The following is a 142,905-nucleotide window of genomic DNA, read 5'->3' as shown; positions in this document are numbered from 1 at the left end:
TATTTGCACAGGCTTTCTCTAGTTGAGGCTAGCAGGGGCTACTCTTCAATGCAGCGTGTGGGCTTCTCATTGCGGTGGCTTCTCTTATTGTGGAGCACAGGGTCTAGGCGTGGGGGCTTCAGTAGTTGTGGTGCATAGGCTTGGTTTCTCTGTGGCACATCGAATCTTCCCAGACCAGGGCTCAAACCTGTGTCCTCTGCATTGGCTGGAAGATACTTATCCACTGCACCACCAGGGAAGTCTGAGTTCGTGCTGTTTTGATTCTTTGCTATCATTTTATCAAATTTTATGAAATAATGGAAATAAACATCCATGTTCAACTACCATGTTTAACTAGTCTTATTTTTAACTGACTTTTATTGGACCCTCACTGTATACTAAGCAGAGTCGGACATGACTGAGCACACACAGGTGCACTCACACACTGTGTACTAAATTTTTGGACAAAGCCTCATGTGAATTATATTATTTGAACTTCACAGTAACCCTAAGGGCTAGTTACTGCCACTTTCATTCACATATTATAAATAAAAGAGTTTCCTGGTTTAAGTGACAAAGCTAATATGGAAAAGAACTGGGATGGAATCCAAGTCTTTTTGACTTACAAGCTTATTTTCCTAACCAATTATGCAATCTTGCTAATTTTCACAAGTTACACTCTAGAGCAGGGGTCAGATCCAACCTGCTATTTGTTTATAAAATTTTATTGGAACACAGCAATCCTCATTCATTGACTACCCTTTATATCTGCTTTTAAGCTACAATGTTAGATTTGAGTAGCTAAAACAGACATAATCTGTCCCACAAACCCCAAAATATTTCATCTCTAATCCTTTATGGAAAAATTTGCTGACCGCTGCAACAGAAAATAACCTTATTACTAAGTTTTGAGGTCATGGTGTACTCAGGTACCTACAACTTTTGTTGCTATATCAAAGGCATTCTTTTTATTGTTCCTTCAAGTTTGGTTATCCTGCAGATAGCAATCTTTGGTCAAGATTAAAAAGGAAAGTCTCTAAACCAATCTCCTTTGTGAAGTCTTTCCCATACTCAGTCACACTGGCTCCCTTTTCTTTGTTCCTATCTCAATTATTCTAATTATTCTACTTAATGCGGCTTGATTCACATAACACTAATTGTGATTCCCCCTAGGATCTAGCAATGTTGCCCCTGAGTACATATTTACTCAATAAGCATTTATTAAACATTTTCTAAGCATCTGTGCTAGACACCAGAAATATAAAGATGAATATGGCAACTTGTGATTAATATCTAGTCTATTTAATTAGGTACAACAATATAAAGAAGCTGAGCAATGGAGGCTGAGCCTGTGTCCCTGCAACAACTGCAGCAAGATCACTGTAAGTACTTTGGTAAATCTCTACTCATCAGAATCCCTGGAGGTGTAAGTAAGTGTTAGTTGCTCAGTCATGTCCCATTCTTTGCAACCCCATGGATCCTCTGTCCATGGGATTCTCCAGGCAAGAATACTAGAGTAGGTTGCCATTCCCTTCTCCAGGGGATCTTCTCAACCCAGGAATCAAACCCAGGTCTCCTGCATCACAAGCAAATTCTTTACTGTCTGAGCCACCAGAGAAGACGTAAGTAAGTGGTGGTAAGGTCCAGTATAAACTTCAGATTATACTTTAGCAGGAATGTTGTAGAATCACTCCATCAGTAGATAGGAAAGACTGTTTCTAAATGTGCAAGTATTATGAAAAAATAAGAACAAATCTCACATGATCTCCCTTAATACAAACTAATTTCTGTCAAAATGTGATCTTGTGTACAAATGAACTTAATTACAAAATAGAAACAGACTCAGAACAAACTTAGTTCCCAGGGTGGAAGAGTGAGGGGATGGGATAGCTAAGGAGTTTGGGATGGACATGTACACACTGCTGTATTTAAAATGGATAACTAACAAAGACCTACTGTATATCACAGGGAATTCTGCTCAACATTTTGTGGCAGCTTGGATAGGAGGGGAATTTGGGGGAGAATGGATACATGTATATGTATGACTGAGTCACACTGCTGTCCACCTGAAACTATCACATTGTTGATTGGTTATGTTGTTATTGTTTAGTCACTAAGTTGTGTCTGATTCTTTGTGATCCCATAGACTGTAGCCCAGGTTCCTCTGTCCATGAAATTTCCCTGGCAAGAGTATTAGAGTTGATTCCCATTTTCCTTTCTAGGGGATCTTCCAGACCCAGGGATTGAACCCACGTCTCCTGCATTGCAAGCAGATTTACCACTGAGCCACTGGGGAAGCCCATGAAAAGTTAAAAAACACCTGATCTTGTGATCTTGGAAGTGAATGTTGCTCACTTCCTCCATCCGAAAGACTATTAGACAAGCTTAACTGTGAACCTGGACAGTCTCCCCATCTCTTACCAAAGAGATGTCCTTTTTTCGCTGTTGTAACCCTGTACCTGGCATAGTCTCGCACATGGTAGTTATCAAGAATTTGCATTCAGCTCCTGACTATCCAAAGTAAAATCTCTCTAAGTTGTCCTAGTATGTAGAATAGGAGTTTTTCCAATTTTAGACTGGAATGGTATGAGGATCTTTGAGTACAAGGAAGATAACACACCCAAGCAAATGTTTGGTCCACCCACACCTTGTTTTCCTCCCTCTAGAAAAGCTTCCTTCGAACTCTCAGAGCCATTGCCCTCTTGGGGAATATAAACATCCCCTCAAGGCCGAGCTAGACCAAGTGGACTGGTGGAAAGGTCAGGCATTATGGATTCTTCTTCATTGTAATCTCTTTCTAGAGGCTTTAGTCCAAAGAGCCTTGAAGTAAATTTTTAAAAAGGATTACCTACCTCTGAGGATGAGATATACTCAAGTTATCTACAATGAGAGGTTTGTAACAATGGACTCTTGCTGTACCTGACACAGATCTTCCCCTCCCACTGGAACTCTGAATTATTTTGCTGCAGGCTACAACATTCTGAGCAGTATGTTGGGAGTTGACGGGAGGTGGGGATAACTCACCTGTACAAGCTTAGCAGAGCTGAGCTTGTTGGGCTGCAGCTTGTTGGGCTAGCCTTTGATGGAGACTGGTTGGACGGGTTCTGGATCTACAGAAGAACCGGTCTGACTGGCCTGTTGTGCCAACATATTCTGGTTTGATTCCATGTTCCACAGACGGTAGAAACCTGCCCAGCCAGTTAAATGAAAGGCATATTAGGTTATCCACTGCACACCTTATATAGCTTAGATGCAGCACAACTCTTCCACACAGCAGTGGTGTCTAGCAAACTCTAGCATGGTCCAGGGAGGTGTCTCCCACTGATTACTGTGTAAGTTCATAGCTTCAGGGAAAGTCCACAGTGAAACACCTGCTTTTGACCAAGAGCAGAAGTTTCCTAAATAAATTGAAGGGTAAGTTAATATATTTTTTTATCTTTCTCAATTTTCTATGCACTTTTAGAAGGTTAAGAAATTAAGTTTTAGATGATATCTTTTTAACATGGTAATACCTGCATTGTATCTTTTATGTAAATTTGCTTAAATATTGTTTCATAGTACTTGCATACATATATTTTCATTGATTTGTTTGGATAAAGGTTACTTGGCATATAATATACTTTTCTATACTTTTTTGGTAAGTCATGCATGGTTATGGTCATTAAGAAAGCTGGGTTGAATAATTTTGCTAAATATATTTCATCTATTAATGTAATGATTCATCTTAAGCCATCTACTCCTTTGATAATATACTATTATGTTTTACAGGCTGTTTCTATATGGTAACATTTTATATGGCAAATCTAATTGTGGATAAAATAATAATTGCCTTTTTAAGGCATTAAAAAAAAAAGCAACAACAGTGCTATTCTTCTTGGTGATCCTCAGCACATTAACAGAACAATTCACAGCAAGAAGTGAGGAGTGCGAAAAACAAAGATTGTGGAATCTGGTAACTGATTAACTATTGGAGCTCAAAAGCACTTGCTGAGCTGAATAGAAAGGAATGAAGACAGGTTTTATCATGCCTATTAGGTCTGAAAACCTTTTTAGGTTAAAGAATATTTGGATCTCCTTTTAGTTTATATTTTAAAATAATTCTTTTACCTCTCTTTTTCATTGATCCAATTAATTTATTTTAGTAATTTGTGTCATTTAAAATGAAAGTTACCAAACCCTTTAGATTTACGTTGGCATACCAACCTACTCCTTAGTTATTAGTATTAGATTGAACTGAATGCACACATCTTCTGGGCAATTTAATATAACAGCTGACATATGAACTTTATCGTGGAATTAAAAATTACTTTTAAACATAGATTTATACTAAATACTTTTCTCTCAAAGACTATCTGCAGATCATTATATGACTCACCTTGAACTGAGCAAGACTGATGCATTCTTTTCATTGTCCCTTTAGAGTCTTTGTCATTATTTTCAAATTCAAAGGCTGTAAGAGTTTCTTCAGAATGATAATAAAGATTTTTTTTTTAAGTGAGTAGATGTTCAGATGAGATTCAGTTTTTGCAGGGAAACCTTTTAGATGCTTGCCTACTCCAAGGCAATTATGCATAAAGCTTCTGATATTCAGCTGAATTTATAAAAAGCTATGTAATGTTGAATCTGCAAAAGGAATGTGCTGATTCAGCAAAGCAAAAAATTACTTTTATTCAGCATAAACTGTAGTATGACAATTTTTGAAGAAAATATGGATCAAAAATTTCAGTTGATTGAATTTTTCTCTTTTAAATTAGTTTTCAGGCTAAATATAGATATATGTCAATAGTGTATACGTACACTGTTTCTGGTAAATATATTATACCTAGTAACTTAAAATTTTTAAATCTTACTATATTTATAATACAGAGCTTATTCTTTAAAGATAAACTTAATTTGGGATTCCAGCTTATTTACTAGGCATTTTTTATGCTTATGGTTTTGAGGAAAGCTATTTAGGAACTAGATATATATTTCATATAAAATTTGTGGGTAAAATTTCATGTCTAATGCTACATTTTGGAGAGGGAGTCTGCAGTTTTCACTTAATGGAATTTTTAGTTTCAAATATATGATTTCCTATTAAATATGACTTTTATGTATTTTCTTTAAATTGATTCCTTTAAAATATTGATACATTGTGATATTTTGATTAAAATTAAGCATATACAGATTTATCAATCAAATTAAGAGTCTGTGTATGCATATATATTTTATATAGCCCTGCATTATCTGAGGGCCTAGGTCAAAAACTGTTCTAGTCATTTAATAACCTTTTTACTCTTTAAGTCTAGCTGGGGATGCATTCCTTTATCTTTATTGCTGGCCACACAGTTTCACACAATGACTCTTTTTGTCAACCATGCTAGCTTTCTTAACACCTATAACCTCCTTCTTTCCTGAATGTATTCATGGGTTTCCTATCAAAAGCCCTTAGAATCATGACATTTCTGAGCTAGAAGGACTCTTTAAGAATGACTGATGAATTCACTTTTTAGTTGAATGAAAAGCCCCCAAATGTAGCTGAATCACATAGTCTAAGGGTAGAGGTGGTACTAGACCACCCCAGCTTCCTGATACCAGCCCAGACTAATATTTTTTCACCACTCTACATTGATTCTTCTGAGTACTACATAAAATCTACTCTGTGTTCTGAAAGATTCGTAAAAAGGTAAAATTGTATAAGTTATGTTAAGGAGTATCTGCTGAACCAAGAAACTCTTTGCTTTTGTATTTTAATCTATATAATTATTGCCCCTTAACTTTTTTTGGTATAGTGGCCAAATTTATGGGATTGCCATTGGTAAGGAAGATGCCTACCTCTTCAAACCCTAATCTCATAAGACCATCACAAAATGTTGTATCAAACTGATGAGTACCTCACATTACTCCATCTTTATCCAGATTATTTGTGGATACTGCTGTCATTTTTTAACTTACTATTACTTTATACTGTCTCAACTGTTTATTTTCTTAGTATGTGTGTTTAGTATGTATGTATTTTTGTATTATTTTAGTCACTCTTACATGGATACAGTTTAGGATTTGTCAAGAAGATTGTACTTCTAAAATTTGATTAGAAGTGACAAAAACATTTCAAAAAGTAGATGAAGCCCAGGATTACAGGACTCAAAACCCATCTTAGAGGGGATAGAACCTATTATATAAAGGGTGATATCTTAATACAGTGCTTTGTACACAAGCACTCAAAAATGCTTTAAGTTGTTTTTAACTTGAGGAATTCCAAGGTAATAGGACAACAGAAAGCTTGAGAAAAAAAGGCTGTAAATTTTTCATTTCTGATTCTTCAAGCTAAAAGTTAATTCTCCTAAGCTCTTTATCTTTTCACAAGTAAAATCTTACCAGGAAGATATTTCTAAATTTGGTAAATTTAGTTCAGTCCAAGTGGACTCTGGAAAATAATTTGTTTCTTATCTTTATACTCAAGAGAAAAGGTAGTATATTGAAAAACATATGGGTTTTTGAGCCAAACTGAGATGGATTTTAATATTCACTCTACTACAAACTAGTTTACCCTTGGGAATTATTTAATGCTGAGTTCTCTTTTCTCCATCTGTAAATGAAGGAAATAAATGGAAATCATTCTCTAAGAGTAGTTGGAAGAATCAAATGAGATATTGTATATAAATACCTAGGAGAGTTTCTAGAACATAGTAGGTATAGCAGTCAATATTCTTCCTACCTTTTTAATAGAATATATAATAAATTTCAACAAATAGCTTGAGTAAGAGAAGTCAAAGCTTTAACTTAGAATATACATTTTTTTGTCAGAGATAAAATTTAATCAGCCATCTTGGAAAGCATTAAGATTTAATATTTTAATGTTAAATTAAAAAGATTAGAAACCCATATAATTGAACCCAATTAAAGAATCATTTCAAAGATACCTTTGTTAAATGTATTTTGAGAGCAACATACCAATGTGATTAAAAGGCTTGGATAATTTTTAAAAATTCAGTCATCTCTACCAAAGGAAACAAAGATGTGACAAAGATAGTGCAAATTATGCCTTACTCGTTCCTAGTGTCTGCTCTTCAAAGGCATTTCACATCTATTTACATATATCATTTCACATCAGATTAGTTGGCCAAGGGTTTCCATGTGCTCTAAGGATTGTGCTTTCTACTGCTGACTGAACTATTTCTTCAGGGCTAGAGCATATGTTTTTTTCCTCCAAAGATTCTCTGATGAGTTCATTTACTGTAGGTTAATATGAAATTATATTGCATTCCCTTGATAGTAGATAATGATAGGAAGAGTGAGTCCAAAATTCGATGTAAGAAGTAAGCTACACTAGGATTCAACATGTTCTAAAAATAATACTAAATTAGCCACAGATTGATAAACTCATTAGGAAATGGAGCCAATGAACAAAGTTCACTAATGAGATATCTCATCTCATTAGTCAGAAAGGAGTTCAGAATAGTATGATAAAACATTTTAAAATCTTATCTAATGGAAGTTGGGTCACACATCTTCCAATGTGTGAAGAAGGAACAGGAAAGAGATTATGACTTGATATTAAATCAACAAACAGATCCACTTTATAACACAAACTCATCTTACTGGGCCTTTGCAATCAATTTTAACTTCCTGAAAGATGTTTAACTGCTATACAAATAAGTTTTATGGGAAAAATATAATTCAAATTTATATCCATGGCAAATGCATTAAACTGAAAAGCTCATGTGTATACCTAAAAACAAAAAAAGCACTTCACCAATTTGCCCACTAACTATACATTCTTACTAAAACTATTACATCCATAAGCAATTAAACCTTATATGACTATTCATTAAATTAGCATTTAATTTCCATTTAATTTTCATACATTCAAAGTGGATATTTCTATAAACAATTGAAAAGCACACATGTAATTTTTAAATGTTTCTCTATAAATAGTTAATCTGAATAATACAGGACTAACAACCAAACTTGCTATGCATCAAAAACTAACTGGGAATTAGAGAATGGTGTAGCTCATTATGTTAAAGACATATAGTTTTAAAAATAATCAGAAAACTATTAACTTAGAAATTATGTATTATTGACAAAGTGGATATACAACTTACATGGAAAATTTTTTTTCAAAGTACTATCTCCTAAGTCTATTCCCTTGAAGGTCTGCGTCTGTCTCTACAATGATTTAAATGAGGAGTGAGAAACACTTCCAAAATGAGAATATTTTAAACCGAATGAATTTCTTGAAATGAAGAAATGAATCTGGAAACATTAAGAAATAAGGTTTTGATAACTTTCAATAACATTAAGAAATAATGATTGATAACTTTCTGTGGCTTGCAGTATAATATTCATGGACATAGAGCAATATTACAGAGTTCTATGATGAGGAAAAAATTTACATTTAACATATATAGATTTTCCTCAACTTATAATGATTTGTCAACTTAAGTCTCCATGAATCCACTGTAAACTGAAAATATCACAAGTCAAAAATGCGTTTACGGACTTCCCTGGCAGTCCAGTGGCTGAGACTCTGCTTCCACTACACAAGTTCAATTCCTGGTTGGGGAACAAAGATCCCCTCATGCTACATGCTGTGGCCAGAAAATAATTTTTAAAAAAAATTTTTGAATGCATTTAATACACTTAACCTACTACACACCATTGCTTAGCCTAGTCTACCTTGCATATGCACAGAATACTTAAAATAGCCTACAGGTGTGCAAAGTCATCTAACACAAAGCCTACTTTATAATAGTGTTGAATATCTTAAATAATTTATTGAATACTGTACTGAAAGAGAAAAACAGAAATGTTGGTCTGGATATGGAATGGTTTAAGGCCACCGACTGTTAACCCTCATGATTACATGGTTGAATGGGAGCTGCGGCTCAAGGCAGCTGCCCAGCATCATGAGACAACATCATGCTGCATATTGCTAGCCCAGGAAAAGATCAAAATTCAGAATTAAAATTATGGTTTATACTGAATGCATATGGCTTTCACACCATTGTAAAGTCAAAAAATAAAGTCAAATTATCTTAAGTCAAGGACCATTCATACAGGTCTACATTGGGAGGTCTCCTAACTGAAAGTAGACGAAATGCACTCTGAGATATAAGGATTATTTGCACTTTTGAAAATATTAATATTGTGATCAATTTTCAATCATATATTATAATAAGTGTACATGTATGCTCAGCCCTCAATCATGTCCAACTCTTTGCAACCCCACGGACTGTAGCCCATCAGGCTCCTCTGTCCATGGGATTTCCCAGGCAAGAATAACAGAGTGGGTTACCATTTCTTTCTCCATTTCTTTCACCTAAAGATTGAACTTCCATCTCTTGCATCTTCTGCAATGGCAGGTGGATTCTTTACAACTGCACCACCGGGAAGCCCCCCAAATAAGCACTGAATGGTAAATACCCATCTACATAGAAGTTCAGTGAGCCCTTATCTTCTGCTCTAGTCACTGTCCAAGCACTCGTTTAACGAAAGTTAAAAGAGATAAATGTTGCTCAGGAACAAGTATACGGTCTTTTAACTATAATATAGAACCAACCTCTGGAACCTGACTATTGGCCAGGAACCTGAACCCTGTACCTGGAAACTGGCAATAGGCCATTCAGCAAGAAAAGCTGTTCAGTCCATTTCAGCACAACAATACCAACCTCTTTTTCCACAGTTTTACTTGTTAAGATGAATGACATGTCATTCTAGTTCCACCAGTAGGTGTTAACTAAAAACATTAGTATAAATTAAATTCTCAGCAGTTCCTTTGGTACCACAACAAACCACATGTTAATACTAAATGTTAAAACCAGAAGTCAGATGAGGGCTGTCAGGTTTTACCTGACAGGAAACTTGTGGGCACTGCAATGACTGGAGCGACCTGGGCCCAAGAGGAGTCCAGATACATTACAGAATAAACATGGTAAAACTATTTTTTCGTTAGTTTAACAATATATGCTTAACTAATACACTGTACAACTAAAATGGATTGTTTGAGAAATGAGTATAGCAATTTCAAATGGAAAGTGAGGAACTTTAGCCTATTTTTGTCTGATGTATTCGATCCATTCCCACAAAACCTGAGATGCACGGAAACTTGATCTTCTGTGAGAAAGGTATTTTCTAATAAACTACATTTCATTTCCTGAATTTGGCTGCCAGTTTTTAAAGAGCCAAACAGTCACAGAATGAACAATTAGTATGTACTTTATAAATACTTTTATGTCCAGCATTGATCTGAGGACTTTACTGTTTAAGTCTACATTGGTAAAACTGTAAGCAAAAACAGATTGACTACCTTGCATCCTCAAATAACACTTATCACTATAGTAAAACACAGAATTTTGAATACTACAAGTTTGTCTTGGACTATTTCCAATAGGGTCTGGTTACAAGAACTAATTCATTATAACATTTAATGTGATCCTGGAGCATGGCTCTGAAGAATATGCTAGATGAAGGCTCTAATCAAGTTGATTAAAAATAGAAAACTAAATAGCCAGTTATGTACTCTAATTGAGTAAATACCATATTTGTCTGCATAATGATAGAAACTTAGCTTAGAGAAAATGGGGAAGAAATAGGTACAATTGAAAAAGAAATCTGATTAAAATCATATCCTCTTTCCATTTAATTTGAATTATGTCAGAATAGAATAATTGTCTGAATTTTAAAAAATAACTCTTTCTTAGAAAGTGGTTAAATTAGCTAATGAACTGAAAAAGGGAAACTAGACTGAAGAAGGCATTGAAATAAGAAAAAGTGGAAACATAAACTGCTGAACAAAGTCCAGTAATAGCAGATACTATTTTCAAAAGGAGTTATCAAACATACTCAGATCTTCACTAAATTAGCTCAGATCACAATCAACTTGATACCAATGTTCCCTTTCCCAAGAAGCTGAATAGATCATAAATCTCTGTTAAATAAATGATTCCTTACAACAACCAATTTCTGAAATAAATGAATAAATTAGTTTCCCCTTTCCTTACAATTCTGCAGTTGGGCAGTTGTTAAAAACTCCATAGAGAAGGAAATGGCTACTCACTTCAGTATTCTTGCCTGGAGAATTCCATGGATAGAGGAGTCTGGTGGGCTACAGTCCATGTGGTCTCAAAGAGTCAGTCACGATGGAGTGACTAATACTTCAACACTTAAAATATAACAGAAATAATAATATAATAACTACCTGACTATTTAACTATCTGACTTATTTAAACTTAATCATTTGAATCAAGTAAGATATATAATACCACTTAACAAATTATTATTTAATCCCTTCTATAGTTATAAATCTCTCAAAATTTGCATACCAATTCAACAATTTCACTACAATTACATAACATTAGCAACTGGAAACATCTTTTTGATTATCTACAGCTCTTAAATTAATTTATTATTAGCATCTTTTTTTCCATTTATTTTTATTAGTTGGAGGCTAATTACTTTACAATATTGTAGTGGTTTTTGTCATACATTGACATGAATCAGCCATGGATTTACATGTGTTCCCCATCCCGATCTCCCCTCCCACCTCCCTCTCCATCCCATCCCTCTGGGTCTTCCCAGTGTACCAGCCCCAAGCACTTGTCTCATGCATCCAACCTGGGCTGGTGATCTGTTTCACCCTAGATAGTGTACTTGTTTCAATGCAGTTCTCTCTGAACATCCCACCCTCACCTTCTCCCAGAGTCCAAAAGTCTGTTCTGTACATCTGTGTCTCTTTTTCTGTTTTGCATATAGGGTTATCGTTACCATCTTTCTAAATTCCATATATATGCGTTAGTATACTGTATTGGTCTTTATCTTTCTGGCTTACTTCACTCTGTATAATGGGCTCCAGTTTCATCCATCTCATTAGAATTCACTCAAATGAATTCTTTTTAATGGCTGAGTAATATTCCATAGTGTATATGTACCATAGCTTCCTTATCTATTTATCTGCTGATGGGCATCTAGGTTGCTTCCATGTCCTGGCTATTATAAACAGTGCTGCGATGAACATTGGGGTGCACGTGTCTCTTTCAGATTTGGTTTCCTCAGTGTGTATGCCCAGAAGTGGGATTGCTGGGTCATATGGCAGTTCTATTTCCAGTTTTTTAAGAAATCTCCACACTGTTCTCCATAGTGGCTGTACTAGTTTGCATTCCCACCAACAGTGTAAGAGGGTTCCCTTTTCTCCACACCCTCTCCAGCATTTATTGCTTGTAGACTTTTGGATAGCAGCCATTCTGACTGGTGTGTAATGGTACCTCATTGTGGTTTTGATTTGCATTTCTCTATTAATAGCTTCTTATACTATTTGAATACATATATATAACCATTCAGGCTTCCCTGATGGCTCAGTCAGTAAAGAGTCTGCCTGCACACAAAGACAGAAATATAGATCAGTGGAACAGAATAGAAAGCCCAGAGATAAATCCATGAACCTATGGACACCTTATGTTCAACAAAGGAGGCAAGGATGTACAATGGAAAAAAGACAACCTCTTTAACAAGTGGTGCTGGGAAAACTGGTCAACCACATGTAAAAGAATGAAACTAGAACACTCTCTAACACCATACACAAAAATAAACTCAAAATGGATTAAAGATCTAAATGTAAGACCAGAAACTATAAAACTCCTAGAGGAAAATATAGGCAAAACACTCTCCGACATAAATCACAGCAGGAGCCTCTATGACCCACCTCCCAGAATATTGGAAATAAAAGCAAAAATACACAAATGGGACCTAATGAAACTTAAAAGCTTTTGCACAACAAAGGAAACTATAAGCAAGGTGAAAAGACAGGCCTCAGAATGGGAGAAAATAATAGCAAACGAAGCAACAGACAAAGGATTAATCTCAAAAACATACACACAACTCCTGCAGCTCAATTCCAGAAAAATAAATGACCCAATCAAAAAATGGGCCAAAGAACTACACAGACATTTCTCCAAAGAAGACATACAGATGGCTAACAAACACATGAAAAGATGCTCAACATCACTCATTATCAGAGAAATGCAAATCAAAACCACAGTGAGGTACCATTACACACCAGTCAGGATGGCTGCTATCCAAAAGTCTACAAGCAATAAATGCTGGAGGGGGTGTGGAGAAAAGGGAACCCTCTTACACTGTTGGTGGGAATGCAAACTAGTACAGCCACTATGGAGAACAGTGTGGAGATTCCTTAAAAAACTGGAAATAGAACTGCCATATGACCCAGCAATCCCACTTCTGGGCATACACACTGAGGAAACCAGATCTGAAAGAGACACGTGCACCCCAATGTTCATTGCAGCACTGTTTATAGTAGCCAGGACATGGAAGCAACCTAGATGCCCATCAGCAGACGAATGGATAAGGAAGCTGTGGTACATACACACCATGGAATATTACTCAGCTGTTAAAAAGAATTCATTTGAATCATATTCTAATGAGATGAATGTTCTAATGAGATGGATGAAACTGGAGCCCATTATACAGAGTGAAGCCAGCCAGAAAGATAAAGACCAATATAGTATACTAACACATAGATATGGAATTTAGAAAGATGGTAACGATAACCCTATATGCAAAACAGAAAAAGAGACACAGATGTACAGAACAGACTTTTGGACTCTGGGAGAAGGCGAGGGTGGGATGTTCAGAGAGAACAGCATCGAAACATATATATTATCTAGGGTGAAACAGATCACCAGCCCAGGTGGGATGCATGAGACAAGTGCTCGGGCCTGGTGCACTGGGAAGACCCAGAGGGATCGGGTAGAGAGGGAGGTGGGATGGGGGATCGGGATGGGGAACACATGTAAATCCATGGCTGATTCATGTCAATGTATGACAAAAACCACTACAATATTGTAAAGTAATCAGCCTCCAACTAATAAAAATAAATGGAAAAAAATAAAAAATAAAGTAAGATAAAGAACCCCCCCCAAAAAAAAGAAGAAAATAAAAAAATTTTAAAAAAACGAGTCTGCCTGCAATGTGGGAGACCTGGCTTTGATTCCTGGATTGGGAAAATCCCTTGGAGGAGGGCATGGCAACCCACTCCAGTATTCTTGCCTAGAGAATCCCCATGGACAGAGGAGCCTGGCAGGCTATAGTCCATGGGGTCTTCAAGAGTTGGACATCACTGAAGCACAGCACAACACATAGAACCATTCAGTCCTTAACAATCCTGTGAAATATCCAAGGTAGATATTATTATCTTCATATCACTGATAAACAACTGAGGCACAGATAGGTTAAATTACTTGCTTTAAAGAAGATTAAAATTAAAAATTATAATTTATTCAAAAAATTAGGTGAAGCTGCTGCTGATTTCCCACTATCAACCTACACAAATACATCGCATGCATGCATGCATGCTAAGTTGCTTCAGTCGTGTCCGACTCTTTGTGACCCTATGGTCTTAGCCCACCAGGCTCCTCTGTCCATGGGGGATTCTCCAGGCAAGAATACTGGAGTGGGTTGCCATACCTTCCTCCAGGGTATCTTCCCAGCCCAGGGATCAAACCTGTGTCCCTCATATCTCTGGCATTGGATGGCAAATTCTTTACCACTAGCGTCATCTGGGAAGCCCACATAAATACATTACACTTACGGTTTCCAGAACTCACAGCGATTTCCCACAGCAGAACATTTGCACATGCCTTCTGCCTAGAAAGCCTTCTACCACTCTGTTCCCAATAGGCAAGCTGCTTCAAACTTCTGTGATGTGTTCTCTAAGAAGTTTCACAAATAATATCTCATTTTTACAACCCTTTTGGACACAGTAAGGATGAGTATTCTCATTTTCCAGTGGAGGAAGTAAGACTTGACTAGGAAACATACAAATAACCCAAGGCAGGGCCAGAGCATAAATCCTGGTCACTTCTCAGCTCAGGACTCACACAGTACCACAGGCTGGGAATATGGCCATATGCCATCAATGACTGTAGAACAAGGCTACAGCTTTTTGGAGCACTTCCTACTCTGGTCCCTTCTGAGGTTACAACATAATTCAAGGCCCTTCAATCTATTTAGTTTTCAAATAGATTGAAAAATCTTACTACATGAAAAATCTAGTTAGGAAAGCTAGAATAAACACTTTCACTAATTCCATTAGAAATCAATTTATATTCCTCTTTCAAATGTCCACATCTATTGTAAGCCAAGTGAAAGAGCACATGTGCCATAGTTACCAAGAAATAAAATTGTTTTTGCAAAACAGTTTAAAAACTGAGATGAAAGTGCTTCACTCCAACCCTGACCAAGAGAACCCAGTTTATTTTCCTTTTCTCAATGAGACTTAAATTGCTACTAAATTTAAAAGTCCTTTTAGTAAACTCGTATAATGTAAATCTTTCTGAAGTAAATAGAAAAATGCACTGGAACTGTAAATTAGCATTTAGGTAATAATAATTTCTGAATAACTTTTCAGAAACTTTATTTGGTTATTTTCTCAAAAATATTTTCTACATTAAAAAAAGAAACGCACAGAATAAGCTTCATATAGAGTCTATTATTCAAAAATAGCACAGTGTACTGAGAAGATCATAGATACAGGACTCATGTCCAGAAAACTCGGTTTGGAATCTTGGGTCAACTTATCTACCAGTTTGTACATAACAGTGCTAGTCACACCACCTCATTTATCAACTTCTCTGAAAAGATGAAAACTGCACCTGTTACACCTTTATGACATAATTATTTTTAGATTCAAAAGAGAAGATAAGTAGGAACAGAACTTTGTATTTTTATCATCATAAACTTTTCTTAAATCCATTTTCTAACAGAATTAAATAAACCACTTCTCCACTAATGGGAATTTCAAAGTACTATCAATAAACCAAAAAGTGCCGTTCTTTTATGGCTTATATTATCTATATCATAATATTCTTTAAAACAAGTTTAGATAGATCTGCATATAGTTGAGAAGGAAATATTCCTGCCAACAAAGGGTCATTTGAATCTTCCCTTTTTTATTATGCTATATTTTGAATTCCCTAAACCTTCTGACCATTTGACTTATCACTCAAACCAGGTTATTTTTTAGAGTAAATGGGAGCCCTGTTAATAGCTAAGCCAGAAGAATAGACATTAACCAGAACTGTTGATGGTAAGCCAGGCATGTGAGCATTGTATATAAGAAGTGTACTAGATTTGGGAAGAGAAATTCTATCTATCCTAAATAGCCTGCAAAAACAAATTGTCCTAAAGGGTGAGAAGGGAATTAAAACATAATTTAATAACTTAAGTAAAATTGAAAACTATTGGCTAAAACTGAAGGTCTCTAAGAGCTGAATTTTGAACATAAAACATTTTTGGAATGGTAACATTCAAAGCTTCCTTAACCTAACATGGATTAGGAAAAGGAAAAAGTCATTATTTTTTAAAAAGTCTGTTTTTCTCAAACATAGTTAGAATAGGGAAAATATGGCGGGGGTGGGGGGGGCGGGCGGGTAGTCAGCCAGTGTGTTTGAAGACATATGTGTAATTTGTGAGGCACAAATACATTAAAAGTCACAACTATTTGCCCTCAGTGAATAAATTCACCAGTTTACTGATGGAAAAATCATTATTTGAAATGTGAATCATTATATTTTTAAGTGGACAAAGCAATGACTATTAAATGTGCTTGCTCTTGTGAACCTATCAAGGAATGCTTTAATTAATAGACTCCAAGTGTCAGTGATTTGTTCCTACAGTTCATATTATTTTCCACTTACATTACTGTAAATAAATATTGTTCCCACAGCTGCCTTCATGGTAGCATTATACATATATACACATTATATATATATATAAATTTGTATTTTTATCATCATAAACTTCATAAATATATGTATATATATGTGTATACATTATACATATATATATGTATATGCACACACACACACACACACAGGACAATGTTGTATAGAATGACATCTGCTGAATTGAAATATTAGTTTCTCAAGATTCCAAAAATACAATCCATTTTTCTCTACAGATCACCCCACAGTCTTAGTGATCACTCTTAAATTTTTTTATCATCTCTGTAGCAGTTGAGCTCTGAGGTTCTTACAAATGTCAGTGTTACAAAAAGGGTCTAAGGCCTATCCAACAAAATTTCTGGGCTTTATAAATCTGTATGCAGAGATATAAAATATTGCCCAAGCAGCCACTATATAGAAACAGATGATCTGGAAGAAAAAGACACTCCTTTCCATTGACAATAAATCACTTTGCAATACCAGATCATTAACATTCTTGATCAGCCAACCATCATTTAAACCTATGCCAACAGGCAAGCACACAGTATACTGTATAAGACTATCAAGTACAAAGAGAGAGTTCTGAAATTGGGAAAATTATGTATCTAATAAAACTTTGCCCATTGCTGATGTGAAATGAAGTAGCTAAGTACTTAAAAACACAAACAACTTTAATAGCTTATAATGGGAAATGAAGATGCTCTATGTAGCCATAGTGATAATCAAAATAAATAAAGCTTCTTTATCAAAATAAATTTGGAAGTTGGCTAGACTAATGAAGCTAATTTTTCTAATTAGACAGCAATGTATAATCTTTAATGTCTGTTATAAGCACTTTAATGACCACCTAAGACTATCAAAATAAAAACTGTGATACTGACATCCTCCATGAATGTTAACTATATCTTTAAAACAATTATAAAACTGCTCAACCTAACTGGAATCTTGGCACCATCCACTCAAATCATAAAACATTTTGGCACTTGGGGCAAGATCACTAATTGATGTATACCCCTACCCCCAAACAACACTTAATAATTACTGTAAACAACTTTTTAAAAATTAAATCAAGTGTTCATTTAGGTTGACATAAATTTTGACAGTTAACATAATTTTCTATTATGTTATTACTTTTCTCCCCTCTTCTCTCTGTCATTATACTTAACCTCATTATTTTTATCTCTCTCTTATTATCGCCTTTGTTTTGTTCTTAAAATAGTTCTGACTCTAGGGATACAACTCACCCTTAGTATTGCGTGTTCATTTTAGAAGTGCCGGACTTTATTGTAAACAATCAAAATGGGTTTAATCACTAAATTTTTTGCCTGGGGATACAGGCCTCAGTGCTGGGAGGGGAGGAGAACATGATGTATAGAGTAGGAGAAGAGATGGGACATGGCCAGGACAAAGAGCAGAAATAGCCTTAGACTATGAATCAGCTCCATCCTGATTCTTCAGGTAAACCATGGAACCTCATCTGTTCATTATATATGATAGTCTTGGGCTGTCCAATATGGCAGCCACTAGCCACATGTGTCTTTGAGCACTTGGAATGTGGCTAACCCAAATTAAATGTCCTCTAACAGTAAAAGACACATCAGGTTTTGAAGACTCAAATTAATGAATAAAATTAACGTAAAATGTCTCATTCATAAATTTGTACATGGATTACATGCTGAAATAATATTTTAGACAAACTAGGTTAAACAAAATATATTAAGTTAATCTCACCTGCTGTATTTTACCTTTCTAAATGCAGCTACTAGAAAATTTTAAATCATATATGTGGCTTTATTAGATAATGCTGTGCTAAGACTGGAGAAGGGATAGGCTATCCGCTACAGCATTCATGGGCTTCTCTGGTGGCTCAGACAGTAAAGAATCCAACTGCAATGTGGAAGACGTGGGTCTGATCCTTGGGTTGGGAAGATTCCCTGGAAGAGTTCATGGCAACCAACTCTTGTATTCTTGCCTGGAGAATCGCCACGGACAGAGGAGCCTGGCAGGCTACAGTCCCTGGGGTCACAAAGGGACATAACTGAGCGACTAAGCACACACACACAAGACTCTGGTAAGAACTCGGAATACTGAGAAGAACAAAGAAAGCACAGTCTCTGCTATCAAGGAACCCCTTGCAGTCTAGTTGGGTAAAAGCTGTAGAAATAATTACAATATAATGGCATTAAATGCAGTGACAAAGATACATACACAGAGGAGTATGGGAGAATGAGGAGGGATATTTAAGCAAAAGGGTAGGAAGGAGCAGTGATGAGAGATCTTAAGGTAGTCTCCCGGAAGCTGCACTGCCAGAGCTAAGTCTTAAAGGCTATAAAGAAATATAAAGTATCTGGGTGGAGGTCATTTCAAGAGAAGAGGGTTATATGAGCCAAGACAAAGAAATAGCAAGGAGCTGGAAGGAGGAATATAAGCAGCCTCCTTGACTGAATGGCATCACCGACTCAATGGACGCAAATTTGAGCAAACACTGGGAGATGGTGAAGAACAAGGAAGCCTGGTGTGCTGCAGTCCATGGGGTCATACAGAGTCAGACACAACTTAGCAACTGAACAACATCAACCTGTTTTAGAGGGAAGGGATGACGTGTGGTTAGAGGTGCAAGGTTAAGAAGGACTTTTTGGACATTTTTTTAAATGGTCAATTTTATTTTATTTTTTAAATATTTATTATTTATTTATTTGGTTGTGCTGGGTCTTAGTTGCTGCATTTAAGATCTTCAAGTCTTACTGAAGCACGTGGGATCTATTTCCCTGACCAGGGATTGAACCCAGGCCCCCTGCACTACGAGCAAGGAGTCTTAGCCACTGGACCACCAGGGAAGTTCCCAGGGATTGAATTTTAATCTTTAGGTAATGGGGAGTTTCTGAAGGGTTTTAAGCAAGGGAGTACCAAGATCAGAAACAATGGTTGGGTTCTCTGGCAGCTGTGTGGAAACTACATTTAGGAGCAAGATTGGAAGCATGGTCTAGGTAAGAAATATCAGAGCTCAAGCTGGGCAATAAGAGTGAGGATGGAAAGGAAAGCACTAGTTCAGAACTCTATTTAGAAGATAGTATCAGTAGAATACAGTAATTGACCTGTCCTGATTCCTTAGAAAGGGAGTTGCTATTATTCTAAAGTGATGGAAAGACCTTGGAATGTCTTAAGCAGGGGAGTGTCATGTTCTGACTTAGGTTTCAAAGGATCATTCTGACTGCTGCTGCTGAATACACTATAAAGGGAAAACAGTGTAAGTAGAAAGATAGTTGATTTTTTTTTTTTTAAAGGAAGGCTATTGCTCAGTCATAAAGAATCCACCTGCAATACAGGTGGGTTCAATCCCTGGGTCAGGAAGATCCCCTGGAGAAGGGCATGGCAACCCACTCCAGTATTCTTGCCTAAGATAGCCCATGGACAGAGGAACCTGGCAGGCTATAGTCCTTGGGGGTTGTAGAGTCAGACATGACTTAGCAACTGAGCATGTACTGCTTCAGAAAATGCTTGAGATGATGGTGGACAGGCCCAGGGTGGATACAGACAAGGTGATGAGAAGCAATTGGATTAGGGTTGCAATTTCACTGCAAAATGGTATTGCCTAATTCAGAGTTGAGAAAGGAAAAGGAAAGTTCAGGAAGATCACACTTGTAGAGTCTAACTGTCTTGTTTAATCAGGAGGTGAAGGTGTTAGCTGAGAGTGAGTACTCTGTAGAGGCTTGAGGAAAACTGAAGGTCTGGAAGACAGCAAAGGAAACAGAAGGAGCTGTATAAAGGCTATCTTAGAGATTAACTGGTGCCCTATATTGTCAGGAAGCATTTAACAAGAGGCTTCCTGTGTGCTGTTTTGGATCTGTCAGGAACCCTCTGGCCCTTATTGATTCCGGAATATTCAGGAATTAAGAGGAGAGGCACGCCTTTCCCGGGGCTGAGGAATCCAGGGATTTCTCATTACATTGATAAGTACCCACTTCCTTTTTATGAGCCAAATGGTAAAAGATGATTGTTTGCAACTCTCTCTCTTTGACAGGGATCATCTTGTGTTTTGTAAGTCTGGAATTTTAACCTTTATCTTTGCTGAGAATTACTACAGTATATATGCCCACGCCATGTTGATTAAAACACCTTTGCTCCATCAGAGCTTTGGTCCCCGTGTCTTTCTTTCTATTCCTTCTCTCTCTCTCTCTCTCTCTCTCTCTCTCTATTTCTGGCTAATTCCTTGGAGCGCGGAAGCCCGCTGAGCTCACTTTCTTGCCCGGGCTTCTAAGACCCTCTCGAGAAGGCGCACTGTGCCTTCACCCACTCGAGAGGGCGCCTGGTGCCTACGTGCAGCAGCGCGAACCCTAAGAACAGGGCTCTATTGGCTTTCCGCGTAAACCAGGGGACATCAGCCTCTTTCTCTCGGAATCACCAGGTTCCGGTCCATTAAAGGACCAACAAGCACTCTCTCTTACTTTCTTATCGTCGACTCTGGACCACCAGGTTCCGGTCCATTAAAGGACCAACACTATATGAAGTCTAAACCATGTAATTTTAGTGATGTCAGTCTAACCTGTTATGTGACTTTTCCTTCACAACCCTCAGTTACCCAGCTATAGAAGTTAAGCAGATTGTAGACTGAATCAACAAAGAGTTTCAGTTATAAAACGGCTTGAGTTAGATGACTCCAGGGCTTCCCTGGGGGCTCAATGGTAAAGAATCCACCTGTAACACAGGAAATACAGGTTGCATCCCTGGAAGATCCCCTGGAGAAGGAAATGGCAACCTGCTCCAGTATTCTTGCCTGAGAAATCCCATGGACAGAGGAGCCTGGCATGCTACAGTCCTTGGGGTTGCAGAGTCAGACATGACTTAGCCACTCAGCATGCATACAGATGACTTCAAAATCTACACAGTTTCAAAAGTGTACACTTCTAAGAATCCTAAAGTTTTTAGTGCATGGTTTTCCTTATTTCGATTAAATGTACATATAGAAAAGTTAGGATGTAACCACTTCACACACTTTCTAAATCAAGCATTCTAAGGGCCTCTAATAGGTTATACATATATTAGGACGTTAAACTCCCAGACCTCAAGGTGGCAGAGCTGGGCGTGAGGTCGCTAGAATCCTAATTTCTGTTGCCTCTGGATGGAAGCAGTCTGATCTGTTTTACAATAGGTAATACAAGTATTCATTTCCCAGGTACCCAGTAAGCTTGGAAAGCATTGTTCTAAGCCGTAAAATTTGTGAAACCAGTTAGTTTCTGGTGATTTAAAAAAAAAAAAAAAGTGAACAGGATGTGGTTTTGATCTTAGGAAGCTTGAGTCCAGTGGAGAGACAGAATTAAATAATGAAAACTGCAGTAACTGTCAGTAGTACAGAGGATCTAATAGTAGTAAGAGGATCTAATAAAAAAGACTAAAACAAGATAAAATTTGGAAGTCAATGAGAGTTACTTTAACAGGGTAATGAATGTTCAGCAGCTTTAAAGATACCAACAGCATTTGCTAGCAAGGTACAGAAACGCCCTGTTGTGCTCACTCTCAAGGAGTAAGCTGCGATATTCATCCCTTAAGACCGGAAAAGAATGGGAAAATTACTTTTACATTTTATACCTATGATTTCCTAAATACAACTTTTTTTTTTTTTTTTTTTTTTTACAACTTAACTTTTTAAAGTTTATGATGTTATCCTCTGTCTTCCTCCCAGGTCTTATAAGTGTTAAAAGTATTTAACTAGTTTAAAAGATATTGTGATTCTAGTCTATCCTGTTTATTTCCTTCACCTTTATTTACAGAATTTCTAATACTAAAAACGCTTCTTTTGGAAACCAAAATAAATAGGAAAACATAGTAACAATTTCAATGTTTACAAGCACTGACAGAAAACGTCGACTTAAAAACATTACCTAACAGCATGTTGTTCCAACAAACAATGCGTAATTTGATTCCATCTCATTTCAGGTTCTTCAACCTTGAACCTGAGCATAATATACACCGCATTCATTTTGCTACACGGCCTCGCTACCCAGTCCTGTCACGTCGCATCACTAGACTAGGTAAGAGCTACGTGGCGGAGAGCGACGTTAGACTGATACGTCTCCCTTCACTCCTCAATTATCTTTAACTTTACATTTGGTACAGGACACTCAAACGTGCTTCCCCAGAAATGGGCTTAAATCCGACACATTTGAAAGGAGAACTCGAAGCTCCGCAGTTAGAACAGCGTGAGCTTTCTCCGGGCGATCTCAGAATCACTGTGGCGGCCGCCAGCTCTCGAAGCCCCTTCCGACCGCTCGGAGGTGGCGCCCGCATCGCGTCACCGCCCACGGCGGTGGGACTGCCCGCCGACCCCGCTCCTCCCCTGGGAGCAACGCCTCACACCGCCCTAGAGGAGGAGGAAGAGGCGTGACGTCGCGGGAACTCCCACGCGACGTTGCATGACGTCAAGCGATGCCCGGGCGGGGCGAGCGGGGCCGGCAGCCCTCGGGCCCTCCCCCAACCCGTGAAAGCGCGGGCTGCCCCGAGGGGGCGGCTTGGCCGCCGCCAGTTTGGTAGGTTAGTGAGGGAGCGAGGAGAAAAGCAAACGGCCGTCTCAGACTCTCCAGTCTCAGAGCGTGCCTGCTTCCCAGCTGGGGGCTTTGGAGAATCTCGAGGCCGTCTTGTAAGCTGTGAGTAGAAGGAATCCCTTTCCCCCGACCCGGAGCGCTGAGTCCTGGCGACTACTTCCGGTCCGCAGCTGCGGGCTGACCGAAGGCGTTTGGCCCGGGGGTGAGGATGGCTGTTTGGTCCTGGGTCTGAGTCGAGGAGCAGGCTGGGGCATGCCTAAACTCAGCGGGTGGTGGACCTGAGCGCGGACGGGTTACCGCTCGGTGCAGTTCTTGGGTCTCCTCACCAGCTGGGAGCTAGGCTGCCGGCGAGAGCCCGCCCCGCGCATGCGTCGATCTGCGCCAGGGGTCGCCCCGCGCGGTCTCCGCGCCAGTCCTGTGGAGTGCTTCAGTGAGGGCGGCCCACCAGCCCTTCGAGGGGCGGGAGAGGAGGCTGATGGCTAAGGGTGCTGGGATGGGAGCCTCTGGACCTCTGCTCTGCCCGCGAGAGGACGATTCAGAGTCCCTGTTCAGTGTGTTCAGAACCCTTGTGTGACCCCGAGGCGCCGCTCTTACCTCACTTGTGTAAGCATATGCGTGGTGTGACAGGAAAGAAATCTCTTGAGCTCCTTCAGTGTGGTGGTTTATGATTTACCCTGCAGCAGGATGCGTTGAAATGTGTTAAGTGATTGCCAGCTTTTCAGCCCAGAATGCAACTTGAGAGGAAAGATGCACATTTCTGAGAAGTTGAAGGGCAACATCATGCCAATAAATAACGGTTCAATATCAAAAGAGATGCCAGCAATAAGTGCTAAGCTTGCAAACTAGAGTGGAGAGGGTTTTGTGATCCAGACTTTGCAAGTTTAGTATTGATACACTGTTATGTGCGGGGGGGGGGAAAAAACAACCTTTTTACTATCTCTGAAGATAGATATACTTATTAAAGGAAGTTTATTTTACACTATTGGCTTTAAGCCATTTAATAATAAAATATACAATTTTAAATTGTTCATTAAAGTAACAAATATTGATTTGAAGTTTTTGATTAATAGAAGTAATTAACTTACTTTTTTTTTTTTTTGGCTTCTTAGAAGTATTTTGAAGTTCACTGACATCACAACTTGAGTTCCAACCGTGATGTAGCCTCGTAGTGTGACCTTGGGCGAGTCACTTAATCTCTTAAACCTGTTTTCTTCAACTCTAAAATGAAATCAGTAATAGTGGCTGTTTCATGCAGTTGCTCTGATGATTAAATTAAAAGAATAGAAAATGGCACACTCCATGGTATATAATGAACACTTAATAGATGGTGGCTTTTATTGATGATAAAAGAGACCCATTGCTTCTTGTAGAACAAGCCTCTTTGAAGATAAAGCTGTATTAATGCACCCACTTTTTAAAACTTTATTATATAAAATAGTAATACATTATTATAGTAATAATATATGTAATACTTAATATGTTACTATATTATATAGTATGTATGATGTATATTGTGTAAATAATAATAATATAATACACACTAGAGAAACACTAGAATTATGAAACCTTCATATACCTATCTGGTTGCCCAGCTTCAATAACTGTGATAGTTCAGCCCTTCTTGATTTATCTGTCCACCCAAAATTTATTTATTTTCGCTGGAGTATTTTAACGCAAGTCCCAGTGAACCTTCAGTTTACCTATAGAGACCACAGTATTATCCCTTTAATAGATAAAGAAAGGGCTTTCTTTTTAACATGATCATCTTCTTATCATATACAAGAAAATTAAGAAATTAACTTTTAAAGTCTAGTACTTGTTCAGTTTTCACTATCTTTAAAAAGTGTAGTCACAATTTTGGAAAGGCTTAATAAATGTATTTTTATTTCTTTAGTGCTTTATAGTTTACCAAGTGACTCTGCACATATATTGCTCCCTTTGGAAATGGCCATTGCTTATCTTAGCCTCTTCATCAGAGACCTCAAGAAATGGTTAGCAAGGGACACTTAAATCTATTTGGGCACTTGTTAGCAATGGTAAGGCATTGACTAAGGAGCCAAATGTGAGGTTTAGTAGACTTGTTAATCATTTAATTTTTTTTAGTAGTAACTAGTTGATGGTTTCAGTTTAAGAACACATGTTAAAATATTTGTTAATTCACTTGAACTTCCTAATAGCCTTTTGCTTCCTTCAGGGGTTACACAGATAATAAACTTAATCATTCACCTTTACTCTGAGAGGCACAAAATAACTTTTCCCTAGTTGCCTAATTATTAGTTGTTTCTGTATCCATAGATCTTTGCTGTGTGTTTCTTGCTCATGGATTTCTCTTATGAAAAAGCTCTTCAGATACTTGTGTTTTGTCAATCATCTTTCTTGCTCTTTTACAGTGTGTGTTTGTCTAGATGTAAATGCCGAAGTCAAGAATACTTCAGAATGCTTTTCAGTTGTTGGTTCAAAATCTTGTATTCCATATCAGCTCAGAAGTTTAAAAAGCCATAAATTCTTTAAGAATGGTGAATTGGTTCTGACCATGAATGATTACAAACCTCTCTGTATAAGAGTCCTTTCAATGTAACACAATGTAGGTATACAAACCTCTCTGTATAAGAGTCCTTTCAGTGTAACACAATGTAGGTAATTGCTTCCTTTTTGGCAGAATAAGAAAAAATTCACCTGAAAAAAATTTGCGTGACTTAAGGCCAGATAACTGAAATTGGGACTTTTCTCTCCATAATCATCTGTTTTCCCTCACTTCTGCCTCCTCAAATTCTAAAGTGATTGATCATAGGTTAAGAAGGAAAACTTGAGTATAGCTGGCTGGGCTTGAAGTCATCCTGATTTCAAATCACATAAAGATAAATGCAGAATTCATTTATGTTGTAATCTGTTGTTTCAGGTATTTAAACTGGCCAAAGGCAACTTCAAACCTATATAATGTAACAGAAAAGGTCAGGAAACATTAACCAATAGAAGCGTGGAGCATATTAAGCAAGATGAACCTCTCAGGAAGCAGTTGTGGAAGTCCTAGTTCTGCAGATGTATCTAATGATTTCAAGGATCTTTGGACAAAACTGAAGGAGTATCATGATAAGGAAGTACAAGGTAATTTTTTTCTTAAATACCTATAGCATTATTCTGCTGAGACATAGTAGTAATAACTAGTCTGTGTGACAGTTCAAAGATCTCCTTCTTAAGGGACCTTTACTGTTCTAATTTTGGGGGATTCATATTTATTGTTGAGTTGTTGCTTTTTGACTATAGACAATACCATGGGATGTAGCTCTTATACAACTTGTAGTTACTTGTGGTAATGTGTATGGTGTGGTGGAAGGGGCATAGAAATTGTTGACTGAAGATCTGGATTTGAATTCTGATTTCATTTATCTACATGCTCTGTGATCTCAGCCAAGTTATATAACCGCTACACTTAATTTTCTTCTGTGAATTTATTTACAGGATTTTTTTATATACTTAAGTTCAGTAAACCTTGAGAATTTGTTTCTCAGTGCTTGGGTTTGCCACCAAGCCCTGTGATCCAAAAATAAATAGCAGTTTGCCTTCAGAGAGCCTGCATTTTGGTAGAGATAAAGTCATGTGAACAGATAATTACAGTGTAATAAGAACTAAAACATTTGTATGAAATGTAGTGAGCATACAGACAATTGAGCTGTTGTGGTTGGATAAGTATATAAATATTATATGTGATTGTTAAAATGTACTGTGAAAGCTGATCTCAAGTTTGATATTAAACCTTAGTATACCTATCTAAGGTATGTGGAAATGCTTTGTTTTACATGTATTTCTTGATTATATGTTGCCACCATAGGTTTGCTAATACAGTGCTTTGTAAGTCACATAGCTTTTTCTTTTTTTAATTGAAGTATATTTAATTTACAATTGTGTTGGTTTTAAGTGTACAGCACAGTGATTCAGTTATATGTAAATATGTATTCTTTTTCAGATTCTTTTCAGAATCTGATTCTTTTCCGATTGTTTTTCAGAATCTTTTTCAGATTCTTTCCCATTATAGTTTATTACAAAATGTTAGTCACCTGTGCTATACAGTAGGTCCGTATTGTTTACCTGTTTATAGTATATATAGTAATGTGTTAATGTTAATCCTGACCTGTTAATTTATCTCACACCATCCATCCCCTTTGGTAACCATAAGGTTGTTATTTGTGTCTGTGACTCTATTTCTGTTTTGTATTTGTATCATTTTTCTTAGATTCCATGTATAAGTGATATGATATTTGTCTTTCTCTGACTTATTTCACTTACTATGATAATCTCTAGGTCCATCCACGTTGCTGCAAATGGCACTGTTTCATTCTTTTTTATAACTGAGTAATATTCCATTGTATATCTGTACCACATCTTTAACCATTCATCTGTCAGTGCACACTAGATGCTTCCATATCTTGAGTATTGTAAATAGTGCTGCTGTGAACATTAGGATGTATGTATCTTTTCAAATTAGTTTTCTTCTGCTGTATGCCCAGGAGTTGGATTGCAGGATCATATGGTAACTCTTTTTTTAGTTTTTTAAGAAAACTCCATACTCTTTTTGTTTCCCTAATGATTAGTAATGTTGTCTTTTCATGCTTATTGGGTATATTATCTTTTCCTGTTTATTGGCTATTTGTGTACCTTTGAAGAAATGTCTGTTCAAATTCTTTGCCTACTTTTTAATCAGATTGGTTTTTGTTGTAGTTGAGTTGTAGAAGTTCTTTGTATATTTTGGATATTAATGTCTCTGATACATGATTTGCAAGTATTTTCTGCCATTCTTTGAGTTGCTTCTTCACTCAGTTGTGTCCTTTGATGCATAGAAGTTTTAAATTTTGGTCGAGTCTAAATTACCTACTTTTTTTCATTTGTTGCCTATACTTCTCTTTTGTTCCAAGAAATAATTGCCAAATCCATTGCCATTAAGCTTTTCCCTTGTGTTTTCTTCTAAGAGTTTTACAGTTTTAGCTTTTATGTCTAGGTCCTTGTTCCATTTCAATTAAAGTTTGTATTTAGTGTAATGTAAGAGTCTAACTTCCTTCTTATGCTTGTGTATATTTCACTTGCCCAGCACCATGTGTTGAAAAGACTGTCCTTTCCTCTTTGAATGGTCTTGGAAACCTTCTCAAAAACCATTTCATCATATCTGCAAGAGTTTATTTCTGGGCTCTATTCTGATTGGTCTATATGTCTGTCCTTATGCCAGTTCCACATTGTTCTGATTATTGTAGCTTTTTATTTTGTTTTGAAGTCAAGAAATATGTGATGGCCAACCTTGTTCTTTTTCAAGATTGTTGTGGTTATTTGGAGTCCCTTGAGATTTCATACAAATTTTAGAACAGATTTTTCTAGTTCTGCAAAAAATATCATTGGGATTTCAACACAGATTACCTTGTATCTGTAGATCACGTTGAGTAGTGTTGACATCTTTAACAATGTTAAGTCTTCTGTTCCATGAACATAAGATGTCTTTCCTTTTTAAAATTTCTTCCAGCAATGTTTTGTAGTTTTCATCATACAAGTGTCATCTCCTTGGTTAAGCTTATTCCTTAATTTTGTATTGGATGCTTTTGGATGCTACCGTAAATGAAATTTTCTTGATTCCCTTTTCAGATTGCTCATTGTTAATGTAAAGAAACACCACTGATTTTTGTGTGTTGACTTTGTATCCTACGACTTTACTGAAACTATTTCTTAATTGTAGTTTTTAAATTCATGACTGAGATAAACATTAAAAACTCTTTAATTTTATTATGAAAGGTTGGAGTTTCAATACATCTCCCACTTCACTTGCATACTTTACTGCTCTGTTATGCTCATTCTTTGATAAATTATTCTGATCCATGTTTCCTTTAAAGCTCTCTTTCAGCATATTAGGATTGCTGATGTAGTCTAGGTACATTAGTGTTCATTTAGAAATCCGGGTATCAGTGGAGTTATTATTGTTTTATTGTGGTTTTTTATTATTATTTAAACTTTTTTTCTAAAATTGTCAAAGTACAAAATAAACAGTAAAAATTTATCCCTGTCCTCCCCACACACTAAAGGCAACCACTTTTTATTACCTTTTGTGTTGTTTTCTATTTTTTTTAATTTGAAGTTTAAGACTAATTTTAGGAAATATTACTCACTTACAGAAGTAAAGAAAATAGTATAAAGAACTCCTACTTACCCATCACTCAGCTTCAACCAACATGGCCAGTCCTGTTTTACCCATATTCCATTTGCATCTTTATCCCTCTTCCACTCAATTACTTTGGAGTTTCTGACATAATTTCATATATAAACATTTCAGTATATTCCAGTAGTCTTTTTAAACCAGAAAATACCATTATCACACTAAATAAATTCTTTAATGTCATCTCATACCTATTAGGTGGTCATGTTCAACTTTACCCAGTTACCTAAAATGTCTGTTTATAGTTAGTTTATTCTAATATGTATCTGAAACATATCTCCATGTTGTGTTTTATTAACATATCTACTGAAAAGTGTAGTTTTAATTTATATTTTCCTTATAAGTGAGATTAATCATCTTTGCTAATGTTTGAGGGTGGTTTGCATTTCTTTTTTAAGAACTGTTTATATACCTGATTATTGGGTTGTTGGCCTTTTCCCTATCAATTGATAGGAGCTGTTTATATCTTAGGCATGTTATTGACTTCAAATATTTAAAAATTTAGAAATTCAAATTTGTTAATGATAAAGATCTGATTTTAAAGTGACTATGCTTGCGGTCATATGTCCAGGGACAAATACGAGTATTTTACATTAATTCTACTTTTCACTTGACTACACTATTTTCCCCCAGAAAATATAGTGTGAAACATTGAGGAAGGATTCTGAATTTTAGTACTGACTTGCTATTCATTCAGTGAGTAGTTACTAAATTATATATTGGGAATCATAGCAGTTGCTGACGATATAACCGTGAAGAAGATACAGTGGGTTTGGGGAGCATTGTATTCTTTTCTCCTTAGGAAAATACTAATACAGTATAATTATATAATGAAGTGATAACAAAAATAAGCCAAATACAAGACACTCTCTCTTGGTTACACTGATAATAACAATGTAATCAGCTGCATGAACTTTTAAATCTGCAAAGGAATAATAACATCTCTCAACTTCTGTTGAAGAGCAGCCTTATCTTCCTCTTGGTTTATAATACCGTGACCCCACCATGCAAGTTTACCTGTAGGAACAACTTGAAGTTTAAACTATTATAGGAGCAATGCACTATATAAAAGCTTATTCTTTGTGACCTGGAGATAAAACAGACATAATATCTCCAAATGATTTAAATAGGACCAGACATACTTGAGTTTTTATTAAACATTTGATAGAGAATTAGCATTCTGCCATCTTCAAGCATAAGGTTAAATTCTTTATCCTTCAAATAATTACTTTCTGTTTTATAACTGCTTTTTAAGATCATTAAAATTTTATCATACAGAGTCCATATCTTACTCATCTTTCTACTTGCACTTCCATAGGTAAAAGTGCTTGGCACCTAGTAAGAAATTAGTAAATGGTATCCGAATGAATTGAATCATTTATATCTGCATCAATGGAACATTTTCTTGAACATAAGTTTTTAAAATCCCATAAGAGAATTCCTTGGCAGTCAGTGGTTGGGACTCAGAGCTTTCACTGCCGTGGCCTGGGTTTAGTCCCTGGTCAGGGAACTAAGAATACACAAGCCTGTGGCATGGCCAAAAAAAATTTCCATACATTATGAAAATATCGAAATTTTTTCTCTGAAACCCTGAAATACTTTACTACCCATTTACCTTAAATTTTTTATTTTTCAGTGATACTGTAAAAGCATCATTTTATAAGAATGACAGTTGTCTATTCTTTTCTAGTTTTAAGAGAAATGCATGTAGCTTGTTGTATTGTTGTGATCCATGTACATACTGTTCTATGTGTGACTTATTTTTGCTGTTATTGTTAACCAAACTGCTTGTTTTTCATGTGGCACATAATCATCACCAATTTAGAATTTTTATGCATAGCCATTTAAAACTGGGACAGTTTTATTTTTTAAGCTCATAACAGGGATAAAATATTTGTTAGATTTCTTCATGTTTCTTGGTGTTTCAGGTTCTTCAGGAAACTCTATTAATATCTGTGCTTTATGAATCATTTGATATACATGATATATCAAACATATCTAACATTGGATATATGTTTGAGTTGAGAGAAGATAACTTCTGGCACATTTTAATATATTGATTAGGCAACTTTTACCAATTTCGAAATTACTTATGGATTCTTAAAGATTCTAAATGATCGAGCACTATTTTTTAAAAATTAGTATTTAGGCTTCCCTGGTGGCTCGGATGGCAAAGAATCCACCTGCAATGTGGGAGACCTGGGTTCGATTCCTGGGTTGGGAAGATCCCCTGGAAAAGGGCATGGCAACCCATTCCAGTATTCTTGCTTGGAGAATCCCATGGACAGAGGAGCCTGGCGGGCTGCAGTCCATGGGGTCACAAAGAGTCGGATACAACTGAGTGACTAAGCACACATATGTTATTTAAAAATATTTTGGTTGGGGCCTGGCAAATTTGCTGAAAGAAAGACTCTTGACAGTCGCTTGTCAGTGTGTTCCACATAGTTCCATGTAAAATCAGGCCCTGTGACTCTTATTATAACATCAAAGACATGCCTAAAGGATACTTTATTTTTTTTGTTTGAAAGTAGAGGATCCATTTGGAGAAACCAGTGTAAGAGGCCACTTGAAAGACATCAAACATGGACTTGTCCAGACTTCGCAGGTTTTGAAGTATATACAGGAATCAAAATTGACTCATTACTTCTAAACCTTCATGCCCAGGTTAAAAAAAATGGAAAAGTTATAAATGTAGTACTTGAGTTATATAATTTTTCCTAGATATGCATATGAACTTAAATACATTTGAATTCATTTGAATGCAGGGGGTTTTGGGGTGGCTTTTTTTTACTTTTTTAAAATCCCTGTCAGTATCTGGTTTATTATTTTTAAAACACAAGTTATAAGATGGAATTTAGAATATTTTTCAGAGTGCTACCATTTTAATAAATAGTTTTTTGTCCATGCTACATTCTGCCGTCAACATCTCATAATATTTTCTGTATCTGGTAAATATGGTAATCATTTTCATAGAAAGTGAGGCAGATTTGTGAGGACAGAATTGGACCCCTTTGAAGAAATGGAAAGTATGGAGGCTCTAATATGATAGGATAAATATGTCTTGATTTACTTTTGGATTGATCCATTTATTTTCCCATGTTTCATCAAAAATTCCAAAAAGATAAAATTCATATTAAGACTACACAAATTAGCAATGAAAGGAATAACAAGTAATTTTGGTCCATAACATCAGTGTCCTGTCCATTGTTATGAAAAGCTAGTCATCAGGAAAATGCAAATCAAAAGGGCAATGAGACATCACCACATACATGTCAGAATGACATCATAAAGAACACAAATAACAAATTTGGTGAGGACGTAGAGAAAAGGGAGCTGTCATACACTGTTAGTGGGAATATAAATCAGTGCAGCTACTGTGGAAAACAGTATGAAGGTGTCTCAAAAATCTGCAAGTAGATCTACCATATGACCCAGGCATTTCACTCCTGGGTTTATATTTGAAAATAAAAACACTAATTTGAAAAGGTAAATGCACACCAGTGTTCATAGCAGTGTTATTTACCATTGCCAAGATATGGAAACAATTTAAGTATCCATCAACAGATGAATGGATAAAGATGCGTGTAAATACACACACATACAGTGGAATATTGGTCATCCATGAAAAGAATGAAACGTTGCCATTTGCAGTAACATGGATGTGCTCAGAGGGTATTATGCCAAATGAAAGAAGTCAGACAGAGGAAGGCAGATATGTATGGTATCACTTCTGTGTGGAATCTAAAAAATTAAATGAGTGAATGTGACAAAAAAAGATGCAGACCCCACAGATATAAAGAACAAATTAGTGGTTACCCATGGGGAGAGGTAAGTGGGGGTCATTATAAGATAAGGGATTAAGAGATATAAACTATTAGGTATAAAATAAGCTACAAGTGTATACTGTACAACACATGAAATACAGCCAATATTTTATAGTATGATCTTTAGAAATTGGGAATCACTAATTATACACCTGTAACAACAACAAACAAGAACGTAATATTGTACATCAACTGTAATTCAGTTTGAAAAAGAAAACTGTCATTAACTATCACATGTATTATTTTTCCATTTGTATTAACAAACTCAGTAAAATCTGCAAAAAATTAATTTACCCATTTTGATATGATTAAATCTTAAAAGTAAACTAAACAAACCTTAAAAGTGGCTGCATTTTATAAAGACAAATGTCTTTACTTTGGAGCTGAAATTGATTAGGCAGTTACCGAAATAGTAATGTTTTTGGTAGAAGTTTAATTATTTAAGCTATATGTAAAGCCACTATTTGTCAAGAAAAATGTTACTGGACTTAAAATTTATCATTCAAAACCGTAAATAACTTGTTTTACAGTGAAAGTATATACCTAATATATGGTTTGTTCTGGGTAGTGAATGAAAATGAGTATAAATTAGCATAGCAATGATTTTGTTCATGACAAGTTGAATTCTTGCCTTATTTCTGAATTCTTACTTAAATTTGGTTCTTCTGTTACGTGAGTACACATGTGGACCCATAATTGTTTCATTTTGTCCAAAATTCATATACACGTGGGTGTTGGGTGTACAGTGCTTTTGGTTTTTTGAGCACTGTTTTCTCATTAGGTATCTCAGGTTTCCAGCGTTAACAATCCCAAATACTTTTTTGAGCAGACTGCCTGTTCATACAGGAGCTGCATTGTCGTATAGCCTCATTCCTTCCGATGGGTGTGGAGCAGGATTAAAGCACACTTTATAGGGGTTCTAATTGTGGATGCCTAATTGACTTGATGAATAGCAAATGCTAAAATTTAAACACACATACATACACATACAAACATAAACCTGCTTCAGGGCTGGTCTGCATGACAGAACAAATGCCTCGCAGGTGTTGAATGCTTACAAGATAAAAGAGTAGTCTTTCCATGTTTCCCAAGAATTTTCTTTTGAAGTTTTTAAGGATTTTCTATCTCATTGTTCCTTTTCTTAAAATGGTTCATGGCAATAATCCATTTCATCTTGGGTGCTACTTTTCACTTCTAAAGGCAGACCTGGGTTTTAGAAGTCAGCCAAAATTAAATTTTCACACACTTTGGGGAGGGTAGAAGAGAGTAGAAAACTGCTGACTCTAGTCTTTGGCCTAGTGGGGTAACAAGTTTTTTTCTTAATTCCTCAAAAATGAGTTAATGCTTTATTAAATACTTTAAAGGTCTTCTGAGTTGTCATCATTACCTGAAAAAGAAGAAATCTTCCCCAGCTAGGGAACTAACTTGATAAATGGAAAAGATTTTTTGAAAATCAAAAGATCATACCAGTTTTTATTTTTAACATTAAAAAATTTTTCCTTTTATTATAATGCTTTACATTTTCACAGTATTCCAGCTCTCTCAATACTTTTCCGTAAATTTTCTTTATTTTGAGCTTATTACAGATTCACACTGTATGTATACCCTTTACCCAGTTTACCCCAGTGGTGATAACATCTTGTATGGGCTTCCTGTGTGGCTCAGTGGTAAAGAATCCACCTGGAGTGCAGGAGATGCAAGAAACGTGGGTTCCATCCCTGGGTCAGGAAGATCCCCTGGAGTAGGAAATAAATGGCAACCCGCTCCAGTATCTTGCCTGGAAAGTCCCATGGACAGAGGAGCCTAGCAGGCTACAGTCCATGAGATGGCAAAGAGTCAGACACGACTGAGCCCAGCACAGTAGCATAGGGAGTAGTTTTATATTTTGTTATCTGACTCAAAAATACATATAACACATGTAATACATATCTTGAACTAGATACAGTAGTGCCTTTTGTTAAGTATGTTTTTGTCAGCAGTTGTGTTCCTAGTCCAGGACTTCCTGACACAATCTGTTTTAATCCCAGAAGATTTGAGCCTATATAAGCAGTATTGCTGTTAGCAAAATACATAGGCTATGCCAGAACATAAACCTTCATTCATAGTGAACATCTAATTATATGCTTGCTCATGCTATTAGGAAGTAACTTAGGTGGAGAAAATTTCATTCTATTTGGCTGTCATACAATAGACTCGGAGCAACAATGTTGCAGATATTTTGTGACTTAAGGGTGCGAATAAGGGAAGTATATTCTTCAAACTAATGGGACTTGGCTCATTGTTCAGAGGCCAGACTCAAGTGATTTAATAGTGTAGCATTAGAGGCATAAAGAACCTTAGATTAACTGCTTTAGAAATGATAAAATGTATAAATAAAATACTGTGGGGTTTTTTTTCTTTTTCAGGTTTACAAGTGAAAGTAACCAAACTAAAAAAGGAACGAATTTTGTAAGTATCAGTATATATAATACTGGTGTCTTATTTATGGGGTAATTGATATTGATGTTCTATTTGACCTATTTAGTGTGTACCTTATATAGCTGACAGCAAGTTACTCAAAATTCTAAAGGAAAAAGAATAATAATTTATCAATAATTATAACTAATAAGAGTATGGGTAAGGCTTCCCTGGTGGCTCAGAGGTTAATGCAACGCGTTTGATCCCTGAGTCAGGAAGATCCCCTGGAGAAGGAAATAGCAACCCACTCCAGTATTCTTGCCTGGAGAATTCCAGGGATGGAGGAGCCTGGTAGGCTACAGTCCATGGTCGCAAAGAGTCAGACACGACTGAGCGACTTCACTTTCTTTCACTTTCAGCCTTAGGTAGTATTTGAATATATTTATATTTTAATATAATTTTAGTATATATATAATCTTTTTCCTTAAACTTATTAAGATGGAAACTATATATCATTTTGATCTGTTAATGGCATTTTTTTTCTCACCTATGGTTAATACCTGGAATTTAAGATGCTACAAGATGGAGAGCAGAATAATTGTGGGATTTCTAACTCATAAGAAATGGGAACTAAATAGATTTTCTGAGACACCTTTTAACTAGTTTGAAATTCCCAGCAGTTCCCCTGAATTGTTTTGGTTATTAACCCCAGAATCAGATCTGATTTTCTAAGTCAGGAGCAGATTTTACTCATCGTTTTTTAGAACGTCTACATTCAGAAATCTGAAACAGATGGCCTAGTAGAATACTATTATGCACAACAAAATTTAACATCATTGTGACTAATAATGTTGTACTTGCTTTACAGTATATATACCAGTAGGTCTCAGTTCTTTCCTATTCCTGAATCTTCCAAGGCTTTAACCAGAAGCTGGAGTTACCAACTGCTCATCAAAACATGCCTCACTATTTTTTTATTATAATCTGAAGTCAGAAATTGTGAAGTTTTCCATTACAACTAGAAAGTGATGTTTGGAAGATGATTTAGATACAGAAATATGAAATCATAAATTTTTAAAACAGTTTTTTTTAAAGAATAATTTTATGATTCTTCTTAATTAGTGGCACTTTTAAATACTTTGCATGTTGAAAGTCAACATGTTCCTACCTTAAAGATGTCATTTTAAACATTTAAATTTCAGGATGTGTATCTTATTAGTTAGGATATATTTTTTATACAAGAGGTATTTTTCCACATGTCTAACCAAACAACCACAGGAAAAATCTTAAATTTGTAAATGAGTGTTGAATATTACTTTCTCAAAAGTCACCTATAACAGTTTTAAATCTATGCTTTACTTCACTGTATGGTTCACAGTCATTTGATCTTCTTAGCAGCCTTTTAATATATATTGTGATTACTCTGTGCCTTGCCTACCTTAGGTAGCTTGGGGTTACACATTTTGGAAGCATGGGTAAGTAACTAAATCCCCCTAAGTTATCAGAGAAGTAAAGGGATGCTTCATTTTTCAGAAGGATAGGTCATTGCTTTGTGGGACCAGGAACTTGGATTTGTCTGTGTTACCATAACCCCCCTTTCCAAGTATATTTTACAATAGACTGCCGTGGTACAGTAACAAGATATCTGGTCTCCATATTGTTAGAACAGCTTTATTTGTAAAATATCTCAGTCCTTAGGAACTCCCACCTGAAAGAAGCAGTTAGAAAAGAAATCAGTAACTGTACTATATTTGTCTATCATGTATTGCTTTAGGCCTGTGTTCTGATGTTGTCTCTGTATATAGCTAATGTATCTCTTTTACACAAATTCATTTACAAAATTATACATGTAGAAATGTTGACTGTTGAATTTTTGTTGAATGCTTCCAAAATAGAATCAGTGAAAACCTAGTGCTGCTTCTGAATTAAATATATTTTCAAGAAGTATTGGGAGTTTTTTAATTACTAGTTTCAGCTATTTCTTACTTCCAAAATTTAGTATCTATACATATGCTACCAGAACAATATTTCTTAGATGTGTTGGTTTGTCATTCAATATCAAAAAATCAACCAATATTTAAGACATACCCTCATTGGTATCTGACATTTTGACTTAGTTGTTTTGCTCACCTGTTTTGTTGCCAGTGATACTACATTCATTAGCAATTTTGATACCATCATATGGACATCTCCTTGTTTGTCACCTTTATTTGATTTGATATTTTTGACCCTTGAGAGGTCTGGGGGAAGGTGTTCGAACCACTCTGTTATCTTGTACTTTCAGCTTCCACATCACACAGAGAGTCCCAGTTCAGTTTCTAATGGGTTTTCATAAAATAAATGCATATTTTATATATGTGATTTTTTTCCCCTGAAATGTAATAATGACAGAGGGGTAAAATATGGCACAGCCTTGGAAAATAACTAGATAGCCTACCAGAAGAAAATTTTAGATGTCTTTGTTTTTTCCTGACCATAATCAAAATGGTAAATACTTAAATAGAGCTTACTATTTGCCAGCACTGTTCTGCAGGCTTTGTATTCATTAGTACTTACTTAGTCCTTGCAAATGCCTTATGAGGTAGATACTAACGTATCCACATTTTTTGGGGTACAGAGAGTTTAGGTTACTTGCACCAGGTCACACAGTTGGTACCTGGCAGCTGAGATTCAAACCTAGGAGGCATCAGAATAGGGTTGGTTTGCATCTACTTCACAGTAGACCCTGGCTTAAAAGTAATCCCAGGTAAAAGTTTAAGCAACACAAAACTTTGTAAAAACACAAAGTATAAATCCCTCATAGTTGGAATAGAAGCAATATGAGTAGAGTTACTTGCTATTTATATTGACAAATGTATATAAAATAATAAAAATAACCAGTAAGTGTACAGTTCAGTAGTAATTTTGACTATGTTGAGTCAGTGGTGGCATCAGAATTCACTCTGTTTGTGTTCCAACATTGTGTAATGAATACCTAGTGCTTAGGAAGATACTTCTATAGAACATAAAAATACTGCAGAGCAAATTCTAGTATAATTTGATCTCTGATTAACAAGATATTCAAATCTCACCTTTTGTGTTTGTTTTGATACAACAGATTCATAATATGTAAGTGGTGAGATCATACTTTGAAGTTCTTAATGACAGAGTAGTCCTGTTAAGAGTGTTTTTCCCTTAAAAAGGAAAAAAACAACTTACTGCTTGACTTTCAGAGATGCACAAAGACTAGAAGAATTCTTCACCAAAAATCAACAGCTGAGAGAGCAACAGAAAGTCCTTCATGAAACCATTAAAGTGTTAGAAGATCGGTGAGTGTGGTTCTTGGGTCCTCTTGAGTAAGAGGTGGTTTCCCTCTTAACAGAGAATATACATTGGTGTTCATTTGTTATCAGTTCTGAGGCTTAATTAAAGTGATCTTTTTTCCAACTTTAGGTCAACTTTCGATAAATAGCTTATGAAATTAAGGATGTTCCCTTACAGGTTTGTTTTTTCATTAGTTATAGCAATTACATCAGTTTATCTTTTAAATGATGTTTCTTTATCTGGTGTTTGATATCAGACAAGCTCAAGGATAGCAGTGTTCTAATGCTTTTGATGCTTTAATTCCATTTTTACTTCTGAATAGGTGGCAACTGCTTCACAGTTCTGTTCCTATCTAACTCCTGTCCTGCCATTCTCTTTTTTTTCCTTGTGTATTTCTCCACTTTCAGGCATTCTAGGGATTCTTTTTACTGAGAATTCCCAAGATAATGCTATTCACCTCCACCTACCGACTTTCTTTTCTCCCACTTCTATGAAGTTAACACTACATTAGAAAAGACTTTGAGATTTTGTTGTTTTCCCTTGTCTGAACTGTAAGTGCTATTTAGGACCTTGAACTACTTAAACAATGTCTCTTCTTGCTTTATTTATAGTTAATATTTTTCCTTTATTATCATTTCTGTATATGTTACAAGAGGGCTGGTAGTTTGATTTTGCCGATGTGCCTTTACTGGTGGAATAATCTAATATTCTGTGTGCATGCAAACTGAAGTTGAGTACTCTGTCATCCACGACTGCTATCTCCATGGATGTACACTTACTGGAATAAGCAGCCTGTTCTGGAATATATAAAACTCCATATGCTTTAATCAGAGATATGAATTTAAATTCCAATTTCACACTATAGCCTTAATTAAATTTAATAATAAATAGTTGAGCCTTGTACCGTGTTCTAGGTGTTGCTTTAGGGGCTAGGAATAATGCCATCCCTCTAGGTATACCATGGACCTATCAAATATCCATACATCTAACCCTTTTGAGAAAAAGGGAAAAAGGAAGTTCTTAAGCTGCATTGTATTTTAGGAAAGGTTCGACAAGGCCAGTGGGGGGTTCTGCTCTGCTCCTTCATTGGCTGGCTTCTGACTGAGATGCTTGGTGTGGTCACCTGTCTGAACAGGTGAAGGATTTCAGAGCACAACAGTTGGAACCAGTGATTTTACTTCCCACAATAGGAGATATGTTTTTGTGGTTGCCACACTAAAAGACTGATTGTATTTATTTCCAGCACTCTTTCTGTTTAGTTGATCATTCACAAATTGCTTAGGACTCAAGATGAGTACACTGAGGAAAAAAATCACAAAATAAAGTTTTCATTATGTTTTGCATTAATTGGCTTAATACCATTGGCTCTCCATTTCATCCCCAAGCTATAGTCGTCTTCCATTTTAGCTTTTGAAGATATTCCTTTTTAACATATTCAGAACATTTCTTTACTTTGTGATTTAAAGTTTTCGCTGTTCTGTTGTTCTTTGCATCTTATGCTTCTTTTCTTAAGTGAGTTGTTCTCCTGTCTTGTTCTGAGAAGAAATGACAGTGGATGAGTGCCCCTACCCTTCCTGTAGAAGCATTTTCTAAATTACTCTCCTTTATTTGGTGAATACATTTAATTGTTAAAATTACCATTTTTATTCTGCAGTTTTTAAAAATGATTCTTTTCTGTTTATTGGTTGTGGTAACTGATTTCATGTGGGTATTACACTTCTCCACTGTTTCTTATTCCTAAATGTTCTTGTTATCTTTCATTCAGTTCACCATTACATTATTAGGCAGGTGAGCCTATAATTCACTACATGGTGTTAATCTGGGTGTGGGACAAGGAGGGTAGCTCATTCCTTTATTCACATGCTTTTTCTCTCCGTTCTTCAACACTAAAATTTCCTTCTGGGATTACTTTAATGTTTGTCCCTCATTTTATAAAGCTTCATTTAATGAAACTGAGAATGATCTAGATCTGACCATTATTTTTTTAATGCAGGATCTGATAGGTTTGAGGGCTCACTTTATACCCAGGTATCCAGAACTTGATCTTCACTTTAACCCTGTGAGGTAGATGATAAATCAGTTTTACAAATGAGGAAACAATGCTGACAAAGAGTTAAACTTTCCCAAGATCACATAGCTAATGAATAATTAGTTTAAATTTGATCCCCAAGCTTCCCGATTTCTACTGTTTGCTATGTATTGTCTTAATTTTATAAATGTTGTATAAGTAAATTACAACTTAACTGATTATCTCAGAGTATTTATGTTTGATATCAAGTTACTAAAACAAATACTCTGAAATATTAAGTCTTCAACATTGCCTATTATCATAGTCTTGTTTTATTGGAAGGTTGGTTTGTTTTTGGTTACTTTGCTTTTAAATTGCTACTAATTAAATGCTACCTTTAAATGTCAAAGTAGGTACCATTTAGTAAAGTTCTACTTAGTTAAAATTTTACTTTAATTTTATGTCATATGTAAGAATGAATGATAGTCTAGAGCAAGTTTTTCTGAGACCTTTAAAAAACAACATGTATTTCATTAAAATTTCTTAGTGGTAATTTTGCAACTTGCTGTTTACTCTTCATAAGATGAAGTGATTCTTACTTCTTAGCCTAATATTATGAAAACATCAAGAGAGGTTTAGATGAAAGGAATTAATGCAATAAAGATAAATTAGATAGTAAAATGTTCTAATTTAATGTGGCTTGCTTGTTTGTGTTTTACTAGTACTGTTATTATATTACATTTATAGACTTTCCTTCAAGGAAGCAAAGTATTTCCCCTAATCTAAGGAACAGTCACTGTGCTAAAGAAGTAGATAGAAGACATTTTTTAAAAAATCTGAACTAAGCAGTTAAACCATAGTTGTCTGATAGACTTTAATATCTTTAAAAGCTCTTTTGGCAGTCATAGGAAACACATGTTTCAACTGTTGTTAAAAGGGAAAATCGGTACTCGTAATCAGAGGATTTGTGGTTCTCTAAGTTTCAAATACTGAACCAAATGTCTTCTTTTGTCTTGCAGAATCTTCTTACTCATAGATTTGAATTTGAATTTATTCTTCAGGAGACCTTCCCTGACTTCCTAGACTAGGTTTAGTTCTGCTGTGTGCTTTCATAGTGTCCTGTATTTCCACTTTAATGTGAATCCTATGCGTGTGTCCAATCCTATGCCGTGGACATGTGTCTGCTCAGTCATGTCCAATTCACGACACCATGAACTGTAGCCCACCAGGCTCCTGTGGTTTTCTAGGCAGAAATACTGAAGTATGTTGCCATTTCCTGCGCCAGGGGATCATCCTGATCTAGGAATCGAACCCACATCTCTTATGTCTCTTGCATTGACAAGTGGATTCTTTACTGCTGTGCCACCTGGTCATGCTTTATTTTAAATACTTCTTATAGGTCAGGAAGCAACAGTTAGAACTGGACATGGACCAACAGACTGGTTCCAAATAGGAAAAGGAGTACGTCAAGGCTGTATATCGTCACCCTGCTTATTTAACTTATATGCAGAGTACATCATGAGAAACGCTGGGCTGGAAGAAGCACAAGCTGGAGTCAAGATTGCTGGGGGAAATATCAATAACCTCAGATATGCAGATGACACCACCCTTATGGGCAGAGAGTGAAGAGGAACTAAAAAGCCTCTTGATGAAAGTGAAAGAGGAGAGTGAAAAAATTGGCTTAAAGCTTAACATTCAGAAAACTAAGATCATGGCATCTGGTCCCATCACCTCATGGGAAATAGATGGGGAAACAGTAGAAACAGTGGCTGACTTAATTTTTTTGGGCTCCAAAATCACTGCAGATGGTGACTGCAGCCATGAAATTAAAAGACACTTACTCCTTGGAAGGAAAGTTATAACCAACCTAGATAGCATATTAAAAAGCAGAGACATTACTTTGCCAACAAAGGTCCGTCTGGTCAAAGCTATGGTTTTTCCAGTGGTCATGTATGGATGTGAGAGTTGGACTGTGAAGAAAGCTGAGTGCCGAAGAATTGATGCTTTTGAACTATGGTGTTGGAGAAGACTCTTGAGAGTCTCTTGGACTGCAAGGAGATCCAACCAGTCCATCCTAAAGGAGATCAGTCCTGGGTGTTCACTGGAAGGACTGATGCTGAAGCTGAAACTCCAATACTTTGGCCACCTCATGCGAAGAGTTGACTCATTGGAAAAGACCCTGATGCTGGGAGGGATTGGGGGCAGGAGGAGAAGGGGACGACAGAGGATGAGATGGCTGGATGGCATCACCAATTCAATGGGCATGAGTTTGGGTAGACTCTGGGAGTTGGTGATGGACAGGGAGGCCTGGCGTGCTGCGATTCATGAGGTCGCAAAGAGTCGGACACGACTGAGCGACTGAACTGAACTGAACTGATTGTCTGTCTTTTTCTAGTAGACTGTAAACCCTTTAAAAGAAGTGACATTATCTTGGTCACTGTTGTATTTTAGCACTGATGGTACTCATTATAGGTGTTTAGTGAAACCCTTTTCAATGAAAATGAATAAATCTGAGGAAGTCTTTTTAGGGTATCTCAAACAATTGAACATACTTGTTTATCTGGTAAGTTTTACTGCAAAATGAAAGCTTCTATTTCTTCATCTCTATGAACAAGGTGGAATATAACTCAGAATGCCTAATGCTTTTTGGCTGTTAAACTCCTTTCCCTTTTAACCTGCTTATAGCTACTGAAATTGCATTCTCCTATGAAATTGAGGCTGTTTTTCTTTCTCTGAAGCAGCAGTTAAAGGTAGGCAAGAGGAAAGAAGTGGAATCCTACTGATGGAAATAGGAACTATCCTATTTTCTCACATCCATTTAAATTTAAGCTAGGATCAGTGAACAATCAGGAGTTGACTCTACAGATACTTTAATATTAAAAGCGGCAGTAAACTGGAGAAAACTAGAAGTAATAAAGGATCAGTGAACAATCAGGAGTTGACTCTACAGATACTTTAATATTAAAAGCGGCAGTAAACTGGAGAAAACTAGAAGTAATAAACAAGCTAGGGAATATTGCTTCATTTTATGACTGCCTATACCAGTGACATTTTTAAGCTTGGAAACTAAGGGTTTCAAGAGGTTGTGTTCCATAATATCTTATGACATTTTAACATATCAGAGTTGAATTCTTGGAAACAATACGGAAAATGGTAGGGTAATGTTTAAAAAATACTTCGTTAGAATTGATTAATGCCACTTAGCTCCTTCAATGTTTTTCAGTGACTTTTCAATGTCAATGCTCTTTTTGGCCTCTAGATTTAATAGTTCTAGAGTTTAATAGTTTAAAGTGAATAAATTATTTACCTACAATCAGAACTATTTGAATGTTATTGCATGAAGCCCAAGCTATTAATTTGAATAGATGTTTGAAAGAGAAATATGAAATGTGAAGTATTTTTTTAAAATAGTTAAAATTAAGTTTCTTCTTTTTTTCTTCCATTTATTTTTATTAGTTGGAGGCTAATTACTTTACAATATTGTAGTGGTTTTTGCCATACATTGACATGAATCAGCCATGGATTTACATGTGTTCCCCATCCCAATCCCCCCTCCCGCCTCCCTCTACATCCCATTCCTCTGGGTCTTCCCAGTGCACCAGCCAAGTTTCTTCTTATAACAGTTTAACAATGTCTTGGTTTGGAATAGTTTAGAGAGAACTTTATCTTTATTTCCTTTGGAATTTTAAAGGCAAATAGCAAGAACAACAGTAGCAGCAGCTGTTAAGTATAGGATCACAACTAGAGCACCTAATCCTCTGTTTTTATCTTCTCTCTTATTAGTATAATTTATTTAAGTTGAAATAGATTCATGTGGCTTGTGGCTACCATTTTGAACCACAGTTCTAGACTTTTCCTAGTACTGACTTAGGATTCAGCATTCTCAAGTTAGTTTCTATTCATCTACCAGCAATTGAAATTGCTTTCAATTTGTTTGCTTTCCTTCCCATTTTCCATCTTCATAGTCTTGTGTCTTTAAAAATATATATGTATCTGTGTGTGTATATATATATATATATATAAAATCTTTACTGTAGCTTTGTGGGATTTGGGGAGGGAGCCATAGTAGATGCAGATGTTCACTTTGTCATCTTTTCTTAGATCTTGATTGTCCTAATTCCTGTCTCTAGAATGTACTCCAATTAAACCATGACGCCGAGTTCTTTATCCTTTGTTCTAGACATTTTAGTCGTATTAATGCAACCTATGATCTCTAATCTTTATTTTTTTATACCCATATCAACACTTGTTGATAGGAGTTTTACATAAAAATCTCTCGGTTCTTTTTGTTTCAGTTGTACAGTTTTCATGAATTCATGGCATGTCCTACCATGCTATTACTCCCATAGACATTTCTGTATACTTAGTATCTTACTAAGTTATTGAGTTAAAATTATTATATAGAATTTATATTTGCTAAATTCCTAAAGTGGGATATGTGTCTTTTTTTTTCAACCATATTTTTTCCTGGTTATATAAACAATGAAATTAGAGAAATTTTGAAAAATAAGCAAAATACTAAGAAGAAAATCTTCTATTTTATTGGTACCTATGAGATAACTATTAGTAGCATTTTGGGAAATACCTTTCTTTTCATCACCCACCCCTTTCATGTATATATTCCCTCTTCCCTTCAGCCCTCAAGATAATAAAATCTATTTTGTAATCTAACACTGGAGTCTTTTTTTTAAAACTGAAAGAAGATAACTTTTTTTTAAACTTTGTATTCTTTGACCTTTAGTATTCATTCAACTAAAAAAGTTGTTGAACACTCATTATGTGTGATATGCTATGCTGGGCAAAGCAGATGCAAGTTTGCATCCAATCCATTGGTACTGGACTGGGTTCAATTTTTGGGTCTAATAAATTAAAATAAGGTCAGTTTCTTCAATAAATAAGTTCCCCTTGAATAGAGTTTAAAATTAGCAGATTTTTATAGAATTGCACTCAGAATTGCAGCGTGTAGAAAATGATATAGCATGATTTCAGCCTATATGGGAATATGTGAAAGGCATTATAACTAATTAATTTTCTCTGTATTTTCCAATTCAATTCTTTAATTCTTCCTAAAGTATAAAAATCCTGAAATTAATACCTGGAGCAATATCTTATAGTAGTTGACAAATATTTTTTATTTCAGATAATTGAGGCATAATTGATAAATAAATTTTTTTAAATGTTTATCATAGTGATTTGATAAATGTATAGATTGTAAAAAGGATCCCTACCATCTGGTAAATTAATATATCCATCACCTCACATATTTTTTATATTTATTTTTTGATGAGAACATTTTAGTTGTACTCTAAAAATACTTTGCTTTTGTTTCATAGATTAAGAGCAGGATTGTGTGATCGCTGTGCAGTAACTGAAGAACATATGCGGAAGAAGCAACAAGAGTTTGAAAATATTCGGCAGCAGAATCTTAAACTTATCACAGAGCTTAGTGAGTTTCCTTTCTTCACTTACTAAGTATTTAAAACATAGTATGCTACTGTTAAACACCTATTATTAAATTGGTTACAACCAGATGGGTTGTTTACATGTTTTCTTTGTTTAGACACAAGGTCAGATGTCATTTTTTTCCCTTTTTGTAGATGTAATCTCATGCTTATTTTAGTAAGAAATAGGGTATAGATTGTTGTTTTGTGATCCCATGAACTGTAGCTCACCAGACTCCTCTGTCCATGGAATTTTTGAGGGTGTAGAAAGGTTATACAAATACTGTCCGTGTTGGCCTTAAAGTCTTACCAGCTGTAAGACAAGAAGCACATTTTCTTTGGATATATACATATTTGCTTCTTTGGTTTCATTTCATGTAATTTGATTATTTATATTTAGTAAATATAGACACAAAGCAGACAATGTAGTACAAAGATGTATGCTTTTCCTGATTTTCACTATTTTTTTACACACTGTTACAAGTATATCATTTTCAGATTAGTCTACTTACCCATTTCATGTAGGATTTTCTTACATTTATCTTCCTTTCCAAACTAATTCCATATATTGACTTTATTTTTTTCTATTAATTATATTGCTGTCCTCTGGTTACTCAAGCAGAATATATGAGTATATTCTCATTATTATAAAATGAGATAGAAAAAACATAATTTTGTTTTGCTCCCAGAGGTAACTACTATTAAGAACATAATAAATATCTTTCCAGGTCCAAGTTTGTCTATCTTTTGTTTACCTCTGTCCTTCACTTTACCCCCTCCCCTCTCTTCTTGTTTAAATTTTAAAAGGATCATCTCCAAAATATTCTTCTTGTTCTGACATATGTTGTTTTAGACTGTAAGAAATTGTTACATGTTGATATATTTCAGTTCAGTTCAGTCGCTCAGTCGTGTCCGACTCTTTGTGACCCCAGGAACCGCAACACGCCAGGCCTCCCTGTCCATCACCAACTCCTGGAGTTTACCCAAACTCATGTCCATTGAGTTGGTGATGCCATCCAACCATCTCATCCTCTGTTATCCCCTTCACCCGCTCTCAATCTTCCCCAGCATCAGGGTCTTTTCCAATGAGTCAGCTCTCTGCATCAGGTGGCCAAAGTATTGGAGTTTCAGCTTCAGCATCAGTCCTTCCAGTGAACACCCAGGACTGATCTCCTTTAGAGATGGACTGGTTGGATCTCCTTGCAGTCCAAGGGACCCTCAAGAGTCTTCTCCAACACCATAGTTCAAAAGCATCAATTCTTCGGTGCTTAGCTTTCTTTACAGTCCAACTCTCATATCCACACATGACCACTGGAAAAACCATAGCTTTGACCAGATGGACCTTTGTTGGCAAAGTAATGTCTCTGCTTTTTAATATGCTAGCTAGGTTGGTCATAACTTTCCTTCCAAGGAGTAAGCATCTTTTAATTTCATGGCTGCAGTCACCATCTGCAGTGATTTTGGAGCCCAAAAAAATTAAGTCAGCCACTGTTTCTACTGTTTCCCAATCTATTTGCCATGAAGTAATGGGACCGGATGCCATGATCTTAGTTTTCTGAATGTTGAACTTTAAGCCAACTTTTCACTCTTCTCTTTCACTTTCATCAAGAGCCTCTTTAGTTCTTCTTCACTTTCTGCCATAAGGGTGGTGTCATCTGCATATCTGAGGTTATTGATATTTCTCCCGGCAATCTTGATATCAGCTTGTGCTTCTTCCAGCCCAGCGTTTCTCATGATGTACTCTGCATAGAAGTTAAATAAGCAGGGTGACGATATACAGCCTTGACGTACTCCTTTTCCTGTTTGGAACCAGTCTGTTGTTCCATGTCCAGTTGTAACTGTTGGTTCCTGACCTGTATACAGGTTTCTCAAGAGGCAGGTTTAGACCCATAGATTTTGTGGTGTGTATGAATACTTGTATGCATGCATTTATTTAGGAGTATAAGGTTATCAGTGAGTAGAAAACTATTACATTTATGACACTGACTTCTTGAAGAAGTAGGACTGTTTTCCTAAAATTATGCCACCCTCTGAATAATCCTCATCATTTTCTTTACCTTGTTTCTTTATTTCCTATAAAATAGAAACTGGATCTGAAAGCTTGATAGGTCCAAATTAAACCTTTTTGACAGCAGTCCTTCATGGGTAAAATTGTCTACTTTATATTGCATCCTATCAGGATGTAGGTATTGTCAGGTTCTTCCACTCTTTGGGGTTGATTGTCAGATTTCTCCATTATACAGTTGAATCTTCCCCTGGTACCAAGTAGTCTGAGTTGGAAGGATGGATGTGTGATATTTTGAAATCTTGCAAAAATACAATTCTCCCTCAATCTTTCTTTAGTAATTTTAGTATCTATTGTTGATTCTGGCCTGAATCAATTATTTAATTACAGATTACAAAATGATAATTTTCCATTTCTGTTATTCTTCTTACATTCATATGCTGGCATTCTTCTATAAACAAGAATTCTCCCTCATCAGTTAGGGCTATTAGTTACCGTAGGATGCAGTTCCTACTAGAAAGGCACGATGCATCTTAATATTTTCCCTTTAATTGCCCGTTTTCAGAATAAGATCTTATATAATAGTTACCTACAATGGTGACAAATGAGGTATTATGTGTTGCATATGTTACGTTTCACTTTGCTTTTGAGGTGAGTGGGCTTTCTCTGTTTTGAGCATAACAGACACGTGGAATTTTTATGTATGTAGTGTGTCAGTTATGTTATTTTATTGATACTGATTACCTCAGTCTTGTATGCCTACTCTCTTTTGGTAATCACTTCTATCATGTTACTTCGAGGTCTTCCGTCTTTTAAATCTTTAAACATTTCATTATTATGTAAGATAATGCTGTGACCTGAAATACTTGGAAATCTATATGAGTCATTTTCTACTGACTGTAGTGGTCATTGAATTAGGATCACTCAGGAGTTCAGGCTTGAACTGGAAATTTCAAGTTCAGTCCCTCCACCAGTGCTGATACCAACAACTACTTGCTTACTCTGCTTGGGTTTCACTCACATTTTGTTTTTGCTGTTGATTGTGGCAGTGGTGTGGGAGTCTCCTGGATGTCTCTTTATGTGTCTGGCTCAGTTGTCCTCTCGGATCCTTTTCTGATTTTCTCAATAGCCCAAAGTAAACCTTTTTTTCCTTGGAATTTCATTTAGTATTTTATCTGTGCTTCTCTTAACACCTTTATTACTTTCAGCAGTTAAAAAAAAATAGTTTATATAATATCTTGTGTCTTATTAGACTGTACTTTCCTTTAGGTCACTGTCATATCTTAAGGTTTTTTTGGAGTTTTTTTCCCGATCCTCCAAAGGAGGCAGTTTAGTAGCCCTCACATATTGTATATAGTCAACAAATTTTTATTTACTCAATGTAAGAAAATATGTTGAGATTGTAAACCACTAAATTATTAACAGATTTTTGGAGTGTGATTAACTTTCTTTATGAAAGGTTAATTGTACTTATTCTGACTTGATCTCTTTGATATATTCCTCCTAGTAAAACACATGCTTAAGCAGTGACATAATATCAAGGATTAATAAAAATTTTGTTCTGGCAGCCATAGAAATTATAGCCCCAAACTGAGTTTTTGCTTTATAAATAAGGATGGATAGGAAAATTTAGCCAAGGTCGAGTCAAACAAGGAGATGCTACTTCAGTGGTATATTAAGTTACTGATACCATAATTATTCATGAAACATAGAGTATGACTAAGAAAGAAAATTTACTTAAGTGTGCTTCTGTTATAAAAAATTACACTGATATTCACTGTTATATTTTATGATTAGATTTATTTTGAGATAAATGACTCAGTAAAATGGTATTTGAAATTAGTAGGACTGAGTACCAGATGGAATGCTTTCTTGTCCTCACATGAATAATTAAACTATACTGCCCAGTACATGAGGTCCTCTTTCTTTTTTGCCCACAAGCATTACATAAAATTATCAGTTAATCATTTATGTGAAACTGGCACAGTGTGAGGTGTAGTAATCACTACCTAGTAACAAATTAGTTTTGAATAGTAGCATTAACCCTGACTAACATATGACTTAGAATCTGAAATCCTAATTTCTCCATGACTGTTGAAATTATTGAAAGAGCCTGACATGCATCCTAATATAGCTATAATTTATGCCTTCTTTTCACATTATATTTAAGTGAATGAAAAGAACACTCTGCAGGAAGAAAATAAAAAGCTTTCTGAACAGCTGCAGCAGAAAATTGAGTAAGTATTTTTTCTTAATTGTGGCAAAAAAATTGAGTATTTTCCCCTACCTTCTCTTTCTTCATTTTACTTAGCTATGCAAACTGTAAAGGTATATTAAGAATCAAAGATTTCTTTTTTAAAAATTATAAAGTATTCTGCAGTTGAAAATACAAGGAAAATCACTGTATTTTTGTTTTGGAAGTATATATGAAGACTTTGTATGCATCTCTTAGCTTAGTATTTGAATGTATAAAGTATCAAAACATTTTAAAGCATTTTCATTTTTATAACTATTATAAATAAATTATTCAAATAATTTGAAATACTTCTATTTTAAACAAATACTTGAGTTTTGTTACCACCTTTCCAGCTCTGTTCTAGAAACTTAATAAAAGTAATATGAATGATTATGTCCTCTTACACATTTCTCAGGCCTGGAGAACTTCTTTTTCCTCTCCCCCTCTCCCCCACTTTTTGTTAATAAAAATAATAACTTTTATCCTGTATACCAGTTACTCTTCTTGGTGTTCTGTGTTTATTATTTCTAATCCTCACTGTGATTCTTCAAGGTAGTTTTATTGTCTCTACTTTATGGACAAGGAATCCACATCTTACAGAAGTCAAATAACTTGCCGTGGTCTCACAACTAGTAGATAACGAGACATCACTCAGAACCCCATCTTCTGACTTAGAAGACTCTGTCCTCTCCATTATTTGACAGTGTTTCAAAAAAAGAATCTGTTTTTCTGGATCTAGTCTGATACAGAGCAAGAGATATGGCCAGTTCTTAGTTCCCATTTATGTCAAGTTTATGTAATATCTTTTAAGAGTTACAATTCAGGATAATGTTAATGGTTTCCAGGGTTTTTAAAGGCTGTTGCATTTAAGTGGACATCTTTGAAAATTTTGCTAAACTATGTAGACATAACATGATTTTGCCTTAGTTATTATCTTATGTATAAACACATGTCCCAAGTGGAATTAGCATCTTTATCATATCAGTGCTTTTTTTCAGTAGTGGGTGTCCAAAAAGATTTTGATATTCCTGCCATGTTAGCAGTCCACTGAATATTGGTAGCCAAGGAGAATTTTGAGGGGGGATAACAAATGAGGAAAGAAGGATTTGGGGCCAGACTGAGGTTATTAAACAAGTGTGTATGAAGATGTCAGCACTTACTGATTTTACTTGTGCTGAATATTGAAGTGAGGCTAGAACACAAGTTCACAATCATTTCTATATGATTCCAAAGCCTCAAATGTTTTTTTTGAAACGTTACAACATACCCTCACCTCAACTGACAAGATACTTTTTATTATTGTTGTTCAGTTCCTAAGACGCATCTGACTCTTTGTGACCCATGAAGTGTAGCCCGCCAGGCTTCTCTATCCTTGGGATTTACCAGGGAAGAATACTGGAGTGGGTTGCCATTTCCTTCTCCAGGGGATCTTCCTGACAGGGATCAAACCCACATCTCCTGCATTGGCGGGCACATTCTTTACCGCGGAGCCACCGGGGAAGCCCGGTTTTTATTACTGTCTTCCTTATCTGTCCCACTTCTGTGAGCATTCCTGTGCTTTCCTGTGATAAGATCTGTGTGCTTGACTGCAGGGGGTACCTCAGGCTCCACTGAAGGTGTTTTGTAACAAACTGTATATTCTCTGTATTACCCTTCACTTTTAAAAAGAACTTGAGTTCTGAATTGCATCTGGTTCAAAGATTTCAGATGAGTGGTGGTTGACCTACATTAATTTATGTTCTGTGAAGTAAAGGTCACCCCAATCATATCAATCAGTTTAGGGCATGTATTTTTTATTTAGTACATGCCTCCCTCAGGACAGTGTAGGGGATAATCTGCTGTGTCTTTCAATTCTCTCCTGAAATTTAAGACAGTTATTCACATAAGCCAGCTTATTCTCCTCAAACATATTCCCTTTTGCTTTCAATCAGAAAAAAAGCAAGTATTATCTTGTCTGAAGTTTCTCTGATCGTTAGAAAGAAAGTATTATTTTATTTATATTTTTTCTTGCTAAATGCTGTAATTCTGATTCACCTAATCTGAGTTAGATGTTACAGATACCTTTTAAGGTAGGACAGTTGTTCAATGACAGTATAGTAAATTATTCACAAAAAGTTTTGCTGTTATGAAGTTAAAAATATATATTCAACTGTACCAGTCACAGAAAGAAAATAATTAAGTAAGTTTTGAGGACATGACTCACTTTGTTTTGGGAAATGAATGTCCTGGGTGAGTGAAAGTCAAAGGAGTCTTCTTTTTTTGTTTGTTTTTTTTAACCCTTACCCTTGGCATTGAAAGTGCAGAATTCTAATCACTGGGCCAGGGAAGTTCCCTCACTGTTCTCTTTTAAACTGAATTCCTTGTATAACTTAAATCGCCATTATTTAAATACCTTTTATATAGGTTTGCTGTCTCCCAAGTGTATTTAATTTTAGTGAGATGATACTGTTAGAAAGTTCTAAGTCTGGGTAGAGATCACTGTACGGAGTGATACTTGTTGATTCTGATTTTAACTTCTGGGACCATCTGGAACAAGTTTACCCCTCCTTCTACTTGATGGCCCTTTGTGTGCATTAAAGATCGGTATGGGACCTTCCTGTGTCTTCATCATAAGTAGGTAAATATGCAGAGTAAATATTTTCTGTTCATTAACTATTCCTCATGAGACATTACTTGAAGACTCTTCCAATTATTTCTCTTTAATGTTTCAGTTTGTCAATATTTTAATTAAGTCAATCTTCTAGGTATAGTCTGACCAGTAGAGTAGTACTGCCCACTCCATTTTTCTGTTTCTTTACTTATATTGTATGTGCTTGCATGCTCAGTTGTTCAGTCATGTCCAACTCTTTGTGATCCCATGGACTGTAGCCTACCAGGCTTTTCTGCCCATGGGATTCTCCAGACAAGAATACTAGAGTGGGTTGCTATTTCCTCCTCCAGGGGATCTTCCTGATGTGGAGGTCAAACCCGCATCTCCTACATTTCCTGCATTGAAAGGCGGATTCTTCACCACGGACCCACCTGGGAAGCCCTAATATTAATGTGGTCAAGATAGGTATATTTTGACCTTACTGGGTTTACTGCTAACTAGAACCTTCAAGTCAAAGTCTTCTCCTATCCTCTACTTGTAGACTTTTTGTGGTGGTATAAAAATACAGGACTTTAGAGTCATGACTTTGTAGGAGTTGTTGCAGAAACCTTACGTCAAAGGAGTCTTCATTGTAAAATAAGTGCAATATTGATTAAATACTATTTTCTGGGCATTGCATTACATTTTTACATATATCATTTCTTTCAACTTTTCCAGAAAAATGAAGTAGGAAAGTACAGTACTGTATCTAATTTAATAGATGAGGTAACTGAGACTCAGAAAGGTTAACTAACTTACCCAACATGACTAGTTAAGTGTGGCTCCGATGGTAAAGAATTCTTCTATAGTGCAAGAGACCTGTGTTCAATCCCTAATTAACCAAAAGGTGTGGCATAAACTTTTAACTTTTCTCAGAAAATCAGAATGAGACGTAATGCTTTAATTTAGTTAAGACATGGAAAGTTGTATTTTTCCTTTTTTCTTTTATGACAAAGGACAAAGGAGGACAAAGCCAGCACTTGTTTACTTAGTTTAGACACCTCTAGTTAGAGCTGGTTTTTGGGGGGGGGGTTCCCTTTTGTGATCCCAGCTACTTCTAGGTTGACTGCCAGGAAATCAGTTTCTTCTCGTGACTCATTCATGTTTCAGGTTGAATTTTTATGACTAATAGGCAGGTAGCCTATGACGTGATTAGTTAAAGCAAGGTCAGATAGATTTCACACTCCATTAATTTGTAAGAGTTTCTCATATGACTTTAGCTTACTTTGTTTTTTCCAGAATAAAATGGTAATTGTAAGTAGATATTAGTTGTAAAGATTTTCCTTGGAATGTAGCATAGGATTATAGACCACAATAATACTGATATTATCTAGAAAATTTAGATATAAATCTGTTAGGAAAAATTAATCTCAATTAAAAAAACTATGTTGGTCATAGTTTATAAAAATCTCATTCTTTGGAAATATGTAGTCGTACAAATTGATAGGACTATATTAGAAAAGACTGGTTTTGTCATGTAAAACTTAAATGCCTGACAGACTGATAAAAATTGTTGGCACATAAGGTCCAAAATGGTTTGGCATGGGAAAGTCAGTTGAGTTAAAATGAATTATTTTACTCAATACCCACAATTCAGTCATAACCCAGTCTTTGTGTATCTTCAGTCTTGAATTGGGCAAGAATGTATGCCTAGATCAGTACGAATTTATTTTTCTAGTGGAATTGGGAATCTTCCATATTCATTCATTCAACAAATACTTACTGAGCATGTACCAGGTACCCACTGTTGCAGATACTCGTGCTGTATCAGTGAGCCAAAAAGAGCCTTAGCCTTTTGGAGCTCACAGTTCTGGCCAATGAGCAGTAGACAAACCAATTATGTACTAGGTTAGAAAACAATGACTGCTGCGGATAAAGTTACATCAGAATAAGAATAAGGAACAGGAGTACTAGGGTGTGGAAAGGGGGTTGCAGTTTTAAATAGCATGTTTAAGGCAGGCAATGATGAGCAGGTAAAACTCCATTAAACACTTGGAAAAGATGAGGTAATTAGCCTTGTGATATCTGGGGGTGAGCATTCCAAGCAGCTGGGACAGCTGGAGCAAAGAACATAAAGCAGGAGAGTGCCTGGTGTGTCTGAGGAGCCTTGGGGGATTGAGGGTGGCAGGAGTAGAATATAATTTGAAAGGGGTCAGATAGGTAATAAGGGGAGAGAGATAAACCAATCATTCTAAGGACTTTGGCTTGTGTTTTCAGTTAAGTGGGAAGATGTGGCAGGTTTTAATCAGAAGAGTGGCATAGTATGACTTGTTTTAATGGGACTGTTTGAGTCCTACTTGTAGTCAGTCATTAGTCCCATGGTCTATACCCAGGATAACAGTATTGTCTTTGGGAGTCTGGCTGCCAGGGTTTAGAACCTGTTTCTGTTACTTACTGCTACTTTTATTTTAGTAAGTCACTTAATCTTTATATCTTAATTTTTCCCTTTGTAAAGTGAGAGTAATATCTTATGCTTAAACTGATACATGTAGCACTTTGAAGAGTGCCTGCCATTGCAAACCTGCAACTAACATTGGTGGTATCAGTGTTCGTATTACTTCAGTTCAGTCACTCAGTCGTGTCTGACTCTTTGTGACCCCATGGAATGCAGCACACCAGGCCTCCCTGTCCATCACCAACTATGGAGCTTACTCAAATTTATGTCCATTGAGTCGGTAATGTCATCCCACCATCTCATCCTCTGTCATCCTGTTCTCCTCCTGCCTTCAATCTTTCCCAGCATCAGGGTCTTTTCCAGTGAGTCAGTTCTTCACATTAGGTGGCCAGAGTATTGGAGTTTCAGCTTCAACATCAGTCCTTCTAATGAATGTTCAGGACTGATTTCCTTTAGGATGGACTGGTTGGATCTCCTTGCAGTCCAAGGGACTCTCAAGAGTCTTCTCCAACACTACAGTTCAAAAGCATCAGTTCTTCAGCGCTCAGCTTTCTTTATAGTCCAACTCTCACATCCATACATGACTACTAGGAAAACCATAGCTTTGACTAGATGGACCTTTGCTGGCAAAGTAATGTCTCTGCTTTTTAATATGTTGTATAGATTGGTCATAACTTTCCTTCCAAAGAGCAAACGTCTTTTAATTTCATGGCTGCAGTCACCATCTGCAGTGATTTTGGAGTCCAAAAAAAAATAAAGTCTCTCTCTGTTTCCATTGTTTCCCTATCTATTTTCCATAAAGTGATGGGACCAGATTCCATGATCTTGGTTTTTTGAATGTTGAATTTTAAGCCAAACTTTTCACTCTCTCCTTTCACTTTCATCAAGAGGCTCTTTAGTTCTCCTTTACTTTCTGCCATAAGTGTGGTGTCATCTGCATATCTGAGGTTATTGATATTTCTCCCGGCAATCTTGATTCCAGCTTGTGCTTCATCCAGTCCAACATTTCTCATAATATACTCTGCATATTCGTTAAATAAGCAGAGTGACAGTATACAGCCTCGTATTATTTCAGACACTGAATTTGTCATTTGCCAGTCTTATTGATGTATGCAGGTCAGGAAGCAAGTTAGAAGTGGACATGGAACAACAGACTGATTCCAAATAGGAAAAGGAGTATGTCAAGGCTGTATATTGTCACCGTGCTTATTTAACTTACACGCATAGTACATCATGAAAAACGCTGAGCTAGATGAAAACACAAGCTGGAATCAAGACTGCTGGGAGAAATATCAATAACCTCAGATGTGCAGATGACACCACACTTACGGCTGAAAATGAAGAACTAAAGAGCCTCTTGATGAAAGTGGAAGAAGAGAGTGAAAAAGTTGATTTACAGCTCAGCATTCAGAAAACTAAGATCATGGCATCCGGTCCCATCACTTCATGGCAAATAGATGGGGAAACAGTTGCTGACTTTATTTTTTTGGGCTCCAAAATCACTGCAGATGGTGACTGCAGCCATGAAATGAAAGGACGCTTACTCCTTAGAAGGAAAGTTATGACCTAGACAACCTAGACAGCATAATAAAAAACAGAGACATTACTTTACCAATGAAGATCTGTCTAGTCAAGGCTATGGTTTTTCCAGTAGTCATGTATGGATGTGAGAGTTGACTATAAAGAACACTGAGCACTGAAGAATTGATGCTTTTGAACTGTGGTGTTGGAGAAGACTCTTGAGATTCCCTTGGACTGCAAGGAGAACCAACCAGTCCATCCTAAAGGAAATCAGTTCTAGGTGTTCATTGGAAGGACTGATGTTGAAGCTGAAACTCTAATACTTTGGCCACCTGATGTGAAGAACTGACTCATTTGAAAAGACCCTGATGCTGGGAAAGATTGAGGGCAGGCAAAGAAGGGGACTACAGAGGATAAGATGGTTGGATGGCATCACCGACTCAATGGACGTGAGTTTGGGTAGGCTCCGGGAGTTGGTGATGGACAGGGAGGCCTGGCGCGCTGCGGTTCATGGGGTCGCAAAGAGTCAGACACGACTGAGCGACTGAACTGAACTGAAATGAAAACTTATTGATTCTATTGTCACAGTGTTTAACACTGGTCCCTTCCTTTCCATACCTATCTTCAGAATTCCAGCTCAAACCTGCAGATGCTCCTGCCTGGACTATTACAGCCACTGCTTCCTTTCTTTCTGTCCCAGCCAATCTTGCACAGTCCTGCTGGCTAGGTTGTCACATTACTGCCATCTCTAAAACCTTAATTCCTTTCTTCTTGCTTTCTAAATGATGTGTATACTTACTTGAGGCTCTCCTTCATGTAGTTCCAGCATGTCCGTCTCTAACACAAGTACATGGTACTACTCCCTGCCTTTCGCAAACTTGAAGGATCCTCAGTGGATTTTCTCTGTCATTTAAAATTCTTTTAATTTTCGCCTCAAGTACCACCAGCTACACTTTCTACTTTACCTCTCACAATAATATTTTCCATCTGGTATTCTAGTCATTTGAATATTTCTCTGATCCTTTTATTTAGGAATGTTAGATGCAAGGAGTTATTTCTCTTCCAACTTCATACCTGTGTTTGGCTGTTGTTTATTCACTCAGTCTTCATGTCCTCCTTTTTTGCAGTCCCATGGACTGCAGCCCACCAGGCTCCTCTGTCCATGGGATTCTCCAGGCAAGGATACTGGAGTGGGGTGCCATTTCCTCCTTCAGGGGATCTTCCTGAGAGTGTTCTGCTATAGCTCATACCTTATGGTAGATGTTTTAATAAATATTTACTGAACTAATTTAATTTTCCTTATTTTCCTCTAGGAATGATCAGCCACATAAAGCAACTGATCTTGAATCCGAGGAAGATGTTATTCCAGATTCACCAATAACAACCTTTTCATTTTCTGGCACTAATCGGCTACGAAGAAAGGAGAACCTCCGCGTCCGATATGTAGAGCAAACACATGCTAAACTGGAGCAGTCTGGCTGTGCACATGGTGAGGATTAGAGTTGTAGCTTAGTTACCTAGTTGTGTAAAAAAAACAAAAAAACCGAGTATTCATCTATTGTTAGGAAGATAGTCACTGTTCACGGTAACGTACGTTACAACTATAACCTTAACTGCCATCAGTGAAGTGACTGGGAAGGTGTCTTCTGCCTGTGTTATGTATAGACATGATTTGCTCATCTGAATATGTAAGCACTCAACATTTTACAAATGTAGGGAATAGTTTTTTCCTTTTTATTTAAAAAATATCCCTATGTGTATATCTGAGTGGGATACAATGAAAGAGGAAGGTAGGCTAACATTGAGTCCCACCTCCTGTATGCTGGTTATTATGCTGAGTGATTTGAATACATTATTACTGTATTTTAATTCTCACGACAGGTTTGTGGGGTAGCTTCTAGCACCTTTGTTTTATAGATGAGGAAAGATTTGTTCCTAAGAGCAGTTAAATAGCCTGTCAAGTGGATGAGTCAAAATTCAAGTATAGATCTTCCTGCCTCTAAATTTTTGTACTTTGGAAGTATTATCCATAGCTACTCCCATCAAAGGTTTAACTAGCTATTTTTAATTTTTCTAATGTGTAGCACTTGGTGGTAAATCAGGAAATGGTTTTATGATGTTTCTAGTTTGTGGCTTATCAGTGGCATATTTATTAATTCCAGGCCAGTTTACCATTTCTGGTACATACTTTGAAACTACATTTTCATATAGTCCTGAAATTTATCCTATGGTGTGTCACAGTGCTAATTCCTTTTAATATTGATCTAAAAGTAAATCAGTATTTAGAACTTCCATCTTTAACCTAAACTGTTTGTAACAAGGAAAGCATTTGAGGGGAAGGAGTATATCTAGTCCTAGAGATATTTTTATAATGCAGGTAAATTATTGACAGTAGTTCTGCCTTTTAAAAAAAAATAGTAGTCTTAATTTTTGATATTAGAAAATTGACACAGTTTTTCCCCATTTTATATGAGCTTGCATCACCATCTAGTGGAAAACAAAAGAATTGTTAAAAATCTTATACATAATTAAGAACTAAAGTAAAATGTAACATCTTGGATCTAGAATGAACACTTGTGGGCCTTTTAGTCTAATATCATATAGGACATGAATAACCACAGATAAGCATCAGCATAGTTTAGATCATGTATAAATCTATCTGAAAGAATATCCAGAAAAACAAAACAGCAATTTTCTTTTTCAGGAAAGTCATCTTGTACAAATGCTCTTGGTTTATCTCTTTGTTTTATGAGAATAACTTGTAACTGTTTAAAACCATGTCAGTTTTAATCTTGTTCTGATCATTTTTACTTGGACTATGAAATTTTGGTTTTAAAATATCACTTTTGAGCCATGCAAATTATTTTAAAACTCATTTAATGACTAGTTACTCCTTTTCTAACACCCATGCTTGTTGATTTTAAAATGGTGTGTGTGTGTGTTAACCACTCAGTCGTGTCCGACTCTTTGTGGTTCCATGGACTGTAGCCCACCAGGCTCCTCTGTCCATGGAATTCTACAGGCAAGGATATTGGAGTAGGTTGTCATTTATGCTTTTTAATGATAATTTCTAGTTATAATTAGTAAAAATCTATTCCTCTTTACTTTGTCCTTCTTTTGGTTTTCTTTGAATTAAATCCTTAGGTAGTGGGATGATTTCTGATAAAGCATGTTTCAGATTTCCTTCCAGAAAATGAAAACTCTGAAATAAAGACTGAAAAGCAATATGATGCAGTATTCATTGCAGATGAACCCACTGATTTCCAGCATTACACAAGGAAAGGTCACCTTAAAATATTACAACTCTAGTAGGCTTAGGTCTGAAGAAGGTTATCTGTTCCAGTCCTCTTCTCCCCCACTGTCTTAACTTCCAACTTTAATGAAACTAAAGGAATAACCTCTTTATTAGACTGTTGAAGTTATAACACTAAAATAGACTTCCAGTGGATTTAAAGATAGATTTGTATTGGCATATTAATTTTATCATGATTGTATGTTTATTTGTAATCTCTCCTTTTTTTTTCCCTTAGAATTGAGAAAAGTACCAAAGTCTTCAGCTCATCCACAACATAAGCCTAATAAGGAAAGTGAAATTCTAGTGGCTGACACTTGTGATCAGAGTCAAGCTCCAGTGGCTAGTAAGCAAGATACTAAGATTATAAACTGGTGGGCAAGAGTGGCCAACCATGTGAATTTAGACAATATTTTAAAATATTTTCCATGTAATTTTATTTGTATTACTTGTTTAAATAGTCTTTTTCATATTGAACAGTAATGTATTCTGTTATTAGTTAGTATTGATATCTATGGACTTCCCTGATGGCTTAGATGGTAAAGAATCTGCCGGCAGTTCAGGAGACCCAGGTTCAATCCCTGGGTCAGGAAGATCTCCTGGAGAAGGGAATGGCTACCCACTCCAGTATTCTTGCCTGGAAAATTCAATGGACTGAGGAGGCTTATCCATTTTAATACAAATTGCTAGTAATTTTAAGTAAATAAGGCTTTACCGTGGTTTACTCATTCATTCAACAAATATTTGAGTGCCTACTGTATACTGGGCACTAAACAAAATAAAATGATTAACGCCATAGAGCTTACAGTCTCGTTGAGGGAGAAAGAAAGTAAATATATGTTAGAGGAAGCAGGATCTCTGAAGAAAAATAAAGCAGGGTAAGAAGAGATTTTAGAAAGTCTCACCTTAAAAAAAAAGTAACATTTGAGCAGAGACTGAGGGAAGCAGGTGAGTCATGTGGATTTCAGGGCAAAGGGCATCCCAGGTGGAGACATCAGTGACCACAGAGGCCCTGAGGTGAGGGTGCTCTTTGATTTGTTTGAAGAACATTAAGGAGCCCTTTGTGGGCAGGGCAGAGTGAGTGAACGGGAGATTGTTTTGGGCAACTCTAAGAGGAAAGAGACTGGTAGCTGGAGGTTTGCAGGATGGAGCTGAGGGTAGGGGTGGTTAGAAATCAGGAGTTTGTTTTTGAAAATATATTGTTTCGGATACTGAGTAGCCATTCAGGTGAAGATTTTGATGGGTAGGTGAATGTGAATATAGACGAGTCTGGGATAGAGGTGGTTGTTAGCATGTAGGGGAGATCTGAAGCCATGAGACTGGGTGAGATTGCCAAGGAAGTGAATGATGATGGGAGGAGAAGCAGTTCCAGTACTTAGGCACAAGGCTCTCCATCGTGGAAAGGAGTGATTTTCAACTGTATTGTATTGTCACTCCGGTCTGGCCGTTTTAGACTTTTTTTCCCCTCCAATTACTTCCTCATGGAATTTTAATATAGCACAAGAAATCCGTTTAATTAAATATTTTTAATGATAATTTTTTCAGTGGCAATAAGCCTGCAACGTATTGCAATTTATAGTAGGTATTTTGGGCTTTATAAAACAGAATTTTTAAAATTGTTCAGTGCCATTTTGTAAAGTGGTCCTTTGAGCTTTTTCTTTGCTTTTTTGTACGTTTTCATATGGCTAGTTTCTACAGTTGTATAATTGTTTGTGTTTTTTTTTTTCGTTAAACTTAGAACCACATGGAAAAAGCAGTTATCCTCCTGATAGTTTAGCTACAGTAGTTGCTGAAACACTTGGACTTTGTGTTCAAGAAGAATCTGTAAGTAATTGTTTAGTTTGGTAATAAATATGAATTAATTAGTGTCCTTTGAGGTCAGTTTTTAGAGAATTAAGCAAGAGAAAAAAAATTTTTATCCAATGATTATTAGATAAAGGCCTAGAACAAAATTGATGTCACTAGAAAAGGCTCATTTATATTATTCACTCCAGGCAGTTACAGAAAACTCTATCAAGTCTTGAGAATTCTTTGGATATAGGTTACCGGTTGAGTCAGAATTTAGATGGCTTAATAGGGAACTCTGCTCAGTGTTATGTGGCAGCCTGGATGGGAGGGGAGTCTGGGGAGAGTGGATACATGTGTATATATATGGCTGAGTCCCTTTGCTGTCCACCTGAAACTATCACAGCATTGTTAATCGGCTATACTCCAATAAAAAGTTAAATAATGAAAAAAAACTTACATGGCTTAGAGGATTTAGCCAAACCTCTTCCCTATCCCCTCTCCTCCCTACCCTGTTCCAACTTAAAGAGAAGATTTAAACCTTTAGATTGAGTTCAGAGTTTATTGGATCTTTTTGACATCCTTTAAACTGGGCTTTGATTTGGAAAACAGACTAAATTCTTGGGTCTACTACAGATGCTTTAATTCATCTTTGTCCTTACAAATGCCAATCCAGTTAGACCACATCCTTAGGGATTGACTGAGAAATTGACCCCATGATTTTCTTTTCATTATTTAGTGCTTCCTTACGTCAGAAACATTTACTCTTTTTCTTAACCAGTCTCTAAAAAATGGAAGCCTTGAATTCATCAATCTTAAGGAAGCTTCATTTTGTTACAGCTTTAAAACATATCCCTTTGCTTTAGTCAGTAAATTATATAGGCTCTTATAAAGTTTTCTTGCTGTTGAATTTCCAAAATTGAATTGACTTTTGATTACATTTGAATTTTTTTTTTTGCAGGGGGTGGGGTGAGGTTCTTTCTACTTTTAGAACTAACTTCAAGTGATGGTGGTTAGTTTTTACCCTTTGAACTCTAAACATGTTTTAACTTTTTAAAATCCCCTCCTACCAATAAACCTGGCATGTCAGTAGTTTAGACACCAAATCCATTGAGGGAACTGATCTCTGAAGATTTGCTGCTCAAAGTGTGATCCACAGGCCAACAGCATCTTCATTCCTGGAAGTTTGTGAGAGATAGAAAATCTTAAACCCAGCCCAGACCTACTGAACAAGAACTTCTGTTTTCATAGGACCCTCAGTTGATCTGTGTGTATGCAAAAGTTTGGGAAGCACTTGCTCTTTAAAGATCCTTTTAAATTCATCTCCTATAAGTATAAATAATCATCTCTGTTCCCTTCCTATCATCTAACTAATCTGGTTTTTGAGAATTAGCAACTATCAGTCTGCTTTCTGTCCTTAAGAATTTACGTATTCTGGATAACTTATTTAAATGGAATTATATGTGGCTTTTGGGTCTGGCATCTTTCACTTAGCCTGTTTTCGAGTTCATCCGCATCACAACATGTATCAGTATTTCATTCCTTTTTAAGAATAATCCTCCATTGTATTTATGTACCTTATATTTTATTATTGAAGGAATCTCAAGGCCCTCGGAGCCCTGTTGGTGATGAACTCTACCGCTGTCTGGGAGGGGATCACAAAAAACAAGGTTTTGAGGAATGTAGAAGAAATAGTGAAGATAATTTAAGGTAATTTGGGGCACTTTGGTAAAAACTTATAAACTGTCAATGAAATTCCATTGCAATGAGTTCCACAGATTTAAACTATTTCTCTCCCTCAGCTTGTTATTCTCGTTGTATTAATTTTTATTAAAAAAAATATTTCCCCCAGTTTATGACCTGTTGAGGGCGTTTTGCGTTAATGTAGAGATCAGGATGTTACTATTAGGTTCTTTCTGTACTTCTATCAAGCAGTGCTTCAGAGGTCCCAGCCTCATCTCTTTTTAGGATCCAGTCATCCCTCCTGGATTTGTATTTTCTAAGACTGAATGTTGTATGAAATCCATCATTAGCTCCGATGAGCTTTCAAGATTGGGATACACTGTTGCTTTTACTAATTTTAGAACATCCATTAACTAACAATACTATATTTATGTAGCATTTTGCTTTTTAAAAGAGTTTTCAATATTAAATACATATATCACATTTAATTGTCATTATACTAAGTCATTAGGGTAGGTTTTATTACCCCCATATTTTACAGTCAACAAAAATGCAACCCCACAGAGATCAAATGTCTTTTTAAGACCACACAACTATTTTTTTTTTATTTTTTATTAGTTGGAGGCTAATTACTTCACAACATTTCAGTGGGTTTTGTCATACATTGATATGAATCAGCCATAGAGTTACACGTATTCCCCATCCCGATCCCCCCTCCCACCTCCCTCTCCACCCGATTCCTCTGGGTCTTCCCAGTGCACCAGGCCTGAGCACTTGTCTCATGCATCCCACCTGGGCTGGTGATCTGTTTCACCATAGATAATATCTTCTTTCGAAACATCCCACCCTCACCTTCTCCCAGAGTCCAAAAGTCTGTTCTGTACTTCTGTGTCTCATTTTCTGTTTTGCATATAGGGTTATCGTTACCATCTTTCTAAATTCCATATATATGTGTTAGTATGCTGTAATGTTCTTTATCTTTCTGGCTTACTTCACTCTGTAAAATGCGCTCCAGTTTCATCCATCTCATTAGAACTGATTCAAATGAATTCTTTTTAACAGCTGAGTAATATTCCATGGTATATATGTACCACAGCTTCCTTATCCATTCATCTGCTGATGGGCATCTAGGTTGCTTCCATGTCCTGGCTATTATAAACAGTGCTGCGATGAACATTGGGGTGCATGTGTCTCTTTCAGATCTGGTTTCCTCAGTGTGTATGCCCAGGAGTGGGATTGCTGGGTCATATGGCAGTTCTATTTCCAGTTTTTTAAGAAATCTCCACACTGTTCTTCATAGTGGCTGTACTAGTTTGCATTCCCACCAACAGTGTAAGAGGGTTCCCTTTTCTCCACACCCTCTCCAGCATTTATTGCTTGTAGACTTTTGGATAGCAGCCATCCTGACTGGCGTGTAATGGTACCTCATTGTGGTTTTGATTTGCATTTCTCTGATAATGAGTGATGTTGAGCATCTTTTCATGTGTTTGTTAGCCATCTGTATGTCTTCTTTGGAGAAATGTCTGTTTAGTTCTTTGGCCCATTTTTTGATTGGGCCATTTATTTTTCTGGAATTGAGCTGCAGGAGTTGCTTGTATATTTTTGAGATTAATCCTTGGTCTGTTTCTTCATTTGCTATTATTTTCTCCCAATCTGAGGGCTGTCTTTTCACCTTACTTATAGTTTCCTTTGTAGTGCAAAAGCTTTTAAGTTTCATTAGGTCCCATTTGTTTAGTTTTGCTTTTATTTCCAATATTCTGGGAGGTGAAGACCACACAACTATTAAGTGGGCTTTCCAGGTGGTGCTAGTGGTTCTTTAGAACCTGCCTGCTTTTTCAGGAGATGTAAGATGCGTGTTCAATCCCTAGGTCAGGAAGATTTTCCCTGGAGAAGGGCATGGCAACCCACTCCAGTATTGAGTATTCTTGCCTGGAGAATCCCATGGACAGAGGAGCCTGGTGGGCTACAGTCCATAGGGTCACAAAGAGTTGGACATGACTAAAGCAGCTTAGCCTGCACGCACAACTATTTAAGTAAGAGAGTCGGAGCTCTTAGCCATTCCACTTCTTCAAACTTAACCCTAGTGATCTTTCTACTACCCCAGCTGTCTCCTCTGCTATAGGCAGGCTGGGTCATGAGTTATGTTCTATTTTGTAGTATAAGAATTTTATTTCTTGAAGTTACTCTTGATAAGATTTCATAACAACAAAAGAATTGGGGATTTGTTCAAATATTTTCTTATATAGTGTATTTATTTAAGTTACTTTGGAAAAATATTTATAGATAGGAATATCATGGTTATTGAGATAGGTTTGCTGTATCATTTCCCTCTGCTTTTTGTCAGCCAAATAAAGAGAAGCCAGCAACTGAATCATATCTTAAATTTGGGTCAATGATCTGCTTCTAATATGTAGATAAGACCTTACTGTTAATAATTCTGTATTAGCAAAAGTTTTCTCATTATGCTTATCTTTTAATTTTTACCCTGTTTCTTTAATAGGAAAAAACTTTTACCACTCTTTATTTTTTTAGGTTTTCAGATTCAAAGACTCCTCTTCAAGAAGAATTGACTAATCGGGTATCATCTCCTGTATTTGGAGCTACCTCTAACATGAAAAGTAGTTTAGGTTTGAATACAAGTTTGTCCCCTTCTCTTTTAGAGACTGGGAAAAAAACCCATCTGAAAACAGTGCCCCTCAGCAACACTTGTGCTTCTGGACTAGAGAAACCTAGGTCAAAATCTGAAGACGGCGCCCTTATCACACATCATCTTCTTGGGACTGAAGTAAACAAGATCCCTAATCAGTCATCTTCTAATAAGCAGATGCTTATAAATAAAAATACAAGTGAACCCCTAAGTGAGCAAGATAGTATTGATCACATTAAAGATACTGATAAAGATAAACATGTGGTACCCCTGAAGTCACTGGGAGGCAGAACCAAAAGGAAGAAAATTGAGGAAGAAAGTGAAGATGAAGTAATCTGTCCCCAAGCCTCCTTTGATAAAGAAAATGCTTTTCCTTTTCCACTGGATAGTCATTCTTCCATGAATGGAGACTATGTGATGGATAAACCTCTGGATCTGTCTGATCGATTTTCAGCTATCCAACGTCAAGAGAAGAGCCAAGGAAGTGAGAACTCTAAAATCAGATTTAGGCAAGTGACTCTCTATGAGGCTCTGAAGCCCGTTCCAAGGGACTCTTCCTCAAGCTGCAAGGCCTTGAGCAGGAGCTGTGAGCTAACCAAAGACTCCCCAGAAGAGCCCTGTTTACAGGAGTCCCTTTTCCAGTCCTTGAGTAAATCTCCAGATAATAAAACACTGTTACAAATAAAGGAAGAAAACCCAGTATTTAAAATCCCTCTTCGTCCACGTGAAAGTTTGGAGACAGAGAATCTTTTTAATGACACAAAGGTATGTGTTCAGTATTCAAGGGTTTTGATTAAAATGATGGTTTGTGATTTTTCCTAGATGCTAATAATTTTTTCTGTTTTAGGGTGCTGGTTCTCATGAGCCTATAAAGATAAAAACCAGATCCATCCATGGAGCATGTGAAGTTGCATCAGTTCTTCAGTTAAATCCATGTAGAATTGCTAAAACAAAACCTCTACAAAACAACCAAGGTATGTAAACTATAAATAGCATTTCCACTCTCTTTTTAATGAATTTATATTGAGTATTGTAATTTATTATTTACATTCTTTGGATAGATTTAATTGTTTCTGGAAAAAATAGTTTATCCCTGCGTGTTTCTGTGTTTATAGTACAATTCTTACTGGTTTCACCTTAAAATTTTCCTGCTTTTCTACTTTTTGAAAAAATAAATCAACATCTTTAATACCTACTTTTATAGGTAATTTTATAGATTTAATTCTTTTATGTAGTTGTTTCTTGTTTTCTTTACAAAAAGAAAGCTTTAAAAATTTAAACTATACAGATTTTTTTTTTTTAATTTTTTTTTCATTTATTTTTATTAGTTGGAGGCTAATTACGTTACAGTATTGTAGTGGTTTTTGTCATACATTGACAGCCATGGATTTATAAGTATTTCCCATCCTGATCCCCCCTCCCCCCTCCCTCTCCACCCGATTCCTCTGGGTCTTCCCAATGCACCAGGCCCAAGCACTTGTCTCATGCATCCAGCCTGGGCTGGTGATCTTAAACTATACAGATTTTTAAAATTTATAAAAGTAGAAATTTATCATCCAAACCTTGTTCCTCACCATATAGATAGCCAGTCCTTTTTTTTGTATTTTCATATATATATATCTCTCTCTCTCTTAACTATTTGTACATACAAATTTATATGGGTTTTTAAACTTCTTGTTTGAAAACATTGTTTGCCGTTTCATTACTTCATATGCAGTATTTATTCCTTATTGGAAACTTATTCCTTCATCTACGTTTATTTTCCTTTTTTCCTGAAGCTCATTCTTTAGTAATTCTTCCAGTGAGGGTTTCGGTCTCTATACGAAAACATTTTTTTTAAACTCTTATTCCTGATTTTTTTTTTAATCTTTTTGTTTTTATTTTTATTTTTTCCGTGGTTGCTCTAGGGATTGTGGTATACTTACTTAACCTTTCACAATCTACTTTGAGTTAATACTGTACCACTTTATAACTGTACCTTATGTAGTTGTCATGTATATTAACATACATTGAAACCTCCTCCAGGGTTAGTTTTAACTTAAATTTTTTTTTTATTGAAATAAAAATCAGTCATTAAAGTGTATAATTTGGTGGTTTTGATGTAGTCACAATTGTGTCACCATCACTGTACTCTGAAGTTTAGAACATTTTCATCACCATACAAAGAACAGTACCTGCTAGCAGTCAGCCTCCATTTTTCTCTCTTCTTCCCCAGTCCTAAGCAGCCACTTAATCTACTTTCTGTCGCTATAGATTTGCATATTCTTAAGCAGTCATATAAATGGAATTGTACAATATATGATATTTCATGACTTCTTTCACTATTTCAGTTTTTTCACTGTTACAAGTAATCCTGGTTTGAACATTGATATACAATTTTGTGTGGATGTAAGTTTCATTTTTCTTGAGTTATACCTAGAAGTAGAATTGGTGGGCCACATGCTAACTCTGGGGCTTCCCTGGTGGCTCAGACGGTAAAGAATCTGCGTGCCATTCGGGAGACCTGGGTTCTAGCCCTGGGTTAGGAAGATCCCCTGGAGGAGGGCATGGCAACCCACTCCAGTATTTTTGCCTGGAGAATCCCCATGGACAGAGGAGCCTAGCGGACTACAGTTCACGGGGTCGCAAAGAGATGGACAGGACTGAACGACTAAGCACAGCACATGCATGCTAACTCTATGTTTAGCCTTTTGAGGAGCTATCTGTCTTTTCCCAAAGGAGCTACATCAGTTTATATTCCCACCAGCAGCATGTGAGAGTTCCTGTTTCTCCATATTCTCACCAACACTTGTTTTCATTGTCCGTCTTTTTGATTCTAGCCATCCTATGGGTGTGAAGTTATTAATATATCTCAAGTGTGCTTTTGGTTTGCCTTTTCTTTGATGGCTAATGATATTGAGCTTCTTTTCATGTGCTTACTGGCCATTTTCATTTTCTTTGAAGGATTGTCTATTCAGGTCCTTTACTTATTCTCAGTTGGAGTGGTTGTCTTATTATTGAATTGTGAGAGTTCTTTATGTATCCTCAGTATAAGTCCTATTAAGACACATGATTTGGAAATATTTTTCTCATTCTGTGAGTCCTGTAATGTTTTAAAGTGATGAGAATTTTAAAAATCAGTTTTTAATTGTCTATTTTTTCTCCTTATCTAAGATGTATCCTTTGAAAATATCCAGTGGAGTATAGATCCAGGAGCAGACCTTTCTCAGTATAAAACAGATGTTACTGTAGATGATACAAAGGTAAGTTAGAAAGTAGAATCAGAGCCCATGTGGTTATTCTAGTGTATTGTTAGTCACCCTGCTCCCCTGATTCATTCTGTGACCTTGAGATAGTCACACACCTCTTACAACCTTCATATATTTATTCAGAAAACTACAAAATAATAACATTTATTTTCCAATTTTATGGTATTTTTGAAAGGGTAATAATACTTTCTGACTTTTTAGAAACGTTTGCTGAAAAATATAGTTTTAAAATAATGTCAAATGCTAATTACATATTAAATAATTTAATTTTTTATCAAAATAATCTATCATATGCATTGATTAACTTAACATACTTTCAAGAAAAAAATTTCATTTTTCCTAGTTGGCTGTTTCTTTAAATGCTGTGTATTTTCTTTTTAGTTAACATTCATAGCAGAAATTACTTTTTTGGCTTGTATTTAGGTTCTACATAGTTTGAGAAGTTCTCTTGCACATGGTAGCATATTAATAAAATATTTAACAGTTGCTAGAGTAATCCATAGCCATCAAGAAGTCAAATTTGACTTACGAACTTTTCAGTGTACATTGATGTTCATTTCTGTGAAGCAGATTAGGGAGGAAAGGAAGCTCCAGGGATTTTGGTAACATACAGTTCTCTCTTCCTTGGCAGCAGTCCTTTTCCTGGACTTGAGAGATGATGCTTGTATATCAAAGCTAATACATTAGGTTTAAATGCCTGTAAAATATAATATATCTATATTCCTTTGGGTAAAAGTAAATATTACTTAATGCTACTAAAATGTAAGTGTACACTTAAAAAATGGTTTAAATGGTAACACTTATGTTATGTATATTTTTACCACCCCCCTCCACCAAAAAGTAACTATAAGGTCATAAAGGGATAACGGTTAAAATTTTGAATTTTTAAACATTTATTCAGGATGGCAGTCAGTCAAGATTAGCAGGAGAGACAGTGGACATGGACTGTACGTTGGTTAGTGAAACCATGCTGTTAAAACTGAAGAAGCAAGAGCAGAAGGGAGAAGAGAGTCCAAGTAAGATTTGTTTTTTTGTTTGTTTGTTTTTTAATTTTAATACAAAGTGGAAGGAAGTTTATAGTCATACCATTGCACTGAAGAGCATAAATGACCTTTTCCCCATAAATCAGTTTTTCCCCCCCGTTCTACTAATAGGTAGACTTCTCTTTAGTAAAACTTAGTTTCCATATTTCAGAAAAAAAAAAAAAAACCTTTAGTAAAAAATATTTTTATTTCCAAAAGAATTCAAGTTGTGTCCAGGGGTCAGCAAACTTCAACCAGCTGCCAGTTTTGTCAGTAAATTTTTGCTGGAACCCAGCCTCACTCACTTGTTTAATTTATTGCCTACGGCTGCCTGTGTGACACAGCAGCAGAATTGAGTAGTTTCTGCAGAGACCTTATGGCCCCACAGGCCTAAAATACTTAGTGCCTGACCCTTTAAGAAAAAGTTTCCTGATCCCTTGTTAAGATAATTTTTTCATAAAAGGTATAAAGGGAATCTTGAGAGTCCTGTTTTAGAAATATTATTTTCCAAAGCAATGTGATAAGGAGAAAAAGGGTGGATTCTACTTAGAAGTATTAGTTGTTGTTGTTCAGTTGCTAAGTCTTGTCCGACTCTTTTGACACTCTTTAGTACAGATTTGCAAATGAGCGGTAAACTCAGACTAATAGTGTATATGATGAGTGACTCTGCCATTTTCTTTTTCTGTAGAAAAGGAGATTTGGCTAAACTAGGGGGTCTACAGCCCTTTGTAGTAAGAAACTGATAATTCTTCATCTAAAGCCTTGATTTTCTGAAAGAGGTGGGAACAGTGGAAGGATTTGGGTTGGCACCACCTTAGCAATGTTTCTGATATAGAGGCATGTGACACGAGATCAACTAGACTGTGAATAGTTGTCCTTCATCACCCTCATGTGTTGAAGAGTTAGGACCTGCCATATCAGGATGCAGGGCTAAAAGCAGAGGCATTTTCCAATGATCCTCTATTAGAAACTGAGGACACTCAAGACTGTTTGTGCATTTCCTGTATTCTCCAGTCTACCTGCTCAGGGTCCCAGGTCTTGTTCTTGCTTCTTATGCAAAACAGAAAAAGAAACACAGATGTACAGAACAGACTTTTGGACTCTGTGGGAGAAGGCGAGGGTGGGATGTTTCGAGAGAACAGCATCGAAACATGTATATTACCTAGGGTGAAACAGATCATCAGCCCAGGTTGGATGCCTGAGACAAGTGCTCGGGCCTGGTGCACTGGGAAGACCCAGAGGGATCGGGTGGAGAGGGAGGTGGGAGAGGGGAACGGGATGGGGAACACATGTAAATCCATGGCTGATTCATGTCAATGTATGACAAAAACCACTACAATATTAAAAAAAAAAAACCTTATCTCTCACTTCAGTAAATGCAGTAAGTAAGAAAATTTTAACAGCCTTTTCCTTAATTCTTTGTTTAGTAACGAATAATTATCCATACAATCAAACAGCTGGCTGCCTATGGTGAAAAGGACAGTAGTTACTAAAAGGAAAACCTTAACAATGATTTATTGTCTTTTTATAGTGAATGACACTTACATAACTTTCTTCTTAAGAAGATGACTTTGCTTTTAAGATTATTTTGTTCCTGGTACCAGTTCCTGATGTTTTCCTCAGTTTTGTAGAAAAGGGCAAAACTAAAGTATGGCAGCTTTGGCTTCTAATTTATCTAGTTAATCTAAGAAGATGATAGCTTCCCAAATATATTTGAAACAAGTAAGTTAATCAATGGAGGTGAAATTAGAACTTAAACTAATGAGTGGAGATAATTTCGGCTAAATAAGGCATAATACTGTTGCTGTACAATAAGTCACTCCAGTAAATCAGAGGATTAGAACAATAATGATTTTTTTTATCTTTCATAGTTTCTGTGCCTCAGGAATTCAGGAAGGGCTGGGCTGGGTGGTTCTATCTCAGGGTCTCATACAGATAGTGGCTGGAGCTGGAACAGCAGAGGACTAGATAGATGGGAGACTCTTGGCTCCTCTCTCATCATTCAGTCTCAGGGTTTCTCCATACAGTCTTTCCATGTGGGCTAGTTTGAGCTTCCTTACCGCACAGAGACTAGGTTCCCAGAGTAAGCATCCCCAAAGAGCAAGGTAGAAGCATTTTTATGATCTGGACTCAATAGGAGGCGTGCCATGATCACATTTATAAGAACAGCAGGTGGAAAAAAAAAAAAAAAAAAAGAACAGCAGGTGGGATAGGAGATACTGTTGAGCCCATACTTAGGAAAAAACAATCTGCCCATTTTACCCATAAGGTAGGTTTTTTTCATACTTAGAATTGATGAAATATAAACTTAAAGATGAAACATACCATTAAATGGTACTGCTAATATTCAATTCAAAAAAATTTTTTTATATCTGTGTTTGACTTAGTAGATGCTATGGTAGATATATATCCTTATATATCAAAAAAGGATGTAGTCTGTCCTCAAGCATTTTACAGTCAGAAGTCAGCAACAAAAAGAAATCATTAACTTACTATGATTTACTGACAGCATATACAGAATGCTTTGGGAATGCCTAGCGCACAGGAATTATTTTTACTTACAAATTTGATCCTCAGAATGAAAAATGAACAAATGTTTCATCATTCAGTAATTATGGAGACACAATTCTATATCAGGAACTGGAGCAAATCATAAACAAAAGTGCCTGCCTCTCATGTAATTTACATTGTAATAGGGGAGAAACAAGTGTTAAGTGCTAGTCGATGGTAAGTGCTGGAGAAAGAGAAAACGGGCTGAGGCGCTAGAGCATCTGCACTGGGAGAGGCGGTAGTGATTATATAGAATAATCCTGGCAGGCTCCAGTTTTGTCACATTTGTTAGCCAGCTGAATTTCTTTCTATTTTTGGTAAACTGGTGTTTTTAAAAATGTGATTATATAGTGGAAATGTATTAGGTTGGCCCAAAAGTTCATTAGGGTTTTTCCATACCATCTTACAGAAAAACCCAAACAAATTTTTTGGCCCACCTAACAGTTAGTACTCTGAAGATGAAATTAGCATTTGCATATCAAATATGGAATTGAATTCACTATTTCTATAACTGAACTACCAAGTGTTCATAATAATGCAAGAAAATACTTTTCTGCTACATTAGAGAAATAAAGAACTAAACAAAACTCTATAGAGATTTTTATGTCAGTTATTTATACAGTTTATTTAAACTTCATATTTTTCACCATTATTGCTGTATTTTCTCTTCCTCACAATTCCTTTGGTAGTTCCTTTTGGTTTACTATGAATTATACATGAGCTGATAGCAAAAGATGTTTTAACATTTATAATGACAGTAACAAAAAACCAGCATTTTCTTCACATAAATAAAGGACAGTTGAAGGCATAACATTAAAAACCTTTGTAAATGTACAGTAATTACCCAGACTTGGGGTTTATTCTTGCCTAATACACATCTAAATTATTTTGTGGCAGTTCTTACAAGTTTCTATGTATTAGTCTACCTAGAAAGCAAAACACTTACTTGTGGCCTAAGCCGATGCTCTTTCACATAGATGGAGAAAGAAAGATGAATGATAGCTTGGAAGACATGTTTGATCGGACGACACATGAAGAATATAAGTCCTGTTTGGCAGAGAGCTTCCCCCAGGTAGCAGATGAAGAGAAGGAATTGTCAACTACTACAAAAAAAACAAACAGTAAGGCAATTTTCTTTCAAATTATGTTTTTTTTCCATTACACTGATTTTAGTAAAGTAAGTTATCAATCTTATTAACAGAGGCCTAATGAGGTATCTTAACAGTTAAAACTTGATGTTTATTGAATAAATTTTTTTTCAGTTTTTTTTTAAAGATAATTTCAGAGTAATAGAAGAGTTACCAAAAATAGTTCAGAGGGTTATGCTTCAATGAAAAGAAGATATTTGAATGGCCAGTAAGCACATGAAAAGCTGGTCAACACTCTTGAACATCAGGGATGGTGACAATACTTCACACCCACAGACATGGTTGGAAAGGTGGATAACATGTATCTCTAGCAAGGGTGAAGAGCAGCTGGAACTCTCGCATTGCTGATGGAGTAGAAAATTGGTTATACTTTGGAAACCAGTTCAGCAGGGGGCTTTTTAAACAGCTTTATTGAGGTCAGTCAGTTTTTTGTAAAGTTAAGCATATACCTGTGTTGTGACCTAGCAATTCCGCTGTTCCGTGTATACCCACAAAAAATGAAAACATGTTCATACTACTTCACAACAAAAAGGAGGTAACTACTAGACTCAGCAACATGGATTAGTCTCTAAAATTTGTTGAGCTAGACAAATGCAAAAGATGGAAAAGAATATATGGTATATCATCTCATTGATATGAAGTTCTAAAACAGACATAACTAAGCTACAGTGATAGAAATTAAATGAGTGACTGTAGGGGAGGGAAGAGACATAAGAGAATGTTCTTGTGCGTGAGAGACAACAGAATAGATAACTTGCATGGACATGTTTAGTATCTTGATTTGCGTAGCAGTTGCACTAGAATATTGGAGAAGGAAATGGCAACCCACTCCAGTGTTCTTGCCTAGAAAATCCCATGGACGGAGGAGCCTGGTAGGCTACAGTCCATGAGGTTGCAAAGAGTTGGACACGACTGAGCGACTTCACTTTCACTTTCTACTCTGGAATATACACTAGTCAAAATTCATCTTAGTGCACTTAAAATCAGTATATGTAAATTATGCCTCAATAAAGTAGATGGTTTTAAAGTCTTCAGTGGCTTCCCAGTGCACTTAAAATTCAAACTCCTTCTCTTGGCTCCCAAGGCCCATCATGGTTGGGTACCTGCCCACCCAACACCTAACCCTGCCCCCCATCTTTCCCAACACTTCCCTTTTTTGGCTGAATTAATCACACTGTCCTCCTTATACGTCATATAATGTACCAGACTTTTTGCCATTGAGGACCTTTACCTAGAACATTCACCATTCGTACTCTTGTCATGACTGACTTCTCTTTAATCATCAGTTATTACCTGAGATATTCAGGTAGCCTCAGCTGTCTGCTTGCTTAATGTCTATTTCCCTCACTACAGTGTAAATTCCATGAAGACTGCAGACCTGGCCTCCCCTGTTCTACATTAGCACAATGCTCAATAAATTTTCATAATTTGAACAGATGATAGCAATTAGCTATTTGAATCTAGACAACTTGAAATTCAGGTCCAGGGGCTTTCATTCCTATTCTGTCACCAGTTTTCTAATAAAATTTTTAAATCTTTTTATTTCCTATTTATCAACTACCTTAAAGTCACATTATAAAAGTCAACAGGACTAATAAGTGAACAGATTAAAACCTATCTTGTTATTATCATTTGGTGCCAAATGATAATAGGCATCTAAGTAGTTCTTTAAAGTCTAAAATATTTTTATGGTTATGATTTTTATCTCTTCAGTAATTCTGAGGTGAGATAATCAGCACTCTTCTTATTAGGCAGATGAAAAAGAAAGGAAAGAATTCATTACAGAGAACTTAAACTAATTGCCTAGGGCCTAGAGTATGAAATCCAATAAAAATAGATGTTTTGGCATATGTCTTTTTTTTCCCCACAGAAAAACCAAATTACTTTTCAGTAAGTTCTACAATAAGTTTGTGGTATGCTTGTTTTGTTTATAGCTCCTGGTGATAAACAAGATAAAGTCAAACAGAAAGCATTTGTGGAGCCATATTTTAAAGGTGATGATAGGTATGTTGGCCTTGGTTAATACCAGCAATATGATTGGAAGTACAACAGAACTATCTTTGTCAGAGCATCTCTGAACTGTGAAAATTGCTACTTTGGTTAAAATAGAATGCCCCTTCCGACCATAACAAAACTGGAACTCAGGTATAAAAAATGACAAATTTTTAAAATAAGGAAGTTTTTTTTTTACCATCACACCCTTTTTTGGATGGTGGTGACAGTTATTTTTTATGCTTTATTATAACATACTTCATTCTTATCCTATTTTATTGTGAACTTTATTGGAACTTCAGGAATTTGTTGAATACTATAACTTGGGCTTCCCTGGTGACTCAGCTAGTAAAGAATCCGCCTGCAGTGTGGGAGACCTGGGTTCGATTCCTGGTTGGGAAGATCCCCTGGAGAAGGGAATGTCTACCCACTCCAGAATTCTGGCCTGGAGAATTCCATGGACTGTATAGTCCATGGGGTCGCAAACAGCTGGACACGACTAAGTGACTTTCACTCACTAACTAGGTGGCAAACCTTAGGTTTGTGCTTCAGAATTATTTTAGGAGAATTTTTAAATCTTAAAAAAAATTTAAACAGAAACAGATGAGATTTTGAGCAAAGGACATGACTAAATTCTGTATAAACTTAGGAGTCCATAAACTGTTTGAAAGAAAATATAGTTGTAGCAATATTGTTTTATCTCTTCTTTCTTAGTCTTTCTTTTTAAGTTCACTGTTGATCCATAATTGAGAGTTGTTGGATTTATGCACAGTAAGGACCTCGAACCTTACACGTTTTGAAATAGAGCATTTAAAGCTTTCCTTTGAAGAACAGCACTGCCAGCTATCAAAATACCTCAAAAGAGTAGATCTGATACCCACAAGTCATTTTAAAATATCTTTTTTTTTTTTTTGAGTCAGACTGTTTAAATTCACTGGGGTTATTTTCTATTACAAACAAATGATGATGTTATGTAAGTCTTCACTTACTTCTAAGTTTCGAGTCTTCTATATTGGGCTTCTTAAAGCAGGATACAAGTATATTAATAAAGATTCCTGATTGCTTTTTCTGACCAAAGTACTGCATACCTCATCAATCTGTAATACCTCAGTAACTTTGACCCTTCCTAGGTTTCCAGTGGTTCATAGTAGGATCTGATCCATTTAAAGCGAAAGTGTTAGTCACTCAGTCCATCTCTTTGCAGCCCCATGGACTGTAGCCCACTTGGCTCCTCTGTCCATGGAATTCTCCATGGCAGTAGTACTGGAGTGGGTAGCCATTCCCTTCTCTGGGGGATCTTTCAGACCCAGGGATCAAACCTGGGTCCCCTGTGCTGCAGGCAGATTGTTTACCATCTAAGCCACCCAAGCACAAATGATAGTTGTGTCTAATATTTTGAAGAATTTAAGGTGGTGGACAGAAGCAACAAAAGAAATTGTTAGAGAAAATAGCAAATTACATGCAGACAAATGAATCTGTTCTTTGGGGAGAAGCAGGTTAGCCCTGATATATGGTTTCATAGTACTAGAAACTGAGTCAACAGAGGCAGTAGTCTCTCTCAGTTATGTTATTGAATACCAGTTACTGAGTTTAATAATATAGCATTCCTTTTTAATTAGGTTGTTTTATAGTTTACCACACAACCTAATAACTAATTTCAGCCAGCCAGAGGCAAAAATAGGAAGTAATAGTTATCTTTTTCAGTTAGAGAAAAGTATCTGTAAAAATACCTGATATGTAGTAGGCACTTAATATTTTAGTGAAGAGAGATGAAGAAATGCTTTTGTCTCTCACATACTGAAGAAGCATTTCAAATAAAATGAATGAATGGGGATTATTTTTCCTCTGGATGCTCATGTTTGCTAATTTAAAATGTAAACCAAAGGTCTCTATAGTAACATTAATATATTTTTCCCCCAGAGAGACTGAATTACAAAATTTTCCTCATATTGAGGTTGTTCGGAAGAAAGAAGAGAGAAGAAAATTACTTGGACACACATGTAAGGAATGTGAAATTGTAAGTACAAATGTAAACACTGTCATTTGGGTTTTTTTTGAAGTTATGACTTCATATGCATGATTTAAAAATCATAGATATAAACCATATTTGTATCTAGAAACAAGTTTGGGCCAAGAATAACAGAATAATACATAGAGTATACAGACTGGCTGGGACCTGAGAGATATAAATAGATGAAAAGGAAAGCCCTCCATTTCTCTTAGATTCTCTTTAAGTGAATGTGGAGCCTCAGTACTAGTTCTTACTTCCAGCTTAAGACATTTATGCCATTTGTTTTTTCTATATTTATTTGTATTTCTTTTAATTTTTTCCCCTTGTGTTATATTATAGTGGAGACTTTAATACATATACTATTGGGGAAAATTTTGATATTTCAGTCAGAAACTTTGCTGTAATATTTTTTACTTAAACATCAGCACTCAGGAAATGAGGTATACTCATGATTGTTTTTTCTAAATAACCAGTATAACCATAAGCTCTTTTTTTTACCCCTAAACATTTTCCTTTCTAAAAATAGAATGAACAGATTCTACTCCATCCTTAGAACCCACCTGCATTTTCCTTTTTTATTTTGGGTGTCTTGGACTAGATGTGTATCTTGAAGTAGATTGTACTAATTGTTCTGTTACTAAAGAGTCCTAGGAGGTTCTGTGTTTTTCTGAAACGCTGTTTTTGTTTCTTCCCTTGCTGTCCTTTAGCTGTTGGATACTTGTTTCCAGCAATGTATTTATTTCCCCCTTAAATTTTCTTTTTAAAAACTATAGCTAGAAAATCCCATGGACAGAGGAGCCTGGTGGGCTGCAGTCCGTAGGGTCACACAGAGTCGCACACGACTGAAGTGACTTTGAGTGCATACACACACACACACACACACACAAGCACATTAAAGTTATGTGTGAATAGGTTACAGTGCAGGTAAGCATTTGGTGAGACGTGCTCTCATAAACTAACAGTGAGAGTGTACACTGAGATCACTAATTTGGAAAGCAGTTTGGAGATAACAAGCAAACCCTCAATGTATCATGAGTTTTCATAATACAAATTGAATATATCATGTGATCTATACTAACTGAACCTCCAGTTTTTAGTTATAACTGGAGCTGAAATTACCAATTAGAAAAAACTCTTTCACTGGAAACAATTTACTTTCCTTCTCAGAAATCATTTTTTTGTGCTGTTATCCAGTTTCTGAAAACATTGTTTCATGTGTTTTATTCCATTTTTTTTTTTTAGTTTTTTAAGATAGAGTATAAATTTGTTCCCTGTTATTCCTTCATGACCAAGAGTGAAAGTGCCAGTCACATGTATCTAAATACTATCTACTTACAGTTCTGAAATATTTCCTATTTCATATTCCCTGTGAAATAGTCAGTGAACATGCAGCACATGTATGGCTGTGTAATAGTCACCTCAAATTTCACATCATAAAGCGAGCATACACTTTCTACCTCCTGTTCTCAGCCCTTACCTCTGAGCCTTCTATATGTCCATTCTCGTAGTTGTTTAAACCAGAGATCTTTTAGGTATCTTCTTTCATCTCTCATATCTCAGTAATGGATCTGTCAGCAAATGCTATTGATTGTATGTTGAACACAGCAATACATAGTCTTCTTCTGAATGATCTTCTTAGAATAAAAGTTAAATCATGTCAGTCTTCTGCCCAGAATCCTTAAATGTCGTCTTCTCTAAGAAATGAAATCAAAGCCCTTATCAAGGACAACAAACTCACACCCCATTTCCTGACTTCATCTTCTAGCACTCTTCCACCTGCCCGCTGTGTTATAGCCACCCTCACCTATTGTTGTTTTGTCTGTGTGAAAGAAAAATATATTAAAAACCCTCACTTCAAAAAAAAAAATCTGATCCTAAGTCTGCCACTTTCAATAGGTGATACCTTTGGTAAAATATCACTTTGATTTTCAGTTCCTCAAGTGTAAAACAGAATTAGCTGGATTGTGTGATCCAGTCATCTGTGTTTTATCAAACTTTACACCATTGCTTTGTTTTCTTTGGATCTAGAGCTTGAAGACCTGTATAGTTTTCACATATAAGTTTTATCTTTCTTTGCATGAAGTTTAGGTTCTTTATGGTCACAGTTGCAAAAAATAATATGCTTTTGATCCTAATTGATAGATCTAGTTTAAAGGGGCAAAGTCTTGAAGCCTACAACCTTCAAAGCTAAACTTTTATTTTAAAAAATTGTAGTGAAAGGAAAATTACTTCAAAACACACGCTATATCCAAATAACAGTTGAGAAATATGCTGTTCAGAGCACAGGTCTTGGCTTTTTTGTTACTGGTCTGAGAGAAATTAATAGTTTGTATGTATGTAAATCTGCTATACCACTGAGCACACTCTGTAAAGTTCAGCTGGCTTTTTTTTTTAATTGTGATACTATTGATGAAGGAAACAGTATGTTTCCTTACACTGTTATACGAGCCCTCTTCTTTGTGGAGCAAACATTTCACAGACCACTAATTATTATCAGTAATTTATAGGTAGTAATTTACTGGTAGGTGGTATAACTTACTAATATTATCCATAAGAATTCATTTTCCTTAGCTTGCTGAATAATTTAGTAGTTTTTTTAGCTTCTGGTTTTTAATCAATAAGCATAACACTCCATTTATTATTCCTCAGTGGAAAACCTAACCAGTTTTATTATCAGTATTATGCAGATTTTCCAGCAGAAGAAAGAGAAAAGAAGTTGGCTTCCTGCTCAAGACACCGATTTCGCTACATTCCACCCAACACACCAGAGAATTTCTGGGAAGTTGGTTTTCCTTCTACTCAGACTTGTATGGAAAGAGGTGAGAGTATAGCTTATGACATTTTGGAACTCTTTAAAAAAATACTGTGTATAACATATATATACCCAAGTCTAAACATTAAACTTTTTCTTCATGGTTCTTTACCTTCTGCTATAAGTTGAGAGCCAGTTCTGTGGCACAAACACAGTTTCCTAAAGATAAAAGGTTTATGTTTAACTCTTCAAATAACTTCATTGGAATCATTGTTTACAAGCATGTTAATGAACTGTGTATGTGTTAACCTGCTTTTTTTATCATTCAGATTTTGGAAAGTAATTTCTCTTCTGTCTAGTCATCGAAATGACTTTTAATAAAGTAACTTTACAAAAGTTGCCAAATTTATATTGTTGAAAAGCATCTTTTTTTCCTAAGAGGCTGCTGTGAATTTGGATGTTAAAACTTCACTTAATCAAGAATGCTAGTTATTTATAAACCATATTTGAGTAAAAAAGACTTTTGTTTGGAAAACTGTTAGCATGCAACTCACTCCTTCAAATACAGTGCTTACATTTAATAGAACTGAAGAACATAGGCAGTTTTAAAGTTCCAAATTTTTTAGCCATAAGAAACTTTTCCAAAAGATGCAAAGTCTATTATAGCTGTTACCATACTTCCACTCTCCCTTTTAGCAGGTCCTCTTTGACGTGATGTCTCTGCTTGCTCATCAGATAGAATTAGTCTGGATATAGCCTGTGTTTGCACCCCTGATGTGGTCTCAGGGTATGGCAGACACAGTCTTTCCTGAAAACTACATCTCAGGGTATGGCAGACACAGTCTTTCCTGAAAACTACATCTCAGGGTATGGCAGACACAGTCTTTCCTGAAAACTACACCCTTAGGAGAATCAAATAGTCTGAAGAGTATAGGGACCATGTCATCTCATCGAATAGCTACTGAAAAAAAGTCTTCTTGATAAGCACCGAAATTTATCCTTATAATCGAAAGATCATGTTTAATACTTGTCCCCATTTGCACCCAGTGGGAGGTAGAATAGGAAAGTGCCTAAGAGCCCCAGTTCTGGAGTGAGATTTTGGCAGAGTCCCCACTCACTTCCTTCCCAGCTCTAGGAACTTGAGCAAGTTATTGGACTTCCCTGGGTATCCATAAGCTCAGCTGTGAAATAGGCGTAGTGGAAGCTACTGCAGAGGACTGTGAGTTATCCCAGACAATGTTGTATATAGCACATTTGATAAATGTCTGCATTTATTTTTAGTACAAATGAGAAAACTGATGCTAAGTAGTAAAATCATTCATCATCACAAGCAGCTAATAGAAAAATCATGTGAACTTAAAAGGCATGACATGAGACAGATGTTGACTGGATATATGCTAAAATATGTATGTTGCAAATATAGTCTTCTGAATTTGTGATTTATTTTTAAGGTTACATTAAAGAAGACCTTGATCCTTGTCCTCGTCCAAAAAGACGGCAGCCTTACAATGCAATGTTTTCTCCAAAAGGCAAAGAGCAGAAGACATAAATGTTGAAGCAAAAACAGAAGAGAGGACAATTTTCTTTTTAGTTATTTATAGTTGGTGTTAAACGTTGATTTTTTTTGATCTTCTGTAAACTGGTTTATAAATCATTTTTCTATTGAAAGTGTTTTTAAATGGCATTTACTCATCACACAGACAACTATTTAAAAATGTGGATAAGTTTATGTTGTATTTTCTTGTTTTTGCACCTTGTAAATAACGAGGTGCTTTTATTTTGCACTCTAAATTAAGAGTTGTATATTACTTTATTTGGTAATACCTAATTACAATTTTGAAAATACAATAGCTATAGTCTGATTTGTTTCCTCTCTTCTTTTTACTCCATCTTCCCTTGATATTCACATTCAGCAGTGACTTCATGTTAACATTACAGATTTTTATTCTCCTATGTAGATCATTCTAATGCCCAACTTTCAAGTCTTTTTAAAAATGCTAAATTTTAATACTCCTTTAACTTTTCAGCTTCTTTCGTTCATTAACTTCAAGTACTATTCTGTTGGAGAAGGAAATGGCAACTCACTCCAGTATTCTTGCCTGGAGAATCCCATGGACAGAAGAGCCTGGTGGGCTATAGTCTATAGGGTTGCAAAGAGTCAGACACGACTAAAGAGATTTAGCATGCACACACACAGTATTCTGTAGTGAATTCCTTTCAAAGTGACTACAAATAACTTTCTTTCCTTTGCCATGTATTATAGATTAACATCTTCTGATCATAATATTCCAGCCTCATCTTCCTCATTGATCAGGGTTTTCATGTGAGTGAAATGACATCAGTTTTATGTTTTCACAGGATTAGAAATCACTTATATTTAGTATCTACTTATATGTTAGACCCTCTTTGTACATTGTTTGGCTCTGAATGTGATCTTAGTTCTTTTTTTAAACAGCTCTATCATAGCTTCTATTCAGCACTTCTCTTCTCTTCCCTTCTCAGATTATTTATCCTGTGTTTGATTTTTGTTCTCTGCTGGCAGTCAACTAATCTCTCCCAATAACAGCCATTCACTGGTCACCTACTATATGCCAGGAACTGTGCTACACTTTCCATATTTTTTTTTCTTTTAATCTTCAACTAATCTTGGGAATTTATGAATCAACTTAATACTAAGCTATAGAAAAAAATCGACCCCAAAATCAGATTAAATAACAAATGACTAGTTTTTTTTCTAATGTTGAAAAGTTTGGAGATCAGTGGTCCAAAGCTGGTCTGTGCCCTCATGGTGGACCCAGATTTCTTCTAGCGTTCTGCTCTTTCATACTATATATGTGGCCTCCATTCTTTTATTAGTTATGCCACCTCTAGCATCATGTCCATGTTCTAGGCAGGTAGAAGAGAAAAGAAAAAAAGCACACATCATTTGTTTTTGTCCCTCTTTAGAAAGTTTTCCAGAAGGCCCTTCCCAGTGATTCGGCTGCCTCTAATAACAGGTGAAGTTAGAGCTCAGGGTTGCCTGATTCAAGAATCAGCTTGTTTAGTGTAGTGCTTCTGACAGGCGGGAGTCAGAAACACCCGAATTGGAACAGGGCACCACAGGATAAGCAGTTAGAGCTGTATACGTCTAGTGATTTGGTTTTTTTAAAGGTAGCATAAGCAGGGACAATAGGAGATTGTCTACTTGATAGTGACTTGACAGCATTCCAACCCCTTAAGCAGCATTTTTCATTTTTCCTCAATTACTCTGTGAGATTGGGTAAGCTGAGGTCTCTTATCTGCCGTTGATCAGCTCTCTTTAAATGAAGGAATAGACACTTTTTAAAAACACTTGTCACATTTAAATGGAGAAGTACAGTTTGGTATTTAATATGTATGAAAAGACTGTCTTCATTTGTAAAGCATCATACATGTTAAACTGTATTTTCATACAAACATATGTCACTGTTTGTATGTAGTTACATAGTTTCAAGTTACCTGTGAGCTTTTCAAAGTTGAAGACCTGTGATTTAAATGTTTAAAAACATGCAAAACCTCTGTTAGCACTTAACATTAGATTAACACTTTTCTTGCCTGTGACAGGCATTCTGATTAAACCATTTGAAACCTAAGGTTGTCAGAGGTAGCAGTCTGAATGAGTTAATCATGGTACCCAGATACATACAGAAGATAATAACATGCTACCTAGAGAAAAGAACAAGTGAAGCAGAGGAATATTCCTAACACCTTTCATGTAGTGAAAAATTTCCCCAAATCCAACTGGAAAGGCAGCTATTAGTAGGCTTAACGTATTAGGAACTCAATTTAAATTGCATCTAGCTTATGTATTTAAAAACTTGGAGAACATTCTTAGGCCCTCTAAAACAACTCTGAAAGACTGCAAAGATTTCTCCCTAGATCATCTTTAATTCATAATGAAATTGCCAAAAAGAAATAGTGTTGCAAAAAGCTATTACATAACACTAGTAGGTTTAGAAAGCATCACCGACTCAGTGGACCTGAATTTGAGCAAACTCTGGGAGATGGTGGAGGACAGAGGAGCCTGGCAGTTCATGGGGTTGCAAAGAGACACAGTTTAGTGAATGAACAACACGTTTCTTAAGCATTCATCAAAGCACGTTTATCTTTACGAGGTATAATACATACAAGTATTAGAATCAGGCAAATCTTGACAATTTTTTTTCCCAAAGGGGCAAGTTTTAAAGAACACACCTGTGTATCTTACTCAGTTATTCCTGACACCCTAACAAGCATGAGTTTAATTCTGAAAAATGCCACTTCTGAATAGGCATTTAAAATAACTCAAGCTTTACCATTCAGGTGTGTATTATCAGCAAGCCTTGGCAGTTTAAGACATCTCAAAATCTTTCTCTTTGCTTAGTTGATGTTGTTAGAATGGTTCCTTAGAAAACTGAAGTGTCCTTACACTTGGACTCTTTACAATGCACTTAAGGAATTAGTGAAGCAGTTGTCTGCTGTCAAACCAGCAGAGGCCACAAGAGAGCTATTTTTGGAAAATAATCAATGGGAACTAGGAACTGAACACTATTATAGAAGAAAATTTATAGGCTAAATAGGATATAAATTAGAAATTTGGTACAGTAATGAGAGCTCACTTAGCAAAAAGCTTTCAACATAGTTGCTATTGATTAAACCAATGACAGGCAAATAATTCATGGCCCTGACAAAAAAATAACAAACATGTACTTACTAAGATCATGGCCTCTGGTCCCCTTACTTCATGGCAAATAGATGGAAAAACAGTGGACACTGACAGACTTTATTTGGGGGGCTCCAAAATCACTGCCCATGGTGACTGCAGCCATGAAATTAAAAGACACTTGCTCCTTGGAAGAAAAGCTATGACCACCCTAGACAGCATATTAAAAAGCAGAGACATTACCAACAAAGGTCCATTTAGTCAAAGCTTCGTTTTTTCCAGTAGTCATGTATGGATGTGAGAGTTGGACTATAAAGAAAGCTGAGCACTGGAGAATTGATGTTTTGAATTGTGGTGTTGAAGAAGACTCTTAGTCCCTTGTACTGCAAGGAGATCCAACCAGTCCATCCTAAAGGAAATCAGTCCTGAATATTCATTGGAAGGACAGATGCTGAAAATGAAACTCCAATACTTTGGCCACCTGATGCGAAGAACTGACTCACTGGAAAAGACCCTGATGCTGGGAAAGATTGAAGGCAGGAGAAGGGGATGACAGAGGATGAGATGGTTGGATGGCATCACCGACTCAAGCAACATGAATTTTTAGTAAACTCTGGGAGTTGGTGATGGACAGGGAGGCCTGGCATGCTGCAGTTCCATGGGGTTGCAAAGAGTGGGACGCAACTGAACTGAACTGAACTTACACACTGGGCATTTATATACAAGAGATATGTGACATCAGTTATTATCCAGTAGAAGACCAGACATCAACATACAAAGATGCCCAAGAGGTCAAAGAAGCTTGGACTGAGTGCCAAAGAAATCTTAAGGATAATTAGAACTTGAACCATGCCTTTGGATGAGTTAACCTCAAGAAGAAGAGACAACACAATCTAAGTTGGGAAATGAACCCAAATGTGGAAATGGTAAAATACTAAGGAGCTCTGGACATAATTTGGTTCTGGCCCCTCATTTTGTAATGAGAGAAAAGCCCAAAGAGAGTGACTTGCAAGGTCCCAACAGCCTGGAGCAATACTAGTCTGGGGCCTCGATCTGGTGCTCTTTCCCCTTGAAGCATACTGCCCACAGATAAATTAGAGCTTGAGAGCAGGGCCATGTGGCATTATTGGTGAGAGAGGCAATAAACTTGCGTTTTAAAGGCAAGTCTTGTAGAGTTTGGATTTGAGTCCGTAGTCCTGTGGTTTTCAAACTGTTAATAGAAGATCGCATTATTCAAATTAAATCAGTTTACACAGAATATCAGTAATCAGTATTTTAAATGCACATATTTATGTTAAGCATTCAAATCTGTCCCCTTATAAATCCAATCAGTGTGTGTGTGTGTGCACCCACGCACACTCAGTCATGTCTGACTGTTTACAACCCTGGACTGTAGCCCTCCAGGCTCTTCTGTCCATGGGATTCTCCAGACAAGAATACTGGAGTGGTTGCCACTTCCTACTCCAGGGGATCTTTCCAACCCAGGGATTGAACCCGCATCTCTTGCATCTCCTGCATTGACAGGCAGATTCCTTACCACTGAGCCACCTGGGAAGCTCCAATCACTGAGGCTAGATAAACACAAAATTCTGAGATGAATTATGGACGGCTGGTTACATCAGCCTCAGCATCCATGATATCCTAGTCAAATGCTTCTTGTGCCCCAATTCAATTAAATCAGAGTATCTGCGGTCTAGGCATCAGTTTTCTGGGTTTTTTTTTAAACCTTCTTAGGTGATTCTAGTGTGCAGCCACATCTGAGAACCACTACCCTAAGTCACTGTTGCAGGCTAGTTATATTGTGTTTGAACTTTAGTGTACATCAGAATCACATGGAAGATTTATTAAATCAGATTGCTCAACCCCAAAGGGAGAAGGGGCCCCAAATTTACATTTTCCTACTGTTCCCAGATGATATTAAATAACCACAAGTACCTAATTATGAAAGTCACTCAGATACTTAATAGAGATTCTTGGGCTCGTCTTGTGAGAATTTTAAAATTCTCAGATTATTATGAGTCAAATCTAAGAACTACTGCTTAAGACAACAGCAAAAACTAAATAGCAACATGTTGAACTTTCAAACATCCTCTGACAAAAAGATCGAGTTGGGTAGTACTGTGTTCATTTAGATATAATCATCAGGCAGCCGTATACATAAGATGAGTTTGTGTGAGGGACAAGGAGTAATCACGCACATTACTGCTACTGTTTGGTGTCCGGCTGGAAGGACTGAAGCTGAAGCTCTAGTACTTTGGCCACCTGATGCTCAGAATTGACTCTAGAAAAGACCCTGATGCTGGGAAAGATTGAAGGCAGGAGGAGAAGGGGATGACAGAGGGTGAGATGGTTGGATGGCATTCCAGACTCAATGGACGTGAGTTTGCACAAGCTCCAGGAGATGGTAAAGGACAGGGAAGACTGGCATGGTGCAGTCCATGGGGTCACAAAGAGTCAGACACGACTGGGCAACTGAACAACAACAACAAATTTAGTAATCTGCCAAGGAATTGGGCTTCCCAGGTGGCCCTAGTGGTAAAGAACCCGCCTGCCAATGCAGGAGACATAAGAGACGTGGGTTCGATCCCTGGGTTGGGAAGATCCCCTGGAGAAAGCAATGGCAACCCACTCCAGTATTCTTGCCTGGAGAACCCCATGGACAGGAACCTGGTGGGCTACGGTCCACAGGGTCGCAAAGAGGCAGACACAACTGAAGTGACTTAGCATGCACACCAAGGATGAAGACCATCTGGGCCAAGAACATGGCAGTAGGAATGGAGAAGAAATTTAAGCCACCACTTACTGATTGTTACCAGAATTTGGCAGCTGAGGGAGGACATGAAGATGAATATGACAGTTTCTCAGTGAGCTGATAATTAACTCAGTGGTAACCAGGGACATAACATAGAATCAATAGATTCTAGGGCAATAGAATCAATTGGATGGGGTCTCCCACTGAAAATGGGAAGAGACCCTAGTTTTACGTCATTTATATTGTAAAACACTTAGATGCATCTCTAATTCTAAAGCAAAGTTTTACATATTAAAGGATCCAGCAACAGTTCATGAACATTTGCCCAACAAAAGGAATTTATTAAATCATAGCCCAGATTAACATATAGGGCAGTAACAGCTGGCCTCGAGTTCCCTTCTAAGGTATTTTCCTCTCAAATGTTACTCTCCACTCAAATTCAAGGATGCCTATTATCCAGCTGAAGATATGTCCAAGAGACATTTTTTCTTTAGTATTTATCCTTCTAATATATATTGACTCAGATAATCACTCATTCACGCTGACTCTGGGCCCTTTCAGTTTTATTTAATGTTTCCGAAGGTTGGTAAGAACTAATAAGAGATGAAACTCAGACGAACCTCAGGTCATATTGGGCTGCACTCCACTGGCCTACAAGCCTTGTAGTTGCCCAGCCTCGAGACTGAAGGAGGAGCCCCAGGACAGGGAGAGAGACAGTGATTTACTGGATAGGGGATCCTACCTGTCTGAGACAAGGGGTCACCCTACCATGGATGACAGATGACAGGCAGGCCATGGCAACAATCTTCTCCACTCAGAGGAGGAGGCTACTGTTTATAGGCAGGACTGACCTGAGGTTGGCTCATCAGTTACCAGGGAAACCAGCAACTGGGGCGGGTCCCTCCCAGCCCCTCAGGTGAACCACCATCACAAGGGTAGCTCTTTTCCTTTAATAAACTAGCAGTTGGAGCTGTTCCGGCCCGAGGACTAGAATCACTAGCTGGGGCAGAGGACAAGCTCGTTCCTGTAAGCAGGGACTGGTTGATCAGGGAATGTACAAAGAGCAAGAGAACAACCATCTTGAGTGGCCTGACCATTACCCTCCATCCCACATACCCTGCATGACCCTTACAGTTTTGATTAACCCTCTTCCGAGATATCCCTCCCTGGAGTCAATACATAGTTGTGCCCTGCAACCAAATACTGCAAATGCAATAAGACAACATAAGCTTGAGTATCAAGAATCTAAGAAAGAGGACAAACTTCAGAGCCCCGTGGCTTGTCAGGTCACTTTTCACGGAGTTCCAGAAAACAGAATCTCACTCTGGTTCCAGCAGTCAAACTCAGTTTCACAGTGAGGCCACCACTGTTGCTCATTCCACGGATAGATTCCCTCTGCTCAGACTAGGGATAAAATTTAAGATTTCATTTCAGGGACGGTCATGACCAGTAAACAGAACACCGGCAGTCTCAGCATTCTGAGATTATACCACCTCTGCAACCAAGTCCTGGCCTGCAGACCCGTACGGCTCAGCTGCCCTTAGTCCGAAGGCTGGAGAGGTGGTGTGACAACCAGCCACAGGTTAATACGGTACAGCGGTGCCTTTCTCCCAAAGTGCACCTAGATTATTTTAGCACTCTTACGTGGGGCCGAGTAGAAGACAGGTGAAATCTGTAAGTCCCTTTCCAATCTTCTCCCTCTGGGGCAACAAACATAAAGCACCTGGACTTACCTGCCAATCCCAAGGCCACTTGATAACATGTTCCCCTGGCGGGTAGGCCTACGGCGAGGACAAAGGTAAGATACTGTCCTGACCAACAGCTGGCAACAGTCCTTCAGTGGTCAACGGGTGATCTCCGCTTGTGTTGACAAGTTGCTTCTGGGTTAAAGCGGTGGAGGCTCTTGCTCCTGGGACATGTCTCATGTTGAGAGCCGGGTTCCTGTCTCATCATTAAGTAATCAGTAAGCAGCCCATCCACTGCCTAGCAGCAGGGCGATAATAAGGAATACCAGTGAACGTTGTTTTTAATCAGCCTATTCCTGAACTTCATGATCAGTGAAGTGGGTTCCTTGGTCCCCGTCTATGCCCTTAGTGATGGTGGTGGGTGGAGGAGGTCCCATATGTCATGCACAGCTGTTCGAGACCCCACATGGTGGCTTTTGTGTTGCTCAACAACTCGAGTAGGCCCTTTGTAACGTCTTTCACCTGTTGTGACGCAGTGTAGGCAACAGATGGCTATTGTCCCGTCACGCTCTGTCACTGCTCTGCCCCATTTCATAGGTGGGACCAGAAGCCCAAGAGTACTCATGCATTGTTTTGCCACTGCCTCAGGTCCCCACTAGAGCCTTCTGGCCACATCCACAAGCCTGGCCCTGGTTAATATCCCTGAAGCCAGCGTCTGTAATTGTTTAGGACTGGTGGGTCTGACGGGGTATGCGTGTCTCACCTGACCAAGGAACACCCAATTATTTGATTAGACAGTACAGATCCTTGCATCTGGTCTGTATTCACCAGCCATCAGCCTGCAGTCAGATGAGCTACAGCCATGGTGCTGCTGCTTTTAAACTTAAGAGACTCTGAGGTTAACAGGCTATCATCAGTATAATGGAAGAGCTTTCTCTTCCATCATCTCCCATGGTGGTCAGCTGCCACAGGGCCCCATATACTAGTAGATGGCCACCTCAGGATTTCCCCAGCAATGTCCCATTCCTCATCTTTATTTCCCACCATCTCAGGGTTTGCACAAGTTTTCTCAGCCTCCTATTTGCTCACCAATTGTTGGGCTGCACCCCAAAGGTCTGAAAGCCTTATGGTTGCCCAGCCTTGAAGCTAGAAAAAAAGCCCAGAGACAATGACTTATCTGACAGGGGGATCTTACTCATCCAAAACAAAGGGTCCTGGAGGGACACTCCACCCTCTCTGGGCAGGCAGGCCATGGTACCAACCTTTGCCACCTGGGGAAGGAAGCTACCATTTATTTATAGGGGGAATTGACCTCAGATTGGCTCATCAGTTACCAGGGCAACTACCAGGGCAGGTCTCTCCCAGCCCCTCAGGTTAACCACCATCACAAGGGTAGATATTTCCCTTTCAAAAACTAGCAGGTGGAGTCGTTCCGGCCTAAAGACTAGAACGATCACTAGCCTGGACAGAAGGCAATCCCATTCACGTGAGCAGGGTGCTAGTCCATACAAAGAGCAAGACAACAGTCATCTTGAGTGGCCTGACCATACAGACCAGACGATATACTTCAGTAAGGTAGCTGAGAGGGAAAAAAAGTGGACTCAAAATAAGGGTCAAAGGGGTTTCTAGTGATCCAGGCAATGGTTTAACAAACCTAAGTCAGTAATTCTTAGAAAAAGAGAGACAGGGAAGCTAGAGAAAGCCTCTACATTTAAATGAGAGAAGGGAATTCAGGTTTCCAAATGGGACAGATTAGACAAAAATCATCTCTAAGTGCCCTTGAGCTGCTGAAGAGACAATGGCTGGAAATACTAAGGTTATAGAGAAACGAGATGCCAACAGGGGAGCTGTATTCTGCTATCCATGTTTCCCTGGGGAGGAGGCTGAGGCTGCCAGGCCTTGCCAATCAGAGGGTCTCTTCCAGGAAGAGGGAAGAGACCAACAGGACCGCTGGGGGTCTCCCAAGGCTGCAGGGACAGAACTGGAGACTGAGGAGCTCCTTCAGCTTTCCCCTCAAGGTGTCAGTCACCTGTTGAAGTTACACTAGAAGGAGGCTAAAAGCTGTGCTAAAAATCTTACGATAATGGCTAAAATGGTAACTTTATGGATTTTATCACAGTAAGAAAAAAATTTTTTTTAAGTTTTCAACAGACTATCTTTGATACTAATTTGTGGTTGTGGTTGTTTTAATCACTAAGTCATATCCAGCTCTTTGTGACCCCATGGACTATAGCCCACCAGGCTCTTCTGTCCATGGGACTTCCCAAGCAAGAATACTGGAGCAAGTCACCATTTCCTTCTCCAAGGGATCTTCCTGATCCAGGTATCGAACCTACGGCTCCTGCACTGGCAGGCGGATTCTTTTTTTTTTTTTTTTTTTATTAGTTGGAGGCTAATTACTTCACAACATTTCAGTGGGTTTTGTCATACATTGATATGAATCAGTCATAGAGTTACACGTATTCCCCATCCCGACCCCCCCTCCCACCTCCCTCTCCACCCGATTCCTCTGGGTCTTCCCAGTGCACCAGGCCTGAGCACTTGTCTCATGCATCCCACCTGGGCTGGTGATCTGTTTCACCATAGATAGTATACATGCTGTTCTTTCGAAACATCCCACCCTCACCTTCTCCCACAGAGTTCAAAAGTCTGTTCTGTACATCTGTGTCTCTTTTTCTGTTTTGCATATAGGGTTATCGTTACCATCTTTCTAAATTCCATATATATGTGTTAGTATGCTGTAATGTTCTTTATCTTTCTGGCTTACTTCACTCTGTAAAATGGGCTCCAGTTTCATCCATCTCATTAGAACTGATTCAAATGAATTCTTTTTAACAGCTGAGTAATATTCCATGGTATATATGTACCACAGCTTCCTTATCCATTCATCTGCTGATGGGCATCTAGGTTGCTTCCATGTCCTGGCTATTATAAACAGTGCTGGCAGGCGGATTCTTGACCACTGAGCCACAAGATGCTAAAGAGACCAACAAAGTTCAGGACTTCCCATGACTCTTAGTTGAAACAGTTATCTAACTTAGCAGATTGACTAACTACCATACTCTTAGTTGGAAAGCCTGGTGGGCTGTGACATAGGAACAGGGGCTGTGAGGGAAGGCCTTGCTGAGAAGATCAGAAAGAAGAGAGGTGAACGTGGGAATCTCTGGGAGAAGATCTTCTCAAACAGAATAGCGGCATGGAGCCCAGGCGGTAGGGGTGTGTTGTTGGCATGTTCAGCTCTTACCTGGAGCAGAGCGAACCAGCGAATCTGCGGGGAGATGTGGTCAGAAAGGCAAGGACAAGATGATGTGGTGCCTTGTGTCCCGAAAAGGCTGGGCTTTAGTCTAAGTGATAAATTGAATCATAAGGAGAGAGGATGTGATTTGACCTGGCCTGTTTTAAAAGGATTATTCAAGCTTATGCGAGAAAGGGCTGAGATAACGGGGTGAGGGTTGGGGGGCAGTGATGGGCACAGTGGGAGCAGAGAGTCATAGATTATTGCAGCTGTCCTGTGCAAGATGGTGGTTTAAGAGTTGGTTATTTGAAGGCTGAGCATCAGTAGGATTTACTGGTGGTTTAGTCACTAAGTCACATCTGGCTCTTTGAGACCCCATGGACTGTAACCCGCCAGGCTCCTCAGTCCATGGGATTTCCCAGGCAAGAGTACTGGAGTGGGTTGCCATCTTCTTCTCCAAGGGTTTTCCCAACCCACGGATCAAACCCAGGTCTCCTGTATTGCAAGTGGATTCTTTACCAACTAAGCTGCCAGGGAAGCCCTGAGTGATTTTAAAAGGTCTAAGGTAAATGAAGAGTTAGCTGTGGTTGTTTAGTCTCTAAGCCATGTTCAACTCTATGCAATCCATAGACTGCCACACACCAAGCTCCCTTATCCAGAGTTAGGGGTCACTCCAGAGTTTTTGACTCCAATGTAGCTGCTCTGAGTGTGAGACAGGCTGATGAGCAGGGTTCCACATTGCGGCATCAGTGGTGCATGGCACTTCTGCACAGACCCACACTCAGAGGAGGCGGGGGCTTCACTCAATCCCCGATCTAAGGTGGCTTTGGGTGTGGCTTCATTAAGCTCACAAAAGGAGCCCCCAGAGAGCATGCAGCAGGAAAGACACTCAGGGTTCAACACAATGCCTTAAATGTGGAAGGATTTATATATGTTTGTTGAATGAATAAATGATGAGCAAGATTGAGAACCAGAAAAACTGTAAAATGAGAAGAGTGGACAATATGACCTTGGCAGTCCCACCTAGCTTCATCAGCTTCTCACAATGAAATGACTGACACTTTTCAGGAGGGCAGACTGCAGAGGAGTTAAAAGAATGGCCTTCAGAGCCAGACAAACCAGGGCAGGAGTTACAGCTCTATCACTTAGAGTATGACTTGGCCAGTGCACGCAAATTCTCCAAGTTTTCTGCACCTTCAAGGTACAAGGTTATTGCAGGGATTGAATGAGATACTATAGGAACCTACTACAGGGCCTGGTACATAGTAACTCTTTAAGTACTGAGAGCTGTTATCATTATTGTCAGTATTGCAGAGGTGGTAGTGATGAACCAGAAAGCCTCTTGGAGAAGTGAGAATTTGAGCTGAGCCTTAACAACTAGGTTGAATTTAGAGGGGGCTTCCCAGGTGGCGCTAGTGGTAAAGACCCTGCCTACCAATGCAAGAGTTGCAGGAGATGTGGGTTCAATCCCTGGGTTGGGAAGATTCCCTAGAGAAGGGCATGGCAACCCACTCCAGTGTTTTTGCCTGGAAAATCCCATGAACAGAGGAGCCTGGCAGGCTATAGTTCATGGGGTCACAAAGAGTGGACACAACTCAGTGAGTGAGCGCGCGCGTGCACACACACACACAGGATTTACAGAGAACCAGGGGAGCAAGATGGGAGAGAGGGGTCATACAGGAAAAGGTTAATGGAGGCAGGAGAACAAGAGGGGTATTTCAGGCAGTGGTGGGGGCTCCAAGAAAAAGAGAATTACCAGGTGGGAGAGACCAAGGAACTCATAGCCCATAGGCCACACATGGGTGCTTAAGCTGAGATCTCTAAGGAAAATTGCACAAAGGAGGCTCTGTGACCCCAATATTCTCTAAGCCACTGGATCCTCCCCACTTCCTAAATGTTCCTAAATGTTCAAACTCTGGAGGATGGATACAGAGCAGGTGTCACTTCTAAGCCATAGAGTCATTTCAAATACTGCCATTTTTGAAAAATTAATTTAGTTCTATAAACCTTATTCCACAGGTATGAATTGACCACTACTCATTAGGTCATATTAAAGTCAGCAGAGACCAAAGGCAAAAGTGGAAATGTCTTCCCAGGCACAGATGAAAAAGACCAAAGTAGCACTTTTAGACGGAGAAGGCAATGGCACCCCACTCCAGTGCTCTTGCCTGGAAAATCCCATGGACGGAGGAGCCTGGTAGGCTGCAGTCCATGAGGTCGCTAAGAGTCGGACTTGACTGAGCGACTTCACTTTGACTTTTCACTTTCATGTGCTGGAGAAGTAAATGGCAACCCACTCCAGTGTTCTTGCCTGGGGAATCCCAGGGACAGGGGAGCCTGGTCTATGGGGTCGCACAGAGTCGGACACGACTGAAGTGACTTAGCAGCAGCAGCAGCAGCAGCAGCACTTTTAGAAGAACACACACAAAGGGATTTTCCAAAACTTGTACAACCTTGTTTTATAATTCAGGGCTTGAAAGAGAAGCCAGGTGGCCTATCTGCAGAAGCAGCACTCAGGAGGCTGATAACTCAGCTCATGGGTGTGCATTTCAGGTACCAAGTGTCTGCTGGGGTGCCCAGGAAAGTAAGTTGGGGGACAGGGGTAGCTCGGCTAACCTGACACAGATGCTGAATTATCCAGACACTCCCTGGCACAACCCTTGCCCCCTCTTTCGACACAGAAAACAGACGAAAGCCTCCTCATCAGGAAAACTACAGTGGGAGGCATGTCAAGGAGACTTCCCCCCAAAATACTAAAACATGACCTACATAAGTAACGTCCAAACACCTCCAAGGGCTTCCCTGGTGGCTCAGATGGTAAAGAATCCGCCTGCAATGCAGGAGACCTGGGTTCGATCCCCAGGTTGGGAAGATCCTCTGGAGAAGGGAATGGCCACCCACGCCAGTATTCTTGCCTGCAAAATTCCATGGACAGAGGAGCCTGGTGGGCTACAACCCATGGAGTTGCAAAAAGTTGAACACAACTGAGCAACTAGCTAAAAAAAAAAAAGAAACACCTTCAAGGGAGAAGTGTGGAAATGTTAGAAATACGATCACCCGGGAAACCAGCTGTGTAAGTGAAGATGTACATCATGGGTCTGTGTGTCCTTTGACCATGTAAATATTGCATGTTTTTCATTCATTAGCAGCTGAAATAAAAACCTACAGCCTTTCGTCACAAGGAGATAACCCACTGCTATGTGGATTTCTTCTCCCTCCTCCAATCATTTAATCCGTCCATTCCTCTGACTTGCTCTCAGCTGTCAGACCCCTGATGCCACTTCAGGGCTCCAGAATCACCCCCATACGCCTGTGATCCTAGTGAACTGCTCCTCGTCACAGAATTCTTTTTTTCTGGTTGGTTTCCTACAGAACTCCAGAAGGCTCCTGTTCAGATGTGAGCGTGCCTACCTCCCACCCAGAACACGCTAATGGTCATTCTCAGCAGGACAGCAATTCATTTCTCAGGGAACCAGTTGCCACGTTGAAAAAGGAGAAAAGTGTCTTGGGGCAGAGTTTTCTGGATGGTGACAGCTGAAGAGAAGAATACGAGGTCCGGTGTACTCTCTGTGGAGCAGAGAGATCAGGGAATTACAGAGAAACTGCAGTGGAGTGGAATCCGGCCCGAGAGCTGCAACTCTTGAGCCCGCATACCTGGAGCCCATGCTCCACAACAAGAGAAGCCACTGCAGTGAGCAGCCCTCACACCACAGTGAGAGAGCAGGCCTGCCCGTCACAACTAGAGAAAGACTGCACGCAGCTAGACCCAGCACAGCCAACAATAAGTAAACAATAAATTAATTTTTACAAGTGTCCTTGCTGAAGCAGTAAAATATCTACATTAATTGTATTAAATTGTATCACCTTTGTAATATTCTGTATAGGGATGGTTGTCTTGAGGTAAAGCACTTGTACAATTGAGTTGCAAGCCCAACTGTCACACTTAGGATTTATGCTCTTTTAGTGAAAACTGTAATGATATAAGAAGTGTGGCTTCACTTGCAGTTGTGAGAAATACTACACAGAGACCTCATGAACACTTAACTTGGGCTCCCATGATGGTACCATCTTGCAAAACTATCGCCCAGTATCACAGCCAGGATACTGCCTTCAATACTAGCCTCCCGTCTTAGTCAGATTTCCCAGGTTTCATCTGTACACCTCTGTGTGTGTGTGTGTGTGTGTGTGTGTGTGTGTGTGTGTGAATTTAGTTCTACAGTTTTTTCATATGCTCAGGTATCCACCACAGTCACCTGACAACTGTTTTCCATTGCTAAGCTTTTCTCATTTCAAAGATGTTACATAAAGTGGAATATATAGCCTGTAACACTTTGGGATTGGCTTTTTTCACTCAGCATAATTCATCTAAATTGTTGCACGCATTAATACTTCATTCCTTCTTATTGCCGACTGCTGTTCCACAGTGTGGATGGACCACAGTTTGTTTATCCTGTTGAAGGACATCTGGGCTGTTTCCACTTAAGGGCTATTACAAATAAAGCTGCTATGAACATTGACGCACTGATTTTTGTGTGAACACAAACTTTCATTTCTCTGGGAAAATGCCCAAGAGTGTCATTACTGGATCGTATGATAATAGCATGATTTGTTTTATAAGAAACTGCCAAACTCTTTTCCAGAATGGTTGTAGCTTTTACATTCTCATCAGCAATGTATGAGTGATCAACTTCTCTTCATCCTTGTCAACAACACCAAACATCAAATTGTTGTCACTATTTTAGGCACTCCAGCAGATACATAGTGATAGCGCATTGTGGTTTTCATTTGCATCTCCTTGAAGGCTAATGATGCTGAACATCTTTTCATGTGCTTATTTGCCATCTGTATATCATCTGTATTCAGAACAGCTTTTGCCCATTTTCCGATTGGATTTTTTTTTTTTTAACTGTTGAAAATGGTTTTTATTGAAGTGGAAATTTGCTTACTTTTCTCAATAGGAAGTCCATCTTGTAAAATTCATTTAACTGGAAGTTATCTTTACCCTAGAGCAGTTTCAGAGGGGGTGCTGAGGGTTGTTTATGCCCGCTTGGTAAGTACTAGGATTGTTTTTTTTTTAATCATTTTTTTTTTTGGCTGTGGTGTATAGCTGCACAAGGGCTTTCTCTAGTTGTGGTACCTGGGCTTCTCATTGCAGTGGCTTCTCTTGCTGTAGAGCATGGACTCTAGGTTCACGGGCTTCAGTAGTTATGTCCCCAGGCTCTAGGACTTGGGCTCCATAGTTGTGGGGCAGGGGCTTAGTTGCTCTGTGGCATGTGGGGGTCTTCCCAGAGCAGGGATTGACCCCATGTCCCCTGTAGTGGCAGGCAGATTCTTTACCACTGGACCATCAGGGAAGTCCTAGTACCAGTTTTTAAGATAGGATCAGAAAACAATAAAGCATGTTGACTCCTTAGATGCTTAAGTTTTCCCACCTTCTAGAGATGAAGATTCACAACACACACACACACACACCCCACAACTCTGCTGATTTACACCCATTTCTTTGAGCAAAAGGGTGCCAAGCCCAGGTGAAGACAGAGACTGAAGCAGCTTGTTTCTGCCCAGAGCACCTGCCCACTCTGTTCCACAGCGAGGGGCTTGAGGATCACCTGGGCACAGCTGAGCAGGTTCCTCCCCCGTAATCACTAGCTCACTCTGTAGAAACTGGGCCCAGACAAGACTCAGCTTCCAGAGTCACATGGCCAAGGGATGTGGACAAGAGTTAAGGAATGGAGGGCAGATGCCTGTAAACTCGGGGTTTGGAGGCTAGGAACTGGAGAGCAGTCGGCATGGAGGAAGGTGACTGGTGTGTATTATCCGACCTTAGTCAGCAATCCCAATCCTTCAGTTCTCTGCCGCTACCTACCTTATCGAGGCTCTTACCATATCAGCACCAGCCAGCACTCCACAATGTGGAAAGCTTTTCTAAGCCTGACAAAAGACCTTAAAAATGGATCTGGAAGTGCTCTTCATTGCAAGCGTTGATTCCACTGTCCGCCCATCCTTTGATGTCACATAAAAAGATTCGTCACGCTGACCTTGTCCTGCTGAACACAACTCTACCACTTGCTCAGAGGAACTGAAGATGTCTGCTTTCTCCTTCAGGGAAAAAAAAAAAAAAAAGACAAAACTTTTCCCATTTGCACTCTCTTTTCAGTTCCTCTTAGAAGATACATGGACAGGGAAACACCCTGATTGGTTATGCTATTTTTAAAAGAATTTCTAATAGCAAATAATTTGTTCCATCTGGGAAAAGGCTGATGGCATGTTCAACAACCAGGCATGAATCAGGATGGATTATTTCCAGCATTTAAAAAAAAAAAAGTTTATTTAGATCCACATTGCACTGGTCATTCAGTGTCACTGGCATTTCCTGACCCTAAAGAGGGGCCAAGCCCTTGGCTGCTCCTCTCATCCCTTGGGGCTTGCCTGGTGGCTCAGTTGGTAAGGAATCTGCCTGCAATGCGGGAGACCCCAGTTCGATTCCTGGGTTAGGAAGAGTCCCTGGAGAAGGGATAGGCTACCCACTCCAGTATTCTGGTCTAGAGAATTCCATGGACTATATAGTTCGTGGGGCCGCAGAGTGAGACACAACGGAGTAACTTATAACCCTCAACCCTTGAGGCCGCTTGCCTATCACAATACCAAAGACATTTCGTTCACCAGCCCTCCACTCCTCCGTGGCTTCTGCCAGCAGTTTCAGGGTGGCTGTGGTGGGGGCCATGTTGGTTCACAGTGGGGGGCTACTGAACATAACCCAGCCATCAGCAAAGGCACGAGGTGGTGTCACGCACCCGTGACCAGGCTTTTGGCCTCTCTGGGTCACTGTTCCCAAAGCACACAGCCTCTCATTGGAGAAGAGGGAGCAGAAACAGCCAGCAAGTGTGTAGGGAGAACAGAGATAAGATGGGTCCTAGGGCCTCATTTTGACCCATCCAGCTCTCATCTGCCCTCCAGGGCCTCCAGAATTAAAGGCATTCAAAAAAAGGAAGTTAAATAACCAAGGTGACAATATACAACCTTGATATACTCCTTTCCCTATTTGGAACCAGTCTGTTGTTCCATGTCCAGTTCTAAGTGTTGCCTCTTGACCTGCATACAGGTTTCTCAGGAGGCAGGTGATCTGGTATTCCCATCTCTTGAAGAATTTTCCACAGTTTGTTGTGATCCACACAGTCGAAGGCTTTGGCATAGTCAATAAAGCAGAAGTAGATGTTTTTCTGGAACTCTCTTGCTTTTTCGATGATCCAACGAATGTTGGCAATTTGACCTCTGGTTCCTCTGCTTTTTCTAAATCCAGCTTGAACATCTGGAAGTTCATGGTTCATGTACTGTTGAAGCCTGGCTTGGAGAATTTTAAGCGTTACTTTGCTAGCATGTGAGATGAGTGCAGTTGTGCAGTAGTTTGAATATTCTTTGGCATTGCCCTTCTTTGGGACTGGAATGAAAACTGACCTTTACCAGTCCAGTGGCCACCGTTGAGTTTTCCAAATTTGCTGACATGTTGAGTGCAGCACTTTCACAGCATCATCTTTTAAGATTTGAAATAGCTCAACTGGAACTCCATCACCTCCTCTAGCTTTGTTTGTACAGAGCGACTTCACTTTCACTTTTTACTTTCATGCACTGGAGAAGGAAATGGCAACCCACTCCAGTGTTCTTGCCTGGAGAACCCCAGGGATGGGGGAACCTGGTGGCTCTCTTAGGTCCATAACATTTCTGTCCTTTACTGAACCCATCTTTGCATGAAATGTTCCCTTGGTATCTCTAATTTTCTTGAAGAGATCTCTAGTCTTTCCCGTTCTATTGTTTTCCTCTATTTATTTGCATTGACCACTGAAGAAGGCTTTCTTATCTTTCTTTGCTATTCTTTGGAACTCTCCATTCAAATGGGTATATCTTTCCTTTTCTCCTTTGCCTTTAACTAAAGGCAAAGGACAACTACTATACATAAAACATATAAGGAACAAGGATTTACTGTATAGCACAGGGAATTATAGTCAATATCTTGTAATAACCTATACTGGAAAATAATCTGAAAAACATAAATATATAACTTGAGTCACCTTGATGTACACCTGAACACAATATTATAAATCAGCTATGTTAAGTTGCGTCAGTCATGTCTGGCCCTTTGCCACCCTATAGCCTGCATCCCACCAGGTTCCTCTGTCCTTGGGATTCTCCAAGCAAGAAAACTGGAGTGGGTTGCCATGCCCTCCTCGAGGGGATCTTCCCAACCTAGGGATCTATAAATCAATTGTACTTCAGTTTTTAAAATGCCAAATATATATATATATATATACCACAGAATATTATTCAATCATATAAAAGAAAGGAATTCTGATATATGTAATAACATGGATGAATCTTGAAGACATCATGCTAAATGAAATAAGCCAGATACAAAAAGAACAAATATTGTATGATTCCACTTATGTAGGATACTGAGAGTAGTTAAATTTGCAGAAACAAAAAGTAGACTAGAGGTTATCAGGGGCTGGGAAAGTGGAGAATATGCAGTTGTTTAATGGGTAGAGAGTTTCATTTTGGCATGATGAAATAGTCTGAAGATGATGGTGATGGTTGTGCAATAATAATGTAAATGTACTTAATGCCACCGAACTACAACTTAAAATGGTCACAGTGGTGGACCTTAAGAGGGATATGCTAAGTGAAATGTCAAAAACAAGTACCATATGATTTCACTTACATGTGGAATCTAATAAACAAAACAAATGAAAAAATAAAACAGAATCAAACTGATAGATACAGAGAACAGACTGGTGGTTGTCAGAGGGAAAAGGGGGTTAGGGGTTAGGCAAAATGGATCAAGGGGGTCAAGAGATACAGACTTCCAGTTATATAGTAAATAAGTCAAAGGGATATAATGCATAGCATGGGAATCATTGTCAATAATATTGTTTTGCAAATCTGAAAGTTGCTAAGAAAGTAAATCTTAAAGAAAATCTTTTTTTCTTGCAATTTTTCTCACCACAAGAAAAAAAAATTGTAACTTTGTATGATGACAGATGGTAATTAGACTTATTGTGAACATTTTGCAATGTATACAAATGTTGAATCTTTGTACATCTGAAACTAACATAACATTGTATGTCAGTTATACTTCAATTAAAAAGAAAAATCTAATTTAAAAAGTTTGTTATTTAACTTAAAAAATAAAAATAAGAAATAATAGTATTCCTCATTATAGATACCTACATATACCAATTCCCATAAGATAAATATATCAGGGAAAAAGAAAAAAATGGGGACTTCTCTGATGGTCCACTGGCTAAGACTCTGTGCTCCCAATGCAGGGGGCAGGGTCTGATCCCTAGTCAGGGAACTAGATTCCACAGGCCATGACTGAGAGTTTTCATGCCACATCTAGAGATCTTCACATGCTGCAACTAGCCAAATAAATAAATAGATATTTTTTTAAAAAGAAAATAGCCTTTCTTCATTAAAAAAAAAAAAGAAAAACATGGTTAAAATGTTAAATTTTATGTTATGTATGTTTGACCATAATTTTTTAAAAAGGAAGTTAAATATATTTATGTTTTTCACTGCCTCCAGGTCCTTTTCTAAAGGAAGGCTTCTGGGTGTCATGGTTGCTAAATGAAGCAATGATTAATGACTTAATTATCCAGTGATGCGCTGGTAAATGTTTAACAATGGGCTCTCCAACAAGAACAAAAAATACTCGCGTGCAAATATTGGTACATAAGTTTAGTATAAATTTTACTGATGTAAAGGATAATGAGTTACTGAATTTATTACTACTACTAATAATAAAACATACAACATTCTAAGTTCCACAAAGCAATTGATTTTCATGGAATTTCACTGACTTGCAGAACTCCTGTGTCTGCAGCCAATGATAGTGGCAACTGATAAACAAGTACAGTTCTACTGAAAATGTTGACTGATGTTTTCACGCATTTTAATAAGACACAAGTGAAATGATGTAAGCAATTTTTCAGATGAATCAGATGAAGGTCTTTGAATATTGGGAAGAATATTTCCTCAATTTCTTGTGTTATTCAGAATGTAATAGCCACAAGCACAACATGCTTTTAAGCTGAATCTATATTATTATTGTCTCCACCATATTACTGCATCTAGGCAATCAATAAAACAGTATTTTTAAGCCTCAATTTATAACCTTTGCTGATTTGCATAGTGTGAATACTTCCACTGTGGCTGATTTCAATCTACCAATGTGAGGTCACTTGAAGGCAGAGTCGGGGAGGGCTCACAAAGAGTCCGACATGACTGAGTGACTAACACTTTCACTTCAATTTCATGCGGTCACAACCACTGCATAGTATTTTCACACAACAGACATAGAGTGATAGATGTATAGATAGTAAATATGCTAAAATTATTAGAACATGATGAGTTTTTAGTATTTTGTGTTTTAAATATAATGTATTTAGTTGTGCGTGCGTGCATGCTAAGTTGCTTAAGTTGTGTCCAACTCTTTTCAACCCCATAGGCTGTAGCCCACCAGGCTCCTCTGTCCTCGGATTCTCCAGGCAAGAATACTGGAGTGGGTTGCCATGCCTCCCTCCAGGAGGATCCCAGGGATGGCTGCCCTTTAAATGGGATTTCATTATTGTGAGAACACAGCACAGAAGGAATCAGAGGAAAAAGTTAGTGAGCCTGAGGGAAGGTCCTCGACCCCACTGGCCATGCACTCCAAGTCTCCGAGCGGATCTCGCCCCATCCTGGTGTCCAAACAGAAGTCTATGAACTGCTCGGCCCCAACGGACTCGAGAGAAGCTGGGGGGACGAGGAGCAGCAGACCAGCCCTCCCAGGTCGTCCTCACTGCCGTCGGACCGGCCCTGCCCTCACTTCTGCCTTTTCACACAAGCTCTCTGCGTAGCTGCCACCTTCTCGCAGAGCTGCAGGTGGAAAGAAAGGTGCAATACCTCGGCCTCCTAGCTCCAGGCCTGTCTGAACATTTTTCTGCAGCCCACCCCCTCCCCTGGATTCAGCCCAGGAAAAGTCTACCCAGCAGTTCATCCACGCGTTCTTTTCCTACTTCCCCTCCTTCAGAAACCTCAATGACAGACTCTCCAGGAAAAAACAATGTCCAGGTTTGTGGTATTTGCCAACTTCTGTGCTAAAGACACTTCTGCCACGGCTGATTTCAAGCTACTGGATGAGAAGTTGAGAAGAGAGGCTACAGTCAGCTCCCAGGAACAGGTGCAGGCCCACCCAGGCACCCCCCAGGGTGTTGAGGCCACTGGTTATTGACGGTCAAAGCCGAACTTCCAGAATTTAAAATCCTTCTCTGTCTTAAAAATCCAGCTCTTGACAATAGAAGCCTTGACTTTCAAGTCTTGTCTTTTATTTTACCTATTATAGAATTCAGAGCTAAGACTTTGTCTCTCGGTCAACTCTCTCCTGAGGGTACCACATTTAAGCTCCTACCCCGTGTTCCCAGTGGTAAGAGAAGGTCAATGGGTACAAGAAAACATGGAGAAAAACAGACCTTGGGACTTCCCCGATGGTCCAATGGCTAAGACTCTGCACTCCCAATGAAGGGGGCCCAGGTTCCATCCCTGGTCAGGGAACAAGATCCCACATGCTGTGACTAACAGTTTGCATGCCACAACTAAGATCTGGTGCAGCCAAATAAATAAATACTAAATAAAGCAAATTACTATCTCAAAACTATCCATCATCCACTTACAACTTTTTTTAAGATTTAAAATAGCAAGTACACTGCCAATAGAGGCTACACTAACAAATCTCTAGCAAACTTGGGATGAAATTACAGGAGAGGCCAGGTACTAGGAATCCTCCATGAATGAGGGAGGGAAGAATGGAGGGAGCAGGTGAGGGAGAAAAGAGAGAGAATGGATACGGAAGGAGGGAGGGGAAGCAGAGGGACAGCAGAAAGAAGAAAATTGCTAGGTGCTAAGAGTTACTAAAAATGTGACATATTTTGTTCACATTTAACAAATTAATGGTTACAACTGTATGCCTAACCTCATTTGCAGCTGTCATAAGACTAGACTGGAGTTTATGAAGAAGGCAAGGCGCAAGTCACCGAGGGGCCCTCCCTAACTGCCCCCCACCCCCGGCGCCCATGGCCACTGTAGGAATGGGAGCTGAGCCGCCATTAAGTCAAAGCAGTCTTTGTTCCCAGTGCCTTTCTTCTTTCCTGGCCATCCTGAGACTGGAGGGCTGAGTTCCATACCCCACCCCAAGCTTCCAGCCTGGTAGGAGACCCCAGCAGTGAGAGAGTCAAGCTGTGGATACTCTGGCCCTTTGACACCTGGCCCTGAGATGTCTAAGACCCCACCTGGAGAATGAAGAGTAAGAGAAGCTAAGACCTCACCCGGAAAATGAAAAGTAAGAGAATCTTAAATATCAGGACTGTCTTCTGATCACTTGCAAATTGTCTCCTTTCCTGCCCCTCTCACTCTGATACACAGAGGGCTATCTGAGGTACCTCGAAGTGCCTTTGACTTGAAACAGTGAGAAATAATTAAAAGTGAGAAGTGACAAAGACATCAGATTCCAATTAACCTAACTGCCGATTCCTTCTGGAACCTGGAAAGCATGGGAGCAAGCTCAGGGACGTCTCTGTCTACTAGTTGTGTGACTTCGCAAAAGTTGCTTGGCCTTTCTTAGCTGTGGTTCCCCCATAGGTAAGTGGAAATGATGCTTACACTATGAGATCAACGTAAGGAGTATGTGGGGCTTCACTAGTGGCTCAGTGGTAAAGAATCCACAGGCCAACACAGGAGACTCATGTTCCTTCCCTGGGTTGGGAAGATCCCTTGGAGAAGGAAATAGTAACCCACTCCAGTATTCTTGCCTGGAGAATCCTAAGGACAGAGAAGCCTGGAGGGCTACTGTCCATGGGGTCGTCACAAAGAGTGGGACAGGACTTAGCAACTAAACAACAACAAAAGAGTAAGTGACAGTTTACAGGAAAGAGTGATTTGCAAATCAATGGGTTTTGTTTGGGTTTTTTCTTTTTTATTGTTTTCCCTTTCCAGTGCCTCCTAGTCTAGTCCCCTCTCTACAAACAGTCACTGTTAGCAATATAATGTATATGCCTCCAGGCTTCTCTTTAAGGAGCTGCCCCTAGGAAAGATATCTGTGTGTGTGTGTGTGTCTTAACAGAAGTGATCCATCTATTGTTTCATTGAACAACGTGGCTTAGACAACTTTCTATGTCAGTACAATTAGGTATACCTCATTTTAGAATGTAGCAGCACGGTCTTCTATAAAAGCGGCGCACAGTTATTTATTTAGCCATTCCTGTTTTTATGAATATTTCTTGTTGTTTTGAATTTTTCCACTGTTACAAATAACAATGCAGTTAAGAAGATGCTTGTACTTGCTTCCTTCAGCACATGATTTAAGTTTCTCCCTGGGGTAGCGATTAACAGTAGAACTTCAGGGTAGTGGGTTATATAAAGTGACCTCTTTTTAAAGACTAAATATTATTTATTGCTGTTCAATTTCAGAATGACTTCTTAACTGGCTGTACTCACACCCATATTCCCTCCAGCTGAGCATGAGTATACTCAATGAATTTGAATTTCCTCCGCTAAAGTGAGGCTGAGCACCAGTGTATATAAATCTTGATCATTTTTATTATTTATTCTGTGAATTACTGGCTTATACTCTTGGCCCATTTTTTCAATTAGATCCTATATTTCTTTAGATGATGTGTTGATTCTAATCCTTAGTTTTGTGTGGTTGCTGTTGCTTGTCAAAACTAGAGCTCTATACAGACCAATGTTACCCTTATTCAATGCTAATTTCCTTGAAGACGAGAGGTATTTTATCTTTTAACCACAGCATCATCAGAGAGCCTCCTCCAGAACCACTTTCCATGAATGCTAGTGGATTGAAGTGTCTCTAGAGTTTGGGCGCCCATGCCTCCTGAGGACTGTAAATTTTTTCTTTTTATTTTTTGTATCAATGCATTTATTTATGCAGCTGTGCCTGGTCTTAGTTGTGGCACACGGGAACTTTGATCTTTGTTGGGGCATGTGGGATCTAGTACCCTGACCAAAGATCAAAAGATCAAACTTGGGCCATCTGTATTCAGAGCTCAGAGTCTTAGCCACTGGACCACCAGGGAATTCCCTGGAACTTTTAAAAAATGACCTATTTTACCACATCATGACTGACTGCTCATTAGAAGGATGGGGCTATGTCTGAATTCTAGAACTGGGAGAACAAGCCAAAAAGTAACTATTGGTCGGTCAGTGTTTATCCTGTGCTGTAGATACTATTTGACAGATCACAGGATAAAAGGAAAGCCAATGTTTATAGGACACTTACCATATGTGCCCGGCTTCCCTGGGGGCTCAGAGAGTAAAGAATCTACCTGCTATGCGAGAGACCCATGTTCGATCCCTGGGTCAGGAAGATCCCCTGGAGAAGGGAATGGCAACCCACTGCAGTATTCTTGCCTGGGAAATCCCATGGACAGAGGAACCTGGCAGAATACAGGACACGGAGTCGCAGACAGGCAAACACACCTGAGCAACTAACACTTTCTTTCATTTACTGTATGTGTCAGGTCAGAGGTAAGTAAGTTTTATACCCAAATTCTCATTTAATTCTCACAAGCACATGATGTGGTAGGTTTATCCATCAACCTTTTGTGAGTTTGATTACTGGGATCGGTCTCCCAAAGCCTGATTTGCCCTTGGGGATCTGATGATGCTGAGTATCTGAACTTGAAAAGCTAAGAGTGGGGAATGTGGTGACTCTGCCAACATACAGTCACCCTGAGGGTGCCAGGCTGAAACAGATGGCTGGACTCTCTCTTAAATTTCTTGATTACCAAAGAGATCATCTGTTCCAGCCCTTGGTTGACCCAGGCAGCTAATCAAAGTCATGCTTTCCTTGCAAGATGCTAGGCTCCAAATAGGCAAAACCCAAAATGGAAGAGAGAAGTGATAGGTGGAGTTCAAACGCCAGTTCCTGCAGAAATGCAAACTGTTTCAATCTAAAAGTTTTACTTTCATGCTTGCCTTTCATAAATAGAAACAAAGATGCCTTCCACTAGATACAGGCACAGATCTCAAGCGTGAGATGGGGAATGCATTGGCAAGGATCCTAACTTCCCAGGAAAGAAGAGAAACCCCCTTCCCCCACCCCAACACACACACAAAAAGTCATCAATGAAAGATTTGAAGCCTGAACCATTGATACTATACTCCTACTACAAAATGTAAATCTCCAAAACAGAATTATGGCCATTCTGACATGATACAGCTTTCAGCCTCATTGCAGACTGAGCTGATGAGTCCTGAGCTGATGGCCTGTGGCATGTGGATCACCCGTCCATTGCCCTCACATAATCTAAACCAGCAGGCGCAGGATGGGCTGGCGTGCTGTTACTGCACTAACATGAAAGTGGCTGGTGAAGTGAGTCTGGCTTGGTAATTAGATACTTTATTGTAGCTCTCAACAGTAAAGCGAGGCCCAACAACTTTCTTTGACAGTAAAATATTCCTTCGTTCTTCCAGACATTGACACTGATCTAAGACGTCTATGCTTATAGCAATGAAAGCATAAAATATGGAGATTGAGGATAAAACTCATCAACAGTATATACTAAGGATTTGAAAGACAATGCAACCGTCTCCAAATATATTCTTAGGGATGGATTAATGGAGACCCCATTGCATCGACATGGATGTATTTTTAAACTATTAAATGTATCTATATTTATTATATCTCATTTATACATATTTAGCATATGTATTTCCTAAAGGCTCCTTTTCCTTCTAATCCATATTTTCTTGAAATTCATGATGATACAGTATCCTGATGTCCTCATTCACTCAACCCTCCCCTTTATCCTCAATCAGATAAGATTGTAAACAATGAGCTGGTTGTTTGTGGTTTTGCAGCTTAAGGATGTGGGGAGGGGTACAAAAGACCATCTATTTGTAAGACTGTGCCTGCACACACAGGGGCAGAATCCTTCCAACAACTATTCCAACTGTCTCTTTCAATCAAACCAAGCGTGGTGATCTGTCCACGCCCCAGTGTGATTGGAACATCTAATCCTTCCAAATCTCCATGGCCGTGTAGACAGAAAACATCGATCAATCCGAGCAAAAGCTATAGCCAGAGCAATTCTTGGGATGTGCCTATTGCAATTATTTTAAGAAGCAGTTTCAGAAGGACGGCAATGACAAACTGAATGAAAATCTGCAGACCAATGAAAATAACTTATAGGAAGAAAATGGTTTTTAATTTTACATTTTTCAGTGTTTTTTTTTTTTTCTCCTGATTACTAAAGTTTGCCTTCCTGGTGGCTTGGATGGGCTCCCCTGGTGGCGCAGATGGTAAAGAATCTGCCTGCATGCAGGAGACCCAGGTTCAATCCCTGGGTCCAGAAGCTCCCCTGGAGAAGGAAATGGCAGCCCACTCCAGTATTCTTGCCTGGAGAATCCCATGGACAGAGGAGCCTGGCGGGCTACAGTCCATGGGGGTCACAAAGAATTGGACACAACTGAGCAACTAACACATACATACAAACAACGTTATACTGCTCATTACAGAAAACGCAGCAAAACACAAAGGAAAAAGAAAAGAATCACAAATAACCTCCTCCAACCTGGCTGTGAACAGCTTTTCAACCTAAAGTTAAATAAATCTGGATCCAAATGAATCTTCTAGGATCAAGGAATGTCCTTAAGTGTTCTGGTATCTGCCCTTCACGCCAAGGGTTCCTCATCCACAATCCCAGAGCCCCTGTTGACCCTTCCTGTGCCAGCCTTAGTCTTGAGCAGAGCTGGGAGCCCCTATAAAGTGAATGTCCAGGGTCCCCAAGGAAGCTTGTGTCCAGACATACCTGTTTCAATCCACTCCCTACAACCAAAACTCAGGAAATAGCACTTGTCATTTCACAGTGAAATTTGCCTAAGGACAAATACCCATTGCCTTAAATTCATTCACACTAAAATGTAAATGAGGTCTGTTTGATGTTTCTGCAAGGAGAAAGTGAGGGGAAGCCCATAACTCTAGGCATCTGAATTAGGAAGCAGGATGCCATGAAAGACGGTCCTCATTCAGGAACAAGCCATTCTAACATCAGGCAGCCCTTCTTGTTAGTGACTTTTAAAGCCTGAATAGATCCTGTTGTAAGTTGAGACATGGCTATTCTGTGAACCAGCCACCTAAGGGGCTTGTTCTCTGTAAATTAGCGCTCTGCTACCTCCATCACCTGGGAAAGCTGGTCTGGCACTCACAAGTCAAACCACAGACATCATTTCTTTTCTACCTTCTTCTCTTTTGGAAAAAAAGCTTCTTTGTCTCATGTTTCCTAACTGTTGAAGTGAATTCAAACAGGAGGGAGCCCTATCAGGCCAAGCTGTTCAGTTTCACATGAGAATTTCTCATCTTTCCGTGGACTTCTCAGCTTGTTTTCGTGCTTGAATTAGACATGGCTTAGGGGTCACTGAACCCCAAATGGATTAAGTCCCTTAAATTATCTTTGAGAAAAGGTCATCTTGTGTATTTATTAAATAAAATTATCTAGTGTCTTCTTTCAGATTCTTTTACAATGAACAAACTCCCTTGTTTCTTGGGAATTCTTTGAAGTTCCAAAAGCATCTGGCACATTTTACATTAGACTTTTCTAGGTTCTTCTTCCTTAGAAACAGGAAGTTGACAAAAAGCCCCAAACATTTATTTTAGTTCCCCAGAATGGGAAGGGAGATGTCCAATAGGTTCTAAAAATAGTTAAAGCCCATCCACATGAATGTGGTCATTACCCAAAGAGTTATTGGATTTAAATTGTGTCTGAAACTTGTCCAAAACCCACCTGGAGACCTCTTCTCATTCAATATTCTTAGCCCTGAAAATAGTACACCTGGAAAATGGCTTTATTTCTGTTCCTTGATACGATAAATAATTATAACAACAAACATGCTTGACAATAAAAACTCTGTCTTTGAACCATCCTATTATCTCTCTTGTAACAGGAACTGGCATATTATTGTCCATGGGCCATATGCACCTTGTTGCCTGTTTTTTGTTGTTGTTGTTGTTTTTTAATAATTTGTTGAGGTGAAATTCATGTAACAGAAAATTAACTGTTTTAAAGGGAGCAATGCAGAGGTAGTTAGTACATCCACAGTGTTGTATAACACCACCTCTTTCTAGTTCCAAAACATTCCCATCATTCCAGAGTAAAACCCTGTACCCATTAAGCAATGTCTCCCCTGCCCTCCTTCCCCAGCCCTTGGCAACCACCAATCTGCATTCTGTCTCTATTTATTTACAAGTAATAAATAAATATTATTATTTACTTATAAATAATAAGAGTAAATAAACCTGGAGGTTTCATATAAATGAAGTCACATATTTCATTTAGCATCATGGTTCGGAGGTTCATCCACATTGTGGCATGCATCAATACTTCATTCCTTTTGTGTGTGTGTGCATGTGTGTGTGTGTAATAAAGTTTTATTAAAGTATAAAGGAGATAGAGAAAGCTTCTGACATAGGCATCAGAAGGGGGCCAAAAGAGCACCCCTACTTCATTCCTTTTTATGATGGGATGATATTCTCTTTTATGATATTCTGTTGTATGTGTATACGATGACTTGTTTATCCATGGATGGACATTTGGGCTACTTTCCACCATTTAGCTATTGTGAATAGTGCTGCTGCAAATCTGTGTGTATATGTACCTGTTTTCAATTATTTGGGGCATCTACCTAGGAGTAGAGTTACCAAGTCATATGGTCATTCTATGGCTAGTTTTCAGAGGAACTATCAAGCTGTTTTCCACAGCAGCTACACAATTTTACTATTTTATTTCATTTACACTATTTTAAGTACACTTACAGAGGTAAGTGCCTGGTGCGTACTCACCGGGTGAATTCACCGCAGAACACAGATGAGACCCAGGTGTCCTGACTCCAGTCCAGGGGAAGGACAAACCAGGATAGCATCTGCTCAGGAGAGAAAAACAGATGCTTTGACTCATTTGCACGGTTGTAACTCGTCCAGGGGAAATGTGGGGGGGTGGGGGGACATCCCACTGGTTGTACCACAACCCACGTCACCTGCCGTGGTCTGGAAAGCCCCACCTGTCCACAGGTAACAGTAACACACACCTGGGCGCACCACCTCCGTGGGTCTCTAAGTCAGCCTGAGCATAGCATGACCCAAGCATGTTCCTGGTCACTCATCACCTGGCTGAAGCCCAGAGTGAACAAAGTACAGACACTCAGGAGAAGGCTCCGGAGGCTGGTGTCCCTGCCTCCACACAAGGGGGGAGTCGGCCAAGCGCGGAAGATGCCCCAGCTTGCCTGGCTCTCACCCAGGGGACCCACGTCTGTCACCAGCAGGTTCAACCTGAGCATCCTCTGAAGTCCTGCCAGTGCCCTTCAGAGTTGGGGTGAGGTGGCTAATACCTGTTACGGGGCCACTATTACTATCATGGAACACTCTCAACCTCTTGTCCTGAAATCATTCAGTGTTGCCAGGCAAAGCTTCCAGGGGTGGAAGGGGTGCAGAGCGAATGAGATGGAATCTAGGTGATGAGGTCTAACTCTTCCTTTGTGGTTTGTCTAGTTCCACTGGCTCACAGAATGCCCCGTGCATCCGGCCCTTTGGACCAGAGTTCCCCTGCAAACGTCTATCCCTACACTGCAGCATCTGAACTGACTTCCTGAGGGAACCTCTTCCAAACCCTCCAACCTCTGCCCTCCTAGCTGCCCAGGCCCTGGCCCTGGGGACCGTCCAGGCCCCAGAGCCCTGCTCACTCCTTGCCCACAGCCCCACCTCCTCCCCAGGCCCCCCATGCCATGTGCATGCCGGACTCTCACCATATCCTGGAAGCTCTGGGTCTTTTGTGACTCTGGCCCTTGTATCTGTGGTGGTCTCTATTTTGGGCTTCCCTATGGCTCAGTGGCAAGGAATCTACCTGCCAATGCAGAAGACCCAGGTTCTATCCATGGGTCAGGAAGATCCCCTGGAGAAGGGAATGGCAACCCACTCCAGTATCCTGACCTGGAGAATCCCAAAGACAGAGGAGCCTGGGGGGCTAAGTCCATGGGGTCACATAGATTTGGACATGACTGACTGACTGAACAGCTGTCTAGTTTGCCCTTTCTCGCACCCCTCCCTGGCTCAAAACTCGCTCTCCCCACGGAACCGCTCCCCACTCCCAGTCTCCCTGCAGCTGAGTCATCCCTCCTCCTTCCACCAGTGTCAGCATTCGCCACTTCTCATGCACCTTCAGTGCAGCTGTGTCCCCAGTTACAGGGAAACTCCTGAGCAGGCATCCTGTCCTGCTTGCTTCACTCACCTCTGTATCCCTAACAGTGTATAGAGTGATTGGCAAGAGAAAAGCCTTCAACGTGAACATGTAGATCAGCTTGGTCTTTGGCCTTAGGCAGGCATGATGGCTGTCAGAGGTTAAGGGAGCAAAACATACATATTGAAAGCTTGCCCTGTGCCAGCTGAGGGTCAGCCACATATCTGCCAGTTTTACCTGTGAAACTACCTCAGATCGAGCCCACCTGGACCTGGCATTGGTCATGGAAGCTTGGGTGATGGTAGCAGTTGGAAGGGAGGGCAACCAGTGACAGAGGGGCACCCAGGCAACACTTGGTAGAATGACTGCACTCCAGGCCCTGTCTGCTGCGCAGCAATCACTAAATAGGAGTCCTGGCTCCCTCTGGCAGTCTGAGGAGCACTTTAGCGTCTCCCTCCTGGCTGACTCCTTGTGAGAGGCATCATGGTATGATGGAAGGGGTGGAGGTTTCAAAGCCACAGGGACCTGGGCTCAAATCCCAGCTCAACTGTTGCTAGCTGTGTGATTTCAAGCAAATAACTTAACCTCTCTGATCTTCAGATTCCTCTTCCAAAAAATAGAAATTAAAAAAAAAAAATTGATCACAGGATTACTCATTCCTAGAACAAATATTGTTTTGAGTCTTCATTTCTATCATATCTGATCTAGTTAGTGGGAATATGTAGCTTCTAATATAAGACAGGCACATGCAGAGGTATGAAACGGCATGACCTGAAATAATGCCAGGCTCCTCTGTCCATGGAGTTCTCCAGGCAAGACTACTAGAGCAGATTGCCATTCCCTTCTCCAGGGAATCTTCCCAACCCAGGATCAAACCTGGGTCTCCTGCACTGCAAACAGATTCTTTACCATCTGAGCCACCAGGCAACTTAAATATTCATTTCTTTCCCTTCTGCTGTTTATTCCCTAGTCAAAAGCACAGAATCCTTAGAGAAATCCACTCCATTCTTTCACTCATCCAGCACACTTATTTTATCCTTCAAGTAAAGACCATCTCATATAATAGTAATATCTAACACTTACCAGGTGCTTACAGTGAGCTAGGCATTGTTGGAAGTGTTAATACTTATGTGTATATACTTATTAACTTAATGCTCACAACACAGGTTGGCTTTCCAAGTAAGAAAAAAAAATGCACAGAGACGCTAAGGAATTTGTCAATGTCACACAGCTAGTGAGTGAGGGAGCTGGGCTTTGAACCTGAGCACCCCAGTTCAAGCCCACAGCCCAAGCCAGCACACTAGAAAGTATACATTTTAGCCCCTCCAAATGATACCCCACCTTCAGAGCTGTGTCTCTTCCACCTCCCTTTTTTTCTTTTCTCTTTTCCTCTCTTCTCTTCCTCTCAGCTGAAGAAACCAAAGGTCACTTTGGACAGGGTTAGGTAACACACTCAAAGTTACACAACTCCTGTGGCATTTATCCTGGTTCCAGTTCTCATGCCCTTCTTATGACATCATGCAACACCAGACGATCAGTATGAAGGCAAATGGCTGAAATTAATTACCATTTTGAGTAAACAACGTACACGACTTTATCCTCCCAGTTATAGCAATCATTTGAAGGTCTCAGATCTGATGGTAAATATTTATATATACATATATTTATATATATGTATATTCCCATTAGATACCACTATGTTTTCCACTTTAGTTAACACTGATCTGAAATGTTTTGTTTTTGCTAGTGTTGTTTGAGTTTCTGCCCCCATAAATATTTGCACTGTTGTCTTCATTTTAATTAGTTTCTGGTGTTTTCCTTGGCCTGGTTTTACGATGGGATGGGAGTGGAGTATTTACAGTCTGACCTGCCATCTGTGAAGTTTTGCACCCTCAAAGCACGTCGTCACAGCTCAGAGATGCCATCTATGTACTGTCAAAATAAGTCCAGGCATGTTCGTGAGCAAGGCAGTGCTGTGTCTCAGCTGCCAAGTGACTCCGAAGCACAAGAGGCCACCACCACGTGGGGGACACCACAAAGAAGCCTCCACCAAATCTTCCAGGACTGTGCCCTTGAACTGATGCAAGGTTACAATCCAAAACCTAATACTAGGAAGAATTTGTTCTTGTGTCAAGAGGGCACTGAACCCAGAGGAGACAGGAGTGAAGAGATGCCGTTGAGAAGCTGGGACATAAATCTACAGAGGCCAGTGCAGACCATGCATGAGACATTGTAGGAAGAACGCTATTTGCGGATGGAAGACTTTCCCAGCTCACCTCCATGAGTCAGTGAACGCCTCTGGGTTTTTCTTTCCTTATTTGTAAAACAGGGGTAATAATACTCAACTTGCTGATCACCTAGCCATCACATGAGAAAATTAGGAAAGTGAGATCAATGTGAAAACTGTAAAGCTCTCTAGAAACATGACAAATTGTATTATTGCTGTTCTGTAATGTATAAATAAAGGAAGAGTTTCACTAGAAGAACATATAGAACAGTGATTTCCACAAAAATGCACTAGGCTGCAAGAAACAATTCAATATGAAACTTCCATGGCATTTTTAAAAATATTTATTTTTATTTATTTATTTGGCTGTGCTGGGTCTTACTTGTGGCACTGGGGATCTTTAATTGCAGCATGTGAACTCTTTTAATTGTGTCATGTGAGATCTAGTTCCCTGACAGGGGCTCAAACCTGGGCCCCCTGCATTGGGAGAACTGAGTCTTGCCACTGGACCATCAGGGAAGTCCCCTTCCATCGCCTTTTTAAACCCAGCAGAAGAGAGACAGCTTTGCAAGCATAACAAACGCACATCAAGGTAATGTTAGAGACTTTGCCTCTGCACTGGTCCTGCATGCTCCAGACACATGGAGGAGGGTGAGGCAGGTGAAATGGACAGCCTGGGAAGAGCTGACTCCTCCAAGTGCACAAGGAGAACCAGGCTCAGTCACTGCGCTGCTGCCATACATACGGGGAGCTGGATGCCAAGGCAAAGGATAGAGACTGCTATGGACTGAACTGCGTCCCCCACAAGTGCTAAAGTCCTAACACCAAGTGTGACAACATTTGGAAATAGGGCCTTTAGGAGGTAACTGAGGTTAAATGAGGGCATAGGGTGGGGCCCTAATCGGATGGAATTGGTTGCTTTGTAAAAAGAAGAGATCTCTCTCTCTCTCTCTCTCTCTCTCTCTCTCCTTCTCTCTTGGAGGAAAGGAAACATGAGGACAAAGTAGCTATCTCCAAGCCAAGAAGAGAGGTCTCACCAGAAACCATACCCTGCAGGAACCTTGATCTTTGACTTTGTAGCCTCCAGAACCATGAGAAAATAAATTTGTTCTGTTTAAGCCACTCAGTCTGTGATATTTTGTTAGGCAGCCCTAGAAGACTAAGACAGACAATGTTTTTGTTTTACAATTGAAAAGAAAATCAAGGTTTCTTTGAGATAGATTAAGCTCTGAAACTTTTAACTATATACCCAATGAAAATGAAAATTTTAAAAATCCAATGGAAAAGTCTTCTTGGGAACCATTTTGTCCAAAGATGACAGCCTGGAACATGCGTGCATGATCAGTAAGCCTGGAGAAAAAGTATAATTTCACAGTAAATTCTATCCAACAAGTCTTATCAGAATCCATCTGCCCTTTTAAGAGTTCACAAAATCATCGGATGTCAGAGTTGCAAAAATCTTCAGTATTACTCATCTGTGTGTGTGTGTGTGTGTTAGTCACTCAGTAGTGTTTGACTCTTTGTGATCCCAAGGACTGTAGCCCCGCCAGGCTCCTCTGGCCATGGAATTCTCCAGACAAGACTACTGGAGTGGGTAGCCATTCCCTTTTCCAGGGAACTTCTTGATGCAGGAATCGAACCCAGGTCTCCTGTGTTGGCAGGAAGCTTCTTTACCGTCTGACCCACCAGGGAAGCTTCAATTTAATTCCTATAGTGGAGAGGCTAAAAACTCACATGCTGGATTTTGATCACCTAAGACCATCTAAGAAACTGAAAACATCTCCAAATCCCAGTTTCCTCAGCTATAAAATGGAAATGATAAAAAAACAACAGCACATCGACCTCAGGCTTATTGTAGAGATGAAATGATCCACCCCAGTGTAGTGCATGCCCAGTGAATGTTAACTGTCTATCTTAGAAAAGTCAGATATAAGATACAAAATACTCTGCAATCAAGTTAAAGCCAGACCCCCATTTTGGAGTCACCCCTGGCTCTATACCCACCAAGTAGCCAGCTATTGATCTGTAAAGCCAATTACGTATTGATCAGTTAGAGTGAGGGGAGGAAAAGGTATTAGAGAATGACAGTAAAATCCATTTAAGGAAATCCAGTTCAGTAAATCCTTTCACTCAAGATCAAGACAAGTGGAGTCATTGTGCTCACAGCACAGAAAGGTATTATTATTACTGCAAATGTACTTACCACCCCTTCAAACATCTTGCTCCTGTGGTGTTGGAAGGGGATGTCCAGAGAGTCACGGGGCAGTGTGTGCATGCTCAGCCACTCAGTCGTGTCTTACTCTTTTGCAACCCCGTGGACTGTAGCCCACTAGCCTCCTCTGTCCATGGGATTTTCCAGGCAAGAATACTGAAGTAGGTGGCCATTTCCTATTCCAGGTGATCTTCCTGACTTAGGGATCGAACTCACATTTCCTGTATCTTCTCCATTGGCAGGTATATCCTTTACCACTGAACCACCTGGGAAGTCTCTTGGAGGGCGGGGGGCAGCCCCCTCCCCAAACTGGAGTATGGCTGACCCTGGGGGATATAGGGGACACCCAAGGCCACAGGAAACAAATGCAGCCCAGCTTCCTGGTGTCCCAATTGAGTGAAGTAGAATGCAAACATTTGCATGATTTTTTTAAAGGCAAAATACGGTACTTCAAAGAACTTTCTGGCATGCCGTATTCCAGCCATGCCTCCAGTTGGGCAGGGGCTGTGAACTGTGCTCTGCCAGAGGACTCTGGGCTAAAAGAAGAGCCCAGACCAGAACCACCCCCCACCCCCCACCCCCATCCCAGCAGCCTCCCAGCTGCTTCCTCTCCTCCAGCAGAGAGATCTTTACAAGTCCAGCGGGCATGGCCCATCTTCCCAGAGGAAACACCTTCTCAACAACCCACTCTGGCCTGTGGAGTGAAGTTCAGTTTCTTTAACTTGGCACAAGACCCCCTCACAGCTGACTCCCAACAGCCTTGTAAGCCTTTGATATCGACTGCTCCCTACCCACCGTGCTCCCTCCATACCTGCGACTCCGGCTCTTCATCCACTTCCCAATGCCACCCCTCCCCTGCCCATTTCCTCTCGATTGCCCTTCCCAGGCTGCGCCCCCACCCTGGCTCAGCTCTGAGATCTCAAACAAAGTCCCCTCCTGTGCGGTGCTTTTTCTGCTCCCCCCTACCCACCCTCCACGGTGCTCAGGATGCAGAGCAAGGTTTATGTGCTAAATGCTGCCAGTCCTTAACGACCTGTGTTGACTGGCTCCTAAATTACTCCTTAACTGGCTGCCTGTCCTGCTGACGAGTTTTGTCCTCATTCGCCATTCTAATCTGCAGAGGAACGTTCCTCACGAAGTTGGACTGCTCTTTTGAAACAAAATCTCAGCAGATTTATTTCCAAACCAAATTAAAACAGGAAGTGAGAATCCAAAGCGTGCTCTACTGTGACAAAAGTCACATTAGGAATGAAACCAAAGTGTCCTCATCTCCCGTCTCCCCAGGGGCAGAATGACAGTCCAGGGCTCCCAGCTGAGATGCCCGTGAAATTCACGTCAAGAGGTTCTTGTGGGGGCAAAAACATTGTGGGGTTTTGAATGCCAAAGAAAAGTCCCTTTAGACCCTAGTCAGATCGTGGGAATAGAGGGGCTGCAGAGAGCCAGGCTGGGGGCCAGCTGGAGCTCAGAAGACACGAAAGTGCTTCTTTCATTACAAAAAAAAGAAAAAAATCCTTTAGTGGAGGAAGTCCTGTGTCCCCAAGCAAGTTCTGACTTCACTAAAACAGCTGAGCTAAGCTCTGCCAGGGCACAGTCAATTGACAATGAATTCTGTTCGTCTCTTAAATAAACAACAAACCAAACTCTATTCGCGTTTACCCCAATTTCTTGGTAGAAACCAAAACCGCCCTCCTGACATCACCGGTTCCCAAAGCTGCTGCTTAGAGTTCTGTTTGATCTTGTTCATTTATTTTGGTGGGTCTCTTTTATGTTTTTTTCCCACAGCTGGCAGTGAACAATGATCAATAAATTAATGAGGAGAGAGAAAGAAATCGACAGACCGTCCTGGGAACCCAGGAGTGTGCCAAAGTCCACAGAGAAAGCTGTGAGACCGAGTCCTTTTCTCCTGTTCTTATAAATATGCAAATACTTTATCCTGTCCCGGAGTCTACAGCAGCTCATTCATTTTTGTTGTTGTTTTCATTTTGTCATTCATCCATTCGTCTAATAGTTACTGAGTAGTTACTGTATTGAAAGTCACCCATTAACACAACTTTAGCGGTTCTTAAACTTCCCTGCCTTACAGTCGCCCTTGCTAAAATACAGACTGCTGGCCTGGGCCCTTGAGTTTCTAATTGTGTAGCAGTGAGGTTGTTGTTGTTTAGTTGCGAAGTTGAATCTGACTCTTTGCGACCCCATGGACTGCAGCACCCCAGGCTTCCCTGTCCTCCACTACCTCCCGGAGTTTGCTCGAACTCATGTCCATTGAGTCAATGATGCCATCCAACCATCTCATCCTCTACCGCTCCCTTTTCCTCCTGCCCTCAGTCTTTCCCAGCAGCAGGGTCTTTTCCAATAAGCCGGTTCTTCTCATCAGGTAGCCAAAGTATTGGAGTTTCAGCTTCAGCATCAGTCCTTCCAATGAATATTCAGGGTTGATTTCCTTTAGGATTGACTGGTTTGATCTCCTTGCTTTTCAAGGGACTCTCAAGAATCTTCTCCAGCACCATAGTTCAAAAGCATCTTTGGTGCTCAGCATTTTTTATGGTCAAACTCTCACATCTGTACATGACTACTGGAAAAAACCATAGCTTTGACTATACAGGGGGTGGGGCCCTGGAATTTGCATTTCTTGAAAATTTCTGTGTGGTACAACTGTTGCCCATCCCAGGAGCATACTCTGAAAAGCACTGTGTGAATATATCCACCACAAAATCCTTAGAATACCCAGAACATAGAAGATGCTCAGTAAATATTCTTTAAGCTGAACTGAAACCACTTGAGAAAATCTTGGACTCTGAGATAACAGATTGATTTGTACAAATATTTACCCATTTTCCCAGCTGAGACAGAGACACAAGTGAACACCTTTATATAGCAGAGCGCTCTTGTTTATAGAACAAATGTTAGCTTGAGGACAGACTGCACTGCAGCTGACTTGTTGGTGAGCTGACCTAGGTGTGGACACCTTGAGGATTATTAAATAAAACAGGAAAATCATTTTTATCATCTTTACCACGGGCCCCCACAATCACCTCCGTCTTTTCCCCCCTCCCTCTTCCTCCTCTTTCCCATTTCTGTGCCCCTCCCCTCTTCTCCTCCATCTCTACAAGGCTATCAGTTAATATTTGTACACATACTTTGAGTTCTTGGAAGAGAGAAACTGTATTAGTGCCAAGTGAAATAAATAATTTCTCTCTGTACTTTAGGAAGGTAGACAGGACAACATTATCATCCAAAAAAAAAAATTATCTTCTTTGTAACATCCTGTTTATCATACTTTAGAGTAAACAAAAAGTCTTATTTTTTTATAAAATGAACCTCAAACTCCATAATCCAAGGTGATTGGCAACATGGGTTCACCAGTTGGCATTTTTTTTTTTTTCCGTACCATGAGACAGGCAGGAGCTTAGTTTCTGGATCCTGTAATAGAAGCACAGATTCTTAACCACTGGACCACCGGGGAAGTCCCCAGCTGGCTATTTTAAATAACACTTTTAAATGTATAATGGTGGCTTGTTTTCTGGAAATAGCATCGTATCAAATGACCTCTTGTGTTCTGGGGTCCTCTCACTATTGTCATTTTCTTGATCTTCATCAAGTAGCAGTCCTGGAGAAATAGAAATTATATGGGTTTATAATTTAGCTTCTGTCTCCTCTTGGTTATCTTGCAAAGTGAGAAAAGTAACTCCGTAATTCTTATACCTTAAAAATATGGATCAGCCATTCTGATCATGGCATTTGTCATGTGATTCTCTCCATGTGATTCTTATCCTTTATATTTTATCAATTTCATGGTTGTTTTGTTCAGCATATCAGTCGAGATTTTAAACTACAAGCAGGGACTTCCCTGGTTGTCCAGTGGGTAAGACTCCATGTTCCCAATGCAGGGGACCCAGGTTCAATCCCTGTGAGGAACTAGATGTCACATGCCACAACAAAGAGTTTGAATTATAAAGACCCACTATGATACAACGAAGATTCCTAGTGCCACAACTAAGACCCAGCACAGCCAAAGAAAGAAGTAAAAGTAAATATTATAAACAAATAAATCGCAAGCAACAGAAACTGACTTTTGCCAGTCCCATTCTCAGAAGACTTGAAACACTGGGTTCAGTACCACTCAGACAAGAGCTATAAATCTAGCCACAGAAGCAGCCACGTGAGGAGGCTACCCCATCACTGCAAAGTTAGGGGTGTACATGTGTGTGTGTGTGTGTGTGTGCCCACCGTGTCTGAGTCTTTGCGACCCCATGGACTGTAGCCTACCAGGCTCCTCCATGGGAGGACAATCCCATCCCTCCTGAATGGGATTCTCCAGGCAAGAATATTGGCGTGGTAGCTATTCCATTCTCCAGGGGATCTTCCCGATCCAGGGATCAAACCCATGTCTCCTGCACTGGCAGGAAGAATCTTTACCATCTGAGCCACCAGTGCTTTTCCCCAAAGTCTGAGCAGGTCAAGGCGATTGCTGCCATTCCCTGCAGCGCCACAACGCTGCTCCAAGGGTTCAGCCCCACAGGAAATGAATCACTGGGCTTGAAGGCAGGTGCAGCCTTCATTTTACAAGCAAGTTGCTTTAGTGATAGTATCAATTTATGCTCTGATCAGTAGTTTGTTCCTGTAGCTTCATACAGTCCTCAACATTTGTAATTGTCAGCTGCTTTATTTTTTTCTACAATCTAACAAATGTAAAATGTTATCTCACTATGATTTTAATTTGCGTTTCTCTGATTTAATTTGCATTTTTTAATTTGTGAAGCTGAGCATCTTTGCATACATTTCTTTGTCATTCTGAGTTTCCCTTTTTAGAACTGCCGGTTCATATAATTTACCCTTTTTCTACTAGCTGTTTTATGTTTTTTAAGTGATTTGTATATATTGTATTTAAGTGAATTCTTTATATATTTTGAATACTAATCCTTTGTGAATTATAGTCATTACAATTAGTTTCTCCCAGTCTGTGGCTTATTATTTCACTTTTTTATGATGTCTTTTGATGGGCAAAATATTTATTTAATATTGTCAAAAGATGACTGCATGTTCTTAATGGAAAATCATGCATTGTTTAGAGCACATCCTTCTGTGTCAATTGTTTTGAACTATTTTACAACTTTTAAGTTGCAGATACTGACAGCAATGCATTGTTTCTTGCACTGTTTCCAGCAATTTGTTGTTTCTTGACATGAAAATAAATTATGTCTGATGATGGTTCAGTTGCCTCTTTCTTCCCAAACCCCTTAATCTCCCTCCCCCAACCTGCCTGCAAGAAAAGCCAGTTTCACATCCATTTGAAAATTTATTTCAACATTCCTTTATTCCATATAAACTTGTGGTTCTCTGCTTTCTCCTTTTAACAGTCATAATGCCTGCCTGGTTCCTTCATTAATAATGAAGTAAAGAAAATCTTTAATATACATTAATTTTATATCTGTATGAGTCATGATTATTTCCTTTAACAAATATATCAATCTTTTCCTTTACAATCTGTGTTTCTGAGTCGTAAGAAATAATTCTGACCCCCAAGATTATAAGGGTGACTTATACATATTCTTCTAGGCCTATTGAAGTTTTATTTTAATATTTCAACTATCTGCAACAGATTTTTGCTTAGACAGTTTAAGATGGTGATGTCATTTAATTTTTTTTCTTGTGGAGAGCCAGTTTTCCCGGCACCATTTATTAAACTGTCCACTTTTCCACTACTAACTGATAATTCTATCTCTGTTGTGTTTCAAAATTCTATCACATGCAAGTCGGCATTTCCATTCTTTTCCAGGGGTTGGTATCCACTGCTGTAATCCGTACAGCTTTAAGAGAAATCCTAACATTTGGTAAGACAAATCTGCTATGTTCTTTGTATTTAAAATTTCCATGGCTGTTACTGGCCCTTTACTTATCTGTATCAGTTTTAGGATCAGTTTATGACAATCCACAAAATGCCCATTGGGATTTTACCTAAATTCTATTTGATTCACAGATCACTTTGGGTAGAAGTGACTTCTTTAGGATTTGATGTCTTCCCATCCACAAACTTCCCAGGAGGGCTTCCCAGGTGGTGCTAGTTGTAAAGAACTTGCCTGCCAATGCAGGAGACATAAGAGACATGGGTTCGATCCCTGGGTTGGGAAAATCCCCTGGAGAAAGGAATGTCAACCCACTTCGGTACTCTTACCTGGAGAAGCCACGAATAGAGGCGTCTGGTAGGCTACAGTCCATGGGGTCACAAAGAGTCGGACATCCACAAACGTGGGAGTTATCTCCATTTGTTTAGATTTCTTCAAATATTTTTTCATAAAATTTTATGATTTTTCTGACACAAATCTTGCATATCATATGTTAGTCTAATTCTAGGTGCTTTTGTGGGTTTTTTTTTGCTGTTGTAAATGGTATTTTTCAGATGCTTATTACTAATGTACTTGCAATTGATTTTTGATATATTCATGTCATATCCAGCAACTCACATATGTTCTTAAAGTTAGAATTTTAATGTGCTGTCCTTCAGCCAATTCTTAGTCCTTCTTGGACCTAAGGGACTCATTTTTGTTTTTAAACTTTCTCATGGGAGAAATTTCAACTCACTACTATGCAGAGTATCAGACACAAAGCAGACACACTCATAAACATTTATTTAATAAGTACTGGCCAAAAGAAGGCACCCTTATTTGAAGAATTGTGCATTTCTCTTATGATCTGCAATTTTCATATTCAGCTGTGTAACCCTAAGAACACAACATATACAACCCCTCCCTTCCAATTTCATACAGGTAAAATCTATTTAAAATGAATGCCAAGAACAGCCCTAAAAGGAGGGAGGGAGGAAAGGAACATCACCAACTGATACCTAGCAGGAGTTGAGGAAAGGGCACCGTTGCTGGGCAACCGACTTCATTCCCAGCAGATGCCAACCCAGTTCTGCAAGGGTCTCCTTTCCCTCCCTCCTCTCTATCATCTGTTCCTCTTCTCACTCTACAGAGTCAAGAAAAAAGATCACCTAGAAGAGTGGGAGTGAGGACAGAGAGGTTTCCTGAGCAAACCTCACCTCTGGAACAAAGATATGATCTGGTTTCTAAAACACACATTGCAGATTGAGATTTATTTTCCCCTCTTGGAGAAGCCACGCTGGCATTCACTGGGGTTGTGATATGTTCATTCCACAATTACAGACTTGAGATCTGAAAGGATCCCCAGAGAACACTGGTCATATTTTTGAAATAAATTATCCCCTGATGAGAAACTCGTAACAGAACTCAGAATCAGATAGTGTAGGAATAGTGGGTTCTGCTTTGATATTTGAAATGATTGTAGTATACCCACATATTTATATCGGAGAAGTGTGGGACTGGAGGCAGGAGAACTGCCTGAAACAACAATCTACCTTTATGGGCCGTCAGTGGGATGGAAGTGGAGATTGACACCTAGATGGAAGATGAATCACACTCTCCCAACCCTGAAGGTCTGTAGTTTGAGAAGACAAGAGACCAGACATGGAGGTCTGAGGAACATCACCTCTTAGAGGAAGGGAAAGCCATGGGAAGAGATGCTGGCCAAGGATGCCAACAAGGAACAGCTGCAGAGGTAGGAGGTGAAGGAAGGAGACAAGGAGAGGAACCACGCAATGTTTCAAGGAGGAAATGGGAGACAAGTGAATGATGAAAAGGGGTCAAGGAAGAGCAGCAGGGAGTGGAGTCTGCACAAGTTGGCCACAGGTGGCCATGGAGGGTCACTGTTTGTGCTTCTGTCCCTGTGCTTGGAGCAATGAGGCCCCGGTCTGGCTAGTTTGGTCAAGTTACTTAACTTGTCTGGGTCTCTGATGGCTCATCTACAAATGGGCACAATGACAAAAACTTCCTTCAGGACTGTTCTAAGGATCACTAAAAAGATTCTCAGTGTCTTGATGATGTTTCTGCCTTGCACTCACCCAAACCTCATCCCCAGAGCTCAAGGGACAATCTGCTACCTCTCCTGTCCTCTGAGCCTCTCTCTGCAAATTCCTTTATGTTTAGATTTACTGTGAAAACCTTATTCTGATGCAAGCATAATAGGGGGGTACTGCACTGCTTCCCCCATCTTGTATGCCCCAACTCTCCTGCAAAAGCACAATCCCATCCACCCCAAACCTCAGTCATCCCTCTGACCTGACTTGTATTCTCTGGAAGTCAAGGAAACAAAAGAGGTCAAAGTCTCCTTTGAGATAAACATGAGTGATTCTAAGTGCAGATATTAAGTGACCCTTTGGTTTTCTCCACCAAAAGGACACATGGTTGATAGGAAATCACCAGCAGGTGTGGTTAACACCATACCTCACATGAAAATACTCCCAACCTAAAGCCCTATAATTATATTTAGAATTTTCCCCTGTTGTTTCATTGTTGCTGTTTAGTCGCTAAGTCCTGTCCCATTCTTTGTGAACCCATGGACTGTAACCCACCAGGCTTCTCTGTCCATGGGACTTCCCAGGAAGAACACTGGAGGGGGTTGCCATTTCCTTCTCCAGGGGATCTTCTCAACCCAGGAATCAAACTCACATCTCCTGCATTGCAGGCGTATTCTTTACCACTGAGCTAACAGGGAAGCCATTGCTGTTTCACTATCATCTCTCAAAAATTTAGTTTAACAAATATTTATTGAACTTTTACATGCAAGTGTAACAGAGGAGAACAAAGCTGAGTCCATACTGGATAGATTCCTTTAGCTCTAACTTTTGTGCTTTGTTGCCTGTGCTGAGTCATGCTGACTCTGTACCTTTTGTAAAGAATGCTGCCTGTTAAGCCTGAAATATACAGGAAGCCCATTCTCAAGTCTCTGACCTTGGTGTAACACTTTTCCATTCATATAGAGAAAAATAATTGCAGAAAAGAGAATAACACTTTTCTTGTTGGAGGTATATAGGAACATTGTGACCAGGCCTATATGTAGAGATACCAGAGCAAAGGACAGAGCCACCAAGAAGTTTGCAACAGCTACTCACACCCATTCCCCTTTTAGTATAGAAGATGCCTGAATGACAACCCAGGTAAGATGGTTCTTTGGAACACTAGTTAACCATCTTCTCAGGCTGCTGATGTTCCAAATGAAGTCACTCTTCCCTGCCCCAACAGTTCAGCTCTTGATTTATCGGCTGGTCATGCAGTGAGAAGGGCTTCCCAGGTGGTGCAGTGGTAAAGAATCTGCCTGCCAATGCAGGAGACTCAGGAGATGCAGGCTTGTTTCCTGGGTTGGGAAGATCCCCTGGACTAGGAAGTGGCAACCCACTCCAGTATTCTTGCCTGGAAAATCCCACAGTCAGAGGAGCCTAGTGGGCTACAATATTGTCCATGGGGTCGCAAAAGAGTCGGACACCACTGAGTGACTGAACAAACACCATACAGTGAGAAGCAGGAGCTTGGACTCCATAACATAAGGAACTCGCCAAGCACAAATCTGGTCAGGTTATTCCTCAGCTGAAAAGCCTTCGGTGCCCTCCCAGCCACAAAAGGAAGTCAAGATTGCTTGATCTGACCTACAAAGCCAGCCTTGTCCTATAACACTCCCCACTGTAGCCTCACCTCGCTGCGGCTGGCTCTCTCCACTCTGTCTCTTGGGCCTTCCTGAAGTCCTTCTCTGCTTCCGCCTGCACCGTGATTTCCCATTCATCAAAATCTCGCGAGACTTCCGGGGTGGTCCAATGGTTAAGACTCTGAGCTTGCAATGCAGAGAGTGTGGGTTTGATTCCAGCTTGGGGAATTGGGATCCCACATTCTTTGCAGTGCAACCAACAAACAAAACACTTGCTTAAAAGATACTATTAAGTCCAAACAGAAAGAATTGCTTGCTCCTGTTCATTGATGATTTCAGATGTGCCTAGCTTCATGCAGCAAAGATTTTGTCTCGATATACTGAGCACATCTTGTTTGCCTTCTTTCTTTAGGAGGCATGCTTTGTAATTGTTCCATGCCTGCCTCTATCAGAAGGATTTCCCATTGGTGACACAACTGTAGCAACTGGTAATTCTTTGATTTCACTAATTATGGTCCTGACTTAATAAATACAGAGTCGAGAATTTTAAAATTTAAAAAGGGCCTAGTAATTATCCCAGAGTGGTTTTTTAAAAATTATATACGCTCCGTTACCCAATCATGTTTAGCACAGCCATGGGAGATGGCCTCCTATATTCAGACTTTGTTCAAGTTTTATTAAACTTAGGTCTTTCCAGAAGGCTTCTACTCAAGAGAATAAGCATTGTTTGAAGCTCCGTGGAATCAAAAAGCTTATTCCTAAGAAAATAAATAGCTTCTCACATGATCCATAAACAGATCGCCAGCTATTGGCCATCAGCCCTGAATTAGGGAGATAGCCAACTTTTGTTTTTCTTTTGACACGTGCTTAAAATTCTCTCTAAATCTCTGTGCATAAACAAGCCCCAGTTTATGCTGTCCCTGCATTTTCTCTGCTGCTGTTGCAACAAAATATCTGAGATGCTGTGGATCTTTGAAAAATCTCCACTTTGCTTCCCTTATATATGTTCCCTGAAGTTGGGGTACATTTCCCAGCATGAACCTAAATTATAACCAGTTATATTGCCAGAGTCTAGTGAGAAAAGCAGAAACCAATTTGAGTATTTTGGAGGGAATTTAATACTGAAAATTTAATATATAAGTGATGAAAGAGTGGAGAAGCCAAACAGATTAGCAACAGCTGGAAGCTACAAATGCTGGGAGCGAAAAAGGAGTAGAGGGTGTTGATGGAGCTCACAATTCAGAATCACCGGGCAGAAGCCAGTACAATGAGTCCCCTAAATATGAGTGAGTTCCATCCCAAAAGCACATTTGTAAGTCCAATTTGTTTATAAGTCAAAAAAAGTTAACCTAGGTACCCAACTAACACAGTTGGCCATACTGTATGCTGGGATAGGTTTTGTAATACTTTTCATACAAATAATACATAACAAACAAACACAAAAAATAAACAGTTTTACAGAACAGTACCTTGAAAAGTAAATGGCTCAGATGGTAAAGAATCTGCCCGCAATGCAGCTGACACAGTTTCAATCCCTGGGTCAGGAAGATTCCCAGAGAAGGGAATGGTGACTCACTCCAATATTCATGCCCGGAGAACCACATGGACAGAGGAGCCTGGCAGGCTACAGTCCATGGGGTCACAAAGAGTCGGACACGACTGAGCGACTAACACTTTCACTTTCACACAGTGTGACAGCTGGCATACAGGAGCTAGCACAGAGTGAACAGGCAAGAAGAGTTACTGGCTGGAGGAGGGAGAGGAAGTGGGAGATGCTGGAGCTGAAGGATCATCAGCAATAGGAGACGGAGGGCAAGCTGCAGTTTCATTCATGCTTGATACTGACGGCACAGGTCTTGAGAACACAATCCACTGATATCTAGGTAGTAGCTCATTTTTTCTCATCATACATGACATGGTACCTCTGGATTGCATTCTGAACACCTGTGTACTGTTCTATGTTTGGGTCTGCTGCCTCAAAAATTATCCTCTAATAAAATCTCCTTGCCATTTCCTGCATCGTGAATCTCTTTGGTTCTTCAGTTACTTCTTCTTCCTCTTGTCTCTCTTTGTCCTTCCTCTGAGCATGTTCACATCTTTGAAAGTTTGCAACTTGAAGGTTCATATGTAGGGGACTTACTGTACCAAAGAAAAGAAAAAGCTACAACCAAAGACACTGCCCACAGTATAGAGAGAGAGAGAAAAAAAAATACCACAACTTCTAACCTTCTCCCTCAATCTTCCAGGAGCTTCTATTGGCCAAATGGAAGCTACATCAAGCCAGAGGCCAAGGAATCGGAGAAGTGTGTTCCCTGAAATAGCGGGTAGGAACAGGAAAGAGACAGGGAATGGGTCTGACCGCAAACAGGAAAGCAATCTGTGCATTTGAGCCCCGGAGGTAAAGCTCTATCACACCAAGTGTTGCCCTCTTCTAGCCCAGGCTTGCTCACAGACCTCCTCAGAATTCCACAGGCAGCAAGCCTTAGCCACCCAGGTACTGACAAAACGTCCCGCTCTTCTCCAGGTGTGGTTGGCCAACTTTTGGGAAATACCAATCTAAGCTTCGTTTTGTTTTTCTAATCTTTAGAAAATTGGAGTATAGTTGATTCACAGCATTGTGTTAGTATCTGCTGTAGGGCAAAGCTGATCAGTTACACATATACATGTAGCCACTCTTTCTTAGAGTCTTTTGCCATATAGGCCATTGCTGTTCATTGTTCAGTCTCTAAGCCCTGGAAAATGCTTTGCGACCCCATGGACTGCAGCACACCAAGCTTCCCTGCTTCAGCTTCAGCGTCAGTCCTTCCAGTGAACATTCTGAGTTGATTTCCTTTACGATTGGCTGGTTGGATCTTCTTGCTATCCAAAGGACTCTCAAGAGCCTCCTCCAACACCACAGTTCAAAAGCATCAATTCTTCAGCACTTAGCCCAGCTGGTAAAGAATCTGCCTGCAATGCAGGAGACCTGGATTCAATCCCTGTTGGGAAGATCCCATGGAGAAGGGAAAGACTACCCACTCCAGTACTCTGGCCTGGAGAATTCCATAGACTGTATAGTCCATGGGCCCGCAAACAGTTGGAGACGACTGAGTGACTTTCACTTCACTAGCCTTCTTTATGGTCCAGCTCTCACATCCATACATGCCATCCATCCATCCATCCATCCATGGAAAATCCAGAGCTTTGACTATACGGACCTTTGTCAGCAAAGTGATGTCTCTGCTTCTTAATACACTGTCTAGGTTTGTCACAGGTTTTCTTCCAAGGAGCAAGACCTGTAATATATATGCCATTACAGAGTCTCAAGTAGAGTTCCTCAAGCAGGTCCTTATTAGTTATCTATTTTATATATAGTAATGTGTATATGTCAATCTCAGTTTCCCAGTTTTTCCCTCCCTCCCTCACCCCGCTGCTAACCGTGCTTGTTTTCTACATCTGTGACTCTATTTTTGTTTTGTAGAAAAGTTCATGTGTACCTTTTTTTTTAGATTCCACATATAAGTGATATCAGATGGCATTTCTCCTTCTCTGTCTGACTTACTTCACTCAGTATGATAATCTCTAGCTCCATCCATGTTGCTGAAAATGGCATTATTTCTAATTAAGTTTAAAAATAGTTTTTTAAGTTAGAAATAAATACCTCTGGAAAACTGCCTGCCGATCCAGTGGTTAGGACTCGATACTGCCAGTGAAGGAGGCGGGGGTTCTATCCCTGGTCAGGAATATCTCACCAAAAAAAAAAACTTGCAAAAATTAGAAATCAATCAGTTAAATTCAGTCACTCAATCATGTCCAACTCTTTGTGACTGCATGGACAGCAGCACACCAGGCCTCCCTGTCCATCACCAACTCCCGGAGTTTACTCAAACTCATGTCCATTGAGTCAGTGATGCCATCCAATCATCTCATCCTCTGTCGTCCCCTTCTTCTCCTGCCTTCAATCTTTCCCAGCATCAGGGTCTTTTCCAATAAATCAGTTCTTCACATCAGGTGGCCAAAGTATTAGAGATTCAGCTTCAACATCAGTCCTTCCAATGAACACCCAGGACTGATCTCCTTTAGGATGGACTGGTTGGACCTCCTTGCAGTCCAAGGCACTCTCAAGAGTCTTCTACAACACCACAGTTCAAAAGCATCAATTCTTCTGCACTCAGCCTTCTTTATAGTCCAACTCTCACATCCATACATGACCACTGGAAAAACCATAGCCTTGACTAGATGGACCTTTGTCAGCAAGGAATGTCTCTGCTTTTTAATATGCTATCTAGGTTGGTCATAACTTTTCTTCCAAGGAGCAAGCATCTTTTAATTTCGTGGCTGCAGTCACCATCTGCAGTGATCTTGGAGCCCAAAAAAATAAAGTCTGACACTGTTTCCACTGTTTCCCCATCTATTTGCCATGAAGTGATGGGACCAGATGCCATGATCTTAGCTTTTTGAATGTTAAGTTTCAAGTCAACTTTTTCAGTCTCCTCTTTCCCTTTCATCAGAAGCTCTTTAGTTCTCCTTTGTTTTCTGCCATAAGTGTGGTGTCGTCTGCATATCTGAGGTTACTGATATTTCTCCTGGCAATCCTGATTCTAGCTTGTGCTTCATCCAGTCCAGCATTTCTCATGATATACTCTGCATATACGTTAAATAAGCAGGGTGACAATGTACAGCCTTGACGTACTTCTTTCTCAATTTGGAACCAGTCTGTTGTTCCATGTCCCGTTCTAAGTGTTGCTTCTTGACCTGCATACAGATTTCTCAGGAGACAGGTCAGGTGGTCTGGTATTCCCATCTCTTGAAGAATTTTCCAGTTTGTTGTGATCCACACAGTCAAAGGCTTTGGTGTAGTCAATAAAGCAGAAGTAGATGTTTTTCTGGAACTCTCTTGCTTTTTTGATGATCCAAAGGATGTTGGCAATTTGATCTCTGGTTCCTCTGCCTTTTCTAAATCCAGTTTGAACATCTGGAAGTTCATGGTTCACATACTGTTGAAGCCTGGCTTGGAGAATTTTGAGCATTACTTTGCAGGTGTGTGAGATGAGTTCAATTGTGTGGTAGTTTGAACATTTTTTGGCATTGCCCTTCTTAGGGATTGGAATGAAAGCTGACCTTTTCCTGTCCTGTGGCCACTGGTGAGTTTTCCAAATTTGCTGGCATATTGAGTGCAGTACTTTTACAGCATCATCTTTTAGGATTTGAAATAGCTCAGCTGGAATTCCATCACCTTCACTAGCTTTGTTCATAGTGATGCTTCCTAAGGCCCACTTGACTTCACATTCCAGGATGTCTGGTTCTAGGTGAGTGATCGCACCATCAGGGTTATCTGGGTCGTGAAGGTCTTTTTTGTATAGTTCTTCTGTGTATTCTTGCCACCTCTTCTTAATATCTTCTGCTTCTGTTAGGTCCATACCATTTCTGTCCTTTATTGTGCTCATCTTTGCATGAAATGTTCCCTTGTTATCTCTAATTTTCTTGAAGAGATCTTTAGTCTTTCCTATTCTATTCTTTTCCTCTATTTCTTTGCATTAATCACTTGAGGAAGGCTTTCTTATCTCTCCTGGCTATTCTTTGGAATTCTGCATTCAAATGGGTGTATCTTTTGTTTTCTCCTTTGCCTTTCACTTCTCTTCTTTTCATAGCTGTTTGTAAGACCTCCTCAGACAACCATTTTGCCCTTTTCATTTCTTTTTCTTGGAGTTGGCCTTGATCACTGCCTCCTGTACAATGTCACAAACCTCCATCCATAGTTCATCAGGCACTCTGTCTATCAGATCTAATCCCTTGAATCTATTTGTCATTTCTACTGAATAGTTGTAAGGGATTTGATTTAGGTCATACCTGAATGGTCTAGTGGTTTTCCTTATTTTCTTCAATTTAAGTCTGAATTTGGCAATAAGGAGATCATAATCTGAGTCACAGTCAGCTTCCAGTCTTGTTTTTGCTGACTATACAGAGCTTCTCCATCTTTGGCTGCAAAGAATATAATCAATCTGATTTTGGTGTTGACCATCTGGTGATGTCCATGTGTAGAGTCTTCTCTTGTGTTGTTGGAAGAGAGTGTTTGCTATGACCAGTGTGTTTTCTTGGCAAAACTCTGTTAGCCTTTGCCTTGCTTCGTTCTGTACTCCAAGGCCAAATTTTCCTGTTACTTCAGGTGTTTCTTGACTTCCGACTTTTGCATTCCAGTCCCCTATGATGAAAAGGACATCTTCTTTGGGTGTTAGTTCTAGAAGGTCTTGTAGGTCTTCATAGAACTGTTCAACTTCAGCTTCTTCGGCATTACTGGTCAGGGCATAGATTTGGATTATTGTGACATTGAATGGTTTGCTTTGGAAACGATCAGCGACCATTCTGTCATTTTTGAGATTGCATCCAAGTACCGCATTTCAGACTCTTGTTGATTATGATGGCTACTCCATTTCTTGTAAGGGATTCTTGCCCACAATAGTAGATATAATGGTCATTGTGTTAAATTCACCCATTCCAGTCCATTTTGCAGAAACCAATACTTCTGCTTATATTCTCATGTTATATGTTCTCATTCTTATATGTCTCATGTTTATGTTTCAATTGTTTTCAAGAGTTTATCTCCAATTAATGATTGTCTTTCTTTTCAACACTTGATATTCAAATATCTGCTCATAAAAATGCATCTTAGTCCTACTTTTGCTGCATTTATTCCCTGGAGATTTTCCTTGGTTTTGTTCTATGTTTAGCAGAACTTTAAAGTAGCATGTTGAGAGCTTTAGGCAAATTAAAATAATCTCCTTTAAATTAGAAGGAAACTCAATGCACTGCAGGATTCCTTTGCTAGGCTGAGCCCCAGTCATCTGAAAGTCATTTGCCCAAAACATTTAGCAGGTACCCCTGGGAAATTCTGTGCATTCTGAGAGGCTCAGAACCATGTAGTATAACAGGAACCTGCTAGAAAGCACCCGGAGTAAGGGAAAGCAACATAGACAAATCAGACTTCTATTCATAACTAAGTAAGACTATTAAAACCACATTAACTTGGAAGCTATAATCTTCTGAAACTCTCATCTACATTTAAATCACAATATATGACCTCGTAACTATTTTACATCCATCTCCTTATTATAAAAATAGTAAATGTTTGTTATAAAATATTTGGAAAATAAAGAAAAGTATAATATTAAAGCTTTTGAAAAACTCATTTCCAACATCTGAAGATAACCCCTCTTAACATTTTAATCCCTATCTTGTGCCTCTGTGTGTGTGTGTGTGTGTGTGTGTGTGTGAGTGTGTGTGTGTAAAGCAGTCTTGGGGATGTACCACACATACAGTTGTAGATTCTGATTTTTATCATTTGCTCTTTTATTTTGCAGATTTCTCCACACTATAATTTTTCCCATCTAAAAAAAATGTTTTTAATTGGTTCACAATATTCTATTGCATGGCTGCACTATAATGTATTAAATTATTTACCTTTTGTTAAGCATTTATGAACCACATTGCTACTTATGCCTTGACAAGCCAATATGAAGAGACTGGGTTTTCCATTTATAAAAAGGAAGTCACATCATCTTGAAAGAAGCTGGTATTTCCTCTTCTCTGCCTCTAATTATCTCTTAGCTGTCTTTGGTTTTACACTAGCTATTTAAGGCTTCTCCTTTTGTTGTACTGAAGAGTAGGAGTGAGAAAATAGGCCCCTACATAGAGGAACTTGACCAAAGGAGTGGATAATTATTAAATTATTTTATGAATATATTTTATGGAATGTTTTTATGGAATTATTACTTACTAAATGGATAATTATTTAAGTGATGCTTTGGAAGAAAGCAAGCTTTGTTCTTGCTCTTTATAAACTGCAGGTCACTGCTGACATATTTAAGAACATATATATATATTTGTTTATGTATATTTAAGAGTATATATATCTATACATTCATGTGTATGTGTGTGTGTCTGTCTGTGTGTATACATATATATTTATATACACACACATGTTTAGATGCTTAGAAACCCCTGGAAAGTAAGTGATGAATTATGAATGCTAGAGAAGGCTAGGTTTAAGGGCCTGATTTATTTGGGAGTACCCACTGGGTTTTCTTGTTCTTTTTGTAATTTTTCTTAAGACATTAATGATTTGGAGTGAGATTGGTCCAGAGAAGTCTTTACAGCACTAGAAACTATCTTATTAAGCATATTTATACTTTTGCTATATTATATTATACCATACATATTGCTATATAAGTAGAAAAGTGATAATTATGACAAAAACATTATAAAATTGTTGTGAGGATTAGAGATGCTGCATAAAGAATTCAGCTCTGTCTGAATGACTGGCTAACTGAAAATACCCCAAAGGTGTCATATGCTCTTAGTATCAACATGCTTAACTTTCTTTGAATAGGGCTTTGTAATTTACAAAGGGCTTCCCTGGTCTCTCAGATAGTAAAGAATCTGCCTGTAATACAGGAGACCTGGGTTTGATCCCTGGGCCAGAAAGATCCCCTGGAAAAGGAAATGGCTACCCACTCCAACATTTTTGCCTGGAGAATTCCATGGACTGTAGCCCTAAAGCGAGCTATAGTCCATGGGGTTGCAAAGAGATGGACAGGACTGAAAGACCAACACTTTCACTTTTACAATTTACCAAGAACTTTCACACACATTTGCTCTTTTAGCTGCCACAACATCTCAGAGAGGTAGGCAAAGATAAGAATCTTTTTACTTTTTGTGGGGAGGGCCCCTGCACCACATGGCATGTGGGGCCCTATTTCCCCAACCAGGGATTGAACCCATGTCCCTGCATTGGAAGCGCAGAGTCTTAACCACTAGGCTGCCAAGGAAGTCCTGTGGAACAGCATCTCTTTTTGTCTCAAAGACCTTCCACTCTGCAGCTCAAGATGGAGACCTACCCGTTTGCTGCCAACCACGTAAATGGCCACACTGGACTGAATTTATTATAAACTATAACTTTGGCAAAAGCAGATAGAACGAGTGGACAGCTTTGGCAAATCCCTCTATTCTAGCAGAGAGATAGGCTCCAGACTCTGTGCTAATGAACTGCTTGCTTGGTTTTAGTTTAAGTTCCTTAAACCTCCCTCTGTGTTTGACCAAAGCCAATAATAATGATAATAATAATACCACTGTGCTCTCAAATCTGGGGCTAAATGTTACAAGTACGAAAGAAGATAAATCAGTCAAAATTATGTCTTTTTAGGAGTGGAACTTGAAAAAGTGTTCTGACAAGACTCTTCTAAACAACACTGCACTTACTAATTGAATATAACAATCTAAGCATTCCTTTGGAGTGTCTGATGTGAACATTTAACATCCTCTTCCTTTTGCTGGATTTGATTGCAGCGTAGGTGTACAGGAGACCTTCAAGCTGTTTTTAACACAGATCTATACACTTCTTAAACACGCGTCTAGAGGCAAGAAGTTGGATGGTGAGTTACATTTGGGGAAAAATATCCAAGGGGATAGCCATCATTCAGTGAGAGGCTGGCAGAAAAGTTGCATTCCAGGTCAAGGTCATTTCTCCCCGAATAAACTGAAGAGCCCAGCGGGCTCAGAGTCAATGGTTCGGCACTTAGGAGTGCTCTGGGTCAAGCTTAGTGCTTACATGGCTCATCAATTTGTTTTCAAAGAGCTGCCCCAAAGTCAGCAGGGTTAATCAATTCTAACCACTGGGCAATGAAATACTCAGCAAACTCATCCCACGAGGCTATGAAGGAAGAAAGCAGGACAGACCATTTGATTGTCTTAATCACTTAAGAACCATTCATGACAGAACCAATCAATCTGATCTCCATTGCCTATTAGCACTCAACCATTAACTGACTCAACATGTGTTCTCCTCATTTTCAAAATATTCTGAGAGTCACAACTGACAAGCAGTTTCTTTGGCTCCATTAAGCACTGGGATGGAATTGTAACTCGAGTACATCAGCAGAAGGACATATCTTTTTCCGAATTAGCAGGAGAGACAAAAAAATAAAACAGGAGGGCTGGTTAAAGTACACACTCAGATTCCCAGCCTGGTGGAGAATTTTTCAGGGAACACAAAGGGAGGTAGAAATAGAAATGATATTTGGATGGTGTTAAACTATGTTAGAGAAGATGTGGAGGTCAGCTGCTACTACAAGTCACCAAACCAGCACAGAATAATCACAGCAGCGATAAGATCTGCATGACCCAAACAGCTGCCTCAAGTCTCCCTTCGCTAAAAAAACAGAGCATCTGATAAATTCTTGACTTGTCTTGGCATTTTCCTCTCAGAATATAGAGGAAGCAAGGAAGTTAGCTGAGTCAGAAGGAATGTGCAGGGATGTGGAAGGGTGGAGTCCTGGAGAGTTAAGCAAGTGTTTCACCTTAACCCTTGCTGTCTTCAAAAATCAAAAAAAGGTATCTGAAAGCTTATCTAAACGCTGTGTACAATGAATGAGGTCTGTAATTTGCTTCAAGATTATCTAATGGCAGCAGGAAGTGGGTGGAGGGTGGTAGGTGGGGGTAGAGAAAAAAGCAGGATTGTCTATGAGCTGATCATTGTTGAAACTAGATGATAGATCCATGGGGGTTCATTTTGTTACTTTCTCCATTTGAGTATGTTTGACAATTCCCACAATAATAAGTAAAACAAAATAATAGATGACTCATTCCAAAGCAAAAATAAAACCTCTGAAAGGAAGAATAACTTAAAGATATGACAAGCTTTCAAAAAAGAAACAGTCTATTGGCAGAGGCACAAACAATCCCATTTAGGGAGAAAGTGAGTGTTTTTGGAGTGTGGGGTGAGGAGGCAGCCTCAAAAATTATGTGACTTGACAAGGAACCATTTGGAAATTGGTGGAGACATTTTTGCTTGTTGAAATATCTGGGGGGCAATGCTGGTCCTCACTGTTAGAAGGCCAGTGATGCTAAAAGTCCTATAGCCCAAGGGCCATATAACTGTCCTCCCAATGACAGCTGCAACCCCACTGAACTGTTGAACCAAAGTGCCAAAGTGGACACCAAGGAACTCTTCTATTAACCTGACCTGAAGAGCACATGGCCCGTGGATGGGAAGGATAAATAGTAATGAACGAATAATAAAGACTCACATGGGATTGTGAGAAAAGGTGCAAGAAAGCCAAAAATTGAATGATTAGACACTTGCCAAGTTCAAAAGTCAGCACTATCTTGAGATACAATAACAATCTAACTTCTGCAGATCACAGAAAGAAGGTAGAATTTCCTTCAATCTAGAAAAGGTAGCACAAGTGTGGTTAAAAGAGAGCTGGAGAGCAAAATGGTAAGAGGGTAAATCATGAGAAAACACCACCAGAAAATTATACCCAGACCCCAGGGAGGCTGTGCCGGGACTACTCAACCAGGAAGACTCACCCCTTGCCTCAGGCTCTGGGAGGCGTCTAATCTCCTTTCAGAAAAATGCAATAAACCACAGGTCAATGGCGCCATCAGAGGCTTCCCAGGTGGCTCAGTGGTAAAGAATCTGCCTGCTAATGCAGGAGATGCAGGAGATTCGGGTTCGATCCCTGAGTCAAGAAGATTCCCCTGGATGAGGAAATGGTACCCTACTCCAGTATTCTTGCTTGGAAAATCCCATGGATGGAGGAGCCTGGAGGATTACAGTGCATAGGGTTGCAAAAAGTCAGACACAACTGGTGACTGAGCATGCATGGCTCTGTCAGTGGGTGAGCAAGCCTGACTTCAAGTCTGTGTCTGGTCTCCCACACTGTGGATCAGGTCCTAACTTCAAGGAGCTCCTACTCTGGTTTGGGGAAACAAGACACATTGAAACAACAATTCTGAAGGTCAGAAAAACACCATCAGTTTAAGTCCTACATGAGTTGCATAGATGGTTAACAGCAAAAGCCAAGCAGAGGAAGAGTTGTGGCTCGAGTCAGCAGAGGATGAAACAAAAGGGGATGTAACCCTGATCTTAAGAGAGAGGCAGGTTTTAAGTAACCATTAAAAGGAGAGAGCATTTTGTGGAAAGTACAGAAATAGGGAGTAGGTGGACTTCCCTGGTGGTCCAGTGGCTAAGAATCCCTGCTCCCAATACAGACGGGGGGCCCGGGTTTGAATCCTGTTAGGAAACTAGATCCTGCATGCCAAAATGAAGATCAATGATCTATGTGCCACGGGTAAGACCTGGTGCCGCAAATATATATGTATGTATGTATATATATAGCTTCTCCCATAGCTCAGACAGCAACTTGCTCCTTGGAAAAAAAGCTATGACCAACCTAGACAGCGTATTAAAAAGCAGAGACATCACGTCGCCAACCAAGGGTCATATAGTCCAAACTATGATTTTTCCAATAGTCATGTACCAATGTGAGTTGGGCCATAAAGAAGGCTGAGCACTGAAGAACTGATGCTTTCAATTCTTTTTGGAGAAGATTGTTGAGAGTCCCTTCGACAGCAAGGAGATCAAACCAGTCAATCCTAAAGGAAATCAACCTTGAATATTCATTGAAAGGACTGATACTGAAGCTGAAGCTCCAATACTTTGGCCACCTGATGCAAAGAGCCAACTCATTGGAAAAGACCCTGATGCTGGGAAAGATTAAGGACAGGAAGAGAAAGGGGTGACAAAGGATGAGAAGGTTGGATGGACTGACTCAATGAACAAGAATTTGAGCAAACTCCAGAAGATGGTGAAAGACAGGGAAGCCTGGTGTACTGCCGCCCTTGGAGTCACAAAGAGTTGGATACAACTTAGCGACAGAATGACAACTATATGTGTGTGGGGGTAGGAAAGAAAATGAAAAAAGCCCTCATCCTTGGACCATGTCTTGACTTAGGACTTAGACATCCTACCGACTTTCCTAGCAGGTGTGTGCTTAGAGTCTGGCCTTCTTGCCTTGCTCAGCCCCTGGGTATTTCTGGGCTCTGGACTTCCACAGTGCACCTGCCTCTGACTCATTACTGCTCAGGCCCTTGGGTTTTCTTGTCCTCTGGCCACAGATCTCTCAGAATCTCTTCTGGCCAATGGCTTCAGTGCCTTGGCCTGATACAAGTAAGTGTCATTGGTCACCCTTAGACAAACTGCTCACACACATTCCCAAGAAAGGGAAGGAGTACAGCATTTTATCTGGACAGGGAACTGAGATCATGGTCTGTGAGTGTTTTCTTTTTTAGAAATGTTCCATTTATATATTTACTCATTTTACTGGCTTAGGTCTTCACTGCAGCATGCATGATTTTAGTTGCAGCATATGAACTCTTAGTTGTGGCATGTGGGATCTAGTTCCCTGAGGGATTGAACCCAGGACCCTTGCATTGGGAGCATGGAGTCTTAGTCACTGGATCACCAGGGAAGTCCCTGGGTGCTTTCATGTAATCAAATCCAAGGGAAAATTTGTCCAAAAATGTTCTCTGTTTCTCTCCAGGCCTTGACACAGATCTCTGTATCTAGTCATTTTTTATTTTCTTAAAGTTGGCCCCAAACCTGATAGAGAAATTCACTTAAATGCATCACGAACGGTAAATTGGAATGTTTTGGAAAAATATTTGCTAAAGCGGTAGTGACTGAACCAGTGGCAATGTGGCATCTGGAATCAGCTTATAAAGCATTGATCATGAGTTTTTCAGATCAGGTAGGAAGATCCTGAGCTCACCTCCTCCCACGGACACACCAGACTTACAAGCGCATGGAGAACAACTAGCACTGAGACCCACCTAAAGGCCAGCAGAAACGACTTTCTACAACTAAGGATAGGAAGAAAAGGTCACGGTGAGACAGGCTGGAGGGGAAGATATGAAGTCTAGTCAGAAGTCACACCTCCCTGTGCAGCATCCACAAAGGAGGAAGGGATCAGAGCTGAGGAAGCCCCCTGCAGAAAGGACTGCACAGAGAAGATGAACACCCCCGAAACCCTTCCGCTCCCACCCCCCACCGCCCCCAACCCTGCTGCCAACACCTGGCTTTGAAAACCAGAGGATCCATGTCCAGGGGAGCTGGAGGCCTGTGGGAAACTGAGACTCTGATCATTTTTCAGTTGTTTGTTTTTGGTCATGCTGCACGGCATGTGGGATCTTAGTTTCCAGACCAGGAATTGAACCCAGGAACCCTGCATTGAAAGCTCAGAGTCGCAACCACTGAGCCACCAGGCAAGTCCCCTGAGACTCTGATCTTGAAGGGCCTGGCCACAGACTTACTTGCTGTGAGACCCAGGGCAGAGGCAGCAGCTTGGAAAGTTCCTGGGTCATATGAGAAGGTGACTCATTGACTAATTTAGGGCATGTGCTGGAGGGGAAAGGATTGGGTGGGACTTTCTCTAAGACCAAAGTGCTGGTGGGTGCCATTTAAAAAATTCTCCTTCCACCTAGCTGGCCTGGTGCTGGATGGTGCCATGGCTGTCATGATTCATCAAACTAGCTAACACCATGCATCCGCCCTGGTGTTCCTCTGACAAGTAACCCTGCCCAACTGTCTACTCCAGCCAAAGTGGCTCCCTCCCTGCCCCACCCAGCAGGTCACCCTGGCCAGCACCAGTGCCTACTCTGGTGCTCCTGGGGGCAGTCCTGCACACCAGAGTTCCTGCAAAAGTCATGGCCAGGCCTTCCAACACTGGGGGCCAGGACTGCACATCCGCACACTGGCAGCAGTTGTGACAGGACCACTCAGCCAGATGGCTAAGAACCAACCCTGCCCATCAATGCACCTGCAGCAATCATGGCCCAATCACAACAAGAGGGCACACACAGCCCACTGGAGATCTGGCTGTGATGACCAGGGAGTATGATGACACAAGACACCTTCTACATAAGACCACTCTTTTAAGACCTGAAGATGTAGCTGATATACCTAATACATGAAAACAAACTCAAAGACTTAGGTAAAATGAGGAGACAAAGGAACACCTTCCAAATGAAAGAAGGGCAAAAAATCTCAGAAAAATAACTAAATGAAGCAGAGATAGGCAATTTCCCCGGATAAAAAGTTCAAAGAAACAGTCACAAAAGTGCTCACCGGCTCCAGTGTTCTTGCCTGGAGAATCCCAGGAACAGAGGAGCCTGGTGGGCTGCCGTCTATGGGGTCGCACAGAGTCGGACATGACCGAAGCGACTTAGCAG

The 142,905-nt window shown here is 39.1% G+C and overlaps 1 protein-coding gene and 1 long non-coding RNA gene across 5 annotated transcripts; one reads left to right on the top strand and one right to left on the bottom strand.

The window, feature by feature from the left end:
• Nucleotides 1-23,191: 23,191 nt before the first annotated feature.
• On the top strand, nucleotides 23,192-82,989 carry RBBP8 (RB binding protein 8, endonuclease). 4 transcript variants are annotated; one of them, XM_061131305.1, is made up of 19 exons: nucleotides 23,192-23,344; nucleotides 26,142-26,347; nucleotides 35,662-35,704; nucleotides 38,866-38,961; nucleotides 46,298-46,410; nucleotides 50,581-50,647; nucleotides 58,505-58,680; nucleotides 60,722-60,829; nucleotides 62,222-62,307; nucleotides 63,866-63,978; nucleotides 66,484-67,363; nucleotides 67,446-67,572; nucleotides 69,752-69,840; nucleotides 70,748-70,862; nucleotides 74,396-74,539; nucleotides 76,501-76,570; nucleotides 78,479-78,575; nucleotides 81,247-81,388; nucleotides 82,773-82,989. In XM_061131305.1, the coding sequence occupies exons 2-19, from the start codon at nucleotides 26,239-26,241 to the stop codon at nucleotides 82,868-82,870; spliced, it is 2,673 nt and encodes an 890-aa protein (XP_060987288.1). In that variant the 5' UTR covers nucleotides 23,192-23,344; nucleotides 26,142-26,238; the 3' UTR covers nucleotides 82,871-82,989. The 4 variants fall into 4 exon arrangements, with proteins under 4 accessions (XP_060987288.1, XP_060987287.1, XP_060987290.1 ...); XM_061131304.1 differs by having other exon boundaries at nucleotides 23,199-23,444; XM_061131306.1 differs by lacking the exon at nucleotides 23,192-23,344 and adding an exon at nucleotides 23,719-23,845.
• On the bottom strand, nucleotides 70,198-80,603 carry LOC133047792 (uncharacterized). The gene is made up of 3 exons (XR_009690844.1): nucleotides 80,047-80,603; nucleotides 74,365-74,521; nucleotides 70,198-70,543 (listed from the first exon to the last, which is right to left on the bottom strand). It is a non-coding gene; the product is annotated as an uncharacterized LOC133047792 (long non-coding RNA).
• Nucleotides 82,990-142,905: the final 59,916 nt, after the last annotated feature.

This window comes from Dama dama, chromosome 27 (assembly GCF_033118175.1).
Source record: "Dama dama isolate Ldn47 chromosome 27, ASM3311817v1, whole genome shotgun sequence".
Taxonomy (NCBI): Eukaryota; Metazoa; Chordata; class Mammalia; order Artiodactyla; family Cervidae; genus Dama; species Dama dama.
Note: the sequence above shows the minus strand (reverse complement) of the source record. Positions and strands in the feature narration are given on the sequence as shown.

Excerpts from the sequence above, each read along its gene's own strand:
- RBBP8 (XM_061131305.1), top strand. The coding sequence starts at position 26,239 with ATGAACCTCTCAGGAAGCAGTTGTGGAAGTCCTAGTTCTGCAGATGTA. Across the intron at positions 46,411-50,580 it reads TAAACTTATCACAGAGCTTA|TGAATGAAAAGAACACTCTG; the intron begins GTGAGTTTCCTT and ends ATTATATTTAAG. Across the intron at positions 62,308-63,865 it reads TTTGTGTTCAAGAAGAATCT|GAATCTCAAGGCCCTCGGAG; the intron begins GTAAGTAATTGT and ends TTATTATTGAAG.